The 142,060-nt window shown below is 42.8% G+C and overlaps 8 protein-coding genes across 16 annotated transcripts in view; all 8 read left to right on the top strand.

The window, feature by feature from the left end:
• The first annotated feature begins 18,799 nt into the window (after positions 1 to 18,799).
• LOC140690614 (putative N-acetylated-alpha-linked acidic dipeptidase) lies at positions 18,800 to 73,520 on the top strand. Its single transcript, XM_072952486.1, has 18 exons — positions 18,800 to 18,816; positions 19,098 to 19,217; positions 19,323 to 19,404; positions 20,060 to 20,098; positions 20,699 to 20,764; positions 21,561 to 21,624; positions 22,974 to 23,041; positions 24,988 to 25,192; positions 26,478 to 26,585; positions 28,438 to 28,548; positions 28,928 to 28,990; positions 31,215 to 31,299; positions 42,204 to 42,329; positions 49,838 to 49,990; positions 50,748 to 50,855; positions 71,838 to 71,910; positions 72,966 to 73,078; positions 73,287 to 73,520. Exons 4-8 carry the CDS (start codon positions 20,090 to 20,092, stop codon positions 25,033 to 25,035), a joined length of 255 nt encoding a protein of 84 aa, XP_072808587.1. The 5' UTR covers positions 18,800 to 18,816; positions 19,098 to 19,217; positions 19,323 to 19,404; positions 20,060 to 20,089; the 3' UTR covers positions 25,036 to 25,192; positions 26,478 to 26,585; positions 28,438 to 28,548; positions 28,928 to 28,990; positions 31,215 to 31,299; positions 42,204 to 42,329; positions 49,838 to 49,990; positions 50,748 to 50,855; positions 71,838 to 71,910; positions 72,966 to 73,078; positions 73,287 to 73,520.
• Positions 73,521 to 78,638: 5,118 nt separating this feature from the next.
• Positions 78,639 to 84,250, top strand: LOC140690608 (uncharacterized). 5 transcript variants are annotated; one of them, XM_072952478.1, is made up of 4 exons: positions 78,639 to 79,235; positions 82,203 to 82,353; positions 82,444 to 82,516; positions 83,893 to 84,250. In XM_072952478.1, the coding sequence occupies exons 1-4, from the start codon at positions 78,909 to 78,911 to the stop codon at positions 84,149 to 84,151; spliced, it is 810 nt and encodes a 269-aa protein (XP_072808579.1). In that variant the 5' UTR covers positions 78,639 to 78,908; the 3' UTR covers positions 84,152 to 84,250. The 5 variants fall into 5 exon arrangements, 1 of the variants encoding a protein (XP_072808579.1); XR_012065899.1 differs by lacking the exon at positions 82,203 to 82,353 and adding an exon at positions 83,614 to 83,684 and having other exon boundaries at positions 78,990 to 79,235; positions 83,893 to 84,116; XR_012065900.1 differs by lacking the exon at positions 82,203 to 82,353 and having other exon boundaries at positions 78,990 to 79,235; positions 83,893 to 84,127.
• A 10,567-nt stretch (positions 84,251 to 94,817) lies between these two features.
• Positions 94,818 to 98,677, top strand: LOC140690605 (uncharacterized). Its single transcript, XM_072952473.1, has 4 exons — positions 94,818 to 95,144; positions 98,112 to 98,262; positions 98,353 to 98,425; positions 98,637 to 98,677. Exons 1-4 carry the CDS (start codon positions 94,818 to 94,820, stop codon positions 98,641 to 98,643), a joined length of 558 nt encoding a protein of 185 aa, XP_072808574.1. The 3' UTR covers positions 98,644 to 98,677.
• Positions 98,678 to 100,120: 1,443 nt separating this feature from the next.
• On the top strand, positions 100,121 to 104,138 carry LOC140690604 (uncharacterized). Its single transcript, XM_072952472.1, has 4 exons — positions 100,121 to 100,447; positions 103,415 to 103,565; positions 103,656 to 103,728; positions 103,940 to 104,138. The coding sequence occupies exons 1-4, from the start codon at positions 100,121 to 100,123 to the stop codon at positions 103,944 to 103,946; spliced, it is 558 nt and encodes a 185-aa protein (XP_072808573.1). The 3' UTR covers positions 103,947 to 104,138.
• A 1,285-nt stretch (positions 104,139 to 105,423) lies between these two features.
• Positions 105,424 to 110,945, top strand: LOC140690607 (uncharacterized). 2 transcript variants are annotated; one of them, XM_072952476.1, is made up of 4 exons: positions 105,424 to 105,750; positions 108,718 to 108,868; positions 108,959 to 109,031; positions 110,408 to 110,945. In XM_072952476.1, the coding sequence occupies exons 1-4, from the start codon at positions 105,424 to 105,426 to the stop codon at positions 110,664 to 110,666; spliced, it is 810 nt and encodes a 269-aa protein (XP_072808577.1). In that variant the 3' UTR covers positions 110,667 to 110,945. The 2 variants fall into 2 exon arrangements, with proteins under 2 accessions (XP_072808577.1, XP_072808578.1); XM_072952477.1 differs by lacking the exon at positions 110,408 to 110,945 and adding an exon at positions 109,243 to 109,283.
• A 15,690-nt stretch (positions 110,946 to 126,635) lies between these two features.
• LOC140690603 (uncharacterized) lies at positions 126,636 to 130,675 on the top strand. The gene is made up of 4 exons (XM_072952471.1): positions 126,636 to 126,962; positions 129,930 to 130,080; positions 130,171 to 130,243; positions 130,455 to 130,675. Exons 1-4 carry the CDS (start codon positions 126,636 to 126,638, stop codon positions 130,459 to 130,461), a joined length of 558 nt encoding a protein of 185 aa, XP_072808572.1. The 3' UTR covers positions 130,462 to 130,675.
• A 1,263-nt stretch (positions 130,676 to 131,938) lies between these two features.
• On the top strand, positions 131,939 to 137,139 carry LOC140690609 (uncharacterized). 2 transcript variants are annotated; one of them, XM_072952480.1, is made up of 5 exons: positions 131,939 to 132,265; positions 135,232 to 135,382; positions 135,473 to 135,545; positions 136,601 to 136,713; positions 136,922 to 137,139. In XM_072952480.1, the coding sequence occupies exons 1-4, from the start codon at positions 131,939 to 131,941 to the stop codon at positions 136,647 to 136,649; spliced, it is 600 nt and encodes a 199-aa protein (XP_072808581.1). In that variant the 3' UTR covers positions 136,650 to 136,713; positions 136,922 to 137,139. The 2 variants fall into 2 exon arrangements, with proteins under 2 accessions (XP_072808581.1, XP_072808582.1); XM_072952481.1 differs by lacking the exons at positions 136,601 to 136,713; positions 136,922 to 137,139 and adding an exon at positions 135,757 to 135,988.
• Positions 137,140 to 137,240: 101 nt separating this feature from the next.
• LOC140690606 (uncharacterized) overlaps positions 137,241 to 142,060 on the top strand; it is a 5,361-nt gene continuing 541 nt past the window's right edge. The window contains exons 1-4 of one of the 3 annotated variants that reach the window (XM_072952475.1): positions 137,241 to 137,567; positions 140,534 to 140,684; positions 140,775 to 140,847; positions 141,059 to 141,257. In XM_072952475.1, coding sequence (XP_072808576.1) covers positions 137,241 to 137,567; positions 140,534 to 140,684; positions 140,775 to 140,847; positions 141,059 to 141,065 — 558 coding nt within the window. In that variant the 3' untranslated portion in view covers positions 141,066 to 141,257. Of the gene's footprint in view, positions 137,568 to 140,533; positions 140,685 to 140,774; positions 140,848 to 141,058; positions 141,258 to 141,944; positions 142,016 to 142,060 lie in introns of those variants that run through there. The other 2 variants (XM_072952474.1, XR_012065897.1) reach the window with 2 other exon arrangements.

Consider the following 142,060-nt stretch of genomic DNA (forward strand, 5'->3'; position numbering starts at 1 on the left):
TCTTGTTCATTTCCCCCCATGAATATCCCCAATTTTTAGCACAGTAAGCAAAATTTCCTTGGGTGACTAGTTCTTAGAAATTGGAAAATGCATTTGCTCAGGCAATAAGCACTTTACTATATCAACATATTTCTGCCATGCTTATAAAGTCATTAAGCTTGCACCTTTGGGAAGATTTTAATTAATTACAAAATATCAATTAATCGATGGAGTAAAATGAGCAAAGGTAACATGGAACAGATTTAGCAATATACAAAACAGTTGGATATCTTCAGTCTATGCTTGATAGAAAGTTCTAATTTCCCTATCTTGAGAACAAAGGACACTGGACTTAGACATCTGTTTCCAATTTTGCTGTTAAGGAGATTTGGGCCCAGGAAGGTCACTTAACTGATGGACATCTCTTTTCTCATAAATGAAAGGACAGGACCAGAGTATGTAATTTCTAAAATTCTTTTCAACTCTAATATTTTATTTTTTTGTCAAAATCTATCAGCCTCAGTGATACATGTTGTCAAAGACTAGAGATATAGAGAATGATGTTGATGATAATGATGATTTTGATAATGTTTAATATTATTGAGTGCTATATGCCTGCATTTGATTCCCTAATTGTTCTAATAGTGGAATATTACTGCCTTCCATTTTATTAGTGAGAAAATTGAGGAACAGACAATTTAACAGATAATATACCCAATATCATAAAGCCCTATGCCAAAGTCAAATATTTCAAATATTAAGCTTTATGGAAAAATTATTATCAGTGTTCATTAGTATCCTTTCTGTGCACAAGCAAGACTATATTATTTATTCACTTGAAGATAATTGAGGTCATGTAATTAGCTTTGTCCAATGGCCATGAGTCAAATTTACATGTATAAGTTTTGGCACAAAGCATGGAAAAACCAGCAATGGCTCTGCAGGTGCCTCTTTTTCTGAGATGCCCATGAGGAGGCAGTAAGCTCCATATGATGTTGCTTCAAGATGGTGGTACTTTCCTTGTTCTGAATCACTGAGTTGCTGGTTGTGGAACAGTTCCTCTCGCTTCTTATCTGGATACAGACTTTGCTAGAGTAAATTCTAAATCTTTGTTGTTTAATCCACTGAAATTTGGAGATATATATATGTGTGTGTGTATATACACACACACACACATACACACACACACACACACACATATGAGGATATCTAGCCTATATACAAAATCAGGACATTTTTATCCTCAATGAAAGTTAAGAGCATGAAGCTTTGAAAGTTTTCCATGTTATCAATTATACCAGTATTTTCTGATATAACCAGCCACCTGGCAGTTAGCATTGGGTAACATGAAAACATTCTTAAGCATGAATTATTCTCTCCTGCTAGATTATCTCCTTTTTTCTCACTTCTTTCTCTCTTGAAACCTCTTATTCTTGCTCCCAAATTCTTTTTGAGTAAATACATACCCTAACAAATCCTCTTTTTTTTTTGGAAATATTTTTTTCTTTCAAGATTGAGAAATAGTAAGAAATATTTGATTTTCAATACTGACACTTAATAACAGTGTGATCTCATCAAAGTTATGTCTCAGTCATATTCAATCTGAAAATGAAAACAAATATGAGTATTATGTAAAAAAGGGTTAGATATGTGATAGCACTTCCCCAAATTGTGTGTATTGCTGGGGTCATAAATTTCTAAAAGGGAGAATTGGAGGATCAGAGAAAAGACAATATCCAACCCTTTGAAATAAAGCAGTTTGGGCTGCCCAAGTGGGTCTGCAAAGGTGGAAAAGATTATGGAAAGCTGCTGTCTCCAATTATCTGTTGGGTCTCAGAGGCTCTTGGTCAGCAAGATTTTCATTTGGGAAGATGATGTGGGTGTGGAGCGAAAGACAGCAAGAACTAGCTAGAATCCACATATATCTGTTTGTTTGTTACTCGTTCCTCTAAAATAACAGATTTCAGATGAGCTGCTTTATTTTCCCCTTCCAAACTTTGTAAAAAGAATTTCTTATTTGGGCCAGTTAACAAAGTATCATACAGGATAGGGGATTCTTGTAAACTATTCTAGCTTAGCCAAGATGACAGTGCAAAAAACTGCTGCAAGTCAATTAATTTTCCTATACTTTAATTTCTTTATTTCTAAAATGTTTGATTTTGTTTCAGCAACTCAGTGTCATAGTTGTTGGAATTACATGTGACTATACACTGAAAATTAGGATAGTGATAAAAATTATTGTTGTTTCCAAAGTAATTGTGACAACATATTTTAAAACGATTTGCCTAAACACATCAATCTGTGAAAATAAATATTTAATACATTTTAAAAATAGAAGCCTCTTGAAACAGTGTGGGCTTAACTTGTCTTGTGTATATCTGCTTGTTCTATAGTCTATGATTGTAGATTTCAAATTTTTACACTGCAGGACACAAAATTTACATAAAAAATTTAATAATCATTTGTTAACTAAATCCTTACTTGTAACTTCTAAGATAATATATTAATAATTTAATGTTCATGACACATACAGACAAAGAGGTGGATAGTTTACAAATTCTATTACATGGAATTCTGAAGTTCATGTACTACCAAGAAAAATATAAATATAGATTTGAATCTTATGTAACTGCTGCTCTGATAAAATTATTTGGAAAAAAATTCAGTGCTTTGAATTTTAAATAGTTATTATTTTTAATAGTTATTTACTTCAATTTTAGCTAGTGAACAGTGGAAACCAGCACACATTTAAGCCAGTAATTTCTACTTCTAGCCAGAAACACATAGGAACTGTGTATAAATAAATGCAAATGCCATTAATATATAGATTTTTAAAGTTCTACAATATTTTTCTTGGAAATGAAGAGAAATTTCAAAATTATCTTTCTTAATCCTATCATTTGATAGATAAAATAGAAAATTACCCACATAAAGTAAGAAAAATTATTTAGATCATAAATAAACTTTTTGTATAATTTACTGAACTTTTCATGTGCCTGTTTTATTTTATTATTGTTTTTTGTAATACAACTAACTACTTACACCAACCACTGTGGTATATATTTTACCAATTGTGCACATATTTCTATGATTCATTCATACAAATGTTGATTATGGTGTGTTCCAAATTCACTTGGGTTTGCAAACCTTATCATAACTAAGACAACTGAGGAATTAGAAATTCATTTTAAACAAAAATCAAAGGAGACTTTCCAAGAGACTATCCCAATCAAACCTATGGCCCTATTGCAGAAAACAGATTTTAAACAAATCTGGGCTAGGCCTTGTTATGTACACGGTATATAGACCGAGGTTCAAACCACAGTGCCTGATGTTGGGAGTATGTGGTCTTATTAAGATAGTGAAAGACATGTAGTCAGTAGTTACAGAGCAGTGCAAGTGTTTGACAATGACTGTTTCATAGGAGAGGCAGTGAAGAATTCAGTTCTGTGTTTTCATCAGAGACATAGAGTTCAAAACAATGACTTTGGTCCTAAACTTAGGAGATTTTATACTACAATAAATAGTAGTAAGGAGGGCGTGTGGATATATTGTGTTGTGCATGTGGGGGCACACACACACATGCCTGTTGTGGGCAAAGATAACGTATTATTTGCAGGGTTAGCTCATCTAGCCGATACTAAAAAAAAAAAGGGGGGGACATAGATCCCAAGTGACTTTGTCATTTTTACTACTAATAATTATAAAGAAAAACACTGGCAAAATAAGTAAAAAGTACAGAATTTTTCTAGATTTTTATTATTTTTATTTTCTTTTTTTAACATTTTTTATTGATTTATAATCATTTTACAATGTTGTGTCAAATTCCAGTGTTCAGCACAATTTTTCAGTCAAAAATGGACATATGCGCACTCATTGTCACATTTTTTCCTCTGTGAGTTATCATAACATTTTGTGTATATTTCCATGTGCTATAGAGTGTAATCTTGTTTATCTATTCTACAATTTTAAAATCCCAGTCTACCCTTCCCACCCTCCACCCCCCTGGTAACCACAAGTCTGTATTCTCTGTCTGTGAGTCTACTTCTGTCCTGTTTGGTGCAGCCACTATGGAAAACAGTGTGGAGATTCCTCAAAAGACTAGGAATACACTTACCATATGACCCAGGAATCCCACTTCTGGGCTTGTATCCAGAAGGAAATCTACTTCAGGATGACATCTGCACCCCAATGTTCATAGCAGCACTATTTACAAAAGCCAAAACATGGAAACAGCCTAAATGTCCATCAACAGGTGACTGGATAAAGAAGATATGGTATATTTATACAATGGAATTCTATATCAGCCATAAAAACTGACAACATAATGCCATTTGCAGCAACATGGATGCTCCTGGAGAATGTCATTCTTAGTGAAGTAAGCCAGAAAGAGAAAGAAAAATACCATATGAGATCACTCATACGTGGAATCTAAATCACAAAAACAAAAACAAACAAACAAAAACAAAGAATTTTTCTAGTTTTTAAATTCAAAGTCTGTTTATCCTTTCAAGCAACTGTTATACTTACTGAAGGGGAATAACAGTTCCTGCCTTTTACAGTGAAGGAATAAAGAGTATTCATGATGTTACTTTTCATTAAAATATGAAATTATCCATCCTAAGGTCCTAGAAAATGAGTTATTTTACCCTGATCAAAAATGTTTCTCTGGGCATTGACTCATATGGGGTAATTTAATGGAATTTCACATTCTGTAATCGAGACTATATGTTCATCTAATGATGCCAAGCATATTTTAAAAACCCCTCAATGCTGAAGTTTCAGTCTCCTGCCATGATTGTTCATATCTCTCAGTTGATTAGTGAATCTAAATGACAATGCAAATCAAAGTGAATTTTCATATTGTGTTTACACCATTAGTGAAAATCTAATTAAATATCTAATAATTAATGCAACTCCTTCCAGGAGAGTTAATACATCAGAGAATGTCAATGGGGAATATCCAGTGGGAATATTACCTTCATTGTTGTGTTTCATATTGTGAACTGAGTGAATTATACTGTATATTATATTTTATATGCATATTTTTTAAAAACTGCATGGGCAAGACAATCCAGTTCTTGGTACAATAATGTAACTTTCTTTTAGTTGGACATTATTATATTGATAACATGTCTATGTGTCTGACACCATGTCATCCAGCCAGCTAGCCAGTAAACATTTAGAGAGTGCCTAATACATGACCACCACTGTCTTAAATGTCAGTGATATAGAAAGCGTTAATATAGAGTCCTTTTTCTAAAAAAGATCTTTTTTAAAATTACTAACCATTACAAATAAGCTTCTAATTTTCAGTGGGGAACTTTTGAGTGGAGGTCAGAGAAGGTTATGGTGCATATTAGAATATCCTTTGCCATTATATTTCCACATGAGGAGTATTTATCTTCTCCTACTTTTGGGCTTGAAATTGTAACCTGCTTTAGCCCTTAGGCTATCAGCAGATATGATGTGATGCAAGCCAAGTCTTGAAATGTGCCTATGCACTGGGCTTTCTCTCTTGTACTCTACCTCTACCATGAAGACATGCTGAGTAGGCTGATTGGTTTCAAACAAATCAAAGGCACTTAAGATTAGACCTGAACTGAACCCATGTCCTAGAATTAAACAAAAGCGAGGGCATCAGAGGTCTCAGCAGAGCTGGCCCAGTGGGTCAGCAGTTTGAGTTAGAACCCCAGCTGAACAATTAGTCAGTGCATAAGAATATTTATCTTTATCAGCCTCTAAGTTATGGGATGTTTTGTTGCAGACCCATAGCTGACAGACACAAATGAATCTGTGTTTTACAGTGATTGCAATATCAGATATGTTTTTCTTTTTAGATCTTGTATTCAAAAATATTTACAGGAGTATAAATATGTGTTCCCTGTTTTAAGGAAACAGAGGCTTCATCATTATTTAACTATAATTTAAGAACCAAGCAACAAAGGCAGAAACAGTGAAAACATCAATGGTATAAATGTAATAATATGAATGATTATATTCTACCAAATGTATCCATGACAATTTCTTAAGTGATCATCAAAGTATAGGCAAATTATTCTCCTCAGAAGGCCCTGTAAGCTCCCTGTGTAGTTAACCAGTTTACATAAACATGGAAGACAGTGATGGAGTTGCTTCTTGATTTAAAAAAAGTTGTGTCAGTGTGTTTAGGTAATTTTTTAGAGTTGTGTTTGTGTTTCATCTGAGTTGGCTCAAAAAATGACAAATAGGCAATGTAAATATAAAAATTCAAGGCCACTAAGAGAAAGAAATATATGCTAGACTTAAAACCATTAATATGTAACTGTTAACTCCTTAAAATAAAGCACACTCTTATTTTATATTATACACCTCTAGTCCTTAGAGCTATGTCTTTCATGATTTTGGTATATCACGTATGAGCAATAAATAGTATTACGTGATTAAAACAATGATTACACATAAATATATTACTAATGAAAATTTAAATGTTTAGGGACCTTTGTATTGTTAGTCCTTGTATAATGTACTAAATTTACTAAAACAACCTTTTCATGTACATATGTACATTAATAATAGAAAGTCATTTGGCATAAATTAACTGTGTATTTTCAGTGATTATGGTCACACCTCAAATCTCTGGAAGTAATTATTTGGTACACTTTGACATGGACCCCTTTAAAATTAGATTAAATTATTAGTAACTATAATATCTCTGACAAGAGTATGCTCCTTCCAGCATATTATATATAAATATAAAATTAAAAGAAGGATGTACCCTCCTGTGAGAAAAGCAAATGTAAATATCCAGTTATGTGGATTAGGTGAAGCAAGGACCTAGCGCTCACTTTACATAGTTTTATAGTGGGCGTTTTTTCACCATGACTCTTTCATCACAGGTTGACTAAATGTTACTTGTTCATAACTCACAATTTAAATAGTTTGAGCTCATGTACCCCTTATGAAAAAAGTGAGATTCAGCATTGCATATTTAATTCTTAAAGCGTAAACTGTCTCATATTTACTATCACACAAAATAACAGAACAAAAATAAGTAAATACAGTAGAAAAATATGAATCTGTAGGCAAAATTGACCTGTAAAAGTAAATGGGATTATTCCAACAATGCAAATTAGTTTGCCTGTATACAATAAATTAATGTAGTATGGCACATTAATAGATTACAAAACTACAAGGGGAAAAGCAATTGATCATTTCAGAAGATGCAGAGAAATTACGTGATTAAAGTCCAATACTATTCCTGATAAAAAGCTCTTAGAAAACAAGAACTGAAAGAACTTCTTTATTCTGACATAGAATATCTGGGAAAAAAAACACCCAAAGTAAACTATTGTGATTAATACAAAAAAGGTAAAAACATTAACTTCAAAATTAGAAACAAGGTAACAATATCCTCTATGACCTCTTCCATTCATCATTGTAAGGGAGGTACTTAAGAACTTAGTAAGAAACAGAATCAAATGTATTATTTACTAGAATCTGAAAGAAATAATCTAAACTGTTTATGTTAAAAAAATAGATATAAAAGAGTAGTTTTCAGGGACTAAATATCAGGTGTATTTCTATGCCTAGAAACAAAATGTTAGAAATGCAATAAACAGATACAATTTTAACCACAGAAAATATGAAGAAAAGAAATTCACCAAATAAAAGTCTTGTGAGCCATCAGAAAAAAAAATATGACTGTGTGGAAATGCATTAAAGATACAAAAGTAAATGGAGAAATATAGCTTCTTCATGAATATGGAAAGCCTATATTTTAACCATATAAAATCTTACCAAAGTGATTCACAGATTTAATCTCTATGATTAAATGCTGGCAGAGGTTTGAATGGTACTCAACAAACTTACTCTAAAATTTATATGGAAAAAGACACAGCCAATGATTGTCAAATTATTCTTGAAGAAGTTTAGGTGAGTGTAAATTCCAGCCATAAATATTAGACAGTAACATTTAGCAGAAAAGTTAGAAAAACACTTACCCAAACGTGAAACTTTAAGTTTAAACTTTAAACTTTAAGTACAAGAGATGTGGTGTTGGGGCAAGGAATAGCGACTTTATTTGGAAAGTTGGCAGACCTAGAGGATGGCTGAATAATGTCTTGGAGAAACATCCAGGTCCAGTCACAATACAGGCTTCTTTTATACAAAACAAAAACAAAAACAAATAACAACAACAAACAAGCAAAAAACAAGGGAGGGTGTATGGTTGGTTGTTGCAAACATTTTGCTGTAGAAATTCTTTGTTCTTACAGCTGTCCATGTGGGTCAGTTCTTGGTGTCCCTGTAAACCTCCAACAAACAAATGTTATTCTCTATTCTACAGCTTGTTTTCTTTATGTGAGTGCAAAGCTAGCAAGACCAAGCCTAGGAAACAGGGCACAGTGGTCAAAGCTAAAGGAACAGATCTAATATAGAGTCAGATTTGTTCTCCTCTATTACATTAACTTCAGAAAATTATAATATCCTTATAAATTAAAGGTTTCAACACACGAACTCTAGCAATTACTTTCCTAAGTTACCTTCAACCTTCTGCCTGTGTTCAGTGCGCACCAAGATAAATATACAAGTATGTTTATAACATCATTGCTTATAGTAATCAAACATTGTAAATAACTCAAATATCCACTTTTTGGAAAATGGATTAATGGAGTAATTTTTAAGTTGCATTCTAAAAATTTCAGTTTTATAAAAATTAATAATTCTAAATATAAAAATTGCAGTAAAGAGAATGTTTCAGGGGAAATTGAACAACAATATAACATTTAATAAATATAAATGGCAACTTAAACTAAATGATATCATTTTATTGATATATAAGTGTGTTCAAGAAATTATAAAGAAAAGCAGGAGAATGCATTTTAAAATCTCAGGATACTCCGTAGTGAAGAAAGAGAGGTAAATAGGATAAAAATAAAAGCACATTAAGGGCTTTAATAATAAAGTACATGTTTTAGTTAATTTCAAAAAGAAGGTTCATAAATTTCAGTTAGCCAGACAATTAGCCATTTTTGTTGTTTAAATTTTATCTTACTTATTTTTATGAAAATAGTACAACTTTAGCATTATGAAATTTGTGGACACTTCCTTTCTGACTTACTATATAGTTATTTTTTGTCATTTTTATATGTACATTTAAAAATATATATTCTGTGAGGTGTACAAATTGTTAGACAAAGGTTGGAAACTCTATAAGAAAATCCTCCCTGTTCTTTTTTGTCTAATTAATCTAGAAATCTTCAAGGGATTAGTTGGTTTTTATTATTGTAAATCTTCTCACTTTAATTTTGAGTTTCTCAATATCCAGACATTCTTTTTTTATCAGTCTACCCTATATCTACATATGTGAGAGGACCAAGACCCTGATGCAACAATCATTCTTCCCAGAGTAAGCCCATGTCCTGGGATCTATAGGACCCAGCAGCATATATAAATATATACTTATCTACACTGGCACATTATAATCACTCATAATTACCTTTGGACTCACTCTTGGTGTTGAATACTCTATGTGTCTGGACAAGTGTACAATGGTATTTATCCACTGTTATAGTACCACACATAATAGTTCCACTGCCTGAAAAATCCTCTATGCTTTACCTAATCAATCTTCCCTTTGTCATAACACTTGGCAACTTTTCATCTTTTTATTCTCTCCATAGTATTGTTTTTTCCAGAATATCATGAGGTTGGAATCATATAATACATAGACTTTGTAGATTGGCTTCTTTCACTTATCATTATACATTTAAGGATCTATATTATCTTTTTATGGCGTAATAGCTCATTTATTTTCAGCACTGAATAATAATCCATTGTCTGATTGTGCTATGGTTTATCCATTCTCCTACTGAAGTATATTTTTGTTGCTTCCATGTTTTGATAATTACAAAACAAATCTGATATAAATATCCTTGTGTAGGTTCTCATGTGGACATAGTTTTCAGCTCCTTTAGGTAAACTGTAAGGAGTAGACTTGAAGGATTTTATGGTAAGAGCACATTTAGTTTTGTAAGAAACTGCCAAACTACCTTCCAAACTGTTTTAATCATTTTGTATTTCCATCAGCAATAAGTAAGAGTTCCTGTTGCTCTACATCTTGGCAGGATATTTGGTGTTGTCAGTGTTCTACATTTGGTTAGTCTAATATGTAGTAGTATCTTCTTGTTTTAATTTGTAGTTTCCTAATGGCATATAATGCTGAACATATTTTCGTATGTTTGCTATGTGTCATCATCTTTGGTGAGGTATCTGCTCAGGTAATTTGCTCATTTTTTAAATCAGGTTGTATAATGTTCTATTGTTGAGCTTTTTAGAATTCTTTGTATATTTTGGCTAATAGCCTTTTATCAGGTATATCTTTTGAATATGCATCCTCCCAATCTGTGGCGTCTTATCATTCTTTTGACAATGTCTTTTGCAAAGAAAACAAATTGTAATTTTTTTTAAAGTTCAGCTTAGAAATTATTCCATTCGTTGATCATGCCTTTGGTGCTATATCAAAAAGTAAAGTGAACAAAGTCAAAATATGGAATAGATAATCCTTTAAATAGCAGAAACTAATTTCCAAAGATGGAGCAAAATACCATAATGAACTTATAATATAAAAAACAGTTAACATGACTATTTTCTTGATATAAAGTAGAAAATGTATATAAAAATATATAATTAGAAAAAATTTAACTATCCTTGTGTAGGATAGAATAATAACTATCAGAAAATAACAATAAACAGGTTGTTTATATAATATTGGCAAAACTGGATTAGAAGACAGCTTCTTGAAATGTATGTTTTGTAGAAAAGTCATCCTGAATTTTAAAATCTAGAAAAGGCCAAAATATTATACAAGTATGAAATAAATGAAATTATCTTCAGTGGTATAACGAATGAGGTGTTTAATGCCTGAAAAACACATCTGAAGGAAAAACAAAAGAAAGTCACTCAAAAAAAAGAAAATTAATGAACGAAGTTATATGTGGAAAACAAAATAAAGTCATAAATAAATTAGTCAATAATACATATGGATAAGCCTAAATTGAGTCAATTTTCCTATTAAAAGACATTAAAATGCATAAATTCTCAGATATTTGGGGGGAATCTCTAGGATATTTGCAAGAGGAACACTTAAACATGCTGCAAAAGTTATTGAAAATAAAAATATAGAAAAAGAAACACCAGAAAGAAATACCTATTACTATAAAATGTAGTTATATCAGTTTTAGTTTTAAGCAACATAAATGAGCAAGGATAAATATATTGGAAATGTTGTGTTTTATTTCTCAGTTTGGGTGGTAGAGTAATGGATAAATATTTTATAATCATAACCTGTATGTATCAAATGTTTCATAATTTAGAAATGCAAATAAAAAATATAATCAAATCTTACTGTAATGTAACAAATAAAGAATTAAACATTCTTTTTTGTATGTAATTCCTGGGTATTATGTGTGTGTATATTATATATATGTATATTTTTGTCCTAGAATCAAATTATGCACACAATTTTCCTTTATGAACATTAGACATTCTATATTGAGAATCCCTGATGGTTTTCAAAGACTGTAAATATAATTATTAATAACAAAGTAACTTTTTATTTGTGAAAACCATAAGAAATATAATTACTCAGCTTTACTGATGTTGTTACATTGTTTTTAATGCTTCACACTGTCATTTTTCTATTAAAATAACCATTCTAGTATCTCTTTATACATTTGAAATGATTTTAACTTTGTAATTAAATTCTTAAAAATCTTTAGTGTATAATATAGATTATGAAATATAGAAACAGAAAAAATATTACTCACAAGCCCATAATTAACTAAATTTAATCTTTGATATAGAGACTTCCAGAATGGTATCATTAAAAATATACTCATTATTTTAATTATAAATTTTGCACAGAAATTTTAAAATGTTTTACATATCCAAGAAGTCATTAACTCTGTTTTCCTTTTCTTCTTTTTCCCCACTACTTATACCTGATAGGGATCAGTCTTGAAGGGATCATCAAGAGGACATGACTACTGGAATGTGTTTCGGTTGCATTCTCTGCAGAAGCCCCACCAAGTACTCAGCCTTGTGATAGTAATGTGCTTGTTGCCGAGACCATCGGACAGTATTTTAAGGCTTCTATATAAACTTTTAAGATTCTGGTGGAGTTGCAGGGAGACTCTTGTGACTGCTCAAGACAAGTCTCATAAGTAAGTTATTTTGCTGATAAAACCTGCTGCCCACTAAGCTGCAGGGCTCTGCTTCTTTCTATGGTCTCCTTCCCCTCTGTGTTGGACCAGTTCATGGATCATCAAGCAGACTGGGCTGAAGTACATCCTCCAGAAATTCTCTCTGTGAAGATGTGTGGGTGTAAATTTTTTTTCATCCTTTTTATTTCTAGAAGTATATTTGGTTATTACTCTCACAACTGCTAATTTGTCCAGATGCATAGTTTTAAGCTTAGAGTGATTTATCTTCCTTTCATCATGCTGAAAATGTCTCTCCTTACACAGATTAATTATCATGGTGGCCCAGTTTTTTTTATTTCAATTTGAAATTATGTAGGCAGAGGTATCTTTTCACCAATTGTTACATCAATGTTTTGAACTATTTTAATATACATGCTGTTTACTAAAATAAAATTGTATAACTTGAGAGTTGTGGATTAAGTTTTATTTGGGGCAAAATGAGGACTATAATCTAGGAGACAGCACCTCAGATGGCTCTGAGGACCTTTTCTGAAGAGGCAGGGGGAAATTCAATATTATATATGTAATTTTAGTGAAGGGGAGTATATGCAATCAAACACACATTGAGTTCTTTTGCCAGTTATGGGGAGCAGACGTCACCATTAATGAATTTAGTGCTCTTCTAGATATAAGGAGATGCAAGAATTGGGGCTTATAAAATCTTCTCCTGAAAACATCTATCTGAAGCTCTATTTTGTCAGTTTTCCCACAGCACAAAGTACCCCATTCCTGATCTCCACTGTGAAATTTCAGGGAGTGTTGGAGGTCAGCGTCTACAGTGGCTTGTGATTGGTTATAGTACGAAGCAGAGGTAGATGGCAAATGTTACAAACGATTATTCCCCTTAACATTTTTATTTGAATCATTTTTTGCTTACTTTTTTCTACATTATAATTTTATATTTTACTGAAAATATAAAGACTTATGATTGATAAAAATTCACTGTTAAATCTTTTATTTGTAAATATTAGAAAAGAAAGTTATTTTTGCTATCTCAACTTTTTTATAATTTTCTTTTAATTGTATCTGTGTTATTAACCATATAATAATCAATAATGCAAATTGATATAAAGTAACATGCACTTACAAAATCAAACAAGTTAGACGGAAGTATCATTTTAAGAATTATTTTTATTTATTGGCATTTATTTTGAAATATTTTCAAAATAGACGTGATCCTTATTTTGTCTACCTGTTGATTCAATACCCTTAAACAGCATTTATATAATCATATCTTACTTCTTAAATTTTAAAAAAGTATCCTTTTCTTAGTATTTATTATTATTTTTTAGGATAAATATATAGTTACCATTCCTTCTGATTCTTTGAATGTCTTGGTATTACTTTGGCTTAACTACAAACATAACAACATTAGTGGTAACACAATTATAGAATTATAATATTTTTTCTCAAAGCTTTATAGCTATTTCCATAATATTTTGTGGCTAGTCAGTCTTTAATAGAAGAAGACAAGGCTATTCTTTGTTTTCTCTATAGAAGTAATTTTGTTTATTTTTTTTCTGGTCCACTTTTAAGTTTAACATTTTGGAATAGATATAGATATATATGTATTTTGCATTATAATTAAGCTTTAAACATGGTATATTCTTTTACTTATCTTGATATGCCTATTTCCCTGCCCTGGGAACAAATCTGGGTATCCAACAGTTTGGCACATTTTCTTGGTTGTTCTCTGATTGCTTAGAGTCAGGTCATACCCATGCTTTAGCTACTGCACTGGATGACTGAATTTCTAATGCTATTTCCGTCTTTTGAGCTGCAGTTTCATTAAATTTATGTATTATTTATTGTAGAAGCAAATAAAAGTTTATATTTGTAGGTAAATGGCATAAGTTTTAGTGGAATGTGGAGGTCATAATACAAATGTTTAGTTGATATAGATCTTTACTCTAAATAATGATGAAATTTTTTGATGTTAAGTTGCCTTCCTGATTTCCTTCCCTCTTCTTTTCTTTCTTTTTGATTGGTATTTTTGGCTCTAAAATTTATTTTTTTGGCAAAATCTTATATGAATTGATACAGAGATGAAGGATACACACACACACACACGCATAAATGTCTATATAAACTCTGCTAAATAAATAATCATAAAATCTCTGTTTCTCCAATCAATTCAAAATATTTTAAGAACGCTGCTTTCATTGAATTAAACTTAATTCTTCTCACTTATTTATTAAGCAGCATTCCTTTGTCATGCGGTGAGTATAGCCTTGTTCTTCCTATAAGTAATTGTGTTTTATAAATTTGTAAGCAACCAGAGTGATTTCAGAATTTGTTAAAGATTTACAAAAAATTGACATGATCTTAACCACATTCTGCTATTGCCAATATGCCCTTTAGAGTGATGATTTTACTAAAAGCATTGTCTAACTCCTTCACATTCCTACAATAATGGCCTTATTATTATACTACAAAAGATGACATCTTCCAATAAAAATGTCTAACTCTATAACAATATTCCATGAATTCACTTATTACACAATATTAACAAACTACTTAAAGAATGAATCAAAACCATATAAGATATTATTTCTCATGTATTGGAAAAAATAATATGATGAAGTAAATTAAATCTAATAGTGTTAAAATATTCAAAGCCTTTCTAATGATAAAAACTTTAAATATAAAATATTCTACTTCAAAAATGCTTTCAGAGATGTTATAAATGGTGAGAGGATTACATATCATATATAGTTTTCTGTTTATGAATTTGATTACAGCAATGGAACAGTGTAATATTAAATTTAAAAAAATGCATATCAATTGAAGATATAAATTAACCTCAAATTTGGGTTGTAAATAATTTTATATTTAGCTTTCAGTTTTCTTTATGTGTTTTTATATACTTTCAGGAAAATAATTATCATATACAAATATACAGATCTGAGTCTTTATCTAATATGTCTTAATCTCAAGAGATCTAAAACCCCTCCATTTTCTTCTTTCCTTCCTTCCTTCTTTCCTTTCTTGGTATAAAAGTTAATTGTTGGCAATATTTTATCAGAACTTATATTGTGAATGAAGGATGAAAGATATATACATATACACACACACACACACATATAGTGATGAGCCAACTTGGAATAAATATTTCCATATTTCTATGAAAAATTATGAATGAATTTAACTATAGTATGTAATTCCTTAACATTTTTCATAATATAAATTATATGTACTTACAACTTTATATTGTGAACTTAATTGTTTAATATCTACCTTAATGCATGGAATAGTTTTTATGTTATTATAAAGTATACTTTAATAAGTGTGATAAAGGAGCATTACATGGTGTTAAGGAATTATGTTAATGTAATGGGCTTTATGAATTCACAAATTAGCTGAGCACTGAGAGTGATTGGAATTAGATAGGCAAATCCCTTGAGGGGAGTAGGGGATTGATGTGTAAACGATTATTTCTAAGAGTGAGTATAGCATGCCTATGCCCCTGTAGCATGAGGGAACATAGTTAAGTACCAGGATTGTAAGAAGTCTATCTATGGTAATGATCCTGAATGTGAACAAGGAATGATTTGAGGCTACTAACAAGGCTAAAGCCAAATATGTAACAGTCAGCATATTATAGCAGGCTGTCCGGCCAGCCGGCCCTCCGCCCGCGCCGCGGGGTGAGCAAGCGCCCCGCGGGGGTCTCGGGCTCCCAGCCCACTGCCCGGCCTCCCTGCCACATGCTATGCGTCATCCGGGGATGCCCCTCACCGAGAGAGACCCTCAATCACAAGTCACCCGCCCTCCCCACTCTCCTCGCCCTGCCTTGCAACAGCTCCCCCGAACCGCCCTCCCGATCTCCGTGCAGTAACCCCCGCCCCTCGCTGGGAAGAACGCAGTGACTCCAAGAGCCGTGGCGGCTCTTTGAGCCCAAGGGGCGAGCGAGGCAGCCATTGGCGGAAGCCGCTGCCTCCGGCTGTCAATCCCGTGGCCCGGCCCCGCCCCACCGGCGGAGCGTGGCAGGACGCAGGGCCGCGGGGACTGTCGGGACGGCTCCAAGATGGCCGCGCGCTTGGGGTCCGCACCGGCTGGCGGCCCCAAGCTCCGTTCACTGCCACCGCTGCTGACCGGAGACGCTGGTCGGGCCGGCGACTCCGGGGGCTGTACACGCAGGGCGGGAGGCCGCCATGGCGACCCTGGAAAACGTGGCGAAAGCCTTCGAGTCCCACAAGTCTTTCCAGCAGTCGCTGCCGAGGCCTCAGCCCCCTCAGCCGGCACCGCAGCCGCCGCCGCATCGCCCCCCTTAGCCGGAACAGCCGCCTCAGACGGTACCGCCGCCGCTGATGCCTCAGCCCCGTCAGCCCCCTCACCCGGCACCGCAGCCGCCGCCGCATCAGACCCTTCAGCCGGTACCGCCACCGATGCCGCCCCAGCCCCCTCAGCTGGCACCGCAGCCTCAACCGTCACCGCCGCCCGCCCAGCCCCCTCAGCCGGCACTGGAGCCGCCGCCGCTTCAGCCCCTTCGGCCGGTACCGCCGCCGATACCGCCTCAGCCCCTTCAGCCGGCACCGCAGCCGCCGCCGCTTCAGCTCCTTCGGCCGGTACCGCCGCCGATGCCGCCTCAGTCGGAACAGCCGCCTCAGCCGGTACCGCAGCCGCCGCCGCCTCGGCCCCCTCAGCCGGCACCACCGCTGCCTCAGCCCCCTCAGCCGGTACCGCCACTGCTGCCGCCTCGGCCCCCTCAGCCGGAACAGCCGCCTCAGCCCCTTCAGCCGGCACCGCAGCCTCTACCGCCACCGCCACCCGCCCAGCCCCCTCAGCCGGCACTGGAGCCGCCGCCGCTTCAGCCCCTTCAGCCGGAACCGCAGCCGCCGCCTCAGCCCCGTCAGCCGGTACCGCAGCCGCCGCCGCTTCAGCCCCCTCAGCCGGCACCGCAGCCGCCGCCGCCTCGGCCCCCTCAGCCGGCACCTCAGCAGCCGCCGCCTCAGCCCCTTCAGCCGGTACCGCCACCTCAACCGCCACCGCCGCCCGCCCAGCTGTGGGTCAGGAGCCGCTGCACAGACGGTGAGTCCCTGCAGGCCCCTCCCCAACCCTGCACGGGTCTCCGTCCCTCCCTCGGCCTCCCACGAAGGCCCCGATGCTGTCCGGGCCCCACGCCTCTTCTTTCCTGGCTGCGAAACTCGGGAAGGAACGGGGCTGTGTTGTGATCCGAGGCCGCGCGTCCCGTTCGGCTTCCTCTGGGCCACTCCCCACCCCTCTCCTCGTCCGGGCCAGGTGTAACGTTTTGTCTTCCCTTTTCAACTGACGGCTTAAAACAGTGTTTCAGATAACTGTCAAAACACTGTGCATGCAAAATACTAGGTCAACTTAAGGGAAGGAGTAGGAGAGAAGGGGGAAAGGAATGAAGTTCACCGGTCACTTCTGTGGGGGTGGGTTAAGTGGTCACAGTGGTGAACGCGTAACTGCTACATGGCCCCGTGCGCTTACCACCATAGTCTTTACTGTTACTAACCCCGAACAGCCCTGGTGTTAAGGAGGCATGACCACAGAACATGTGCTCTTTGAGCTTAATTTTACACAAACAGTAAGTTTTCCACGGAATCAAGACAGGCAGTAAACGCCAGCTGCAGAGGACAGCTTGTGCAGGGCTGGGAAACAGCACGGCATGATCAGAACTTTAGTTTGACTGGCTTGAAATGTAGAGGGAAAGGGAAACTTCACACTGATGAATCAGAGAGGAGATAGCTGTTTTTTATTAAACTAAAATGGTTGAATGAGCCTTGTTGGTTAATGATTTGCCTTAGCAATGTGAATTTGGATTCTGCAAGTATTTTATAAGTTATGTAAGAAGCTTGTTTTAAAATTTCAGAACTCTTAAGGTATTAGAAGTTGTTTTATTTTATAAGAATTTTTTAAAACGTGTTTATTTAACTCAATTAGAACAGAGTTCCTTTAACATAGGAGACTTTATTATCTCATGTATTAATACCCTCTAGAGGTACACAATGAAAAATGTGATTTATAAACAGATACATACAGACACAAGGAAAACAGAGCATGTAGCTTCAGTAACAGTTTAAGAGAAAAGTCAGAAACAGAAATTTTCCCTGGTCAAACTATCAAAAAAAGCACCTGGGGCTTATATCCCTTAATTGATTTGAGCTCTAAATGGACAAATACACATTTTTTTAAAAAAAATTGCTAAGAACAAGATTGTTTTTCACGTTGAGTAATAACTTTGAAGTTTAAATAAATACCAACAATGGAGCTATGAGGGAGGAAAAATATAAAATACTGTTTTTTTTTTTATTTCACCGTAAGGTGCATTCTTAAATACATAGGAGAGAACTGTCATGATCTGTGCAACTCGCTTGCAAATAGTTCAACAGTATTAACAATGATTGAGTTTAGGTGGTGGGCATATGGGAATTTATCATCCTATTAAACAGTTTTCTGTATTCTGAGACTTATAATAAAACATTGGAAGGAACCTGTTAGACATAATGCTCTATGTAAAGTAATTTGTTCCCTTTGTGAAATTCTAGGAAGGTTAAAATGCATGTTCATAACATCAAGAAAATCACAAGCATTTACGATGTAATCAGAACTACCTGAGGATCTGTGAAACTTGGTGAGTTGGTGAATTTTTTAAAATGTCTTAAAACATTTTGTTTTTACAAAGATTACAGGAGTAAGAGAAGATAAATCTTAATCAACTCTTAATATTTTTTTCCTGGTTGAGGTGATATAATTAAATGTGGGGAAAAAAAGGTAAATTCTAAAAGGAGACACTACCTTGATGGTTTTCTATGGAGGAAACTCAAGCGGGAGGAAGTTTAATTTAAAAACATAAATTACTGCTCTTTATAATACATTCTAAGTTGTCATTCTTTTGAATGCCTTCCTTTCCAGACAGATGTGTTATTCTGGGAGATCATCAGGACTTCTGGGTATTTGGAGGTATTGACCTAACGAGTGGAACTGCTGATTTATAAGAAGTTGTCCAGAATTTTGGAAAACTGATTAGTAGAGGTAAATAATGTTTCCTTGAAAAGTGATGACAGAAAGTGACTTCAGTGAATTTTCCTTAGTTTTTAGGCAGGTGTACCTAACCATGTATGTTAACAATGATTACAGGCTGGAGACCGAGAAGAACTGCCATTTTTGCCAGCTGGGATGCAGAAAAATTTGGACTTCTGGGTTTCACAAATGGACTGAGGTAACTAAGACAGTAAACGTATCTTATTGGTCAACATGTATTTCAGGGTAATCACAGATGTGTTCCATTACCTGATACTGTTTTAATTTGGATAAAAACAAGAAAATTTAAGAAATAGAGTTTGGTTTTGCTTTTACATCAGTTTGGCAAAACAGAACAACCTCTTAATTACTAAGCACAAACCAATTTTTTCATTAATTTTAAAATATTTTAGTTTCTATTTATATTTGTTTTGTGATAAGTAAGTAAAATCTGTAAGCTCAGAAAATAGTCAAACCTAGGAAGCTGCTTCTGACAAGTGAATTAGCTTATTGAAAATCTGATTTAGATCCTTGGCATTAATTTTCAATTTTTTACAGTTTCCTTGGATTTCTTCTATCCAGGAAAACAACATGCTCTTTTAAGATGACTATACTCTGATTATAGTCTCTCCTTTATGGATTCCACACTAAATTGTAACCATAGGTATATTTTACCATTTACAAAAGTGCCTGGTTGGGAAGTATAGTACAATGATTTTGTAAATTGAATTACTCTAAAATTTCAAGGATTTATTTTTAATTCAATTATGATTAATTTTCATTTGTCACTGGCTCTTAATGCTTTATTTTAAAGTGACTCTCATAGACCCCCTTCTCTCATCTTCTTCCCTTAGGCTCTCTGTCCAGTAACTCTAAGTTCTTACATGTTCAAGGTAGGCTTGTGTATTTTTTTAAAGGCAGGTGCACCAAAAAGCACTTTCCTGTGACTATCCTCTGATTTGTTCATCATTTATGAGTTCAAATTTTATAGAATTGATTTAAAGAATGTCATATCTTTCTTATTATTGTGTCTGGTTTTTAAAATGCTTTCCTTCTGACTCATTTCTGCATACTTTAAAATAATAATATGAATCAAATAAGTATGGGAATAAAATCACAGTTACTTGTATCACATTTGATTCCATTTATATGGCAAAGTCTTATTATTATGTTGGTGTTATGAACATGCATTTCATAATACACTTATTTAGATGAATCAGATCTTATTCATTAAGGTCATCTACTTTTAGAAATGTGTAATTTCTTGTGAATACATGTATATAGAAATACATGTGTCTTTCTATAATTTAAGCAGCTTAAAATACAGATAAAATAAATCCAAGATACAAGATAATATGCCTTGCATTAATTTAAATTCATGTGAGTTAAAAGACAATTTGAATATTGTTTCCCATTTTCTACTATCTTGATCATATTCAGCAGCACATTTACCTTTACATATAGTTAAGGAATCTTTTTTATTTCTACTGTAGCTCTGTCATAATGGAAACTCTGCAGCAGAATCAGCTGTCATCTATCCCATGTGGCCAAGTGCAGAGGTGAGAATTCTCATTTGTGGGATGACCACTCACAGCTTTAAATGTTTTTACTGTAACTGCTTTTATAAGGTAGCAAGCTAGAGAGAGAGAGAGAAACAGAGAGAAGAAAAGAGTTCTCTCTGCATATTCCCATGTGTGTGATGGCATTAGTCTTCTTCTGCTGTATTTTTCTAGAATGTGTGTGCGTGTGTGCATGTATGTGTGAGAAATGTCTTGTCTTTGTCCTAATAGCCACTCTTCTCTCCCTCTAGTTTTTTCTCTATCCTCCCCTCCTATATTTTTCTTTTTCATCAATATCTTCTCTTTCAAAAAATTCTTGATAAATCTAATTTCCAACTTCCTCACTTTTAATATGGTAAAGTTACTTGGATCCCCAACATCAAGTGATCTCATACTTTAATGTCTGTAAGGATTGCCAGGGACACCTTTTAAAAATACAGATTTCCAGGCCTTACTTTGAGCAGTCCTCTTCCAGTAGATCCAGGGTGACGCTGAGCATCTCGAGCCTTCCCCCTTCATATTATGGTGCAGGGGATCAGGGGCAGTTTTCCTCTGGGTCTCCCTGCTGCTGCTATGAACAGTGGCTACAGCATCACTAATATTTTTCTTTCTTGTTTTAATTGCATTAATATTATCAACCAGTTAATAGTATTTTCTTAAAATTATGGTCAAAAGCATAGGTGTTTGATTTATAATGGCACCTGCAAACCACTCTTTTACTGAATTAATTTGTTTTGCTTGTATTTCCACAATTGTAAACACTGTGAGTTAAGTGACTGCTTTGCTTCAACTACAGGAGAATGTGAAAACACTCCAGGAGAGAGAGGTTGCATATATCAATGCAGACTCATACACAGAAGGTAAATTTTATTTCAGATTGTCATTAAATAGTATACCAGTATTTAAGTCTATCAACTCCAACTCATTAACTAGGATTATCCTCTTTCTATGAGATGCCTCAATAATACCTCCATTTCTCCATTTTACCCTAGAGAACATTATTATGATTCAAATGAATCAATATGATTCATAACTAAGCTATTGATCCTAAGTTCTTTAGTATATTTACCATTTGCCTATCTTGGATTACTACTTAAAACTTTAGTACTTTTGACATTCTTCCTGTGGAGCTATTTTTAAAAGTTGGGCTAAAATATTTCATACAGAAATCGTTCCTGTATGTATTGGAACAACTCTGAAATAAGCACCCACTACAGACTTCCTTTTGACCCTGACATGTGGCATGTGCATCTGTAGGCTTTCATCATATTATGGTTATTTCTAGGTAAGTGTCAGAGGACACATGTTAGTTACTGACATGCTCTAGCCTAAAGTCTTGATATTGAATTGAATGAATGAATAAAAACATGAACATTATCGCCTTACCACTTCCTTTGCCAAAGACCCCTAGGTACTGCTGCCATAATGAGCAATGACCCTTACTGTTACTGCAGGAGCTGCAGCCTTAGCAGCAGAGTCTGCCTCTGCAGTCTCCTATCCTGAGTGTGTGCTGCAGCCTCTCTGGCTCCTGAAGAGTTATTTCCACCTTGTGTTTTAGTTTTAGCCAGACTGTCTGCCTGTCTGTCTATTTATCTCCCTACCTATCTGTCTATTCTAAAATTTTATTTATTTCTTTTTACTGAAGTACATTTGATTTGTAATATTAGTTTCAGGTGTACAGCAAAGTTACTCAGTTGTATACATATACATATACATATACATATACATATACATATACATAGTTTTTAGATTCTTTTCCATTATAGGTTATTATAAGATACTGAATATAATTCCCTGTGCTATACAGTAGGTCCTTGTTGGTTATCTGTTTCATATATAATAGTGTATATCTGTTAACCCTGAACTCCTAACATATCTCTTCCCTTCCCCCTTTCCCCTTGGGTAACCATAGTTTCTTTTCTATATCATGAGTCTATTTCTGGTTTGTAAATAAGTTCATTTGTATCTTTTTTTGTTTGTTTACATTCCACATATAAGTGATAGAATTTGATATTTGCCTTTCTCTGTCTGACATACTTCACTGAATATGATAATCTGTAGGGTCCACCCTATTTTTAATTCTCCAGGAATGATGCCTTCAATTTGAAATCTGTTATATATTGTTTATAATTAGAAAATAAAGTTAGAATTAAATACAGGTTTGTAGTCCATTTGGAGGTATTAAAATTCTTTCTTATTTATTTTGCAGGCAATTATACTCTCAGAGTTGACTGTACACCCCTTCTTTTCCAGTTGGTATATAAACTGACAAAAGAGGTATGTAAATAGATCTGTCTTAATGATTTCTGATGAGTAGATAAATCAATAACTTTTGTTTTCTAAATTACTAATATTTAAACTGGTGACAGACAGCTGATTTGTATAAACAAGAAATCAGAACGAGCTTTAATACACTACTTATGTGACATAACTGTGAGAACAGTAGTGCTAGTCTCTGTTCTAATAATAGTTCCTAATAATTGTATACATTTGTTAAAATGTGCAGGGTCTATTGTTTCATGGGGCAGAGTCTCTTTGATATAACAGAAAGAATACTGAGCTGGGTTGGGGAAGCCTTGGCTGTGAAGATTGCCTTGGCTATTCATTCATTCATTCAGGAAGTATTTATTGTGTGGTTACTATGTATCAGGTCCTATGAAAGGAACTCTAGCAGCAACAGTGATAAAAGGACAAGGCTACTGAATCCAAATACTTTGTAATCTAGAGAGGCCACAGACCTATAAATGAGGACTCATACTTCACTTGAATATTGGATACTATATACAGTGGAGGACAGTGGCAGAAGAGAGAAGTTAAAATCCTGGGGTAGCTGGTGAGTTTGGAAAGCATTAGAAGGTGTTTAGAGAAGGATTAGTTGTTAAGATGTAAAATGGAAGGATGTGAAAGTGGGGAGAATGTTTCTCCTCGGAGGACACAGGACCTAATAAAGATGTGGATGTGTGAAAGAACATTTCCTGACCTCTGGGTAATGCAACATAACCTCAATGTAAGGTGTTGGTGAAAAAGCTGGTATGAAACGGGGCCTGACACATAGGCCTAAATGTTCATAAATCTGGTGATGGTGAAATTAAAGAATCTTTAACAAGGTTGTACATTATCATTTTTATTCATTAGAAAAATTACTCTGTATCAGTGCAATGAATACGTTAAACTGTAGTAAGTCTAAAAGCAAAATGGAAATAATTCCACATACTTATTTAGCACACAGGAATTTATAAATACTAGTTATTGATGTAGAAAGTACTCTGAAAATGCTACTGCACTCTGAATCTCTAAAAATTATGTGATCTACTCATTGAGTATATGTGTGCTTCATTTAAATAACCCCCATTATAGAATTTAACTGTAGAAATGTTTCTTTCAAGTAGGTATCACTTAGATGACAGTGGGAAGTAGATGTCACATCTCTGTGGTCCTGTTTCCAAATCGCCCTTCATCTTGCCCTGTCCTTTTCACTGTTAGTGTCTTTAACATCTCATCCTCCCAAGTGAGCATCCTCCCATGCCCATCACAACTCCCACCATACTGGGAAGCTTAGGTCCTTGATCCTTTTATTGAAATGTCCCATAAAAACATCTAAAAGCACGCTGAAAAGACAGCCCTTGTTGGGGAATCCTTCTCAGGAGATACATTTACTCTCTGTCCTACAGAGGAGGCTCCTGCCTTTATAGGAGCTGTAGTAAGAATTTTAGGGCCAAGAAGGAGAAGCTTAGGTCTATCCCCTTTGTACATTTATTTAATAAGTATTAAATGTGTAAGTGGTTACCATAGTGACAGGATAAATCAAACATAGTTTCTGCTATTAGTGTGTTACCTGTGTAGCCAGGAGAGACTATGATCAAGAATTTTCAAATCCAAGACAGAGATTAAAATCACCAAAGCGAATACAGATAAAAGTGTGGGAAGCAAAAAATAAGTATCTTAGTTTATTATTTTACATGTTGGAATTAAACAGCCTGCTTAATGGGAAATTGCAAATTTTTTTCCCATTTTAAAGCCTCTTTTATGTTAATTTGAATTTAATTTTCATGCCACTTAAGATACAATATATTTGTTTTTCAGAGTTTTTGTTTTAGATAGATTTTAACAGTTTAACTGGGAAATTAAAATGTATATTTAGAAGTTACATTATCAGGATGAACTAATTAATTGTCCAGAAGAGAAGAGTGAGATTTTATAATCTTGTTTGATTTGATTGTCAGTGGAAGAATCAGACATCATTCATCTGGAGAAATGCTATTGGTTGCTGAGGGCTCAATCCCGAACTGGATGATTTGATTTAGAGACATTTGGCCCATTGGCTTCACCACCAATTCGTCCATCTCTGAGTGAAGGTGGGAATCCTTCTATTTTCTACAAATGTTCTTTGCTAAACACGTGAGCCTTGTTCCACCTTTGGAGCCTTGTGTAATTCGGTTTACCTTTCTGCACTTGAATATTCTCATATATAAAATCAGTTTGACCAAGACAATCATTATGAAAGTGTGCTCCAGTGCGGTGACTCAGCATCTGGTGCAGGGTCAGGGTGGTGGACACTGAATAGGAAAAGCTCTAGCTTCCACACATGACCCCACCTCTTCCTCAGCTGAGGAGTGTCTATTGTATTTCTTTTATATAGAAAAAGGTTCCACTGCTGTATCCTTCCCCCACCCTTAAAAAATTAAGAAACCACTAGACCATCTCTAAGGTCCCCACTTAGCTCTAAACTTTTCACTACTATATATATATTTATTTATTTATTTTAAATGAGGTTTACAAGGAGCAGTTGTGGGTGATAATCACAAAAACTGTATTTGAAATCTGAAAGCTTGGGTTTTTCTTCTGATTCAGACCTTTTTAAAAAAATTTCTTATTTTTAGCAAGTCACTTAACTACTTCTTAGCTTCAGTTTTCTGCTCTTTGAGGGCACAGAATTAGATTCTTGAAATAGTCTGTATTCTTCAGGTTTCTAGTGTGTTTTAGAAATATTTATTTGTTAGGGGAGCTAGAACAGACAGGGTTTCCACTTCAGCAGTGCAGTTATGTTTTTACCTTTTTATAATTAGAGATTGAGAAATCATTTCATTTGAAAATAAAATGATTCCATTTATTTTTTATGAAAAGTTTAAAAACCACAGGATTAGATTATAAATTGCCCTTTATTTCTGAAATTTAATATATTTAGTTATACAGATTAAGTGGTACAATGAAGACTGCAGTACAGAATTTCTGTCTCTTATAATATAGTGTGTTAGTTTTCTTTGCTTCATGAAGGAGCTGTATGAAGCTCATTAATAACAACACAGTATATCTTTGATAGAGTTCAACTTTTCTTCTTCCTTTTTCCTTTTTCTTCTTAGTCTTTCCAAATTAGGATAATTGTGGTCTCTGACTTTTTTCCAGTTAAATTTTTAAAATACATTTTTATTTTTTACATTCTACAATCACTTTTGACTTTTGGAATTAATATAAGTTAAAGATAGGTATGCAGACAAAACCAAACACTAAATGATAGTATTTTCTTCTAGGAGGTTAAATTTTGGTTATAATTATGCCAGGGGGAAAAAATAAACTTCCTAAGACAGTGGAAAATACTGATAACTTTTAAAAACTAAATCAGTTTATGCGAGTCATGCCTCCTTTCATAATCATGTCATTATTAACAGGAAGTTTGTTGGCTGTGATTTATTCTGTCTGTCTTCCTATTTTACAGGTTTATTTAATGCTTTTGGTGAAAATCATGACAGCCACATAGATTTTAAGGAGATATCCTGTGGGCTAACAGCTTGTTGCAGAGGACCTCTGGCTGAAAGACAGAAATGTAAGTGTGTTAAACATCACAAAATTTAGAAGCTATACAGAGAAAAAAAATAGCATCCATTCATGTAAAAAATCATCTGATTAAGGCTTGAATTTTCATCCCTTTTGCAAATAGCAATCTCTTGCTGAGGTTTTACTGAGGTCAGTGTAAATGTTCAGTCATCTATTCTTTTTTACTGTAGAGTAATTTAAGATCTTTGTTATTAATAATGGTTGATTTTCCAGATAAATGTACAGTTCATGATAAATGAACTACATCAATCATGATGTGTTTGAAAATGTTAAGCATATAGAAAATATTTTCTGGTAGTCTATATAGAAAATTTGTCTTGCTTAACTTGAATTCCAACTTATTTTCTATCACTGTGTATATTGATATTTTATTAGCAAAATTAAATTTATGATAAAAAAATTTTATTAATTACTAAATTTATCTTTTATACCTAGCTAAAATATTATGGCATAATTTATAAGCATATTACATTCCTAAATCTTAACCATATTTGTTTAGGAAAATGCAGCAGTTTACATTTAATTGGAACCTAATTCTTACATATTCACTAGGGTAATTATCTCTGCATCTTTCTAAAATACAGCTTCACAAATACTGCATATTTTGGGTATGATACTTAATAGTTCAATATTCTTTAGTAATGTTGTACTGTGATGCACTTAGTTAATTTAATAGCATAAATATTACATGGGTGTGTGAAGTAGATAATTATTTAATCTTAAAAATTTAGATTTCTTTTATCTTCCCTGATAGTATACCATTACTCTAACCTGGCTTTGTGATAGATTATTTGTTCACATTAAAGTTCTGGTATTAAAGAGGCTGAAGTCTTTGTTTCTCAATTGAGGTTAATTGTTGTCTTAAATTTTTTTTTAATTTATTTTTTTGCCAGTGGACTAGTGGAAGTTAACCAACTAGACTAACTAGCAATTTTGCTGATATTGATGTTAATTAGCAAAGTGCTGATATTTTGGATTTTTAGCTTGTTGTATATAAACTTCATTGAAGATCTGAAATTGTTCTTAGGCAAAAATATTGGGTGCACATTAATTACATTGGAGAGGCAAAATCTTTATACAGTCATCTCTCATTATCTGCTGAGGATTGGTTCTGAGACCCCCTCAGATACCAAATCCATGGATGCTCATGTCCTTATGTAAAATGGCATAGTATTTGCATATAATCTATGCACATCCTCTTGTATACTTTAAATCATCTCTAGGTTACTTGTAATACCTAATACAATGTAATTATTTGTAAGTACAATGTAAATGATATGTGAATAGTTGTCAGTGCATAGCAAATTCAAGTTTTGCTTTTGAGAACTTTCTGGGAAAATTTATATATATATATTTTTTGATCTATTGTTTATACCTGTGAATGCAGAACCAATGGATACGGGGAGCTGACTGTAGCAGCTTTTTGTTGATTCTTAATGTAGATGGAATATTTTCAGCATTGTAAGAATCAACTCTGAAGTGATCAGTTATAAATATTAGAAATTAATTTAAAAGCTTGAATTACCTTCTCAAAATCTGTGAGATATTCTATAGTAACTTGGCCCTTCTTTTTCAGTTTGCAAGAAATTTAACTTTAGATTTAGGTGAAGGATAGAGTTCTCACAGCTGGCTAATGATATAAGGAGAGAGACTTGTGAAGTGTACAGGAATTCCTACAAGTTCAAAGGACTTTAATGACACAATCTCCTCCAAATAAGAACTTAATACAGAATGTAGTTGTTTGAGGAACTAAGTAATTTCACTAGGGCAGCTTGTAATAAAATGTATTATACTTCAGAATATAAAAGTAATTTTCCTCCATAAGAGTTTCTTTTCTTTAGTTTGCTTCAAGGTATTTGATGTTGACGGTGATGGAGTTCTTTCTAGGGTTGAACTGAGAGACACGTGGTTGCACAGAGGTCTGGAAGGACAACTGCACCGATGATACCCTGGTAAAGTCTGATTGTATACATCTTCTTGCATGTAAACTTCCAACAGGAACATAGAGTGAAGAATTTTTTAAAAGAGGTTAAGAAAAAGATTTCTTACTACTTCTAGGTTCTATATTATGCTACTCAAAATATTCATAGCCAAAGATGCAAAATTGGGAAGAGAATTTGCCTTAGAAAATTTAATAAACTGAATGTATTATGTAAAAAAAAAAAGAAACTACTGGAAAATTGTCATAAATTTTTAAGGCAAACAAGCAATCTATTTCTGGAATTAAAAAAATAAAACTTGACCGAAAAAATATTTTATACTTCAGCTACTGGCTAATAAAAATGATACCTTCTCTTTCCTAACTACTGATTTGGGTTTCTGGTTTTAAAGGAATTACTTGTGGATCTATCCAACATTGTAGAAGACACATAGAATGCACATGACACCACAAAGGTGAGTCTAGCAGAGACTAATTTATTCTTTTCTAAAAATACATTATATTCTGAATTGGTATACATACCTTACATATACATACTTGAATCTCTTCTACATCATCCCTGCTAAATGCTTATTTGGACCTGTGGTTACAATAACTCCAAGTTGTCCCTAAGGAAAGCCCATTCGACCTTTAAACAACTCCATTAAGTGTTATTTACATAAAAACATTATATTTTATAAGCTAGGCATTTTGTAAAAATTAAGTAGAGACAGCCCTTGCCATCTGTAGTTTATAATCTTTACTTCTCCCAGTTTAATACATTATGGTAAGACAAAACTTATATTGAGCAAAAGAAGCCACAGAATAAAAGAACACATTGTACAATTTAATTTATATGAAGTTCTAGAACAGAGACAGAACTAATGTTAATAAGTGTTACAATAGTGATTTTGGAGATGGGTGATTTAACTGAGAAGGACCATAGAATATCTGGGATGATGGAAATTATTTTTTATCTCAATCTGGGTGGTGTATATAGTTTTTAAAATTTTTTTTTCAATAATATTGGTGAGGGTCTGTCCTAAGTTCTTTAATAGCAGCCAGAATAAGTGTATAATAGCAGAAACAAGCATGTACTTTACAAAGAATAAAGCCTTGAATTTTTTTAGTTTCACAACATTTATTAAAGATATTATAATAGGTTTGCCTTAATGTCTATGTATCCCTATGAAACTGAAGATAATCCATATATGTGAGACATATGAGTTAATTTGACCCTTTCTATTCAAATGTTGACATGTACCAAGTTGTAGATGGTAGGACGTAGACCATAGTGGCCTTACGCAGGCTTAGAAAAATAAGTAACTTTTTTTCAATCACAAATCAAGAAGAAATCATCATAGTCTTATTAACTGACACTCAATAGAAATAAATAATAGAAATGAATTTTTCAGGGCTTGATCTTTGTTTGGCAATTCAGATAACCGTCTTCATTTACTTTTCTGCCCAAAACTAAGGTAGCCATTTCTATTTGGTATATATGAAAACAGAAACACAGGAAAGTTTCTACTAGGAAATACCTTATGTAGAGATACAATTTCCATCGCCTTTCTTCTGGGTGTTTGATAAGTATGGAGGTTATCATTGCTGTCTATTTTTATATAAGACCGAGTTTCTTCTTATGGCTGTACTTTTGAACATTAAAAAAAAAGATCATTTAGCTACTCCATCTCCGTGTAACCATAAAAATGAAATGGTAAACATTTAGAATAGAATTTGGACCTTTCAACCAAACCTATTACCCATATTCACTGGTGACTAGACGGTGACAATATTACCCATTATTTTGTACCATTACATTGGTGTTAATATACTTCAATGGAAGTTGCATCATGAAAGCCAATAATTACCATCACAGTGCTTTAAAATCTTTCCTTATAATAAATGGTAATATATATTGAATGAATACATGAATATCATTAATAATAAATATTATTATATATCATTAAATAATAAATCATTAGATAATAAAAATATAATTAAGTAATAAAAGCTAAGAACATTATTATTCATCTAGGATTGTTAAGGTGATTGTTCAAAACATGAAGTAAGAAGCATTTGGTTATATTTTTGCCTGCCAAGGAATATTGTCTGCTGTATATAAATGTAATTTTTGGTACACTTTGACACCAAAAAAAAAAAAATACTGCTTTACTCAACTTGTGAAAGTAATGTTAAATTTTATTTTGAGGAAATCTTAATATAGATACTCATTTATTATTTATATTTAGTTTTTTTAAATCTCTTAAGAAGTCTAATAATATTGCCAGATGTTTTAAAGATCTTAGAAAATTGTTAGGGTCAAAGGGCATAATCCAAAGAGTTTGGAAAATGCTTTCAAAGTTAGTAAATAGTCCTTTTTCTCTACCCAGAACCTTTTGTGGGTTCTGTTAGTAAACTTCACCTTGAGCCAGAAGATACTGTGAGTTATTTCCCAGGTCTTACTGGAGGAAGATTTTTGGTGATAAATTGCCCACATTATGACTGACTACTTCAGAGTTTGGTTACTTTTGAACTTACTCTTGCTGGCCTACTTTCAGATGAATACATAGCATCTACATTAAATCATTAGTTTTCTTTCAGACAAATGACCATTGCAAGTTTAATAAAACAAATTTAATTCAAATAATGTAAGAAAATGAAGATTTAAGATATTCTTAAATATTGTTTCTCTTTCAGAATGGCCATCTTAACTCTAGAAGAATATCAGATCTGGAGTGTGAAAAATGTTCTTGCCAATGAGTTTTTGAATCTACTTTTCCAGGTATGTTTAAGGTAAATGACAGAGACCGAGGGCACTGGTACCAGTAGTTCTACATCTTTTCCATTATGTAGTAGTTAGACAACTAGGCTACAAAACCATATATTGTCAAAAGAACTGCATTAACCTGTACACCACCTGCAGATGGTAAGTTAGAGCGTGCCTGCTTCTCAGAGTCACAATGTGCATGATAGGAAAGTAGAGTATAGCTGATAATGTTTATCTTAATAACTCATGATAGAGCAGATTTTAGACACGTAGAAAAGAATTTAAAATGAAAAAGCCATTATAATTTGCTATTTTTCTTTACTTTTTTTTTAAGACCCTCCCTAACAAGTAAGGCAGTGTGGACAGAGACATAGATCATAAGTTGGCAGCTGTAAATTTTTCACAAAGTATACCATCTTTCCAGTTAGGAGGTTATTTTAGATGCAGAGCTGTTTCTTAATTTTCTTTCTTTCTTTCTTTTTTTCTTTTTTGTAATTTAATTCTTTAGAAGGTCCAATAAAGATTGAAGGAGAAAGGAGGAAAGAAAAGCTGTCAGGGGTGAACATGAAATCATAAAACTTGCCAGATTTTAACTATTTTCCCAGTTAAAGTAGTTCTCTTTGCTCCAATTTAAAGAAACAACTTATAGTTTCCCATTTTTCATAGTTCTTCAAAAATATATGTTGATTTAATAGTATTTTACAGGGGGGAGGGGTGTGAGTAGGGACAGACTGGAAGTTCAAGATTTGTAAATACTGACAGGTATATATACAGTAGATAAACAAGCTTATACTGTATAGCACAGGGAAATATATTCAAGAATTTGTAGTAGCTCATGGTGAAAAAATATGAAAACAAATATACGTATATTCATAAAGGACTGAAAAATTGTGCTGTACACCAGAAATTGACACAACATTGTAAATGGACTATAACTCAGTTAAAAAATAAAAGATAAAACTGTTAGAACACTATAAAAAAAGTAGTATTTTACATTTTCCTTATTTTATTCTCCTTTTCTTATGAAAGCACCCCTATGAAGATCAATAAGGCTTGATATCTTCATATCTATCATGATCCTCCATTGTGAATACAGAGTAACCTGCCTGTGGCACAGCTATGTTAGAATAAATGAAAATTGAACTCTTCCTGACAACTAATAACTAATGTATATTTAAAGCATATGAAATCTGATAAGCCTGTGATGCCCACTTAAATCAATCAGTTGCTCCACTGTCAGTTATCTGCCAGGATCTAAGTTGATGTCTTTATAAAATATAAATACATATAAAAATAATATAAACCTACTATAAACAGAAATGACTTGCTTAATTATATGAAAATTGAGCAGCTATTTTTATCTCATTTAAAATGATGCCCTCAATTACTTTGTTATCATTAATTACATAGATATTTTGACCACTTAAGTTTGTGTCTGAGTCATCTGGCAGCTCTTACATAGCAAAGCATTTTGAACTTTTATATCGCCTTTCCTATTTTCTCATGCTTATCAGGGACTTGCATAGGCACTATTTTTTCTATGACTCTATAAACAGATGTATGCCTGAAATTTTCTTTTGTGTCTCAGGGTTTCTAGCATTATATTACTGACAGATTTCTTGTTGGTTACCAATCTAATTTTTTTCTTGGTATGTATAGTCCTTTCAGTCCTTTCAAATATATATATATGTAGTCAGTTTACAATGTTGTGTCAATTTCTGGTGTGCAGCACAATGCTTCAGTCATACATGAACATACATATATTCATTTTCATACTCTTTTTCACCATAAGTTACTACAAAACAGCATTGGATATAGTTCCCTGTGCTATACAGTATGAACTTGTTTATAAATTGGGAGTTTGAGATTTGCAGGTACTAAATATTAACATTACATTTTATGATGCTCACTTTATCCCATATTCAGACATGCTTTTAAAACTTTATGTTCACTTAATATATAAGTAAGCAGACTTAATCTAAATTGTTTTATTTTCTGTCTGTTTCTAAAATAGAATTAGCTAATAAATTCAGTGATAAAAGCTTGAATTATACTTTTATTTTATTTGCCAAGATCCCACTCCTGGCTGACCATTTTGGGTATTTAAGTATAAAGTAAGTAAATGTCAGTAGAATTAGGAAACCATTCCTGTGGTAGTATTATTTTCAGTCCTTTCAAATAAACTCAGTTCCCAATATTTTGCAGAGGAAGCATTCTAAACATGATCAGGATCTTCTATCTTATAAGTTTGTCAGAAAGCATCAAATGTTAAACAGTTTGATAAACAGAAAAGTGCACCACACTGACCCCTACCTATATCCATGTTCTAATCCTGAAATCTGTGAATATGTTATTTTACATGGCAAAGGGTATTTTGCAGATGTATCAGGTTAAGGACTCTGAGACAGGGAGATTAGCCTGGATTATCTACATGGGCCTAGTCTAACAACAGGAGTCCTTAAAAATTGAAAATCTTTCCCAGATGTGGTCAGAAAGATATGACTTTGGAAGAAGGATTAGAAAGCTGTAAAGCTGTTAGCTTTGAAGATAGAGGAAGGGCCATGGGTAAAGAAATGTGGGTGAACACTAGAAGCCGGAAAAGACAAGGATATATATTCTTCCTTTGACTTACAGAAGGGCATACAGCCCTGCTGACATCTTGATTTTTAGCCAAGTGATACCTGTTCCTGACTTGACCTACAGAACCATAAAATAATAAGTTTGTGTTGCTTTAAGCTGCAAAATTTGTGATAATTTGTTACAGCAGTGATAAAAATAAGTATAGGGGAGGTAATCCAAATTTATGGATTGGAGGGCTCAACATTTTAAAGATGTCAGTTCCCCTTCAACTGATTCAAAGATTTATATGTGCACATCAAAATCCCCAAAACTTAATTGTTGTTACTGTTTTTTTTGTAGAACTTGACAAGCTGATTCTAAATACATAGAGAAGCTTGAAGAGCCAACAATAGCCACGATGATATTAAAGAACAATGTTAAAGAACTTATTATAAAACAATATTAAGTCTATGTGATAACTACCTAAAGTTAGACATATAGACCAATGGAACAGTATTGAATTAAACCCTGTACCATACATGAACAGTAATTTTAGATAGATTATAAATCTAATAAATTTGAAACAAAAAGCAAAGCATCTGGGGGAGGGTAAAGCTCAGGTGGAATGTGTGCTTAGCATGCATAAGGTCTTGGGTTCAACTCCCAGTACCTCCATTAAAATAAATAACCTAATCCCCCACCAAAATAAAGCATCTAGAAAATAGTGTAGGAGATATTTTAATGACTTTGAAGTGGCAAAGAGTTCTTAAACAGGACACAGCACTAAACATAAAAGAAGAGTTTTAAGTTAGACTTCAGTAAAATTAAGAATTATTTTTATCAAGAGATACCATTAAGAAAGTGAAAAGCCACACGGTGGGAAAATATATTTGCTATAACTATATCCAACAAAAGACTTGTATCTAGGGCATATAGAGAACAAAAACCAGTGGAGAAAAAGGCAAAACCTCAATATTAAAATGTGCAAAAAAATTGAACAGTTGCTTCACACACAAAAAGAAAAATCCAAATAAGCTCTGAAAAGTGGCTGACCTCTTTAGTAATAATAAAAATATGTACTAAAACCACACTTGGAACACCATTAGACATCCACTAGAATAGTTAGTTGTTAAGTGATATGAAGCATTGGTGAGGGTAACATGCAATGGGGACTCTTACACATGGCCAGTGGGAATATAAATTCTTACAAATACTTTGAAAGTAGGCTTTTTGAATGAAAGTTATATTTGTATATGTGTGTGTGTATATATGTACACACACACACATATACATACATACACACACACACACACTCCCTGTGTACCCTTCAGAAGCTTCTACATCTGAGCTCAAAAGGACATCCAGAAAATTCTCATAATCACTATTTGTTATAGCCCCAAATAGAAAATGACCCAAACACCTGTCAACAATAAATACATAACCATAAGTGGTGGCACATGCATACAAGTTGTATACTTTAAAGCAATAAAAATAAATATACTAGTTTAAAGAAAACTCTAGTGGATGAATCTTACGTAATGTTGAGTGGAATGTAAGGGACTAAAAATTTCAAAAGCCAAAAAAACCAATCCATGGTGGCTGAATTTAGGATGGTGAATCCATCAAAGAGATGCCATAGTATCTGGGAAGAAACCCAAAGTGGAACAGCAATGTTCTGTTTCTTGACTGGATGAAGGTTACATAGATGTGTTTACTTTGTGAAAAATCACTGAGCTGTATACTTAAGATATGTTCACGTTTAAGCATGTATATTATATTTGCATTTTTTTAAAAAATGTTTGCTTGCAAAAAAAGATATCCAAAGCCTAAGTATTTATCAGTAGGAGAATGGATAAAACAAATGATAGTATATTCAAACAATGGAATAAATTCAACAATAAAAAAGAATCAACAACTGATGCAAAGATGAACCTCAAAAGCCTAATTTATACATTTCATTGTCAGGTAAATTTTAGCTCAGAAGGTAAACAAAACTATAAACAGGCATGTGCCCTGGGGGGAGGGGTGCTGAAGCCTTTGTCTCCTCAGACCTGTGCCATTACTGGCACATCTCGCAAGAAGAGAGGCAGGGCTCAGCCACAGCTACCATCTCCTCCTGTGCATAGTGCCTGGGCGGGGGCAGGGCTGAGACCTGAATCTGCACGTGGGGGCTCCACAACCTTTTAGGCAGGACTGAGACTTGTTTATAGCCTGAGGCAGAGAGGATTTTTCTACCCTGACACCTCAGAGAACTTGTGCTGCCAAGGGAAACAAGGAGCTCAGATTTGGCACAGAGCGTAAGTGGGGCTGTTCCGTGGTCTTCCCTGAGCCCACCTACAGACTGTCTACCCGAGGCAGAGCAGGCTGCTGCACAGAGCAGCAGAGCGACCAGCACCAGGAGAGGGCAGGTGGGCAGCCACCCACCTTCCTGGCAGGAACACAGCACCTGACCATGGTGCTGGGACGGGGTGTGATCTGCCCACCTGCTTCCCCCCAAGCACAGCATCTGACTGGCATCAGGAGGGGGAGTGACCTGCCCACCCACTGGATAAGAGCTCAGTTCCTGACCTAGTGTTAGGAGGGGGCACAATCTGCTGGCCAACAGCCACTGAGAGCAGCACAGATGAGGGTGCCAACAGAAGGACTATGAAACAGCAAGCTGAGTTCGTGAAGCAGGGCAAAGACACAAAGACCTCTCGATAAAATCGTTAAGGGCACACCATCTCCAGGATAAGTAGGTAACTGCTACTCCTTAAGCCATGGTGCCAGAGAGATATGAGCAATGTGAAGAAGCAGAGAAACCACTCCCAATGAAAAGATCAAGAGAAATCCCCTGAAAGCATGATCAAGGAAATAGAAATTGATGGTCTATTAGATCAAGATTTCAAAAAAGAGTGATCAAAGTACTGAAGGAACTAAAAGAAATAGTGTTTAGGTATATAAAATGTATCAAAAATGAAATAGAAACTATAAAGAAGAACTAGGTAGAATTAGTAAACTCATTGGCTGAGATGAGAGCTGACCTAAAGGCTGTGCAAAGCAGACAAGAAAATACAGAAGAATAAATAAGTGACCTAGAAGACAGGACAACAGAAAGCATCCAATCAGAACAGCTGAGAGAAAAACAAATGAAAATCAAAACAATATACGGGACCTATGGGGTAATATAAACTGTGCCAATGTATGCATAATAGGAGTTCCAGAAGGGGAAAAAGAACAAAGCGGGTTGAAAAGGTATGGGAAGGACTCATGACTGAAAACTTCCCAAACCTAAAGAAGGAATCATATCCAAGCACAGGAGGCTCAGAGGGTCCCAAGCAGGAAAAACCGAAACAGACCCACACCAAGGCATATCCTAATCAAGATAGCCAGATTCAAGGATAAAGAAATGATCCTAAAGGTAGCAAGAGAAAAACAAAGAGTGAGTTACAAGGGAACCCCCATAAGGTTTTCAGCTGATTTTTCTACACTATTTACAACAGCTAAGACATGGAAACAGCCTAAAATGTCCATCAACAGATGACTGGATAAAGATGTGGGATATTTATATGATGGGATACTATTCAGCCACAAAAACTGACTACATAACGCCATTTGCAGAGATATGGATGCTCCTGAAGAATGTTATTCTAGGTGGAGCAGAACAGAAAGAGAAAGAGGAATACCATGTGAGATCACTCATGTGTGGAATCTTAAATATATGCAAGATCTTGTGGTAACTCAAAGCAAAAAAAAAAGTGACAATGAATATATGTAAGTTCATGTATAACTGAAAAATTGTGCTCTACACTGGAATTTGTCATAACATTGTAAAATGACTATTACTCAATAAAAAATGTTTAAAAATAAGTAAAATAAAATATAACCTTTAAAATACTGTATAATGAGAGGTGTGATGTTCTAGTATCTGTTCTAAGAAGTACGTTAGACACACATAAGAATAACCAATGGTCAGAAAGATCACATGTTATCAGCTACCACCCCATGCAAATTAATGGCATTTAGCAGATATTCATATATGTGTGTAAATATATAAAATAGGTATTAGTCTATATGTAAATCAAATCAAATATTATATTATAATCTAACGTAAAATCATATCAGCAAAAGCACTTTGCTGACATAAGTGTCTTGGTGTAAACAGATTACAATTTTTTATTGAGTTGTCATAATGGGATAATATTGTGAACCAAGTGGAAATTGTAAAAAAAAAGTTATCCAAAAAAAAAACATCCTGACTACATGATAAGATGCACAGTTACCATAAGGCCTCTCCCATTATTTACTATCAGTGTCAGAAAGTCTTGGAATAAGTTAGGAGAATTAAAAACTCTAACAAGACACAAGAATGCACTCTCTGTTAAAGAAAATAAACCAAAAGAAAAAAACAAATGAATAGACAATTAAGGTCCTACAGATAAAAATACCAATTTTTATGGGAAATAGCCTTAAAATAAAAAATAAGGAGATTATATTCTAATTTCAACTTTTGAATAAAGATATACAAAATTTAGCTGAATACCTTCGTATTTTGCACTTATGAAGAAAAAAATGTATTTGCAATGAAAAAACAGCCATTACCCTGCCTTTTGAGTATTCTAAAGTTTTAGGTTTGAATATATTTCATCTTAAATGATCTTAAGCACTATGCAGTGGTTGGTGTTTTAAAAATACCACTGTGTGTGGAACTTCTAAAAGTGCTTCAAAAAATTTATATTTTTGTAATAATTTAGTAATGGCCTGGATATTATTTTTAGCAAAACAACTCATCATGGAATACTGCAAGATTTTTTCAATAAGTTTATATTCACAAATGTTTAAGATTGTCACTGTATTATGAGAAAATGTCAACCGTGGCAGTATTTTGACTTGAAAATGAGATAAGCTGAGAAGCATATTTTAAGTATAAACTAAATGATCGCACTCCTTTAAAGACAAGAAAGTAAAAGCATAATAAACTCTGACTTTGACACACTTAAAATATAAAAATTAACATAATGTAATTTTACACACTTCTCTTTAACTCTCAGTACTTTCTCAGCCCCTTTCCCATTACACCCGCGTCCCCGCTCCTGACCCTTGGTGTACACACCTCCGATCACACGGGGGAAGGGGGGACCCGGGCGGTGAGGACCAGGGGCGCGGACACCCCAGCGGCCCCGATGGACACGGACACTCACCCGCTCCCGGCGGGCGAGGAGAATAGTCGAAGAGGGCCCGCCAGCGCACCCGTCCCCTCCTGCCCTGCCGGCCGGGGCCCCAGCTCGGTCAGGTCCACACACACCCCGGCAGGAAGCGGGCTCAGGCCGTGGGAAACCGGCGTAACTTCAGACAGAGAGCGGGGAGCATCCTCCCGCAGACACGCAGGCAGCCTTGTCCCGGAGCCTTCTTGGCGCCGCCCGCTCAGTCCTGAGGAAAACAAGCTCTGCCCCCAAGGAAGACGCTGGCTACTGATGCGGACTGCGCATGCGCACCGCTACCTAAGACACGCTGGCTTCGTGCACCCCCTGCAGGTCCTCGAGGGCGGTGCAGGATACTCGGAACTCACTGTAGAACACAAGACCCCTCCTAGCCATGATGCTAAATCACTGGAAATCTCAATGCCCTGGCCTCTTTTTTAATGGCACTGGTGATGCTCTCATCCAGCCATGCCTGCTCTCTTGCCTGGCACATGCCTCAGTCCTTGGAATCCCGCCTGAATCAGATTCTGTTCTGGAGGAAGGACAGGTGCAGAAGAATCTCAAAATTCCAGACTTAGAAGATGACCAGGAACCCAAACTCAACTCTGTCAACTCCCTGGGGTCCCCTGAGGAGTGTGGTTTTCTCAGAACCATCTGCCCTGTGTCAGGAGCAGACCAAGCCTCAGGTAGCTTAGAGAGGCTATCATGCAGCACATGCTTTGGATGGTTCTCAGTTCTGACCTGCATGATCTTGAGACCCTTTTGTAACTCCTAACACTCTGTTTTCTCATACCTATAGTGATGGTTATTGATGACTGAGTTAATCCTCTTACAATGCTGAGGTGGTATTGTTCCTTGGATAACAGAATATTTTGAAGGGATCAACAGTTTATCACTTCCCCTTAATGAAGTATGTTTTTAAAACTAGAAATGTTTCAGGGGGCACTCAGGTCCTCCTTTTGCACCAGTTCCTGAGGTGTTGGCAGTTTCTGCTCTGAGCTCCAGATCCTGATCCTGCCGGTGGTCTATGGTGATGCCAGTGTGTACATGCTCTTCCTTTTGCACCGGTGTGGAAAGGAGACAGCCCTTCCCCTAAATGAGGCTGCAACATGCTGACACTCAAAGCAGGCCCAATGAAGAACCAGCTAGAATCCCCGGTACCAGCTGTCCCAGGTAGAAACGTCACCTTCACCACAGTGTTCCTGTGCTCCTATCAGGCCTTCACTACTCCCAGCAGGCCATGCATGAGCAGTGTGACAGTGTGACACCTGCACAGCATGGTGGTGATGATCCCACCTTATCTGTTTGTTTTTGGAATGTCCCCACACCTCTCTGAGCTTCACTTTGCTCTTCTCACAGGCAGAGTTGTACAGGCATGAACCTCACAGGGTTATGATAGGTAGTCACGGTAGCTGCTCACCCAGTGGCACTCTCTGCCGAGAGGGCTGCTGGGAGTGCTGTGTGTCTTCACACTTGTCCTTCACTCTCCCCAATGAAAACACTCTTGGCCTTATCCTTCCCTGGCCCGCGGCCTTTCTGTGCTTGCAAAAGAACATGGAAACAATCTGCAAAGAAGTTTTGAGGTTCTGTCCATCTGGTCCAGGAAATGCTGACTCTGCTAGATATGCTGTTGGGTGGGCTCTCATGGGAGGGTTTTGGGCAGGACTTCCCTTTGCAATAAGCTGCCCCACCCAGGCCTTTCCATGATCCAGACTCCTGGGACCAGGGTGCAAATCCCCAGCTCCCCACTTGTCAACCATGTGACCTGGGCAACTTTCTCAAACCCAAGCTTTGTCCACCCAAGGTCAGCAGAGATGGGGGATAACAGGATGTCCCGCATAGAGTGTCTGTGCAGATTAAGTGAGGTAGAACAGACAGAACAGTGGTGGGGCCTGGCCCATTGGTTGGCAGAAGGGAGCTCACCATGTGCAGCAAGTTCCGCGGGTCACCCAGCAATCTGCCCAGAGGCTTAACCGCTCCATCGCTATCATGCATCTGAAGTCCACTTAACCACATGGGAGAGAAACAAACACATATTCTGAGTGTAGCTGCCACAGGGAAAATTGCATCTTAGCGGGGAGTAATACCAGAGGGTGATCAGGATGGCGGAAGATGCCCCCTGGGTTTGAGCAGACTGGAGCTGCCCTCCAGAGCCTGGGGTTAGTGAGGATGGTCTTGTAGAAATGCCCCTCTCCTTTTCCCATCAATGCTGGGTCCTGCGGGTACTGAGTCCCACAATCGGTGTGCTGCTAGTGCCCTCAGCACAGAGAAAAACCCAGGGGTTCCCATAAGGCTTCGGCCACATCCTCTGCTTCCTGAACTCCCACTCTGGTGACCCCACCTGGGATGCAGAGATGAGGTGAGGCAGGGACCTGTCCTGTCAACATCACTGCTCTACCCTGGGAATCTGGCACACAGTAGGTGCTTGGTAAGTCATTGTTGAATGAACAGCAATACTGGGCCAAGTTTCTGTGGGTGTCTGTGCCCCCAGATCAGGGACCCCTCAGGGCCCACCTCACAAGTGACATGAAAATAATGATCCCACCAGGAGCAATAACAGTTCCTCAGAATAAATGGGCTTTTCCAAGCACTCTCCACCTGTTGCAAAGGTCTCCCAGCAGGGAAGTGGGCTGTCAGGGGCAGCACTGCACTCTCCACTGTAACAAGGAGAAAGCCAAGGGCCACAGAGAGGAATGCCTTTCCAGTGTCACTGCTCACTTTCCCACCTTTTGGGAGACCAGGAGGCTTTTCTACTACATTCTGGCTCTGAAGCCCCAATACTGTGTGGACATGCCTCCCTCCCTGGAGCAAGGAAACACTAAGTGACCTGTCACTTGTCACCAAGCAGACAGGCTCATTCCAGCTCATTGTGCCACCAGCAGGTTGTGCTAGAAGCAGGATCCTCTGGGAGACATCACACTCTCCCAAGCTGGAAACAGGTGAACAGCTCACAGGTTTCCTGGAGAGGATGGTCACATGGCCTTGATCTGGCCGATCAGCATTTTCCATCCTCCCTGGCCACTGTGATTGGCTCAGGGCTGGGCACCAGCCCAATCAGGCTCCACGGAGGTCAGGCCTAGTTGCTGGAATCCTGGGAGCAGAGAAGTTCTATTTCAGTTGGGAGTTGAGGGGTGGTGATGTCAGCTTGTGGCAGTTGGTGACTATCTTGCTTTCATAAAGGCAGAGCCATGTGAAGATGACACCAGTGGCAGAGCCCAGAGGTGGGGAAGGATGACTTCTGTTGATGTCACTGAGCACCAGGTACAGACATGCCTGAAGCTATCTCCCTGTGGACGTCTCAGTTAGGTAAGTCATTCTCTCCTGCCCTGTTTGCTTCTTTAAGCCACTTTGGTTTTCTGTCACTGGTTTTAAGAAAAAGTTTGACTATTCCTTCAAGCTGGCTAAATGGAGACCCTGGAACTGCAACAGTGAAGTGATAGGCAACAATGTGGCTAATAGACTCCAGAGGCCTCTGTTCAAACAGGGGATTGTAAGTGACAAGGGAGAGTACACATGGCCTCAGTGAACAGATTTGCTACTGGTAGCTCCCAGTTCCTGGATATTAGAGTGCATGCACTCAGCCAAGTCTCAGCTCTGCTGTCACACCTGCTAACCCACACCTCTCCTCTCCCACCTGCCGGGCCTAGGGGGGCTGGACACCCCCGGGCACCTGAAGCAGCCCAGGGCTTTGTGTTGTAATTTACACAGGCTGCCCCCAGTTCTGAGGGTGAGGGTGACTGGGTTCCAGTTTACAGAGAAAACAGACTAGACGGTCTCACTGGTGAGATGTGGGGGTGGGACCCCAATCTACCATCTGACCTATGACTTCAGAGTGGACAGCCTCCCCACCCTCAGCCAGGATGCTTGCTAAGCCTAGGGGCTCAGGAGTCCTGCTCCCTCCAGCACCCCTCCTGGAGGTGAGAGTGGGGGGCTCTTCTCTATACAACATTCACCCCTGCAGGGGCACACATGTGACCTCACAGTCTGTCATCCCTTCCTTATGACCTGGACCTCCTTGATGTGTGAGCACTGCAGATCATGGGTGCACACGTGGGCAGGTGCACCATGACTAGAGGACAGCACTCCAATTTAAGCCCCCTACATGCTCAGATGATTACATCCTGGAATTGAGGGGTTCCCAGGGGTCAGGTGGCCAATTCTGGCCTTAGGGGCAAATTCTTATCACCCAGGGGGCTGATTTTTAAATTAAATTACACATTTACAATTCAATAGTCAAGCCCCTTTCTAGGCAGCCTTGTAGCCTCTCAGCTTTTACCCCTCGCTGTGACCATGTTCTTAGCTTCAAATTGAGTGTCATTATGGACATGAACATGTCCCTGTCATGTGTCACCTTCACAGTAAGCGGCCACCCCAAACTCCCCTCCCTTCCCCTTGTCGATATCTCCACACAGGGAGTAGGGCCCTTTTGATGCAGTTGTGCAAATGTGTGAGCTAAGGGTTTAGAATGTCCAGGCTAGGAGGGGTTTGCCCCACATGGCAGGGCAGGTGGGCTGGCAGGGGGTGATGGTTCACTTGCAAAACCTCAGCTGGTTTCAGGCAGTGACAACAGACTGGCAGCCAAGGGCTCAGCTGGTGCAGAGTAAGCGGATTAACTGTGTTCACCCAGACGCCTTGGGGGTGGCAGCCCTGGAGTACGACTACAAGTGAGGAAGGTGGAGGGTCCCCAGTGCCTGGACCTCCACCTTCTAAAAATCAGGACTGAGATGTGGCTTTGAAATCAGAACACTGGAGTTCAAAGCTTCCCCCACCACTTTGTCAATAATTCAAAGCAAATGAGCCTCAGTTTTCTCATGTGTAAAATGAGAACTTTGAAGCCTCTCCCTCTGAGGGTGTGGAGGGAAGTAAATGCGGTGACAGCAGAGCACAGGAGCTGTCTGGGCTGAGCCTGCACACAGGCAGGCCGTTGTTGCTGCCATGACCACTGTCTTCCAGGGCAGGGTCTGCACTCTCTCCCTGTGAAGGTCCAGACAGTAAACATTCTAGGCTTTGAGGGACCTACAGTCCCTGTCACAACTACCACCCTCTGCTGTTGGAGGGCAAAGACAGCTCCTGCAGTAGGTAGTCCAGGCTCGCACCCCCGCTTCCTGACATAAGTATTCCTGAGATACAATTTTCACATAACTTTGTTGGCTTTAGGTGTGCAGCATAATGACTTGTTACATGTGCATATTGTGAAATGATCAGTGCATTAAGTTTACTTGACGTCTGTCATCACCCATAGTCACACACTATTTTCCTTGTGATGAGAAATTTTAAGAGGTACTCTCTTAACAACTATCAAATGCACAGCGCAGTGTTGTTAACTACAGTCACCCTGCAGTATGTTATGACCTCAGGACTTGTTTGTCTTATAACCGGAAGTTTGTACCTTTTGATTATCTTCACCAATTTCAACCACCCTCTCCCTCACCTCTGGCAATCACCAACCTGATCTCTGTTTCTATGGGTTTTGGTTTATTTTGAAGGTTCCACATATAAATGAGATCATGGGTATTAGTCTTTCTCTGTCTTATTTATTTCACTTAGCATAACACCCTGAAGTTCCATCCAAGTTGAACCAAATGGCAGGATTTCATTTTTTTAATGTCTGAATAAGATTCCATTATATATATATATACACACACATATACATATACATATGTATGTGATGCATATATATATGATGCATATATATGATGCATATATACATATATATACATATATAAGCATATATACATATACATATGTATATACACACACACACACATCACATTTTCTGTATCCATTCACTTGTTGATGGACACTTAGGTTGTTTACATATCTTGGTTATTGTAAATAATGATGCAGTGAACATGAGGACACTGTTGTCTCTTTAAATAGTGATTACATTTCCTTTGGATATATTCCCAGGAGTGGACTTGCTGGATCATATGAGAGTTCTAATTTTAAATTTTGGGGGGGACTCCTTACTCTTTTCCAGAGTGACATCACCAGTTTACATTCCCACCAAAGTTGCACAAGTTTCCCTTTTCTCCACACCCCCGCCAGCACTTGTTATCTCTTGTATTTTGATGACAGCCATCCTGAAAGGTGGGAGGGAATATCTCACTGTGGTTTTGATTTGCATTTCTTTGATGATGAGTGATGTTGAGCGCCTTTTCATGTACCTGTTGGCCATCTGTGTGCCTTCTTTGGAAAAATGTCTATTCAGTTCCTCTGCCCACTTTTTAAATCAGATTGCTTTTTTTTTGCTGTTGAATTGTAAGAGTTCTTTATATGTTTTGAGTGTGAACCCCTTATCAGATATATAGTCTGAAAGTACTTTCTCCCCTTCTGTCTGTTACCCTACCCTCTGCTTTCTGGATGACAGGGGTCCAGGCACTTGGGAATCTCTGCTTCTCTCGTGTTTCCAATGGTGGGTTGGTGAGGGCTGTGTTCTGATAAAAGTGTGCACAACCGTGGGTCACTACCCCTTATTTTAGAAGGTGGGCTCTGAAGAGTGCAGTGTGGGCAGGGATGTTTCCCTGAAGTCATCATTTGGATGGTCATGTGCTCTGGAACTCACATCAACTAGCCCAGATGTGATGGGGCAACTTGCAAAGGGAGGACCTTGCAGCTAAGACACAGACCAGGTGCTCTTGTGTCTTGTTGGAAGGACCTGGAAACAAAGTTCTGTGGAACAGGGACTCCTCCAGGTCACAAGGCTCAGTTCAGACTTCTGGGATGCAGAGACCTGCTCTGAGCCACTGTCACTGAGGAGCGAAGGGCCTCAGGCAGGAGGGAGGAGTTGCTGGATTTCACTTGCCCTGTTTGTCAAGTTTCAGCTCTGGTGATGTGTGGAACATGGGCTTAGCTTTGGGAATGTAAGAGGAGACGTTCCTGGGGAAGGGCTGGCTTTTTCCTTTGATTGAGGTCCTACTGTGTGCCAATCACAGCAGTCCTCTGTGTCAGGGCTGGAAAGCCAGGCACAGAGAGGTCAGGGAGTTTCCAGGTCACACAACATTAGGTGCATCATTAGGGTCTGATGCAGACCTGACGCCCAGCCCACATTCTCTCTCCTTTCCCAGGACCATCATGATCCCACATGTCAGAATCACCCAGAGAGGCCCAGGTATGGGCACTGGGACATTTCCTGCCTAACATGCAAGGAGCCTTAAGAGGGGCGACAAGGCACTTCCTGAGTCCATGATGCCCAGAGGCTGCTCTTAGCAAGAGGCTCAGCATACACTCTTGGATGAATCCTAGCTCTGTCCTGAGTCACTCTGTCCTCCCTGCCTCAGTTCTTCTGCCCACATGGGGCTGGAAACAGCAGCCACTTCACAAGGGTCTAAGGAACCTCCAGGATCCTGGAAGCAGCACCCTCACACAGGGAGCACGGTCTCCTTAACTTTTCCTCACCTCTTTGCTGGATGAGGAGTCCCAGCGGGGCCCTGGCTTGTCCCAATTCTCACCCCAGATCAGGGTCCAGCAGGGGGTGGTGTCCAGGCTGGACTCTGTCCTCTGCCCCTTTTGGGGACCCTCATTCATCGCACCTTGGCTGCCTAGACACTGTCTTCCAGGGGCCACTCTGTGCCTCCCACACCTACCTAGCATCCACCCACCCTGGGTTACTCCAGCGCCCTCTGGCCCTTGGCCACACACCTACTCCGTGTTGAGTGGAAATGAGGTGACCGACATGCTGGGCCTCCTGGACAGTCTGGAGGAGCCCGATATCCCCAACCTGCCCACCACCCCAAGAGCCCAAGATGGGGAGAGGGTGTGCCTCCATTCATACTCTGATTTGCTCAGATTCTCAGCACCTACTTTTCTGGGTGGATATGGGGGCAGAGGTATGATGTAAAAGCAGGAGACCTGGACAGCAGACCATGAGAAGGGGGCTAGCCCAGGCTGGTCTCATAACCCCCTTAACTTTGGCTTTATCATCTTTAAAGTGGGACAGACTCTTGTGAGGTGAGCAGGATCCTGACCCATAGCCAGACACTGTCCTACACGCCTTAGAGAAGCTCACTGACTCCTCACGAAAATCTGTGGGGCAGGGACAGGCATTATCACCCATTTCTGCAGAAGTAACTGAGGCACAGAGAGAACAGGTGAGGTGACCACCCCAGATTACAGAGCCCAGGTCATCTGGTTCCAGTGTCCAGGCTCATGGTCAGTGCCCATTCTGGGTTTTCCTCCTCCCTTCATCCTCCACTGGGACCCATGGAAGCAGCCTCATCTCAGTGTGATTGTTCATGGGGAGCAGGATGGGTGCACTGAGGGCCGGTTTCTCTGAGGACTGCTTTCCCAGAAGGCTCAAGAGGTTGACTGTATTCACTACTGGACACCCAGGCCTGGGCCCAGGCCAGCCACACTGCAAAGCCTGAATCAATGATTGTTGAGTGAATACCTGAACCTCTGCATGTACCTGCATGTTGCCCCCACTTCCTCATCTCCACAGCTGGCTACCCGGCCAAAACCCCGTGTAATCAGGCCTGGGCCAGGGACAGTCAAGGGGACCAGAGCTGCTCAGCTGGGGACAGGAAGCCTCAGGGGCCCTGTGGCTGTCCCAAGCATCTCCTGGGGCAATTCTCAGGGAAGCCCAGCCAGCTTCCAGAACAGCAATCAGGTCCCAATCCCAGGAGTATATGGAAGGTCTTGAGGGGTGTTTCCTGAGACTGACTTTGTGTATGAAGGGGGCTTGGGGGTCAGGCAGCTTTCAACATCCATTCCAGGCCCACACCCCTGCTGGCAGCATGGAGCTAATCATAAAGGACACAGGCCGTGGGGCCAAGGCTATAGCAGGGCTCTGCTCCCTCTCTGTGGCTCAGTGTCCTCATCTGTAACAGAGAACTAGTAACAGGGCTATGGGAGGGCTCACTGAGACCCTCCTCTGTGGCTTTGGTTGGACACTGCCCTCCCTCTGCTCAGTGCCCTTCTCTGTAATAGAGAACTAGTAACATTTTTCTTAGCCCCTTTTGGCCCCATTTTTCTGAGTCTCTTTCTACATTGGGCCCAGGGCTTTCACGGAGATCACAGACTTGGGATGTAATCAGAGTGTGGTCACAGCCCTAGTGGTCCCAATTGAGGCCAGAGGAGCTTCAGGGAGGGTGGGAATCCAGAATTGCTTCATGGAGGAGGTGAGATCTGAGCTGTGTCCCCAAGGATGAGCTGTCATCTAGCTGAGGCCTGGCACTGAGCAGGACCCATGTACATGGTTAATGAGGGTGTGAATGAATGAATGGGCACCCCTCTAACAGAGAGTGAGGGGGGGAGTCCCCTAGGCCAAAACAGGAAACACAGGGCACCATGGGGGAGCAGAGGGCGTGGCTGCAGTGTGATGCCTGCCTCACACTTTATGGGTATCTTGCCACCACTTTAGCGTGTGTTCTGGTGGATTGGGAGCCCTTTCCTCTCCTCTGCTTCAGTATCCTGCTCTTCATTCCCAGCAACACCCACCTGTGTCACCTCAGTGTCCCCAAGTGGACCTGGACCTGTCTTGTGGGAGATTTTGAAGAGGGATTTGATGTGCAGCCCAAGACTGAAGTGGAAGGGAGAGGATAATAGGGACCTCCAGAGGGGATCATGGGCTGGGAGTCATCAGAGGGGTGGGGAAGGCAGAGCCTCAGACCTGTAGGATCCTGCTAGTGGTGGCTCCTTCACGAGGGGCTTCACAGGGTGAAGCAATCATGGGGAAAAGGCAGAGCTCAGTTTGGGGCTTGCTGACATGGAACAGCTCATCACAGAGACGTCCAGAGGAGCTGGATGTAGGGAACGAACATGCCACTGATGTCAGGGTCAAAGCCTGAGACCCAGATGAGGTGGGGCGATGGTGCAGGGGAAGGGGCTTGAGGATATCAAGATGTTCATTCATTGGGGTCCTCAGGGTGGGGACCTTCATGTTCATTTCACAGCCACCTGGTGCCTGACAGAGTTAGGCTTAGGGAGGTCACTGAGTAGACACGTGCCGATAACCTAGATTCTCCTCTTTCCACATAAAGTCCCTGGTGTGAAGCCAGCAGGCACTCTTCAGAGTCATACACCCTCACCCCTGGGCTCTCTGTGTGCCTAGAACCCAGTGGCCCCTTACCTCCCACTCCCCACTGCAGGACCCTTTGCACACCTGCATTTCCACAAGCTATAAAACATCTTCTCTTGCTGTGTGTTTACCCTATGAAACCTCATTGCCCCAGGAAGAGAGACCTCACATCCTTCCCTTATTAAAGTGGTAAAGCCTTTTGTTCAGAGAAGCCCCTGACAGATCTCACAACCAACCAGGTACCTGTGCGTGAATTGATCATGCAGCCCCCTCCTCCTTGTGTGCACAGCACCCCCCCAATAACAGACCCCACACACTCAACCTTGGCGCTCGTGTAGGCACCTCTTGCCTGTGTGGCCTGATGTTGTCTATAGCAGTGTCCCTATTGAACTTTCCTAAACCCTTCTCTGACGCTGGTATTTCTTTACCAACCCAAGTAATTAGCCTGCCATTGTGCCCACAACACCTGAAACAGAGTTGGCTAAATTATGCAGATTGATGATGCAGGTTAATTTGCTATAAAGGTGAAATCAAGGTTTAAAAATGAAAGCAACATACATACTCAAGGCAGGACTAAGAACTCACACGGATAACTAAGACCCTCCACATACATCCCACTTTGCCCTTAGGGCCTTTGGGATGGCTGCTTTTCCAGCCAGGATCTCTCTCCGCCTGCTTCTTAAACACCTCCAGGAATCTGCTCAAATGTCCTCCCTGACCTTATTTTTCTCCATGGAACATATCACCTCTGGACATTATGTATATTTTACTTAATTTTCTCTGTGTCCCCCACCAGGCTGTCTGCTGCATGAGGATGGAGACCTGACTGCTTCACTACCTGCTGTGCCCGGTATCTGGAACCCACCCAACACACAGTAGGACCTCAGAGATTGTGTGACGGGTGTGTGATCACTGTAGGCCACAGACAAAAGTCTTCCCAGCAGTCATGGTAAGAGTCATTCATTCTCTACTTACTGAGCCCTACTGTGTGCTGGATACTGACCTGGGTGGGAGGCATGCAGTGGATTAGACACAGTGAGCACACACAGCATGTTAGGAGGGACATGTGCTCTGGAGAGCACACAGGGCTGGGGAAAGTCAGGAGTACAGGAGTGGAGGAGAAGAGGGCCAGGTGGAGGCAGTGGTGCCAGAGGAGACAGAGAGGTGGGGCCCAGGTCGTGCAGGGCTTTATGGCTCCTGTGAGGGCTTTTCCTCAGGGCAGCGGAACCATGGCTGGGTACGGAGCAGGGGCCCGCGTTCTGAGTGCTATGCAGGAAATGGAGCAGGTGTCTGCTGGGGAGATGTGCGTGGAGGAGGCTGTCCCTGTAGACTGTGCAGGCAGAGAAGGCTCCTCTGAGGAGGTGACATCTGAGCTGAGCCCTTGTATGGACCGTGTTTCCACCTTCTGTAGACTGGATGCTTTCATCTGCCCTGCAGCCCTATGCAGGACACACCCTGTTCTCAGTCACCTGGACTTGGCCTCCTGCCTCCCTTGTGGGGCCTCCCACCCCAGAAGGAGTCCTTCTAGATCTAACTCACTACCTCCTCCACTGGACTTGGACTCACACTGAGCCACTGTCCACCTGCCCAACTCACCCAGAGTCAAGTCCAGACACTTGGGGGAGCCCCTCCACTCCAGAGCCCATGAACTTACTCAAATGGCCAGTCCTCAGCCTGCTCACATGCCTCACACTCCCCTCCTGCAGAAACCCTGTGACAGATCATGTCCACAGCACCCTGCTCCTCCGATCCTGACCCCAGGCTTTCCCATGGGGTGTGACCCCGCATAGGTTGCAGTCCCCTCCTCCAGTCTGGTGAGTAGAAACTACCTTTTCTTTTTTCTTTTGTTAAAATATTTATTTTTTAATTTTTATTTTATTGAGTTATAGTCAGTTTGCATTGTTGTGTCAATTTCCAGCATAGAACATAATTTTGTCAATTGTGTTTACTCTTTCAAGAAACCATTTCTTGGCTTGATTTTTTCAAATGTTTCTTATATCTCTATTTTATTTATTTCCTCCCTGATCTTTATTATTTCCTTCTTTCTGCTTACTTTTGTTATTTTTGCCCTTCTTTTTCTAATTCTTTTAGGTGGTAAGTTTGATTGTTTATTGCAGTTGTTCCTCGTTTTTGAGGTAGACCTGATTCTCTCGCTATAAACTTCCCTCTAAGCACTGCCTTTTCTGGATCCCATAGGTTCTGTGTGGTTGTGTTTTCATCATCATTTGTCTCAACGTATTTTTTATTTCTTCTTTGATTTCACCATCCACCCATTTTTTTTAAAAGTAGTATGTTGTTTAACCTCCATACTGTCATTTATTTCTCCTTTATTTTTCTGTAGTTAATTTCTAGTTTCATGGTATTGTGGTCAGAAAAAGTTGCTTCAAATATTTTCTATCTTCTTCAAATTGTTAATGCTTCTTTTGTGCCAAAGTATATGATCTATCCTAGAAAATGTGGTATGTGCACTTGAGAAGAATGTATGTTCTATTTTAGGGAAATATAATGTTCTGAAAATATTACCCAATAGAAATTGTTCTATTGTATCATTTAATTTCTATGTTGTCTTATTAATTTTATGTATGGAAGAGCTGTCCAGTGATGTTAATGGATTGTTAAAGTCTTCTACCGTGATTGTATTCCGATCAAATTTTCCCTTTTTATCTGTTAGTATTTTCTTTTTATCTGTTATATATTTAGGTGCTCCTATGTTGTGTTCATATATGTTAATGAGTGTAATATCTTCATCTATGACTCCTTTAATCATTATAAAATGTCCTTCTTAATCTTTCTTAATAATCTTTGTTTTAAAGTCTATTTTATTTGAAATCACTGTTGATATTACTGCTTTCTTGTGATTTCCATTTGTGTGGAATATCTTTTTCAATCCTCTCACTTTCAATCTATGTGTGTCCTTCTCCCTAACGTGGGTCACTTGTATACAGCGTATTGTAGATACATGCTTTATTATCCACTATGCACTCTATGTCCTTTGATTAAAGCATTTAGTCCATTGACATTTATAGTAATTATTAATAGAAATGTGTTTATCACAATTTGAACTTTGTTTTGCAGTTCATTTTGTATTTCCTCTTTGTTCCTTACTTTTTCTTTCTGTGGTTTGATAATTTTCATTTTTATTATCTTGGTGTCTTTTTAGTTTTGTGACTCTATTGTAACTTTTTGGCTTGTGGTTACCCTACTTTGTACATATATTAACCCATTACTATATCTGTTTGTTTTAAACAGATAATAATATAAGCTCAAACCCATCCTACCAAGAACAAAAAAGAGAGAGAGACAGAGAGAAAGAGAGAGAGAGAGAAACCTGCATATTTTCTTGCTCGCCTCTCCCACCCTTAATGATTTAGATGCCCTCTTTTATGATTTCATGTTTATTCTGTTGTAATTCATTGTAGCAATCACCTTTCCAATTATGGTTTTCTCCTTTCTGTAGCATCCTGCTTCTTTTCAATTTAGAGTAGGTCTTTCAATATTTCCTTTAGCATAGGTTTAGTGTTGCTAACTTCTTTTAGTTTTTGCTTCTCTGTGAAGTTCTTTATCTCTCCTTGTATTCTAAAGGATACCCTTGCTGGATAAAGTATCCTAGGCTGCATCATTTTTTCATTCAGGACTTTGAATATACCTTGCTTCTCCCTTCTGGCCTGTACTGTTTTTGTAGAGAAATCAGCTGAAAATCTTATGGGGGTTCCCTTGTATCTCATTCTTTGTTTTTCTCTTGCTGCCTTTAGAATCATTTCCCATTCTCAACCCTGGTCATCCTGATTGTAATATGTCTTGGTGTGAGTCTGTTTGGGTCCTCCTTGTTTGGGACGCTCTGTGTTTCCTGTACATGGATATCTGATTCCTTCTTTAGGTTTGGGAAGTTTTCAGTCATGATTTCTTCAAATATCTCTTCAATCTCCTTTGTTCTTTCTTCTCCTTCTGGGACCCCCATTATGAGTAGGTTGGCATGCTTTATGTTATTCCATAGGTCTCTTATATTGCTTTCATTGGTTTTTATTTGTTGTCTCTCAGCTGTTTTGTTGTCCTGTCTTCTAAGTCACATATTCATTCCTCTCAATTATCCAGCCTACATTTTACAGCCTTTACCTCAACTCTCCTCTCAGCAAATGAGTTTTCCAATTTTCTCTGGCTCTTCTTTAGAGTTTCAATTTCGTTATTTGACATATTCTGTGTCTCTATACACAATCTCTTTTAGTTTCTTCAGTACTTTGATCACTCCTTTTTTGAAATCATCTAGTAGACTATCAATGTCTATTTCATTGATTGTTCTTTCAGGGGGTTTATCTTGTTCTTTTAATTGAGACAGGTTGCTCTGCTTTTTTACCTTGCTTATATCTCTCTGGCACTATGACTTATGGAGTATCAATTGTCTACTGTGGTCTTTTAAGAGTTTATTTATTTATATAAAGTGGATGCAGAAATAAAACTAAGCACAAAGAAATTAGTTTTAAAAGCAGTATAATCAATAACAGAAGAACATATTGAAACAAGATAACAATTGAGTTGGGATGAATTTTTAAAATATTAAAGGAAGAAAAAATATTTGAGAACAGAGTATAATCACAACAGAAGAACAAAACAAGGATAAAAATGAAATTTGACAAATTGAAAGATAATAATAAAATTATTTTAAAAGAAAATTTTAAAAGGGATTAAAAATAGAAATATAAAAATTATTTAAGAAGTAACATTTAAAAAGTAAAAGAAAATGGAACAGAAAAGGAAAAGAGTATGTTCCCATGGAGATTGTGTGCCCTTAGTAATTTTATCAAGAAGTTCTTCTTAAATATGTGTGGTTACCAAGTCTTACTTCTGTGCCTTTTGTCTGTTATCCCTTTGGTTAATGATGTGGCCATTAACCTGTTAACCAGAGCCTACCCTGGCTATTGAATGAGGACTCCTCTTTGTTTTGTGGTTGTCAAAGCTCCTGCCCTTGCCTTGCTTCATGAACTCAGCTTGTTGTTTCCAGAGACCCTCTGGTCACACCCTTGGTCTATGCTGCTCCCAGTGCCTGTAGGTAGACATGTCACTTCTCCTCCCAGTGCTGCATCTTGGTGCTGCACTCCTGCATGGTAGGTGGGCAGGTTGTGCCCCTTCCCAATGCCATGTCCAGGTGCAGCAGTCCTCCACAGTAGTTGGGTTGTTTGCTCCCCTATTCAGTGCTAATCCCCACACTACATCTGTTCCACACTCTGTGGGTGGGCTTGAGGCAAATGGCCACACCAGCCCTAGTCCCTGCTCTTTGCTAGAACTTTGCTCCTTGTTCATTTGTCTTAGAGGTGTGAGTTCGTAGAGGCACCAGGACAGAAACTTCCTATATGTCTGGGGATGTAAACAAGTCTCAGTCCCACCTATGAGGTTGCAGAACTGCCAGGTACATATTCAGGTTTCAACCCCATGTCTGCCTGGGTGGGTATGATGGCTGTGGCTGAGCCTCATCTCTCTTATTCTGAGAAATCACCAGTTATGTTGCCATGAGTCAGCAGAAACAAAGGACGAAACACCCCTTCCCCCAGGCAAGCCAGCAATATTGCTTTGCTTTATTTTTTTTCTTATTTTATGGGAGGCCCAGGCTGTTCTGACCTGTATACAATCCAAGCAGATGTCCACAGCACACTGCAGTCCCCCAGGGTTACCTATGTACAGTCATCCAGAGTCTGCCTGGATCCAGCAGCCTGTCCCTTCCCATCCCTGATTCACTTCTAGGTTTGGGGGTTGTTGTCACACTTTGTGCCCATTTAACTTAATTCTGTCAGTCAAGGGTGGTTCTGTACACATCTGGGCCTCAGAGGTTCCCTGTCCATCCTGCTGACCTCTCCGTTGGAAAGAGGGAGACCCAGTCAACCAGCACTATCCCTCCTTTGCTGCTCCCACTTCAAAGGACCAACCCCAAGCCATTTTGCATTTTCTTCCTTCTTTTTTCCTTTTCTCCTACCAGATTGGTGGCACATTTTGTCTTTTGAAGATGGCAATGTTTTATCAAAGATCAGCAGATGTCCTGAGTGGATGGGTGTGTCTGTGAATGTCAGTCTTGGTGAATTTATTGGAGAGGATAAGATACAAACATCCTTCTACTCCACTATCTTGGCCTTTCTGCAAGAATATACACTCTTAATAATTTTGTCATAAGGTTATTTTTAACTATGGGTGGTTGCCAAGTCTTCCTTCCACGCCTTTTGCCTGTTATCCCCTTTGTTGGTGGTGTGGCTGGTGTTCTGGTGGCCTGAATCTGCCCTGGCTATTGAGCAGGAGCTCCTTTTTTTCCTGTGGTTGTCACACTCCTGCCCATATCCTGCTGTGAAAACTCCACTTGCTGGTTCCAGAGGCCGTCTAGTCGTGTCCCTGGTCTGTGTCCCAGCATCAGTAAATGGGTGGTCTGCACCCCCCACCAGATGCCTGGTCCCAGGACCACACTTGTGCAAGGTAGTTGGCAGGTAGCTCCCCTGCCGCATTAGGTCCATGCTTTGTAGGTGGACTCAGAGGAAACAGCTGCACTAGCCCTCACCCCTTCTCTGTTCCAGAACACTGCTTCTTGTGCATTTGTCTTAGAAGAGCCAACTCAGAGAGGCATCGGTGTGTAATGGTCCCTTCTTCTTGGGACTGTAAACAAATCTCATTCCCACCTATGAGGTTGTGGAGCCCCTAGGTAGGGATTTGGGTTTTGACCCCTCCTCTACCTGGGAACCATGCACCAGAAAATATAGTGGCTATGGCTGAGCCTTGACTCTCTTCTCCCAAGAAGTCTCCAATAATGGCACTGTGGGTCTGCGGACACAAAGGCTATGGCTCCCCTTCCCCCCAGGGCACACCAGCAGTGTTTTCTGCCTTTTTTTTTTATTTTATGGGGGACCCAGGCTGTTCTGTATACTCTCCCAGCCATGGCACACAGAACATTGCAGTCCCCCAAGGTTTCCTCTGTAGAGTCAGCCCGAGTCCTCTGCTCAACTCAGGCAGCCTGTCCCATCCCACACCTGCTGGTTCGCGTCTAGGGCTGGGGATCGTTGGGACCCTTTGTGCCCCATTAACTTAGTTCTGTCAGTCAAAGTCTATTCTATACAGATCTGAGCCTCTGAGGTTCCATCTCCATCCTGCTGAACTGGCCATTGGAGTTGGAGAGACCCAGTGTATTAATGCTATTCCTCTTTTGCAGCTCCCTCCCCATTGGAATGGTCCAGAACTATTTTCCTTTTTCTTCTTTTCTCCTGTTCTCCCACCAGATTTGTGGAAAATTTTATCTTTTGAAGAAGCCAATATTCTGTCAAAGTTCAGCAGGTGTTCTGGGTGGTGGGTGTGTCTGTTGATGTCACTCTTGGTGAATTTGTGGGAGAGGGTGAGCTCTGAGCATCTTTTTTACTCCACCATCTTTCCTCCTCCTTCACTCTTTTTCTTTTGATTGGAACATTTAGTCCAGTGACATTTATAGTAGCTATTTTATAGATGTGGGTTTATTGCCATTTTGAAATTTGTTTTCCAGTTGATTTTGGTAATTATTTGTTTCTTTCTTTTAATTATTTTTATTTTTGTGGTTTGATAAATTCCTTTTCTATTAGCTTGGTTTCTTTTTTGGTTTTATGACTCTATTATATACTTCTGATTTGTGGTTATCTTGTCATTCAAGTATGGTAACCCCTTACTTCATCTGTTTGGTTTTAGTTGATAGTCATGTGGGCTCAAGTGCATCCTAAAAAGAAAGAAGACAAAGAGAAAAAAGAAAAAAAAAGAGAAAAAATATATATTCTCTTGCTCTCCTCTTCCACCTTTCATGATTTTGCTATTCTCTCTTTCTTGTTTGCCTTCTTGTTTTCTTTATTGACTTACTGACTTATTTATATCCTCATGTTTTCCCTTGCAACTCACTGTATTTATCGCATTTCCAATTATGGTTTCTTAATTTCTATAGCTTCCTATTTATTTTTTATTTAGATTAGAACTTTCAAATTGTTTTTTAGCATAGATTTAGTACTACTGAATTCTTTTAGTTTTTGCTTGTCTGTGAAAATCTTTCTCTCTTTCTGTTCTAAAGGGTAGTCTTTCTATATAGAATATCCTAGTTTGCAGCCTTTTTCTTATTCAGGACTTTGAATACATCTTGCCACTCCCTTCTGGCCAGAAGATTTTAGGTAGTGAAATCTGCTGAATGCTTATGGGACTCCCTTGTAACAAACACTTTGTTTTTCTCTCACTGCCTTTAGAATATTTTATTTTACTTTAACCATTTTAACTATAATATGTCTTGGTGTAGGTCTGTTTGGTTTCTCCTTGTTTGGGACTCTGTGTGCCTCCTGTACTTGGATAATTCTTTCCTTCTTAAGGTTTGGAAAGTTTTCAGTCATGATTTCTTTAACTAACTTTTCAATCCCCCTTTCTCTTTCTTCTCCTTCTGGGACTCACCATTATGCATAGGCTGGCACACTTTATATTATCTTGCTTTAATTGGTTTTTATTGACTTTTCTGTCTGCTGTTCTTTTTGGGTTATTTCTTTTATCTTGTCTCCTAAGCCATTTATTCATTCCTCTGCATTATCTAGTCTTCTTTTGATTGCCTGTAGTTGAATTTTCTATTTTTAACTAACTCTTCTTTGTAGTTTAAATATTCTTTTTAAAGTTTTCTGTCTCTATTGATAGTCTCTTTTATTTCTTTCAGTGAGTTGATCATTTCCTTTTTGAAGTCTAGTAGACTATCAAAGTCTATTTTTACTGATTGTTCTTTCAGAGGATTTCTCTTGTTCCTTTAATTAAAAGTGGTTCCTCGGCTTCTTTATTTTACTTATATTTCTCTGGCTCTATGTATTTCTTTTAGACCCGTTTCTGAGCTGTGATATGTAGTAGGCAGGGTTGGAGCAATTCAGTTGTGAAGAAGAATAGGCAGAAGATGTTCACTGGGGAGTTCTCTCTGTGGTGTTGCCTGTCACTTGTTATGCAGACTTACAAAGTACTATTTGTTGATGTTGGCTTTATCCCTGCCTTAGCTATGGGAATGTCAGCCACCTACTCTGGTGCCCCTCAGGTTCTGAGCCCCAGGAAACATCAGTGCAGATCCAGCAGTGTCAGTCCCTTGGACCTGCCTTAGCAAGTGTGCAGTCACACACATGAATTTGTGGTCCACTACAGGTTCAGCTCAAACCCTAATCCCGCACCCACATATGGAACCATACACCACCCTGTTGTAAATACCCTCACTGGCCACCCTTCTTGAGTCAGAACTCCACTCACTGCCTGTAAGTCTCAGAGGTGTGGATCCACAAAGTGACCAGATACAGCAAATCCACCCTCTCTGCCTGGGGCTGTAAACAAATCTCATTCCTGCCTGTGAAGTTGCAATGGCACAGGGTATGGAGTCAACATTCAGCTCTGCCTTTGTGCAGCAGTGTTGGCTATCACCAAGCCCCATTTCTCTTCTCATGAGAACACACCAACAATGGAGCCAAGTGGAGAAAGTGACTTTGGCACAGCTGTGTTTCATTCCTCCCCCATTATACCAACATTGGTGCTTTTTTATGAGAGTTTCAGTCTGTTCTGTTCCACACACACACACACAGCCAGAGCTCACACTGCCCTCTAGTTTCCTGAGGCTGCCTCTCTGCAGTGTGACCCAGCCCTCTGCCTGGGCTCTTCACTGACTCCAGTAGCCAGTTCTGGCTCATCCCTGCTAGCTCATGTCTAGGGCTGGTCATCACAGGGACCCTCTGTGTCAGTTTTCCCCAGTTCTGCCTGCCATGCAGTTGCCACTGTCTCCTCCAAACCTTGGAAGCTCTGCTTCTTTCCTAGCTGATCTCCCAGCTAGAGAGGTTGTGTCCCAGTGTGAGTGTGCCTTTCTTCCTATGCTACTCTTTCCCTGCAGGATCAGTTCTGCACTGAATTTTTCTTTTCTCTTTTTATTCCTTACCATATTTTGTGAGAATCTTCCTGTATTTCAAAATAAGAGACACTCTACCAGAGTTCAGGAGGTTTCTGTGCAATTCAATGTTTTTGTAGATGTAATTCTTTGCGTATTTGTGGGAGAGGTCAAGCTGTGAGTCTGTCTACTCTGCCATTTTGGCTCCTTCAAATTTTAAAATAGGGCTAGGTCTTTCTTAATTACTCTTAACAAGCTGTTGTAGTTTTCAGCGTACATGTCTTGTAATTTTTCCTTGCCTCTATTGGATGCTGATTCAGAACATACACAACCTTCTGGAGAAACCTGTCCCACCCTGCCATTTACTGCCAAATAGCTGGCCTGTGTCTGAGTCACCAAAAGGTTTTGTTCTTTATCTGATTCTTAATTCTTTAGAATTTATCATTTTACTCTCATAAATGCTGATTGTACTTGTAACAAATATTTTAAAATAAAAATAATAAACTTTATTCTATAGATGAAATATGAATGAATTTCAAGTGACATATGCTTTTAATACCTTAGAATTAGTAAAGCAATATAGATACATTATAAACGCTTGAAATGTTGCCTAAAGGAAAAGTGCAGAGATTTGCAAATCCCACTCCCAGAAGTGACCGTCATTAATGGTTTGGTGAACATCTCTCAGTCTCTATCTCTCTCATTCTCTCTGCCTCTGTCTCTCACACACCACAAGATTCATTTACATCTATGATGATTTGACACATATGTGGTCATAGAGATGGCATCTTGGATGTAGATGATGGATTAACAGGCATCCAAACTGAGGGCTTCCTTGACATCAGGTAAAGACCTAGCACTCATTTTTCCAGCTGCACAACAATCATTCCTCCATCTGAACCAGAACTGATGAATCCCACCCCCTCTCCATGAACATTAGTGTTGCTTCCATTTCCCTAGTAGTTTAAACAGGACTGTGATGAATATCCTTGAAAAGAAATCTTTGAAAAATTGTGCAAGAATTTTAGTATGATCAATGGTAAGCATTAGCACTGCTCGAAAAGTGGTGCACTTGTGGAACTGTGATGCATCCTGCATACTGTTCTCCCAGAGAGGAGAGTCTGCTCACTCTTCCCTCCAGGGGATCTACTGTGGCCTCTGCCTCCTCATGTTGTCACTAGAGCTGGTTGTCACCAGGCTAAAGGCCTGCCAGTGTGATGTTGACCAATGCTGTCTCCGAAGTGTGAACATCTTCTTGCATTCTCACTTGAGAGGTCGAGCATCTCTAATATACACTGGCCACCTGCATTGCCTCTTGTTGGAATTGCATGTGTTTGTTCTGTTTCTGTTTAGAACACAGTGTTTCAAGATATTTTTGGACCACAGGGATGTGAAACCTTTCTCTGACTTTAGGTTATGAAAAATGATATTTCCATGTTGTGGTTTGTCTTTCATGGATTTTGATTATTATTATTTTTTTATTTTGTTAGGTTATGTTTTGCCACAGGAAGAGCTAAGCATCTCCCTCCTGGCTCTGGTTTCACACATAGAATAGCAGGCCTATCTCGAGATTATGCACATAGTTACTAAAAATATTCATTTTGTATATCTCATATTTAATCCACCTGGATTTCCCTTTGAAATAACCAAAATGCTACTTCAAGTAAAAAAAAAACACCAATCCCTTGTTAAAATATGAGAGCAGACACAAACAGCCACCTTTTATATGATTTCATTGATAGGGAACATCCAGTGTAGGGAAAGACACACCGAGAGAAAGAGGATTAGGGCTTGTCAGGGGTTGGGGGAGGGAGAAAAGAGAATGTGTGCTTTGGATACGGGTTTTTATTTTGAGGAAAGAAACAGTCTGAAACTAGACAGTGATGATGGTTACACAGCATTGTGAATGCACTTAATGCTCCTGAATTGCACAATTTAAAATGGAAAAACATCTAAATTTTATTATGGTAAACTTAAAACATAAAAATAGATGGTACTCTAAATGACATGAAAGAAAACAAGGAAATGACAGAAAAAAGAAACAAAAATGATGCCAGGAGAAGGGAAGTAAATTTCGGGTCTGAGAGTGGGTTGATTCTTAGAATTAGATGACAGTGTTGGTGGTTGCAGAGACATCTCAGCCCGTAGGGGTGGTGATGCCTGAATTGGCTCTGGGTCTCATAGAAGTATGTGTGTAGGTGCAGGGGGAGCTACAAAATCAGGCTCAGGGTCTCCCTGCAGGACTGGTAATGTAACCTGGTTCTAGGTCTCCTGTAGGGCTAGTCTTACAGTCTGCAAAGCTGGTGGGATGTGACACGGTCCTGTGTGTTTTGCAGGTGCAGGCTCGGGTTCCCCAGCAGGGTTGTTAGAATGGGACCCAGTCCTGGGTCTCCTGCAGGAGCCAGCTCAGGATCTCATGCAAGACCAGGCTCAGGGTATCCTTGTAAGGCTTGTGGAATGAGACCCCATCATTTTTCTCCTGCAGCAGCAGATTCAGGGTGTCCCTGCAAGGTTTTGCAATTTCACCCTGCTCTATAACTCCTGCAGGAGCAGGCTTGGACTGTCCCTGCTGGGTTGTTGGAATATGACCCATCTCTGATTCTCTTTCAGAAGCAGGCTCAGGGTCCCCCTACAGGGCTAGTCGATTTTGTTCCAGTCTTAGGTCCTTTGCAGGTACAGGACTGGGGTCTCCCTTCAGGGCTGGTGAAATGTGACTCAGCTGTTGGTCTCTTGCAGAAACAGGCAGAATTTCTCCCTGCAAGCCTTGTGGAATGAGACCCAGTGCTGGGTCTCCTACAGGAGCATGCTCGGGGTCTACATGCAGGGCTAGTGGAATTGGACCTGGCTAATGGTGTCCCTGCAGTGCTGCTGGAATTGTTCCAATTCTTGGGTGTCTTGAAGGTGTAGGCTCTAAGTCTCCCTGCATTGCTAGTGAAATGTGACCCAGTTGTGGTTCTCCTGAAGGGACAGTCTCAGGGTTTCCCTGCAGGGCTGGTGGATGGGACATAGTCCTGGGTCTCCTGGAGGAGCAGGCTCATGTTGCAACATGACCAATCTCAGGTTCTCCTGCAGGAGTAGGCTTGGGGCCTTCCTGAAGGGCTAGTGGAATTGGACATGGCTCATGGTCTCCCTGCAGTGCCATTGGAATTGGTCCAATTCTTGGGTCTTTTGAAGGTGTAGGTTGCAGGCTGATAAATTACCTGTAGGGCTGGTGGAATGTGACATGGCTCTTAGTCTAATGCTAGAGCTGATTCAGGGTCTTTCCACAGGGTTGGTAGAATTGGTCCCAGGCCTGGGTCTCCTGCATGTGCAGGCTTTGGTATCCCTGTAGGGCTTGTGGAATGTGACTGGGTTTCTGTTTCCTGCAGGGGCAGGCTCAGAATCTCCTTGCAGTGTTGCTGGAATGGCACATGGTTCTGAGTTTCCTGCAACAGCAGGCTTATGTCCTTCCTGCATGGCTAGTTGAATATGACTCAGACCTTGGTCACTTGCAGGAGCAGGCTAGTTTTCTCACTGCTGGGATGGTGGAATCAGACCCTGTCCTGAGTCTTCTGCAGAAGCAGCTCCAGGTCTTTCTGCAGGGCTGTTGGAACATGACCCATCACTGGTTCTGCTTCAGGAGTAGGCACAGAGTCTCCTTGCAAGGATAGTGTAATTGGACCCAGCTCAGGGGTCACTACAGGGCTGATGAAATGTGTCCTGGCTCTGTGGTTCCTGCAAGTGTAGATTCTGTGTCTCCCTTCAGGGTTGGTTTAGTGGGACCCATTCCTGGGTCTCCTGTAGTAGTAGGCTCAGAGTCTCCCTGCAGGGCTGGTGGAATGGGCCCCTTCTCTAGGTCACCTGCCAGAACAGATTTGGACTCTGCCTTCAGGCTGGTGGAATTGGGCCTGTTCTTGCATCTCCTGCAGGAGCAGGCCTTGGTTCTTCCTGGAAGAATACTGTAATATGACCCATCTCTGGTTCTCTTGCAGGAGAAGCTCATGGTCTCCCTAGAAGGTTAGCATAATTTGTCCCATTCCTTGGTCCAAGGCTCAGGGTATCCCTGCAAGGTTGGTGACATGGGACCTAGTCCTGTGTCTCCTGCAGTAGCAGGTTCTGTTCTGTTTGCAGGGCTGGTGGAATGTGACTCCACCCTGTGGTTCTTTTGCAGATGCAGGCTCAGGGACCCCACCAGAACTGATGGCTCTTAGTCTCCTATGGGAGCAGGTGAGGGATTCCCTGGAGAGCTGTTGGAATTGGTCCCAGTCCTGGGTCTCTTACAGTTGCAGGCTCAGTGTCTCCCTGGAGGGTTTGTGGAATATGACTTGGCTGTGGGTATGCTGCAGGAGCAAGCTCAGTGTTTCCATGCAGGGTTGGTGGAATGGGATCTAGTTCTGGCTCTCCTGCAGGAGGAGGCTGGGGTTCTCCCTGGAGAGGCTTATGGAATTGGACTGGGATGTCTGTCTCCTGCAGGAGCAAGCCTATGGATTACCTGCAGAGCTGGTAGAATGTCACACAACTCTTGTTCTTCTGCAGGAGCTGGCTCATATTCTCTGTGAATGGCTTGGTCTCCCCCAGGAGCAGGTTTGTAGTCTCACTACAGGGCTGGTGTTATGTGACCCGCACTGTGTTTTCTGCAGATGCAGTCTTAGTGTTTGACTACAGGTTTGGTGGAATGGGACGAAGTTCTGGGTTTCCTGGAGTAGCAGGCTCATGGTCTCCCTTCTGGGGTATTGGAATGTGACCCAGTCATGTGTTTCCTGCCGAAGTGGCCTCAGGATATCCCTGCAGGGCTGTTGGAATTGTACCTCACTGTGTATCACCTGCAGGATCAGGTTTGTGCTCTCCCAGCAAGGCTGGCGTATTTGGACCTATTCCTGGGTCTCCTGCAGAAGCAGGATTTCAGTCTTCCTGCAGGGCTTCTGGAATATGACATATCTCTAATTTTCCTGCAGGATCAGGCTTGTGGGTCACCCAGCAAGGCTAGTGGAATTGGACCCACTTCAAGGTCTTAGTGCATGATTGATGGAATGGGACCCAGTCCTGGGTCTCCTGCAGGAATTGGCTCAGAGTCTTCCTGCAGGACTGGTGAAATTGGACCAATTCCTGAGTCTCCTGCAGGAGGAGGCCCTGCATCTTCCTGGAGGGATGGTGGAATATGACAGAGATCTGTTTCTCCTGCAGGAACAGGCTCAAGGTCTCCCTACAAGGCTAGTGTAATTGGACACATTCCTGGATCCATTGCAAGTGAAGGCATGATGGTCTTCCTACACAGCTGGTGGAATGTGATTCGGCTCTGAGTCTCCTGCAGGAGTAGGCTTAGGGTCTCCTTGAAAGATTGGTGAAATGGGACACAGTGCTGTCTCTCCTGCAGTAGCAGGCTCAGGTTCTCCCTACAGTATTGGTAAAATTGGACCTGGCTCTAATTCTCCTGCAGTAGCAGACTGAGGTTATACCTGCATGGCTGGTTGAGTGTGAAGGAACAGCAAGTCTTAATACATTGGCCCACTCCTGGGAAAAGGATAAACAGGGCTTGGTGCATGGTCTCTTGTATTGTCTGAAAAAGCCCCTTGAGATGTGTTGATTCTGATGACCTCTTCCAAGAACTTGAACACTTTTAGAATCTCTGCCCATTCATCTTATTTAGACTGAAGGAATCTGCCTTTCATCAGTTCTTGGAATAGAGATCAACACAAAAGGAAAGAGGGAAGAAAAAATTACCAATCTATCTGTTGCAAAATCAGCTGAAGACATTAAAAAGTTCTCTTGCAATGCACTTGTTTCTATTTTGGTGCAATTAGAATCATTTCCTTATTATCAATTTTGGCCATTTAAATTAGAATACATATTGTTCTAGGCCTACTGGGGTTCATTATGCTTGGACGCTCTGTGCTTGCTGTGTTGAGATAGCCGGTTCTATCTTTGGTTTAAGAAAATTTCAGTCTGATTTCTTCAAATACCTTTTCAAACCATTTGTCTTTATTCTTTTCCATGTGGGATCCCTATGAGTCATACACTGGTATGTTTTCTCTTATCCCAGGTTTCAGTTGCATTGCTTGCATTGGTTTTCACTAGCTTTTCTATGTCGTGTTCTGACTGAGTGATTGCGATTATCCTGTTTTCTAAGTCATTTATTTGTTCCTGTGCATTATCTAGTCTGATTTGGACTGTCTTTAGCTTAGCTATTCTCACCATTGAGTTTTCTGATTATATTTGGCTCATCTAAAGTGTTTCTCTTTCCATTTATACTAGCCTGCATTTGTATTCATAGACTCAAGATTTCCTTCAGTGTTTTTATGTCCTCCCTTTTCAAGTCATGTTCTAGTAAATTTTGGGGGTCTAATACATTGGATGTTCTTTCAGGAGACTCCTGTCTTTTGAAAATTTGGAATAGTTCTTTTAACTTTATTATATCTCTCTATCGCTATGGGTTAAGGATTATCAGTTATCTATTATAGACTTGAACGGCTTTTGTAAGTGAAATCATTTCTGTGCACATTTAGTTTTAATGCTGTGAGGATTGTTTTTGGTATGTAATGATGCCATGCATTCCTTCTGTGTCTGTTGCCTGTTATATCTATGATTGCTACTGCGGTTTTTGTTGTGGTGAATATAACCTATTCTAGTAAAGTTAGCAGAGTGTCATTTTGGTTAAATGTTTATCATAGCTCTGACAGTGCTGGGACTACTAATTTTTGCTGGAATAGAGGTTTCCAAATGGTTTCTGGGCTGCAGGCTGGATATGTGGAGAGGGAATTGTTCCAATACACACTCATGAAAGTGCATTCGTCCTTACTTTTGCCACGGAAAAGTCAAAATTTTATAACGGGTTCCCTCAGGTTCTCTGCAAACAAAAACAAAAGTGGAAACAAATCTAATGATGTCACGCACTAGAACCTGCTGAAACAATCCTGCAGTGCCACAATTGGGTCCTTAGTGTAGTACTGGGTCAGCACCACAACTATAGTTGCATTAGCATGTGGTAGGCAAGGTTGATGGAAAGGCTTCAAATTCTCCTATTTTTCAGCAGATCTCTGCTCCAAGAACTTTTGTCAATAAGGCATGGGAACTCAAAGGCAAGCATGTAGCATTTCAAAAACCTCTGCTTTGGACAATAAGAAATTTCAATCCTGCCTATGAAAGTTGCAGATCTTTTGGCTATAGAATCTTATTTCAACACTAAATTGCCCTGGATTCTAGAAACCAGATAAAGATGGCTCTGATTGAGACCATTTCTCCTTTATGGAGAAAATGAGCAATTATACTGTGGATGTGAAAAGGCTGTGACTAAGGCCCTGAGTTACTAAGCTAATCCACAACACATATGCCAGCAGATTTAATATTAAGAGAGGACCCAGGCAGATCTGTTCTCTAGATAGTACCAACCACAGCCCAAAACAATCTCCAAACCCCTGGGAATAAATTTGTGACATCAGCCACACCCCTAACACACAGATTCCACAGGCACTCCTAGCTCAAAATTGGCAGATGGAGTCTTGGTCTGGGAATCAATTGCAGAGAAATTTTGTGATTATTGCTTTCAGTTATGTCAATCAAACGTCCACTATGCACTCTTTTAACCCTCAGCACATCGTCTTCCATCTTAAATGACCTGTCAACTTTAGAGTGTGCATCCAAGTAAAACACAGTTTCCCCTTTACTGCTCCTTCACCAAAGGTCAGGTCCTGCACTGATTTCCATTCTCTACTTTGCCTTCTACTCTTTCCAGGTTATGTGAGAATTCTTTCTGACTTTTGAAGTAAGAGATGTTTGGCCATTATTCAGCAGGGATCCTGAGCCAAGGGCCGGGAGAGTGGATGTTTCTCTTGCTGTATATATGGGAGAGAGTGAGCGAAGTTTGCACTGGTACTCTGCCAGTTTGGCATGGATAAATTAACACAGTTTAGACATAACTCACAGACACTTGATCCTTGTTTAGCTATTTTTCTCTATATCAATGATGGAAGGATGTGTTCGAAGATTCCAAGTCTGACAATGTGTACTTTCCTCCATTGCAGACTTTCAAATAGTTAGCAGAATTGAATTACATATTATGGGAAGTGTATCAAAATAAAGATATTTTAGAAATATATTAAATCTAACTACAAGACACAGTTGCCATATTTAGGTATTAGCTTGAAATACCCAAATAAGAAAAATACACAGAAAATATAAATTAGCAGCCAAAAGTCATGAAGGAGGCAGGTCAACACTTTTCTCTTGGTGCTTCCAACACTAAGAAAAACAATGAAATAATTCTTAGAATCATTAACAACCACAACCATGGGTTTCCATTGTTCATGTGGTGCCCTTTCCTAATAATGGCACATACTGGTCAATGTTGGCGATTCAAGGGGCAACATTACTATTTAGGAAAGCACAAAGAAACCCAAACAATGAATTTTTATATAGGCTTGGTTTCAATAGCACTTAGAGACATTATAGATATGAGAACACTGCAACAGTTTTGCTAGGCTATTGAGAATCATGTGCTCTTCTATGAAAGATGAGAATGTTTAATCATCCAATTATGTTGAGAAACACAATTAAACCTGACAAATATGGCAACCACATATTTGCACCCGGTACTTGACTGAAGGGAAAAGATGGTCCACAAAAAATGTGTCACTACATATCTATGCCAACAATTACACTTCATTTCAATAACAGAATTATAATAGTTACAAATACTGTTTTGAAAAACTGAGGATAAATAAATATTCAAATTCAGGCAAAGAATCCACTCACTTACAAAACACCCTTCACACCAAAGTAGATATAACCCCAGCATGATCTGAATCTGGGGGAAGGTCATCATTTCACAGTGTGAGCTAAGAATTCAAACCAACCTATTTTGGTCGAGAGTAGTTGACCATGGAGGAGTTCACTGTTGTACAAAGAAAGTGAAGGTGGAGGAACTCTGAATATAGGAGGGTCTTCCTGTGCTCCTACTGGCTTCAATGCAGTTCAAGGGCTGATTCTCTGAAATGTATAACTGAGTGAAGGGGAGGGAAAAGCAAGTGCTTGAGAGCAAGGCACAACCCTGGGAAAAGGCTTAGCAGGGCTTGGTGCTTGGTCGTCTGAGTGGTTTGTAAATGCCCCGTGGAACGTTTGGAATTACAAGACATCTTCGAAGAACATGACAGCTTCTATCATTTCTACCATCTCTTATGATTTGGATGGAAGAAATCTTGGACCCGTAATTGGAGCAGAGAATTAAGTACCTTCCTCAAGTGTACATTCACATTCAACATGTTACTGACAGTATCAACGAGGCTCAATATGTCCATGAATGTCTTCCAAGCTTGGTATTCTCTACAGCTGTTTCCATGCCAGTATTATTCATGGTAGCACAACAAATCTCATCAATGAGATCGCATCTATCCTCAATCCGTGCAGCCAGATTTTCGGCCAGATTCACTTCGTGTCTCGTATAAAGTCAAATTCAAAAGGATTGGGCAAATCTGAAAGTACCTCGGAGAATCACCAGTGAGGTGATGACAGGCATTTCTTCCACTGTCTGCTCTGAAAGGTTCTGGAAACTGATCCGTGACACAGGCCATTGGGCAGCAGCAGTATCTCGAACTTACACAGCTTCCCGGAACAAACACCTAAGCCAAGCTCCACTGAGGGAGGCAGCTCCTCCATCACACTGATCCACCCACAGAACTCTGCCCGGTTACCTAGGATCCACCAGCCACAACAAGCCTCGCAGTACACACCAACATTCCACCTGGAATCCAACAGGTAGCTGCCATCCCCAAAGGCTGCTGCATCTTGTCAGTGTTGGGGGAGGGGCTGCATCCGACGAGAGGTTCCTAAGGTAAATGTGATTCTACCCACTAGCGTCCCATGGGCCTTTCTTCTTCCCTCTTTACTTTGGTTCAGATCTGTATGCACAGTACCAACGGAGGGAAGTGTGTCCATTTTCAGTTGATGGTTTCACACGTCTTTAAACTTTCTAACAGTTCACAGCACACAGAGACCCAATAAAGGAAACGTATGTTCCTGTAATATCCGTACATCCGGAATACATATGCGTCGCCTGAATTCTGCTGAAACACCCGCACTCTCAGGACATGGATCCATTTGTTTCATGGGGGCTGAAATTCCAAGAAATGAAACCAACCCCAATGTGCACTTTACTGTCTGTCTCTTTTGCTCTTAGTACACTTTGGTAGATCTACGTGCCTTTGTTAAAGGCTTCTTACATTTCTTCTCTACGTAGCGTAGAATATGGCATTCCTTCATTCTGTTGGAAGACATACAAGTCTACATCACGGACTAGGAATCCATTTGATTCCAAATCGGCATTTGGGTTAGGTCACGATATGCTCTTATGAATCAATATTTACGAATATGAATGCATGCCTCTGATTTCCGAAGACAAGTGTGCTGAGTACATGCAAGCCGCAACACTGGGTCGATGAGTGCTGAATGATCCTTGATATCACCTTGAGTATTTACTTTTGAATAATCATGGTTCCCTTGGTAAATGTCAGCCAACCGTACCCTTTTGGTGCTTGTTTGTTGGTTTGATTCTTTGTTGGTCTACATCCCGTTAGTTTTGCAAACACATCAGGCCATGAATTTCTCCGTTCGCTTCAAACAGAGAGTCCAATAAGCTGATTCACTTAAGAGAGTGCTTCCAATCACCTATGATTTCCTGCTTCCCTCTCCCATCTTTAGCGTTTTGATGTCCTCCTTGCCTTCTTCTTGTTTCTTCTTTGCCACTCATGCTCTTCTTGCATTTCCAATAATGGTTTTCTTCTTTCCATTTCATCTTGCTGCTTTTCTATTCAGGGGAGTATTCTCAACCTTCTTTTTAGAAGAAGTATTGAACTGCTAAATTCTTTTAAGATTTGCCGGTCTGTGGAATTCTCTAGTTCTGCCGATATTAGAAATGGTGGTCATGTGGCATAGGCTACCCTTGATGGCAACATTTTCCCATTCAGGATGTGATCTATGTCCTGGCACTCCTCCCTGTCCTGCAATATTGCTGCCGAGATATCAGCTGAAACCCCTCTGGAGGTTCTCTTGTGACCATGTTGTTTCCTCCAGGTGCATTTTAAAGCACTGGGACGCTCATGAACATTGTTGATTTGAATCATACAGCTGCTGGTAGGTCTATTGGGATTCCACCTCCATTGGACACTGTGTACTTCCTGAATACGAATAGATGATTCTTTCTTGGCTTTCAGCAGGTTTCGGTCTGATTTTCCTACAGATAACTTTTTAGACATTTTTTGTTTCTTTATCTCTTGCTTTTCCATCTGGGACACTTATGAATCATAGTTTTTCATGCCTTGTCTTACCCCACGATTCAACAGCAATGTTTTCATTGGTTTGCACTTGCTTTTCTATGTCTGCTTCTGACCGAGGGATTTCTGTTCCCCTGTATTCACAGCTATTCACGCTTCCCTCTGCATTATCTAGTCTGCTTAGGACTGAATTTTAGCCCTGATATTATCTCATCCATTGAGTTTTCTGAAGTTATTTGGCTTGTCTTTAGACTGTCCCATCCCCTTTTCTGCTACACTGACTTTTGTGATTCTGAGACAATGTTGTTCTTCTGGGCCTTCAATATCTTTGGAACTAAAAATGGACCTTCATGTTTCTTATACTGTACTTCTTCATCTCTACTGTTCAGATAAAATCAGGAATCTAATGTAGACTTCTAGGGCTTTGTAAAGGGAAAATTTTAGACCCTCGTCTCTACACAATTCCATGGGATTCCTGTGATGACAGTTTCTCCTAGACGTTGATGCCATGTCATGTTCCTGTGTGTGTTGTCTGGTATATCTCCAATTGCTGGTGTTGCATTTGTTGTGATGAACATCCCATACTATTACGATTAGCATAACTTCATTTCGATTACGCATATCTCACAATTCTGAAAGTGCGCAGGACACTTCCTCTTGTGGAAATGAGGCTTCTAAAGGTTCTCAGCTCTACATTCTGCTCTATGTCATTTTGGAGTGTTTAAAAAAAAGCAAACTGAGAGTGCGCTTGTGCTTTGTAGTGCCACGGGAATGTCCCAATGAAAGCAGTTCTTCCCAGAGCTTCTCTGTCTACTGAAACACCAGTGGAAGCTCATCCATGGATGTCACACATCAGGGCCTGCTGGAATGATCCCGCAGACCTACCTTGGTGTCCTCGGTGCCGTACCGTGCCGGTGCCATCCAAAATGTAGCATCCGCTTTTGGGAGATAGTGCTGAAGGAAATGCTTCCTCTTCTCACGCTGTGGACTTGGACCACTCTTCCTTGTCCTCTCATCCTTGTGGCACGGGCGCACGAAGGCAACCACAGAGCTGTTGCGCATCCTGTGCCTCAAGCCAAACCATAATCCCAGCCCAGGTTATGAATGTAGCAGATCCTAAGGCTTTTCATTCTGATTTCAAACCCAAGGCCCCCTGGATCCCTCAGACCAGATGCACGATAGCTCTGATTCAGCCCCACACGTGCTCTATTGGCAAGATGCCCAATTGGTCCCTGGTCCTGCAGATGCACTGGGTGTGGCCATGGGACATATCGGTAATCTCAACCGCGCGACCAGTGTGGTTGCTTTATCATTGGTACACAGTTCGGTTTGCTCTCTTGATTCGACCCACCACATCCCACAACGCACTCCAGATCCCTGAGACTCAGCGTGTGCCATCATCCGTAGCCCTATCCCTCACTGACCGTTGCCTCTGCTACCTCAAATTTGGAAGCTCGGATCTTGGTCTCAGAGTCAACTGTGGGGATATTTTTCGCTGGATTCTTTGAGTTCTGACAGCCAAGCATCTGCTGTGCACTCTTGTAAATCTCAGCACATCACCTTCAATCCCATGTCTCCTGTCCGCTTGAGAGTGTGCGTCCAAGGTAAACAGAGTTTCACCCTTGTTGCTCCATCACCAGGGGTCAGACCCTGCACTGGTTTCCATTCCCTGCTTTGCCTTCTCCTGCTTCCAGGTGTCCTGAGGCCTCATCCTGTCTTTGGAAGTAACAGGCCTCTCTTCGGCAAGTGTCCTGTGCCAAGGGCTGGGTGAGTGGATGTTTCCATTGCTCTGTACCTGGGAGCGAGTGAGTGCAGGTTGCACTTCTTCTCTGCCAACTGGGCATCGATGAATCAACACTATCCAGATACATTTCACAGAAATGTGATATTTGCTTAGCTCTTTGTTTCTATACAGCCTTGGTGGGAGGGATTGTCCGAAGACACCTGTTTTGACAGTGTGTTGATATCTCATTTGCAGTCTTTAAGAAGTTTAACAGAATTCATTTACATGTTTTGGGAGTATACGAAAATCAAGTTATTTTTTGAAACACACTGTATCGACCTAGAAGCCAGACTTGTCAATTTTGGTAACATTTTGTCAGCTCTACGGAAAACCTAGACAGAAAGAATGCAAACTTCCAGTCCAAACTGTTAAAGGGGTCATGTCAGCTCTTTACGGTTGAAGCCTCCGAAACCAACAGGAACCATGAAATAACTATTGGAAACATGAAATAACCCCCAACCTTGGATACACTTGTGCATGTGGTGCCCTTTACTCCCAGTGACACCTACTGGCCAATGTTGGCATTTCAAGGGGTAACATCCCTCTCTAGGAAAATACAAGAGGAAACAAACCAAATATATACATTTAGGTTTGAATCCAAAAGCACCTAGAGGCATTATAGCTAGGACAACCCTGCTGCAGTTATGCTAGTCTATTGAGAACCAGGTGTTCTTCTATCAGTGATGAGAACGATTCATCATCCGATCATGTTGGGTAAAGCCATTTAACGCAACCAAGTCTGCACCCCCATGATATAGTGCCCCCGGGGGCTTGACTCAATTGAAAGACGATCCACAGAAGCTGTGTCTTTAATGTCACTGGCGACTTTGACAGTACAGTTCACTTTCTGACATGTACTATTTACCTATACTGTCTTGAAAAACTGAGGCCTAATACAGATTCAAGTTCAGTCAAAGATTCCCCTGACTTACCACACTCCCTTCACCCCAGGGAAGACATAAACACAACATTGGCTGAATCTAGCGGAAGGCCATCGTTTCTAGGTGTGAGCTAAGTATTCAATTCCTATCGATTTCAGCCGAGACTATTTGACCTTGAAGGAGTTCACTGTTGTTCACAGAGTGTGAAGCTGGAGGAAGTCTGATTCTAGGAGGGGCTTGCTCTTCTCGTAATGGCTTCATTGCAGCTCAGGTACTGATCCTTCAAAATGGATGCCTGAGTGGAGGGGAGGGAAGGGCAAGTGCTTGCTAGCTAGGCCCAAACCTGGGAAAAGGCTTACCTGGGCTTGGTGAATTCTGGTCTGAATGGCTTGGGAATGCCCCTTGGGACGTGTGGATTCTCACGACCTCTTCCAAGAACAGGAGCGTTTTGATCATCTCTGCCATCTCTTCTCTTGCAGATGTCAGGGACCTTGGACCCGTTCTTGGAGAAGAGAATTGAGGAACTTCCTCAAGTCCACGTTGGCACTCCGTATGTTTCTGCCAGTATCAGCGAGGATCAATAGGTCTCATGAATGTCTTTTGAGCCTGGTATCCTCTACAGCTGTCTCCACGCCAGTATTCTCCATTGTAGCAGAACATCTCTCATCCATGTGTTCGCATCTCTCCTCAATCCGTGCAGCCAGCTTTTCGCCCAGCTTCTCTTCGTGTCTCCCCTAAAGTCGACTTCACCAGGACTGGGCAAGTCTGAAAGTACCTCGGAGCCTCACCAGTAAGCTGATGACAGGCAGATCTTCCACTGTCTGCTCTGAAAGGTTCTGGAAACTGACCTGTGAACTCAGGTCTTTGGGCAGCAGCAGTATCTCGAACTTACACAGCTTCCCGGACCAAACACCTAAGCCAAGCTCCACAGAGGGCGGCAGCCCCTCCATCACACTGATCCACCCACAGAACTCTGCCCGGTTACCTAGGATCCAACAGCCACAACAAGCCTCGCGGTACACACCAACATTCCACCTGGAATCCAACCGGTACCTGCCATCCCCAATGGCTGCTGCATCTTGTCAGTGTTGGGGGAGGGGCTGCATCCGACGAGAGGTGCCTAAGGTAAATGTGATTCTACCCACTAGCGTCCCATGGGCCTTTCTTCTTCCCTCTTTCCTTTTGCTCAGATCTGTATGCACAGTACCAATGGAGGGAAGTGGGTCCCTTTTTAGTTGATGGTTTCACACGTCTTTAAACTTTCTAACAGTTCACAGTACACAGAGACCCTCTAAAGGAGACTTATGTTCCTATGATATCCGTACACCCGGAATACATATGCGTCGCCTGATTTCTGCTGAAACACCCGCACTCTCAGGACATGGATCCATTTGTTTCATGGGGGCTGAAATTCCAAGAAATGAAACCAACCCCAATGTGCACTTTACTGTCTGTCTCTTTTGCTCTTAGTACACTTTGGCAGATCTACGTGCCTTTGTTATAGGCTTCTTACATTTCTTCTCTACGTAGCGTAGAATATGGCATTCCTTCATCCTGTCGGAAGACATACAAGTCTACATCACGGACTAGGAATCCATTTGATTCCAAATCGGCATTTGGGTTAGGTCACGATATGCTCTTATGAATCAATATTTACGAATATGAATGCACGCCTCTGATTTCCGAAGACAAGTGTGCTGAGTACATGCAAGCCACGATACTGGGTCGATGCGTGCTGAATGATCCTTGACATCACCTTGAGTATTTTCTTTTGAATAATCATGATTCCCTTGGTAGATGTCAGCCAACCGTACCCTTTTGGTGCTTGTTTGTTGGTTTGATTCTTTGTTGGTCTGCTTCTTGCTTGTTTTTCAAACACGTCAGGCCATGCAGCTCTCCTTTCGCTTCAAACAGAGAGTCCAATAAGCTGATTCACTTAAGAGAGTGCTTCCAATCACCTATGATTTCCTGCTTCCCTCTCCCATCTTTAGGGTTTTGATGTCCTCCTTGCCTTCTTCTTGTTTCTTCTTTGCCACTCATGCTCTTCTTGCATTTCCAATAATGGTTTTCTTCTTTCCATTTCATCTTGCTGCTTTTCTATTCAGGGGAGTATTCTCAACCTTCCTTTTAGAAGAAGTTTTGAACTGCTGAATTCTTTTAAGATTTGCCGGTCTGTGGAATTCTCTAGCTCTGCCGTTATTAGAAATGGTGGTCATGGGGCATAGGCTACCCTAGGTGGCAGCATTTGGCCATTCAGGATATGGTCTGTGTCCTGGCACTCCTCCCTGTCCTGCAATATTGCTGCCGAGATATCAGCTGAAACCCCTCTGGAGGTTCCCTTGTGACTATGTTGTTTCCTCCAGGTGCATTTTAAATCACTGGGATATTCGTGAACTTTGTTGATTTGAATCATACAGCTGCTGGTAGGTCTATTGGGATTCCACCTCCTTTGGATGCTGTGTCATCCCTGAATTCGCATAGATGATTCTTTCTTGGCTTTCAGCACGTTTCAGTCTGATTTTTCTACAGATACATTTTCAGACAGTTTTTGTTTCTTTATCTCTTGCTTTTCCATCTGGGACTCTTATGAACTCTAGTCTTTCATGCCCTGTCTTAACCCAGGATTCAACAGCAATGTTTCATTGGTTTGCACTTGCTTTCCTATGTCTGCTTCTGACCGAGGGATTTCTGTTCCCCTGTCTTCACAGTCATTCACGCGTCCCTCTGCATTATCTAGTCTGCTAAGGGCTGAATTTTGGCCCTGATATGATCAAATCCATTGAGTTTTCTGATATTTTTTGGCTCGTCTTTAGACTTTCTCTTCCCCTTTTCTGATATTCTGCCTTTTGTGATTCTGAGACAATGTTGTTCTTCAGGGTTTTCCAGACCTCCAATTTCAACACTTGGTCTGGATAGCATTTTGCAGTCTAGTTGTTTGAAAGCTTATCTTCTGGGCCTTCAATATCTTTGGAACTGAAAATGGTACTTCCTGTTTCTTTTACTGTACTTCTTCATCTCTACTGGTCAGGTAATATCAGGTATCTAATGTAGACTTCTAGGGCTTTGTTAAGTGAAAATTTTAGACTCTTGTCTCTACGCAATTCCATGGGATTTCTGTGAGGACAACTTCTCCTAGACATTGATGCCATATTCTGTTCCTGTGTGTGTTGTCTGGTATATCTCCAATTGCTGGTGTTGCATTTGTTGTGATGAACATCCCATACTATTTCGATTAGCATAACTTCATTTCGGTTACGCATATCTCACAATTCTGAAAGTGCGCAGGACACTTCCTCTTGTGGAAATGAGGCTTCTAAAGGTTCTCAGCTCTGCATTCTGCTCTATGTCATTTTGGAGTGTTTAAAAAAAAGCAAACTGAGAGTGCGCTTGTGCTTTGTAGTGCCACGGGAATGTCCCAATGAAAGCAGTTCTTCCCAGAGCTTCTCTGTCTACTGAAACACCAGTGGAAGCTCATCCATGGATGTCACACATCAGGGCCTGCTGGAATGATCCCGCAGACCTACCTTGGTGTCCTCGGTGCCGTACCGTGCCGGTGCCATCCAAAATGTAGCATCCGCTTTTGGGAGATAGTGCTGAAGGAAATGCTTCCTCTTCTCACGCTGTGGACTTGGACCACTCTTCCTTGTCCTCTCATCCTTGTGGCACGGGTGCACGAAGGCAACCACAGAGCTGTTGCGCATCCTGTGCCTCAAACCAAACCATAATCCCAGCCCAGGTTATGAATGTAGCAGATCCTAAGGCTTTTCATTCTGATTTCAAACCCAAGGCCCCCTGGATCCCTCAGACCAGATGCACGATAGCTCTGATTCAGCCCCACACGTGCTCTATTGGCAAGATGCCCAATTGGTCCCTGGTCCTGCAGATGCACTGGGTGTGGCCATGGGACATATCGGTAATCTCAACCGCGCGACCAGTGTGGTTGCTTTATCATTGGTACACAGTTCGGTTTGCTCTCTTGATTCGACCCACCACATCCCACAACGCACTCCAGATCCCTGAGACTCAGCGTGTGCCATCATCCGTAGCCCTATCCCTCACTGACCGTTGCCTCTGCTACCTCAAATTTGGCAGCTCGGATCTTGGTCTCAGAATCAACTGTGGGGATATTTTGCGCTGGATTCTTTGAGTTCTGTCAGCCAAGCATCTGCTGTGCACTCTTGTAAATCTCAGCACATCACCTTCAATCCCATGTCTCCTGTCCGCTTGAGAGTGTGCGTCCAAGGTAAACAGAGTTTCACCCTTGTTGCTCCATCACCAGGGGTCAGACCCTGCACTGGTTTCCATTCCCTGCTTTGCCTTCTCCTGCTTCCAGGTGTCCTGAGGCCTCATCCTGTCTTTGGAAGTAACAGGCCTCTCTTCGGCAAGTGTCCTGTGCCAAGGGCTGGGTGAGTGGATGTTTCCATTGCTCTGTACCTGGGAGCGAGTGAGTGCAGGTTGCACTTCTTCTCTGCCAACTGGGCATCGATGAATCAACACTATCCAGATACATTTCACAGAAATGTGATATTTGCTTAGCTCTTTGTTTCTATACAGCCTTGGTGGGAGGGATTGTCCGAAGACACCTGTTTTGACAGTGTGTTGATATCTCATTTGCAGTCTTTAAGAAGTTTAACAGAATTCATTTACATGTTTTGGGAGTATACGAAAATGAAGTTATTTTTTGAAACACACTGTATCGACCTAGAAGCCAGACTTGTCAATTTTGGTAACATTTTGTCAGCTCTACGGAAAACCTAGACAGAAAGAATGCAAACTTCCAGTCCAAACTGTTAAAGGGGTCATGTCAGCTCTTTACGGTTGAAGCCTCCGAAACCAACAGGAACCATGAAATAACTATTGGAAACATGAAATAACCCCCAACCTTGGATACACTTGTGCATGTGGTGCCCTTTACTCCCAGTGACACCTACTGGCCAATGTTGGCATTTCAAGGGGTAACATCCCTCTCTAGGAAAATACAAGAGGAAACAAACCAAATATATACATTTAGGTTTGAATCCAAAAGCACCTAGAGGCATTATAGCTAGGACAACCCTGCTGCAGTTATGCTAGTCTATTGAGAACCAGGTGTTCTTCTATCAGTGATGAGAACGATTCATCATCCGATCATGTTGGGTAAAGCCATTTAACGCAACCAAGTCTGCACCCCCATGATATAGTGCCCCCGGGGGCTTGACTCAATTGAAAGACGATCCACAGAAGCTGTGTCTTTAATGTCACTGGCGACTTTGACAGTACAGTTCACTTTCTGACATGTACTATTTACCTATACTGTCTTGAAAAACTGAGGCCTAATACAGATTCAAGTTCAGTCAAAGATTCCCCTGACTTACCACACTCCCTTCACCCCAGGGAAGACATAAACACAACATTTGCTGAATCTAGCGGAAGGCCATCGTTTCTAGGTGTGAGCTAAGTATTCAATTCCTATCGATTTCAGCCGAGACTATTTGACCTTGAAGGATTTCACTGTTGTTCACAGAGTGTGAAGCTGGAGGAAGTCTGATTCTAGGAGGGGCTTGCTCTTCTCTTAATGGCTTCATTGCAGCTCAGGTACTGATCCTTCAAAATGGATGCCTGAGTGGAGGGGAGGGAAGGGCAAGTGCTTGCTAGCTAGGCCCAAACCTGGGAAAAGGCTTACCTGGGCTTGGTGAATTCTGGTCTGAATGGCTTGGGAATGCCCCTTGGGACGTGTGGATTCTCACGACCTCTTCCAAGAACAGGAGCGTTTTGATCATCTCTGCCATCTCTTCTCTTGCAGATGTCAGGGACCTTGGACCCGTTCTTGGACAAGAGAATTGAGGAACTTCCTCAAGTCCACGTTGGCACTCCGTATGTTTCTGCCAGTATCAGCGAGGATCAATAGGTCTCATGAATGTCTTTTGAGCCTGGTATCCTCTACAGCTGTCTCCACGCCAGTATTCTCCATTGTAGCAGAACATCTCTCATCCATGTGTTCGCATCTCTCCTCAATCCGTGCAGCCAGCTTTTCGCCCAGCTTCTCTTCGTGTCTCCCCTAAAGTCGACTTCACCAGGACTGGGCAAGTCTGAAAGTACCTCGGAGCCTCACCAGTAAGCTGATGACAGGCAGATCTTCCACTGTCTGCTCTGAAAGGTTCTGGAAACTGACCTGTGAACTCAGGTCTTTGGGCAGCAGCAGTATCTCAAACTTACACAGCTTCCCGGACCAAACACCTAAGCCAAGCTCCACAGAGGGCGGCAGCCCCTCCATCACACTGATCCACCCACAGAACTCTGCCCGGTTACCTAGGATCCAACAGCCACAACAAGCCTCGCGGTACACACCAACATTCCACCTGGAATCCAACCGGTACCTGCCATCCCCAATGGCTGCTGCATCTTGTCAGTGTTGGGGGAGGGGCTGCATCCGACGAGAGGTGCCTAAGGTAAATGTGATTCTACCCACTAGCGTCCCATGGGCCTTTCTTCTTCCCTCTTTCCTTTTGCTCAGATCTGTATGCACAGTACCAATGGAGGGAATTGGGTCCCTTTTTAGTTGATGGTTTCACACGTCTTTAAACTTTCTAACAGTTCACAGTACACAGAGACCCTCTAAAGGAGACTTATGTTCCTATGATATCCGTACACCCGGAATACATATGCGTCGCCTGATTTCTGCTGAAACACCCGCACTCTCAGGACATGGATCCATTTGTTTCATGGGGGCTGAAATTCCAAGAAATGAAACCAACCCCAATGTGCACTTTACTGTCTGTCTCTTTTGCTCTTAGTACACTTTGGCAGATCTACGTGCCTTTGTTATAGGCTTCTTACATTTCTTCTCTACGTAGCGTAGAATATGGCATTCCTTCATCCTGTCGGAAGACATACAAGTCTACATCACGGACTAGGAATCCATTTGATTCCAAATCAGCATTTGGGTTAGGTCACGATATGCTCTTATGAATCAATATTTACGAATATGAATGCACGCCTCTGATTTCCGAAGACAAGTGTGCTGAGTACATGCAAGCCACGATACTGGGTCGATGCGTGCTGAATGATCCTTGACATCACCTTGAGTATTTTCTTTTGAATAATCATGATTCCCTTGGTAGATGTCAGCCAACCGTACCCTTTTGGTGCTTGTTTGTTGGTTTGATTCTTTGTTGGTCTGCTTCTTGCTTGTTTTGCAAACACGTCAGGCCATGCAGCTCTCCTTTCGCTTCAAACAGAGAGTCCAATAAGCTGATTCACTTAAGAGAGTGCTTCCAATCACCTATGATTTCCTGCTTCCCTCTCCCATCTTTAGGGTTTTGATGTCCTCCTTGCCTTCTTCTTGTTTCTTCTTTGCCACTCATGCTCTTCTTGCATTTCCAATAATGGTTTTCTTCTTTCCATTTCATCTTGCTGCTTTTCTATTCAGGGGAGTATTCTCAACCTTCCTTTTAGAAGAAGTTTTGAACTGCTGAATTCTTTTAAGATTTGCCGGTCTGTGGAATTCTCTAGCTCTGCCGTTATTAGAAATGGTGGACATGGGGCATAGGCTACCCTAGGTGGCAGCATTTGGCCATTCAGGATATGGTCTGTGTCCTGGCACTCCTCCCTGTCCTGCAATATTGCTGCCGAGATATCAGCTGAAACCCCTCTGGAGGTTCCCTTGTGACTATGTTGTTTCCTCCAGGTGCATTTTAAATCACTGGGATATTCGTGAACTTTGTTGATTTGAATCATACAGCTGCTGGTAGGTCTATTGGGATTCCACCTCCTTTGGATGCTGTGTCATCCCTGAATTCGCATAGATGATTCTTTCTTGGCTTTCAGCACGTTTCAGTCTGATTTTTCTACAGATACATTTTCAGACAGTTTTTGTTTCTTTATCTCTTGCTTTTCCATCTGGGACTCTTATGAACTCTAGTCTTTCATGCCCTGTCTTAACCCAGGATTCAACAGCAATGTTTCATTGGTTTGCACTTGCTTTCCTATGTCTGCTTCTGACCGAGGGATTTCTGTTCCCCTGTCTTCACAGTCATTCACGCGTCCCTCTGCATTATCTAGTCTGCTAAGGGCTGAATTTTGGCCCTGATATGATCACATCCATTGAGTTTTCTGATATTTTTTGGCTCGTCTTTAGACTTTCTCTTCCCCTTTTCTGATATTCTGCCTTTTGTGATTCTGAGACAATGTTGTTCTTCAGGGTTTTCCAGACCTCCAATTTCAACACTTGGTCTGGATAGCATTTTGCAGTCTAGTTGTTTGAAAGCTTATCTTCTGGGCCTTCAATATCTTTGGAACTGAAAATGGTACTTCCTGTTTCTTTTACTGTACTTCTTCATCTCTACTGGTCAGGTAATATCAGGTATCTAATGTAGACTTCTAGGGCTTTGTTAAGTGAAAATTTTAGACTCTTGTCTCTACGCAATTCCATGGGATTTCTGTGAGGACAACTTCTCCTAGACATTGATGCCATATTCTGTTCCTGTGTGTGTTGTCTGGTATATCTCCAATTGCTGGTGTTGCATTTGTTGTGATGAACATCCCATACTATTTCGATTAGCATAACTTCATTTCGGTTACGCATATCTCACAATTCTGAAAGTGCGCAGGACACTTCCTCTTGTGGAAATGAGGCTTCTAAAGGTTCTCAGCTCTGCATTCTGCTCTATGTCATTTTGGAGTGTTTAAAAAAAAGCAAACTGAGAGTGCGCTTGTGCTTTGTAGTGCCACGGGAATGTCCCAATGAAAGCAGTTCTTCCCAGAGCTTCTCTGTCTACTGAAACACCAGTGGAAGCTCATCCATGGATGTCACACATCAGGGCCTGCTGGAATGATCCCGCAGACCTACCTTGGTGTCCTCGGTGCCGTACCGTGCCGGTGCCATCCAAAATGTAGCATCCGCTTTTGGGAGATAGTGCTGAAGGAAATGCTTCCTCTTCTCACGCTGTGGACTTGGACCACTCTTCCTTGTCCTCTCATCCTTGTGGCACGGGTGCACGAAGGCAACCACAGAGCTGTTGCGCATCCTGTGCCTCAAACCAAACCATAATCCCAGCCCAGGTTATGAATGTAGCAGATCCTAAGGCTTTTCATTCTGATTTCAAACCCAAGGCCCCCTGGATCCCTCAGACCAGATGCACGATAGCTCTGATTCAGCCCCACACGTGCTCTATTGGCAAGATGCCCAATTGGTCCCTGGTCCTGCAGATGCACTGGGTGTGGCCATGGGACATATCGGTAATCTCAACCGCGCGACCAGTGTGGTTGCTTTATCATTGGTACACAGTTCGGTTTGCTCTCTTGATTCGACCCACCACATCCCACAACGCACTCCAGATCCCTGAGACTCAGCGTGTGCCATCATCCGTAGCCCTATCCCTCACTGACCGTTGCCTCTGCTACCTCAAATTTGGCAGCTCGGATCTTGGTCTCAGAATCAACTGTGGGGATATTTTGCGCTGGATTCTTTGAGTTCTGTCAGCCAAGCATCTGCTGTGCACTCTTGTAAATCTCAGCACATCACCTTCAATCCCATGTCTCCTGTCCGCTTGAGAGTGTGCGTCCAAGGTAAACAGAGTTTCACCCTTGTTGCTCCATCACCAGGGGTCAGACCCTGCACTGGTTTCCATTCCCTGCTTTGCCTTCTCCTGCTTCCAGGTGTCCTGAGGCCTCATCCTGTCTTTGGAAGTAACAGGCCTCTCTTCGGCAAGTGTCCTGTGCCAAGGGCTGGGTGAGTGGATGTTTCCATTGCTCTGTACCTGGGAGCGAGTGAGTGCAGGTTGCACTTCTTCTCTGCCAACTGGGCATCGATGAATCAACACTATCCAGATACATTTCACAGAAATGTGATATTTGCTTAGCTCTTTGTTTCTATACAGCCTTGGTGGGAGGGATTGTCCGAAGACACCTGTTTTGACAGTGTGTTGATATCTCATTTGCAGTCTTTAAGAAGTTTAACAGAATTCATTTACATGTTTTGGGAGTATACGAAAATGAAGTTATTTTTTGAAACACACTGTATCGACCTAGAAGCCAGACTTGTCAATTTTGGTAACATTTTGTCAGCTCTACGGAAAACCTAGACAGAAAGAATGCAAACTTCCAGTCCAAACTGTTAAAGGGGTCATGTCAGCTCTTTACGGTTGAAGCCTCCGAAACCAACAGGAACCATGAAATAACTATTGGAAACATGAAATAACCCCCAACCTTGGATACACTTGTGCATGTGGTGCCCTTTACTCCCAGTGACACCTACTGGCCAATGTTGGCATTTCAAGGGGTAACATCCCTCTCTAGGAAAATACAAGAGGAAACAAACCAAATATATACATTTAGGTTTGAATCCAAAAGCACCTAGAGGCATTATAGCTAGGACAACCCTGCTGCAGTTATGCTAGTCTATTGAGAACCAGGTGTTCTTCTATCAGTGATGAGAACGATTAATCATCCGATCATGTTGGGTAAAGCCATTTAACGCAACCAAGTCTGCACCCCCATGATATAGTGCCCCCGGGGGCTTGACTCAATTGAAAGACGATCCACAGAAGCTGTGTCTTTAATGTCACTGGCGACTTTGACAGTACAGTTCACTTTCTGACATGTACTATTTACCTATACTGTCTTGAAAAACTGAGGCCTAATACAGATTCAAGTTCAGTCAAAGATTCCCCTGACTTACCACACTCCCTTCACCCCAGGGAAGACATAAACACAACATTTGCTGAATCTAGCGGCAGGCCATCGTTTCTAGGTGTGAGCTAAGTATTCAATTCCTATCGATTTCAGCCGAGACTATTTGACCTTGAAGGAGTTCACTGTTGTTCACAGAGTGTGAAGCTGGAGGAAGTCTGATTCTAGGAGGGGCTTGCTCTTCTCGTAATGGCTTCATTGCAGCTCAGGTACTGATCCTTCAAAATGGATGCCTGAGTGGAGGGGAGGGAAGGGCAAGTGCTTGCTAGCTAGGCCCAAACCTGGGAAAAGGCTTACCTGGGCTTGGTGAATTCTGGTCTGAATGGCTTGGGAATGCCCCTTGGGACGTGTGGATTCTCACGACCTCTTCCAAGAACAGGAGCGTTTTGATCATCTCTGCCATCTCTTCTCTTGCAGATGTCAGGGACCTTGGACCCGTTCTTGGAGAAGAGAATTGAGGAACTTCCTCAAGTCCACGTTGGCACTCCGTATGTTTCTGCCAGTATCAGCGAGGATCAATAGGTCTCATGAATGTCTTTTGAGCCTGGTATCCTCTACAGCTGTCTCCACGCCAGTATTCTCCATTGTAGCAGAACATCTCTCATCCATGTGTTCGCATCTCTCCTCAATCCGTGCAGCCAGCTTTTCGCCCAGCTTCTCTTCGTGTCTCCCCTAAAGTCGACTTCAGCAGGACTGGGCAAGTCTGAAAGTACCTCGGAGCCTCACCAGTAAGCTGATGACAGGCAGATCTTCCACTGTCTGCTCTGAAAGGTTCTGGAAACTGACCTGTGAACTCAGGTCTTTGGGCAGCAGCAGTATCTCGAACTTACACAGCTTCCCGGACCAAACACCTAAGCCAAGCTCCACAGAGGGCGGCAGCCCCTCCATCACACTGATCCACCCACAGAACTCTGCCCGGTTACCTAGGATCCAACAGCCACAACAAGCCTCGCGGTACACACCAACATTCCACCTGGAATCCAACCGGTAACTGCCATCCCCAATGGCTGCTGCATCTTGTCAGTGTTGGGGGAGGGGCTGCATCCGACGAGAGGTGCCTAAGGTAAATGTGATTCTACCCACTAGCGTCCCATGGGCCTTTCTTCTTCCCTCTTACCTTTTGCTCAGATCTGTATGCACAGTACCAGTGGAGGGAAGTGGGTCCCTTTTTAGTTGATGGTTTCACACGTCTTTAAACTTTCTAACAGTTCACAGTACACAGAGACCCTCTAAAGGAGACTTATGTTCCTATGATATCCGTACACCCGGAATACATATGCGTCGCCTGATTTCTGCTGAAACACCCGCACTCTCAGGACATGGATCCATTTGTTTCATGGGGGCTGAAATTCCAAGAAATGAAACCAACCCCAATGTGCACTTTACTGTCTGTCTCTTTTGCTCTTAGTACACTTTGGCAGATCTACGTGCCTTTGTTATAGGCTTCTTACATTTCTTCTCTACGTAGCGTAGAATATGGCATTCCTTCATCCTGTCGGAAGACATACAAGTCTACATCACGGACTAGGAATCCATTTGATTCCAAATCGGCATTTGGGTTAGGTCACGATATGCTCTTATGAATCAATATTTACGAATATGAATGCACGCCTCTGATTTGCGAAGACAAGTGTGCTGAGTACATGCAAGCCGCGATACTGGGTCGATGCGTGCTGAATGATCCTTGACATCACCTTGAGTATTTTCTTTTGAATAATCATGATTCCCTTGGTAGATGTCAGCCAACCGTACCCTTTTGGTGCTTGTTTGTTGGTTTGATTCTTTGTTGGTCTGCTTCTTGCTTGTTTTGCAAACACGTCAGGCCATGCAGCTCTCCTTTCGCTTCAAACAGAGAGTCCAATAAGCTGATTCACTTAAGAGAGTGCTTCCAATCACCTATGATTTCCTGCTTCCCTCTCCCATCTTTAGGGTTTTGATGTCCTCCTTGCCTTCTTCTTGTTTCTTCTTTGCCACTCATGCTCTTCTTGCATTTCCAATAATGGTTTTCTTCTTTCCATTTCATCTTGCTGCTTTTCTATTCAGGGGAGTATTCTCAACCTTCCTTTTAGAAGAAGTTTTGAACTGCTGAATTCTTTTAAGATTTGCCGGTCTGTGGAATTCTCTAGCTCTGCCGTTATTAGAAATGGTGGTCATGGGGCATAGGCTACCCTAGGTGGCAGCATTTGGCCATTCAGGATATGGTCTGTGTCCTGGCACTCCTCCCTGTCCTGCAATATTGCTGCCGAGATATCAGCTGAAACCCCTCTGGAGGTTCCCTTGTGACTATGTTGTTTCCTCCAGGTGCATTTTAAATCACTGGGATATTCGTGAACTTTGTTGATTTGAATCATACAGCTGCTGGTAGGTCTATTGGGATTCCACCTCCTTTGGATGCTGTGTAATCCCTGAATTCGCATAGATGATTCTTTCTTGGCTTTCAGCACGTTTCAGTCTGATTTTTCTACAGATACATTTTCAGACAGTTTTTGTTTCTTTATCTCTTGCTTTTCCATCTGGGACTCTTATGAACTCTAGTCTTTCATGCCCTGTCTTAACCCAGGATTCAACAGCAATGTTTCATTGGTTTGCACTTGCTTTCCTATGTCTGCTTCTGACCGAGGGATTTCTGTTCCCCTGTCTTCACAGTCATTCACGCGTCCCTCTGCATTATCTAGTCTGCTAAGGGCTGAATTTTGGCCCTGATATGATCACATCCATTGAGTTTTCTGATATTTTTTGGCTCGTCTTTAGACTTTCTCTTCCCCTTTTCTGATATTCTGCCTTTTGTGATTCTGAGACAATGTTGTTCTTCAGGGTTTTCCAGACCTCCAATTTCAACACTTGGTCTGGATAGCGTTTTGCAGTCTAGTTGTTGGAAAGCTTATCTTCTGGGCCTTCAATATCTTTGGAACTGAAAATGGTACTTCCTGTTTCTTTTACTGTACTTCTTCATCTCTACTGGTCAGGTAATATCAGGTATCTAATGTAGACTTCTAGGGCTTTGTTAAGTGAAAATTTTAGACTCTTGTCTCTACGCAATTCCATGGGATTTCTGTGAGGACAACTTCTCCTAGACATTGATGCCATATTCTGTTCCTGTGTGTGTTGTCTGGTATATCTCCAATTGCTGGTGTTGCATTTGTTGTGATGAACATCCCATACTATTTCGATTAGCATAACTTCATTTCGGTTACGCATATCTCACAATTCTGAAAGTGCGCAGGACACTTCCTCTTGTGGAAATGAGGCTTCTAAAGGTTCTCAGCTCTGCATTCTGCTCTATGTCATTTTGGAGTGTTTAAAAAAAAGCAAACTGAGAGTGCGCTTGTGCTTTGTAGTGCCACGGGAATGTCCCAATGAAAGCAGTTCTTCCCAGAGCTTCTCTGTCTACTGAAACACCAGTGGAAGCTCATCCATGGATGTCACACATCAGGGCCTGCTGGAATGATCCCGCAGACCTACCTTGGTGTCCTCGGTGCCGTACCGTGCCGGTGCCATCCAAAATGTAGCATCCGCTTTTGGGAGATAGTGCTGAAGGAAATGCTTCCTCTTCTCACGCTGTGGACTTGGACCACTCTTCCTTGTCCTCTCATCCTTGTGGCACGGGTGCACGAAGGCAACCACAGAGCTGTTGCGCATCCTGTGCCTCAAACCAAACCATAATCCCAGCCCAGGTTATGAATGTAGCAGATCCTAAGGCTTTTCATTCTGATTTCAAACCCAAGGCCCCCTGGATCCCTCAGACCAGATGCACGATAGCTCTGATTCAGCCCCACACGTGCTCTATTGGCAAGATGCCCAATTGGTCCCTGGTCCTGCAGATGCACTGGGTGTGGCCATGGGACATATCGGTAATCTCAACCGCGCGACCAGTGTGGTTGCTTTATCATTGGTACACAGTTCGGTTTGCTCTCTTGATTCGACCCACCACATCCCACAACGCACTCCAGATCCCTGAGACTCAGCGTGTGCCATCATCCGTAGCCCTATCCCTCACTGACCGTTGCCTCTGCTACCTCAAATTTGGCAGCTCGGATCTTGGTCTCAGAATCAACTGTGGGGATATTTTGCGCTGGATTCTTTGAGTTCTGTCAGCCAAGCATCTGCTGTGCACTCTTGTAAATCTCAGCACATCACCTTCAATCCCATGTCTCCTGTCCGCTTGAGAGTGTGCGTCCAAGGTAAACAGAGTTTCACCCTTGTTGCTCCATCACCAGGGGTCAGACCCTGCACTGGTTTCCATTCCCTGCTTTGCCTTCTCCTGCTTCCAGGTGTCCTGAGGCCTCATCCTGTCTTTGGAAGTAACAGGCCTCTCTTCGGCAAGTGTCCTGTGCCAAGGGCTGGGTGAGTGGATGTTTCCATTGCTCTGTACCTGGGAGCGAGTGAGTGCAGGTTGCACTTCTTCTCTGCCAACTGGGCATCGATGAATCAACACTATCCAGATACATTTCACAGAAATGTGATATTTGCTTAGCTCTTTGTTTCTATACAGCCTTGGTGGGAGGGATTGTCCGAAGACACCTGTTTTGACAGTGTGTTGATATCTCATTTGCAGTCTTTAAGAAGTTTAACAGAATTCATTTACATGTTTTGGGAGTATACGAAAATGAAGTTATTTTTTGAAACACACTGTATCGACCTAGAAGCCAGACTTGTCAATTTTGGTAACATTTTGTCAGCTCTACGGAAAACCTAGACAGAAAGAATGCAAACTTCCAGTCCAAACTGTTAAAGGGGTCATGTCAGCTCTTTACGGTTGAAGCCTCCGAAACCAACAGGAACCATGAAATAACTATTGGAAACATGAAATAACCCCCAACCTTGGATACACTTGTGCATGTGGTGCCCTTTACTCCCAGTGACACCTACTGGCCAATGTTGGCATTTCAAGGGGTAACATCCCTCTCTAGGAAAATACAAGAGGAAACAAACCAAATATATACATTTAGGTTTGAATCCAAAAGCACCTAGAGGCATTATAGCTAGGACAACCCTGCTGCAGTTATGCTAGTCTATTGAGAACCAGGTGTTCTTCTATCAGTGATGAGAACGATTAATCATCCGATCATGTTGGGTAAAGCCATTTAACGCAACCAAGTCTGCACCCCCATGATATAGTGCCCCCGGGGGCTTGACTCAATTGAAAGACGATCCACAGAAGCTGTGTCTTTAATGTCACTGGCGACTTTGACAGTACAGTTCACTTTCTGACATGTACTATTTACCTATACTGTCTTGAAAAACTGAGGCCTAATACAGATTCAAGTTCAGTCAAAGATTCCCCTGACTTACCACACTCCCTTCACCCCAGGGAAGACATAAACACAACATTGGCTGAATCTAGCGGAAGGCCATCGTTTCTAGGTGTGAGCTAAGTATTCAATTCCTATCGATTTCAGCCGAGACTATTTGACCTTGAAGGAGTTCACTGTTGTTCACAGAGTGTGAAGCTGGAGGAAGTCTGATTGTAGGAGGGGCTTGCTCTTCTCGTAATGGCTTCATTGCAGCTCAGGTACTGATCCTTCAAAATGGATGCCTGAGTGGAGGGGAGGGAAGGGCAAGTGCTTGCTAGCTAGGCCCAAACCTGGGAAAAGGCTTACCTGGGCTTGGTGAATTCTGGTCTGAATGGCTTGGGAATGCCCCTTGGGACGTGTGGATTCTCACGACCTCTTCCAAGAACAGGAGCGTTTTGATCATCTCTGCCATCTCTTCTCTTGCAGATGTCAGGGACCTTGGACCCGTTCTTGGAGAAGAGAATTGAGGAACTTCCTCAAGTCCACGTTGGCACTCCGTATGTTTCTGCCAGTATCAGCGAGGATCAATAGGTCTCATGAATGTCTTTTGAGCCTGGTATCCTCTACAGCTGTCTCCACGCCAGTATTCTCCATTGTAGCAGAACATCTCTCATCCATGTGTTCGCATCTCTCCTCAATCCGTGCAGCCAGCTTTTCGCCCAGCTTCTCTTCGTGTCTCCCCTAAAGTCGACTTCAGCAGGACTGGGCAAGTCTGAAAGTACCTCGGAGCCTCACCAGTAAGCTGATGACAGGCAGATCTTCCACTGTCTGCTCTGAAAGATTCTGGAAACTGACCTGTGAACTCAGGTCTTTGGGCAGCAGCAGTATCTCGAACTTACACAGCTTCCCGGACCAAACACCTAAGCCAAGCTCCACAGAGGGCGGCAGCCCCTCCATCACACTGATCCACCCACAGAACTCTGCCCGGTTACCTAGGATCCAACAGCCACAACAAGCCTCGCGGTACACACCAACATTCCACCTGGAATCCAACCGGTACCTGCCATCCCCAATGGCTGCTGCATCTTGTCAGTGTTGGGGGAGGGGCTGCATCCGACGAGAGGTGCCTAAGGTAAATGTGATTCTACCCACTAGCGTCCCATGGGCCTTTCTTCTTCCCTCTTTCCTTTTGCTCAGATCTGTATGCACAGTACCAATGGAGGGAAGTGGGTCCCTTTTTAGTTGATGGTTTCACACGTCTTTAAACTTTCTAACAGTTCACAGTACACAGAGACCCTCTAAAGGAGACTTATGTTCCTATGATATCCGTACACCCGGAATACATATGCGTCGCCTGATTTCTGCTGAAACACCCGCACTCTCAGGACATGGATCCATTTGTTTCATGGGGGCTGAAATTCCAAGAAATGAAACCAACCCCAATGTGCACTTTACTGTCTGTCTCTTTTGCTCTTAGTACACTTTGGCAGATCTACGTGCCTTTGTTATAGGCTTCTTACATTTCTTCTCTACGTAGCGTAGAATATGGCATTCCTTCATCCTGTCGGAAGACATACAAGTCTACATCACGGACTAGGAATCCATTTGATTCCAAATCGGCATTTGGGTTAGGTCACGATATGCTCTTATGAATCAATATTTACGAATATGAATGCACGCCTCTGATTTGCGAAGACAAGTGTGCTGAGTACATGCAAGCCGCGATACTGGGTCGATGCGTGCTGAATGATCCTTGACATCACCTTGAGTATTTTCTTTTGAATAATCATGATTCCCTTGGTAGATGTCAGCCAACCGTACCCTTTTGGTGCTTGTTTGTTGGTTTGATTCTTTGTTGGTCTGCTTCTTGCTTGTTTTGCAAACACGTCAGGCCATGCAGCTCTCCTTTCGCTTCAAACAGAGAGTCCAATAAGCTGATTCACTTAAGAGAGTGCTTCCAATCACCTATGATTTCCTGCTTCCCTCTCCCATCTTTAGGGTTTTGATGTCCTCCTTGCCTTCTTCTTGTTTCTTCTTTGCCACTCATGCTCTTCTTGCATTTCCAATAATGGTTTTCTTCTTTCCATTTCATCTTGCTGCTTTTCTATTCAGGGGAGTATTCTCAACCTTCCTTTTAGAAGAAGTTTTGAACTGCTGAATTCTTTTAAGATTTGCCGGTCTGTGGAATTCTCTAGCTCTGCCGTTATTAGAAACGGTGGTCATGGGGCATAGGCTACCGTAGGTGGCAGCATTTGGCCATTCAGGATATGGTCTGTGTCCTGGCACTCCTCCCTGTCCTGCAATATTGCTGCCGAGATATCAGCTGAAACCCCTCTGGAGGTTCCCTTGTGACTATGTTGTTTCCTCCAGGTGCATTTTAAATCACTGGGATATTCGTGAACTTTGTTGATTTGAATCATACAGCTGCTGGTAGGTCTATTTGGATTCCACCTCCTTTGAATGCTGTGTAATCCCTGAATTCACATAGATGATTCTTTCTTGGCTTTCAGCACGTTTCAGTCTGATTTTTCTACAGATACATTTTCAGACAGTTTTTGTTTCTTTATCTCTTGCTTTTCCATCTGGGACTCTTATGAACTCTAGTCTTTCATGCCCTGTCTTAACCCAGGATTCAACAGCAATGTTTCATTGGTTTGCACTTGCTTTCCTATGTCTGCTTCTGACCGAGGGATTTCTGTTCCCCTGTCTTCACAGTCATTCACGCGTCCCTCTGCATTATCTAGTCTGCTAAGGGCTGAATTTTGGCCCTGATATGATCAAATCCATTGAGTTTTCTGATATTTTTTGGCTCGTCTTTAGACTTTCTCTTCCCCTTTTCTGATATTCTGCCTTTTGTGATTCTGAGACAATGTTGTTCTTCAGGGTTTTCCAGACCTCCAATTTCAACACTTGGTCTGGATAGCGTTTTGCAGTCTAGTTGTTTGAAAGCTTATCTTCTGGGCCTTCAATATCTTTGGAACTGAAAATGGTACTTCCTGTTTCTTTTACTGTACTTCTTCATCTCTACTGGTCAGGTAATATCAGGTATCTAATGTAGACTTCTAGGGCTTTGTTAAGTGAAAATTTTAGACTCTTGTCTCTACGCAATTCCATGGGATTTCTGTGAGGACAACTTCTCCTAAACATTGATGCCATATTCTGTTCCTGTGTGTGTTGTCTGGTATATCTCCAATTGCTGGTGTTGCATTTGTTGTGATGAACATCCCATACTATTTCGATTAGCATAACTTCATTTCGATTACGCATATCTCACAATTCTGAAAGTGCGCAGGACACTTCCTCTTGTGGAAATGAGGCTTCTAAAGGTTCTCAGCTCTGCATTCTGCTCTATGTCATTTTGGAGTGTTTAAAAAAAAGCAAACTGAGAGTGCGCTTGTGCTTTGTAGTGCCACGGGAATGTCCCAATGAAAGCAGTTCTTCCCAGAGCTTCTCTGTCTACTGAAACACCAGTGGAAGCTCATCCATGGATGTCACACATCAGGGCCTGCTGGAATGATCCCGCAGACCTACCTTGGTGTCCTCGGTGCCGTACCGTGCCGGTGCCATCCAAAATGTAGCATCCGCTTTTGGGAGATAGTGCTGAAGGAAATGCTTCCTCTTCTCACGCTGTGGACTTGGACCACTCTTCCTTGTCCTCTCATCCTTGTGGCACGGGTGCACGAAGGCAACCACAGAGCTGTTGCGCATCCTGTGCCTCAAACCAAACCATAATCCCAGCCCAGGTTATGAATGTAGCAGATCCTAAGGCTTTTCATTCTGATTTCAAACCCAAGGCCCCCTGGATCCCTCAGACCAGATGCACGATAGCTCTGATTCAGCCCCACACGTGCTCTATTGGCAAGATGCCCAATTGGTCCCTGGTCCTGCAGATGCACTGGGTGTGGCCATGGGACATATCGGTAATCTCAACCGCGCGACCAGTGTGGTTGCTTTATCATTGGTACACAGTTCGGTTTGCTCTCTTGATTCGACCCACCACATCCCACAACGCACTCCAGATCCCTGAGACTCAGCGTGTGCCATCATCCGTAGCCCTATCCCTCACTGACCGTTGCCTCTGCTACCTCAAATTTGGCAGCTCGGATCTTGGTCTCAGAATCAACTGTGGGGATATTTTGCGCTGGATTCTTTGAGTTCTGTCAGCCAAGCATCTGCTGTGCACTCTTGTAAATCTCAGCACATCACCTTCAATCCCATGTCTCCTGTCCGCTTGAGAGTGTGCGTCCAAGGTAAACAGAGTTTCACCCTTGTTGCTCCATCACCAGGGGTCAGACCCTGCACTGGTTTCCATTCCCTGCTTTGCCTTCTCCTGCTTCCAGGTGTCCTGAGGCCTCATCCTGTCTTTGGAAGTAACAGGCCTCTCTTCGGCAAGTGTCCTGTGCCAAGGGCTGGGTGAGTGGATGTTTCCATTGCTCTGTACCTGGGAGCGAGTGAGTGCAGGTTGCACTTCTTCTCTGCCAACTGGGCATCGATGAATCAACACTATCCAGATACATTTCACAGAAATGTGATATTTGCTTAGCTCTTTGTTTCTATACAGCCTTGGTGGGAGGGATTGTCCGAAGACACCTGTTTTGACAGTGTGTTGATATCTCATTTGCAGTCTTTAAGAAGTTTAACAGAATTCATTTACATGTTTTGGGAGTATACGAAAATCAAGTTATTTTTTGAAACACACTGTATCGACCTAGAAGCCAGACTTGTCAATTTTGGTAACATTTTGTCAGCTCTACGGAAAACCTAGACAGAAAGAATGCAAACTTCCAGTCCAAACTGTTAAAGGGGTCATGTCAGCTCTTTACGGTTGAAGCCTCCGAAACCAACAGGAACCATGAAATAACTATTGGAAACATGAAATAACCCCCAACCTTGGATACACTTGTGCATGTGGTGCCCTTTACTCCCAGTGACACCTACTGGCCAATGTTGGCATTTCAAGGGGTAACATCCCTCTCTAGGAAAATACAAGAGGAAACAAACCAAATATATACATTTAGGTTTGAATCCAAAAGCACCTAGAGGCATTATAGCTAGGACAACCCTGCTGCAGTTATGCTAGTCTATTGAGAACCAGGTGTTCTTCTATCAGTGATGAGAACGATTAATCATCCGATCATGTTGGGTAAAGCCATTTAACGCAACCAAGTCTGCACCCCCATGATATAGTGCCCCCGGGGGCTTGACTCAATTGAAAGACGATCCACAGAAGCTGTGTCTTTAATGTCACTGGCGACTTTGACAGTACAGTTCACTTTCTGACATGTACTATTTACCTATACTGTCTTGAAAAACTGAGGCCTAATACAGATTCAAGTTCAGTCAAAGATTCCCCTGACTTACCACACTCCCTTCACCCCAGGGAAGACATAAACACAACATTGGCTGAATCTAGCGGAAGGCCATCGTTTCTAGGTGTGAGCTAAGTATTCAATTCCTATCGATTTCAGCCGAGACTATTTGACCTTGAAGGAGTTCACTGTTGTTCACAGAGTGTGAAGCTGGAGGAAGTCTGATTGTAGGAGGGGCTTGCTCTTCTCGTAATGGCTTCATTGCAGCTCAGGTACTGATCCTTCAAAATGGATGCCTGAGTGGAGGGGAGGGAAGGGCAAGTGCTTGCTAGCTAGGCCCAAACCTGGGAAAAGGCTTACCTGGGCTTGGTGAATTCTGGTCTGAATGGCTTGGGAATGCCCCTTGGGACGTGTGGATTCTCACGACCTCTTCCAAGAACAGGAGCGTTTTGATCATCTCTGCCATCTCTTCTCTTGCAGATGTCAGGGACCTTGGACCCGTTCTTGGAGAAGAGAATTGAGGAACTTCCTCAAGTCCACGTTGGCACTCCGTATGTTTCTGCCAGTATCAGCGAGGATCAATAGGTCTCATGAATGTCTTTTGAGCCTGGTATCCTCTACAGCTGTCTCCACGCCAGTATTCTCCATTGTAGCAGAACATCTCTCATCCATGTGTTCGCATCTCTCCTCAATCCGTGCAGCCAGCTTTTCGCCCAGCTTCTCTTCGTGTCTCCCCTAAAGTCGACTTCAGCAGGACTGGGCAAGTCTGAAAGTACCTCGGAGCCTCACCAGTAAGCTGATGACAGGCAGATCTTCCACTGTCTGCTCTGAAAGGTTCTGGAAACTGACCTGTGAACTCAGGTCTTTGGGCAGCAGCAGTATCTCGAACTTACACAGCTTCCCGGACCAAACACCTAAGCCAAGCTCCACAGAGGGCGGCAGCCCCTCCATCACACTGATCCACCCACAGAACTCTGCCCGGTTACCTAGGATCCAACAGCCACAACAAGCCTCGCGGTACACACCAACATTCCACCTGGAATCCAACCGGTACCTGCCATCCCCAATGGCTGCTGCATCTTGTCAGTGTTGGGGGAGGGGCTGCATCCGACGAGAGGTGCCTAAGGTAAATGTGATTCTACCCACTAGCGTCCCATGGGCCTTTCTTCTTCCCTCTTTCCTTTTGCTCAGATCTGTATGCACAGTACCAATGGAGGGAAGTGGGTCCCTTTTTAGTTGATGGTTTCACACGTCTTTAAACTTTCTAACAGTTCACAGTACACAGAGACCCTCTAAAGGAGACTTATGTTCCTATGATATCCGTACACCCGGAATACATATGCGTCGCCTGATTTCTGCTGAAACACCCGCACTCTCAGGACATGGATCCATTTGTTTCATGGGGGCTGAAATTCCAAGAAATGAAACCAACCCCAATGTGCACTTTACTGTCTGTCTCTTTTGCTCTTAGTACACTTTGGCAGATCTACGTGCCTTTGTTATAGGCTTCTTACATTTCTTCTCTACGTAGCGTAGAATATGGCATTCCTTCATCCTGTCGGAAGACATACAAGTCTACATCACGGACTAGGAATCCATTTGATTCCAAATCGGCATTTGGGTTAGGTCACGATATGCTCTTATGAATCAATATTTACGAATATGAATGCACGCCTCTGATTTGCGAAGACAAGTGTGCTGAGTACATGCAAGCCGCGATACTGGGTCGATGCGTGCTGAATGATCCTTGACATCACCTTGAGTATTTTCTTTTGAATAATCATGATTCCCTTGGTAGATGTCAGCCAACCGTACCCTTTTGGTGCTTGTTTGTTGGTTTGATTCTTTGTTGGTCTGCTTCTTGCTTGTTTTGCAAACACGTCAGGCCATGCAGCTCTCCTTTCGCTTCAAACAGAGAGTCCAATAAGCTGATTCACTTAAGAGAGTGCTTCCAATCACCTATGATTTCCTGCTTCCCTCTCCCATCTTTAGGGTTTTGATGTCCTCCTTGCCTTCTTCTTGTTTCTTCTTTGCCACTCATGCTCTTCTTGCATTTCCAATAATGGTTTTCTTCCTTCCATTTCATCTTGCTGCTTTTCTATTCAGGGGAGTATTCTCAACCTTCCTTTTAGAAGAAGTTTTGAACTGCTGAATTCTTTTAAGATTTGCCGGTCTGTGGAATTCTCTAGCTCTGCCGTTATTAGAAACGGTGGTCATGGGGCATAGGCTACCGTAGTTGGCAGCATTTGGCCATTCAGGATATGGTCTGTGTCCTGGCACTCCTCCCTGTCCTGCAATATTGCTGCCGAGATATCAGCTGAAACCCCTCTGGAGGTTCCCTTGTGACTATGTTGTTTCCTCCAGGTGCATTTTAAATCACTGGGATATTCGTGAACTTTGTTGATTTGAATCATACAGCTGCTGGTAGGTCTATTGGGATTCCACCTCCTTTGGATGCTGTGTAATCCCTGAATTCACATAGATGATTCTTTCTTGGCTTTCAGCACGTTTCAGTCTGATTTTTCTACAGATACATTTTCAGACAGTTTTTGTTTCTTTATCTCTTGCTTTTCCATCTGGGACTCTTATGAACTCTAGTCTTTCATGCCCTGTCTTAACCCAGGATTCAACAGCAATGTTTCATTGGTTTGCACTTGCTTTCCTATGTCTGCTTCTGACCGAGGGATTTCTGTTCCCCTGTCTTCACAGTCATTCACGCGTCCCTCTGCATTATCTAGTCTGCTAAGGGCTGAATTTTGGCCCTGATATGATCACATCCATTGAGTTTTCTGATATTTTTTGGCTCGTCTTTAGACTTTCTCTTCCCCTTTTCTGATATTCTGCCTTTTGTGATTCTGAGACAATGTTGTTCTTCAGGGTTTTCCAGACCTCCAATTTCAACACTTGGTCTGGATAGCGTTTTGCAGTCTAGTTGTTTGAAAGCTTATCTTCTGGGCCTTCAATATCTTTGGAACTGAAAATGGTACTTCCTGTTTCTTTTACTGTACTTCTTCATCTCTACTGGTCAGGTAATATCAGGTATCTAATGTAGACTTCTAGGGCTTTGTTAAGTGAAAATTTTAGACTCTTGTCTCTACGCAATTCCATGGGATTTCTGTGAGGACAACTTCTCCTAGACATTGATGCCATATTCTGTTCCTGTGTGTGTTGTCTGGTATATCTCCAATTGCTGGTGTTGCATTTGTTGTGATGAACATCCCATACTATTTCGATTAGCATAACTTCATTTCGATTACGCATATCTCACAATTCTGAAAGTGCGCAGGACACTTCCTCTTGTGGAAATGAGGCTTCTAAAGGTTCTCAGCTCTGCATTCTGCTCTATGTCATTTTGGAGTGTTTAAAAAAAAGCAAACTGAGAGTGCGCTTGTGCTTTGTAGTGCCACGGGAATGTCCCAATGAAAGCAGTTCTTCCCAGAGCTTCTCTGTCTACTGAAACACCAGTGGAAGCTCATCCATGGATGTCACACATCAGGGCCTGCTGGAATGATCCCGCAGACCTACCTTGGTGTCCTCGGTGCCGTACCATGCCGGTGCCATCCAAAATGTAGCATCCGCTTTTGGGAGATAGTGCTGAAGGAAATGCTTCCTCTTCTCACGCTGTGGACTTGGACCACTCTTCCTTGTCCTCTCATCCTTGTGGCACGGGTGCACGAAGGCAACCACAGAGCTGTTGCGCATCCTGTGCCTCAAACCAAACCATAATCCCAGCCCAGGTTATGAATGTAGCAGATCCTAAGGCTTTTCATTCTGATTTCAAACCCAAGGCCCCCTGGATCCCTCAGACCAGATGCACGATAGCTCTGATTCAGCCCCACACGTGCTCTATTGGCAAGATGCCCAATTTGTCCCTGGTCCTGCAGATGCACTGGGTGTGGCCATGGGACATATCGGTAATCTCAACCGCGCGACCAGTGTGGTTGCTTTATCATTGGTACACAGTTCGGTTTGCTCTCTTGATTCGACCCACCACATCCCACAACGCACTCCAGATCCCTGAGACTCAGCGTGTGCCATCATCCGTAGCCCTATCCCTCACTGACCGTTGCCTCTGCTACCTCAAATTTGGCAGCTCGGATCTTGGTCTCAGAATCAACTGTGGGGATATTTTGCGCTGGATTCTTTGAGTTCTGTCAGCCAAGCATCTGCTGTGCACTCTTGTAAATCTCAGCACATCACCTTCAATCCCATGTCTCCTGTCCGCTTGAGAGTGTGCGTCCAAGGTAAACAGAGTTTCACCCTTGTTGCTCCATCACCAGGGGTCAGACCCTGCACTGGTTTCCATTCCCTGCTTTGCCTTCTCCTGCTTCCAGGTGTCCTGAGGCCTCATCCTGTCTTTGGAAGTAACAGGCCTCTCTTCGGCAAGTGTCCTGTGCCAAGGGCTGGGTGAGTGGATGTTTCCATTGCTCTGTACCTGGGAGCGAGTGAGTGCAGGTTGCACTTCTTCTCTGCCAACTGGGCATCGATGAATCAACACTATCCAGATACATTTCACAGAAATGTGATATTTGCTTAGCTCTTTGTTTCTATACAGCCTTGGTGGGAGGGATTGTCCGAAGACACCTGTTTTGACAGTGTGTTGATATCTCATTTGCAGTCTTTAAGAAGTTTAACAGAATTCATTTACATGTTTTGGGAGTATACGAAAATCAAGTTATTTTTTGAAACACACTGTATCGACCTAGAAGCCAGACTTGTCAATTTTGGTAACATTTTGTCAGCTCTACGGAAAACCTAGACAGAAAGAATGCAAACTTCCAGTCCAAACTGTTAAAGGGGTCATGTCAGCTCTTTACGGTTGAAGCCTCCGAAACCAACAGGAACCATGAAATAACTATTGGAAACATGAAATAACCCCCAACCTTGGATACACTTGTGCATGTGGTGCCCTTTACTCCCAGTGACACCTACTGGCCAATGTTGGCATTTCAAGGGGTAACATCCCTCTCTAGGAAAATACAAGAGGAAACAAACCAAATATATACATTTAGGTTTGAATCCAAAAGCACCTAGAGGCATTATAGCTAGGACAACCCTGCTGCAGTTATGCTAGTCTATTGAGAACCAGGTGTTCTTCTATCAGTGATGAGAACGATTAATCATCCGATCATGTTGGGTAAAGCCATTTAACGCAACCAAGTCTGCACCCCCATGATATAGTGCCCCCGGGGGCTTGACTCAATTGAAAGACGATCCACAGAAGCTGTGTCTTTAATGTCACTGGCGACTTTGACAGTACAGTTCACTTTCTGACATGTACTATTTACCTATACTGTCTTGAAAAACTGAGGCCTAATACAGATTCAAGTTCAGTCAAAGATTCCCCTGACTTACCACACTCCCTTCACCCCAGGGAAGACATAAACACAACATTGGCTGAATCTAGCGGCAGGCCATCGTTTCTAGGTGTGAGCTAAGTATTCAATTCCTATCGATTTCAGCCGAGACTATTTGACCTTGAAGGAGTTCACTGTTGTTCACAGAGTGTGAAGCTGGAGGAAGTCTGATTCTAGGAGGGGCTTGCTCTTCTCATAATGGCTTCATTGCAGCTCAGGTACTGATCCTTCAAAATGGATGCCTGAGTGGAGGGGAGGGAAGGGCAAGTGCTTGCTAGCTAGGCCCAAACCTGGGAAAAGGCTTACCTGGGCTTGGTGAATTCTGGTCTGAATGGCTTGGGAATGCCCCTTGGGACGTGTGGATTCTCACGACCTCTTCCAAGAACAGGAGCGTTTTGATCATCTCTGCCATCTCTTCTCTTGCAGATGTCAGGGACCTTGGACCCGTTCTTGGAGAAGAGAATTGAGGAACTTCCTCAAGTCCACGTTGGCACTCCGTATGTTTCTGCCAGTATCAGCGAGGATCAATAGGTCTCATGAATGTCTTTTGAGCCTGGTATCCTCTACAGCTGTCTCCACGCCAGTATTCTCCATTGTAGCAGAACATCTCTCATCCATGTGTTCGCATCTCTCCTCAATCCGTGCAGCCAGCTTTTCGCCCAGCTTCTCTTCGTGTCTCCCCTAAAGTCGACTTCAGCAGGACTGGGCAAGTCTGAAAGTACCTCGGAGCCTCACCAGTAAGCTGATGACAGGCAGATCTTCCACTGTCTGCTCTGAAAGGTTCTGGAAACTGACCTGTGAACTCAGGTCTTTGGGCAGCAGCAGTATCTCGAACTTACACAGCTTCCCGGACCAAACACCTAAGCCAAGCTCCACAGAGGGCGGCAGCCCCTCCATCACACTGATCCACCCACAGAACTCTGCCCGGTTACCTAGGATCCAACAGCCACAACAAGCCTCGCGGTACACACCAACATTCCACCTGGAATCCAACCGGTACCTGCCATCCCCAATGGCTGCTGCATCTTGTCAGTGTTGGGGGAGGGGCTGCATCCGACGAGAGGTGCCTAAGGTAAATGTGATTCTACCCACTAGCGTCCCATGGGCCTTTCTTCTTCCCTCTTTCCTTTTGCTCAGATCTGTATGCACAGTACCAATGGAGGGAAGTGGGTCCCTTTTTAGTTGATGGTTTCACACGTCTTTAAACTTTCTAACAGTTCACAGTACACAGAGACCCTCTAAAGGAGACTTATGTTCCTATGATATCCGTACACCCGGAATACATATGCGTCGCCTGATTTCTGCTGAAACACCCGCACTCTCAGGACATGGATCCATTTGTTTCATGGGGGCTGAAATTCCAAGAAATGAAACCAACCCCAATGTGCACTTTACTGTCTGTCTCTTTTGCTCTTAGTACACTTTGGCAGATCTACGTGCCTTTGTTATAGGCTTCTTACATTTCTTCTCTACGTAGCGTAGAATATGGCATTCCTTCATCCTGTCGGAAGACATACAAGTCTACATCAAGGACTAGGAATCCATTTGATTCCAAATCGGCATTTGGGTTAGGTCACGATATGCTCTTATGAATCAATATTTACGAATATGAATGCACGCCTCTGATTTCCGAAGACAAGTGTGCTGAGTACATGCAAGCCGCGATACTGGGTCGATGCGTGCTGAATGATCCTTGACATCACCTTGAGTATTTTCTTTTGAATAATCATGATTCCCTTGGTAGATGTCAGCCAACCGTACCCTTTTGGTGCTTGTTTGTTGGTTTGATTCTTTGTTGGTCTGCTTCTTGCTTGTTTTGCAAACACGTCAGGCCATGCAGCTCTCCTTTCGCTTCAAACAGAGAGTCCAATAAGCTGATTCACTTAAGAGAGTGCTTCCAATCACCTATGATTTCCTGCTTCCCTCTCCCATCTTTAGGGTTTTGATGTCCTCCTGGCCTTCTTCTTGTTTCTTCTTTGCCACTCATGCTCTTCTTGCATTTCCAATAATGGTTTTCTTCTTTCCATTTCATCTTGCTGCTTTTCTATTCAGGGGAGTATTCTCAACCTTCCTTTTAGAAGAAGTTTTGAACTGCTGAATTCTTTTAAGATTTGCCGGTCTGTGGAATTCTCTAGCTCTGCCGTTATTAGAAATGGTGGTCATGGGGCATAGGCTACCCTAGGTGGCAGCATTTGGCCATTCAGGATATGGTCTGTGTCCTGGCACTCCTCCCTGTCCTGCAATATTGCTGCCGAGATATCAGCTGAAACCCCTCTGGAGGTTCCCTTGTGACTATGTTGTTTCCTCCAGGTGCATTTTAAATCACTGGGATATTCGTGAACTTTGTTGATTTGAATCATACAGCTGCTGGTAGGTCTATTGGGATTCCACCTCCTTTGGATGCTGTGTAATCCCTGAATTCGCATAGATGATTCTTTCTTGGCTTTCAGCACGTTTCAGTCTGATTTTTCTACAGATACATTTTCAGACAGTTTTTGTTTCTTTATCTCTTGCTTTTCCATCTGGGACTCTTATGAACTCTAGTCTTTCATGCCCTGTCTTAACCCAGGATTCAACAGCAATGTTTCATTGGTTTGCACTTGCTTTCCTATGTCTGCTTCTGACCGAGGGATTTCTGTTCCCCTGTCTTCACAGTCATTCACGCGTCCCTCTGCATTATCTAGTCTGCTAAGGGCTGAATTTTGGCCCTGATATGATCACATCCATTGAGTTTTCTGATATTTTTTGGCTCGTCTTTAGACTTTCTCTTCCCCTTTTCTGATATTCTGCCTTTTGTGATTCTGAGACAATGTTGTTCTTCAGGGTTTTCCAGACCTCCAATTTCAACACTTGGTCTGGATAGCGTTTTGCAGTCTAGTTGTTTGAAAGCTTATCTTCTGGGCCTTCAATATCTTTGGAACTGAAAATGGTACTTCCTGTTTCTTTTACTGTACTTCTTCATCTCTACTGGTCAGGTAATATCAGGTATCTAATGTAGACTTCTAGGGCTTTGTTAAGTGAAAATTTTAGACTCTTGTCTCTACGCAATTCCATGGGATTTCTGTGAGGACAACTTCTCCTAGACATTGATGCCATATTCTGTTCCTGTGTGTGTTGTCTGGTATATCTCCAATTGCTGGTGTTGCATTTGTTGTGATGAACATCCCATACTATTTCGATTAGCATAACTTCATTTCGGTTACGCATATCTCACAATTCTGAAAGTGCGCAGGACACTTCCTCTTGTGGAAATGAGGCTTCTAAAGGTTCTCAGCTCTGCATTCTGCTCTATGTCATTTTGGAGTGTTTAAAAATAAGCAAACTGAGAGTGCGCTTGTGCTTTGTAGTGCCACGGGAATGTCCCAATGAAAGCAGTTCTTCCCAGAGCTTCTCTGTCTACTGAAACACCAGTGGAAGCTCATCCATGGATGTCACACATCAGGGCCTGCTGGAATGATCCCGCAGACCTACCTTGGTGTCCTCGGTGCCGTACCGTGCCGGTGCCATCCAAAATGTAGCATCCGCTTTTGGGAGATAGTGCTGAAGGAAATGCTTCCTCTTCTCACGCTGTGGACTTGGACCACTCTTCCTTGTCCTCTCATCCTTGTGGCACGGGTGCACGAAGGCAACCACAGAGCTGTTGCGCATCCTGTGCCTCAAACCAAACCATAATCCCAGCCCAGGTTATGAATGTAGCAGATCCTAAGGCTTTTCATTCTGATTTCAAACCCAAGGCCCCCTGGATCCCTCAGACCAGATGCACGATAGCTCTGATTCAGCCCCACACGTGCTCTATTGGCAAGATGCCCAATTGGTCCCTGGTCCTGCAGATGCACTGGGTGTGGCCATGGGACATATCGGTAATCTCAACCGCGCGACCAGTGTGGTTGCTTTATCATTGGTACACAGTTCGGTTTGCTCTCTTGATTCGACCCACCACATCCCACAACGCACTCCAGATCCCTGAGACTCAGCGTGTGCCATCATCCGTAGCCCTATCCCTCACTGACCGTTGCCTCTGCTACCTCAAATTTGGCAGCTCGGATCTTGGTCTCAGAATCAACTGTGGGGATATTTTGCGCTGGATTCTTTGAGTTCTGTCAGCCAAGCATCTGCTGTGCACTCTTGTAAATCTCAGCACATCACCTTCAATCCCATGTCTCCTGTCCGCTTGAGAGTGTGCGTCCAAGGTAAACAGAGTTTCACCCTTGTTGCTCCATCACCAGGGGTCAGACCCTGCACTGGTTTCCATTCCCTGCTTTGCCTTCTCCTGCTTCCAGGTGTCCTGAGGCCTCATCCTGTCTTTGGAAGTAACAGGCCTCTCTTCGGCAAGTGTCCTGTGCCAAGGGCTGGGTGAGTGGATGTTTCCATTGCTCTGTACCTGGGAGCGAGTGAGTGCAGGTTGCACTTCTTCTCTGCCAACTGGGCATCGATGAATCAACACTATCCAGATACATTTCACAGAAATGTGATATTTGCTTAGCTCTTTGTTTCTATACAGCCTTGGTGGGAGGGATTGTCCGAAGACACCTGTTTTGACAGTGTGTTGATATCTCATTTGCAGTCTTTAAGAAGTTTAACAGAATTCATTTACATGTTTTGGGAGTATACGAAAATGAAGTTATTTTTTGAAACACACTGTATCGACCTAGAAGCCAGACTTGTCAATTTTGGTAACATTTTGTCAGCTCTACGGAAAACCTAGACAGAAAGAATGCAAACTTCCAGTCCAAACTGTTAAAGGGGTCATGTCAGCTCTTTACGGTTGAAGCCTCCGAAACCAACAGGAACCATGAAATAACTATTGGAAACATGAAATAACCCCCAACCTTGGATACACTTGTGCATGTGGTGCCCTTTACTCCCAGTGACACCCACTGGCCAATGTTGGCATTTCAAGGGGTAACATCCCTCTCTAGGAAAATACAAGAGGAAACAAACCAAATATATACATTTAGGTTTGAATCCAAAAGCACCTAGAGGCATTATAGCTAGGAGAACCATGCTGCAGTTATGCTAGTCTATTGAGAACCAGGTGTTCTTCTATCAGTGATGAGAACGATTAATCATCCGATCATGTTGGGTAAAGCCATTTAACGCAACCAAGTCTGCACCCCCATGATATAGTGCCCCCGGGGGCTTGACTCAATTGAAAGACGATCCACAGAAGCTGTTTCTTTAATGTCATTGGCGACTTTGACAGTACAGTTCACTTTCTGACATGTACTATTTACCTATACTGTCTTGAAAAACTGAGGCCTAATACAGATTCAAGTTCAGTCAAAGATTCCCCTGACTTACCACACTCCCTTCACCCCAGGGAAGACATAAACACAACATTGGCTGAATCTAGCGGAAGGCCATCGTTTCTAGGTGTGAGCTAAGTATTCAATTCCTATCGATTTCAGCCGAGACTATTTGACCTTGAAGGAGTTCACTGTTGTTCACAGAGTGTGAAGCTGGAGGAAGTCTGATTCTAGGAGGGGCTTGCTCTTCTCGTAATGGCTTCATTGCAGCTCAGGTACTGATCCTTCAAAATGGATGCCTGAGTGGAGGGGAGGGAAGGTCAAGTGCTTGCTAGCTAGGCCCAAACCTGGGAAAAGGCTTACCTGGGCTTGGTGAATTCTGGTCTGAATGGCTTGGGAATGCCCCTTGGGACGTGTGGATTCTCACGACCTCTTCCAAGAACAGGAGCGTTTTGATCATCTCTGCCATCTCTTCTCTTGCAGATGTCAGGGACCTTGGACCCGTTCTTGGAGAAGAGAATTGAGGAACTTCCTCAAGTCCACGTTGGCACTCCGTATGTTTCTGCCAGTATCAGCGAGGATCAATAGGTCTCATGAATGTCTTTTGAGCCTGGTATCCTCTACAGCTGTCTCCACGCCAGTATTCTCCATTGTAGCAGAACATCTCTCATCCATGTGTTCGCATCTCTCCTCAATCCGTGCAGCCAGCTTTTCGCCCAGCTTCTCTTCGTGTCTCCCCTAAAGTCGACTTCAGCAGGACTGGGCAAGTCTGAAAGTACCTCGGAGCCTCACCAGTAAGCTGATGACAGGCAGATCTTCCACTGTCTGCTCTGAAAGGTTCTGGAAACTGACCTGTGAACTCAGGTCTTTGGGCAGCAGCAGTATCTCGAACTTACACAGCTTCCCGGACCAAACACCTAAGCCAAGCTCCACAGAGGGCGGCAGCCCCTCCATCACACTGATCCACCCACAGAACTCTGCCCGGTTACCTAGGATCCAACAGCCACAACAAGCCTCGCGGTACACACCAACATTCCACCTGGAATCCAACCGGTACCTGCCATCCCCAATGGCTGCTGCATCTTGTCAGTGTTGGGGGAGGGGCTGCATCCGACGAGAGGTGCCTAAGGTAAATGTGATTCTACCCACTAGCGTCCCATGGGCCTTTCTTCTTCCCTCTTTCCTTTTGCTCAGATCTGTATGCACAGTACCAATGGAGGGAAGTGGGTCCCTTTTTAGTTGATGGTTTCACACGTCTTTAAACTTTCTAACAGTTCACAGTACACAGAGACCCTCTAAAGGAGACTTATGTTCCTATGATATCCGTACACCCGGAATACATATGCGTCGCCTGATTTCTGCTGAAACACCCGCACTCTCAGGACATGGATCCATTTGTTTCATGGGGGCTGAAATTCCAAGAAATGAAACCAACCCCAATGTGCACTTTACTGTCTGTCTCTTTTGCTCTTAGTACACTTTGGCAGATCTACGTGCCTTTGTTATAGGCTTCTTACATTTCTTCTCTACGTAGCGTAGAATATGGCATTCCTTCATCCTGTCGGAAGACATACAAGTCTACATCACGGACTAGGAATCCATTTGATTCCAAATCGGCATTTGGGTTAGGTCACGATATGCTCTTATGAATCAATATTTACGAATATGAATGCACGCCTCTGATTTCCGAAGACAAGTGTGCTGAGTACATGCAAGCCGCGATACTGGGTCGATGCGTGCTGAATGATCCTTGACATCACCTTGAGTATTTTCTTTTGAATAATCATGATTCCCTTGGTAGATGTCAGCCAACCGTACCCTTTTGGTGCTTGTTTGTTGGTTTGATTCTTTGTTGGTCTGCTTCTTGCTTGTTTTGCAAACACGTCAGGCCATGCAGCTCTCCTTTTGCTTCAAACAGAGAGTCCAATAAGCTGATTCACTTAAGAGAGTGCTTCCAATCACCTATGATTTCCTGCTTCCCTCTCCCATCTTTAGGGTTTTGATGTCCTCCTTGCCTTCTTCTTGTTTCTTCTTTGCCACTCATGTTCTTCTTGCATTTCCAATAATGGTTTTCTTCTTTCCATTTCATCTTGCTGCTTTTCTATTCAGGGGAGTATTCTCAACCTTCCTTTTAGAAGAAGTTTTGAACTGCTGAATTCTTTTAAGATTTGCCGGTCTGTGGAATTCTCTAGCTCTGCCGTTATTAGAAACGGTGGTCATGGGGCATAGGCTACCCTAGGTGGCAGCATTTGGCCATTCAGGATATGGTCTGTGTCCTGGCACTCCTCCCTGTCCTGCAATATTGCTGCCGAGATATCAGCTGAAACCCCTCTGGAGGTTCCCTTGTGACTATGTTGTTTCCTCCAGGTGCATTTTAAATCACTGGGATATTCGTGAACTTTGTTGATTTGAATCATACAGCTGCTGGTAGGTCTATTGGGATTCCACCTCCTTTGGATGCTGTGTAATCCCTGAATTCGCATAGATGATTCTTTCTTGGCTTTCAGCACGTTTCAGTCTGATTTTTCTACAGATACATTTTCAGACAGTTTTTGTTTCTTTATCTCTTGCTTTTCCATCTGGGACTCTTATGAACTCTAGTCTTTCATGCCCTGTCTTAACCCAGGATTCAACAGCAATGTTTCATTGGTTTGCACTTGCTTTCCTATGTCTGCTTCTGACCGAGGGATTTCTGTTCCCCTGTCTTCACAGTCATTCACGCGTCCCTCTGCATTATCTAGTCTGTTAAGGGCTGAATTTTGGCCCTGATATGATCACATCCATTGAGTTTTCTGATATTTTTTGGCTCGTCTTTAGACTTTCTCTTCCCCTTTTCTGATATTCTGCCTTTTGTGATTCTGAGACAATGTTGTTCTTCAGGGTTTTCCAGACCTCCAATTTCAACACTTGGTCTGGATAGCATTTTGCAGTCTAGTTGTTTGAAAGCTTATCTTCTGGGCCTTCAATATCTTTGGAACTGAAAATGGTACTTCCTGTTTCTTTTACTGTACTTCTTCATCTCTACTGGTCAGGTAATATCAGGTATCTAATGTAGACTTCTAGGGCTTTGTTAAGTGAAAATTTTAGACTCTTGTCTCTACGCAATTCCATGGGATTTCTGTGAGGACAACTTCTCCTAGACATTGATGCCATATTCTGTTCCTGTGTGTGTTGTCTGGTATATCTCCAATTGCTGGTGTTGCATTTGTTGTGATGAACATCCCATACTATTTCGATTAGCATAACTTCATTTCGGTTACGCATATCTCACAATTCTGAAAGTGCGCAGGACACTTCCTCTTGTGGAAATGAGGCTTCTAAAGGTTCTCAGCTCTGCATTCTGCTCTATGTCATTTTGGAGTGTTTAAAAAAAAGCAAACTGAGAGTGCGCTTGTGCTTTGTAGTGCCACGGGAATGTCCCAATTAAAGCAGTTCTTCCCAGAGCTTCTCTGTCTACTGAAACACCAGTGGAAGCTCATCCATGGATGTCACACATCAGGGCCTGCTGGAATGATCCCGCAGACCTACCTTGGTATCCTCGGTGCCGTACCGTGCCGGTGCCATCCAAAATGTAGCATCCGCTTTTGGGAGATAGTGCTGAAGGAAATGCTTCCTCTTCTCACGCTGTGGACTTGGACCACTCTTCCTTGTCCTCTCATCCTTGTGGCACGGGTGCACGAAGGCAACCACAGAGCTGTTGCGCATCCTGTGCCTCAAACCAAACCATAATCCCAGCCCAGGTTATGAATGTAGCAGATCCTAAGGCTTTTCATTCTGATTTCAAACCCAAGGCCCCCTGGATCCCTCAGACCAGATGCACGATAGCTCTGATTCAGCCCCACACGTGCTCTATTGGCAAGATGCCCAATTGGTCCCTGGTCCTGCAGATGCACTGGGTGTGGCCATGGGACATATCGGTAATCTCAACCGCGCGACCAGTGTGGTTGCTTTATCATTGGTACACAGTTCGGTTTGCTCTCTTGATTCGACCCACCACATCCCACAACGCACTCCAGATCCCTGAGACTCAGCGTGTGCCATCATCCGTAGCCCTATCCCTCACTGACCGTTGCCTCTGCTACCTCAAATTTGGCAGCTCGGATCTTGGTCTCAGAATCAACTGTGGGGATATTTTGCGCTGGATTCTTTGAGTTCTGTCAGCCAAGCATCTGCTGTGCACTCTTGTAAATCTCAGCACATCACCTTCAATCCCATGTCTCCTGTCCGCTTGAGAGTGTGCGTCCAAGGTAAACAGAGTTTCACCCTTGTTGCTCCATCACCAGGGGTCAGACCCTGCACTGGTTTCCATTCCCTGCTTTGCCTTCTCCTGCTTCCAGGTGTCCTGAGGCCTCATCCTGTCTTTGGAAGTAACAGGCCTCTCTTCGGCAAGTGTCCTGTGCCAAGGGCTGGGTGAGTGGATGTTTCCATTGCTCTGTACCTGGGAGCGAGTGAGTGCAGGTTGCACTTCTTCTCTGCCAACTGGGCATCGATGAATCAACACTATCCAGATACATTTCACAGAAATGTGATATTTGCTTAGCTCTTTGTTTCTATACAGCCTTGGTGGGAGGGATTGTCCGAAGACACCTGTTTTGACAGTGTGTTGATATCTCATTTGCAGTCTTTAAGAAGTTTAACAGAATTCATTTACATGTTTTGGGAGTATACGAAAATGAAGTTATTTTTTGAAACACACTGTATCGACCTAGAAGCCAGACTTGTCAATTTTGGTAACATTTTGTCAGCTCTACGGAAAACCTAGACAGAAAGAATGCAAACTTCCAGTCCAAACTGTTAAAGGGGTCATGTCAGCTCTTTACGGTTGAAGCCTCCGAAACCAACAGGAACCATGAAATAACTATTGGAAACATGAAATAACCCCCAACCTTGGATACACTTGTGCATGTGGTGCCCTTTACTCCCAGTGACACCTACTGGCCAATGTTGGCATTTCAAGGGGTAACATCCCTCTCTAGGAAAATACAAGAGGAAACAAACCAAATATATACATTTAGGTTTGAATCCAAAAGCACCTAGAGGCATTATAGCTAGGACAACCCTGCTGCAGTTATGCTAGTCTATTGAGAACCAGGTGTTCTTCTATCAGTGATGAGAACGATTAATCATCCGATCATGTTGGGTAAAGCCATTTAACGCAACCAAGTCTGCACCCCCATGATATAGTGCCCCCGGGGGCTTGACTCAATTGAAAGACGATCCACAGAAGCTGTGTCTTTAATGTCACTGGCGACTTTGACAGTACAGTTCACTTTCTGACATGTACTATTTACCTACACTGTCTTGAAAAACTGAGGCCTAATACAGATTCAAGTTCAGTCAAAGATTCCCCTGACTTACCACACTCCCTTCACCCCAGGGAAGACATAAACACAACATTGGCTGAATCTAGCGGAAGGCCATCGTTTCTAGGTGTGAGCTAAGTATTCAATTCCTATCGATTTCAGCCGAGACTATTTGACCTTGAAGGAGTTCACTGTTGTTCACAGAGTGTGAAGCTGGAGGAAGTCTGATTCTAGGAGGGGCTTGCTCTTCTCGTAATGGCTTCATTGCAGCTCAGGTACTGATCCTTCAAAATGGATGCCTGAGTGGAGGGGAGGGAAGGGCAAGTGCTTGCTAGCTAGGCCCAAACCTGGGAAAAGGCTTACCTGGGCTTGGTGAATTCTGGTCTGAATGGCTTGGGAATGCCCCTTGGGACGTGTGGATTCTCACGACCTCTTCCAAGAACAGGAGCGTTTTGATCATCTCTGCCATCTCTTCTCTTGCAGATGTCAGGGACCTTGGACCCGTTCTTGGAGAAGAGAATTGAGGAACTTCCTCAAGTCCACGTTGGCACTCCGTATGTTTCTGCCAGTATCAGCGAGGATCAATAGGTCTCATGAATGTCTTTTGAGCCTGGTATCCTCTACAGCTGTCTCCACGCCAGTATTCTCCATTGTAGCAGAACATCTCTCATCCATGTGTTCGCATCTCTCCTCAATCCGTGCAGCCAGCTTTTCGCCCAGCTTCTCTTCGTGTCTCCCCTAAAGTCGACTTCAGCAGGACTGGGCAAGTCTGAAAGTACCTCGGAGCCTCACCAGTAAGCTGATGACAGGCAGATCTTCCACTGTCTGCTCTGAAAGGTTCTGGAAACTGACCTGTGAACTCAGGTCTTTGGGCAGCAGCAGTATCTCGAACTTACACAGCTTCCCGGACCAAACACCTAAGCCAAGCTCCACAGAGGGCGGCAGCCCCTCCATCACACTGATCCACCCACAGAACTCTGCCCGGTTACCTAGGATCCAACAGCCACAACAAGCCTCGCGGTACACACCAACATTCCACCTGGAATCCAACTGGTAACTGCCATCCCCAATGGCTGCTGCATCTTGTCAGTGTTGGGGGAGGGGCTGCATCCGACGAGAGGTGCCTAAGGTAAATGTGATTCTACCCACTAGCGTCCCATGGGCCTTTCTTCTTCCCTCTTTCCTTTTGCTCAGATCTGTATGCACAGTACCAATGGAGGGAAGTGGGTCCCTTTTTAGTTGATGGTTTCACACGTCTTTAAACTTTCTAACAGTTCACAGTACACAGAGACCCTCTAAAGGAGACTTATGTTCCTATGATATCCGTACACCCGGAATACATATGCGTCGCCTGATTTCTGCTGAAACACCCGCACTCTCAGGACATGGATCCATTTGTTTCATGGGGGCTGAAATTCCAAGAAATGAAACCAACCCCAATGTGCACTTTACTGTCTGTCTCTTTTGCTCTTAGTACACTTTGGCAGATCTACGTGCCTTTGTTATAGGCTTCTTACATTTCTTCTCTACGTAGCGTAGAATATGGCATTCCTTCATCCTGTCGGAAGACATACAAGTCTACATCAAGGACTAGGAATCCATTTGATTCCAAATCGGCATTTGGGTTAGGTCACGATATGCTCTTATGAATCAATATTTACGAATATGAATGCACGCCTCTGATTTCCGAAGACAAGTGTGCTGAGTACATGCAAGCCGCGATACTGGGTCGATGCGTGCTGAATGATCCTTGACATCACCTTGAGTATTTTCTTTTGAATAATCATGATTCCCTTGGTAGATGTCAGCCAACCGTACCCTTTTGGTGCTTGTTTGTTGGTTTGATTCTTTGTTGGTCTGCTTCTTGCTTGTTTTGCAAACACGTCAGGCCATGCAGCTCTCCTTTCGCTTCAAACAGAGAGTCCAATAAGCTGATTCACTTAAGAGAGTGCCTCCAATCACCTATGATTTCCTGCTTCCCTCTCCCATCTTTAGGGTTTTGATGTCCTCCTTGCCTTCTTCTTGTTTCTTCTTTGCCACTCATGCTCTTCTTGCATTTCCAAAAATGGTTTTCTTCTTTCCATTTCATCTTGCTGCTTTTCTATTCAGGGGAGTATTCTCAACCTTCCTTTTAGAAGAAGTTTTGAACTGCTGAATTCTTTTAAGATTTGCCGGTCTGTGGAATTCTCTAGCTCTGCCGTTATTAGAAATGGTGGTCATGGGGCATAGGCTACCCTAGGTGGCAGCATTTGGCCATTCAGGATATGGTCTGTGTCCTGGCACTCCTCCCTGTCCTGCAATATTGCTGCCGAGATATCAGCTGAAACCCCTCTGGAGGTTCCCTTGTGACTATGTTGTTTCCTCCAGGTGCATTTTAAATCACTGGGATATTCGTGAACTTTGTTGATTTGAATCATACAGCTGCTGGTAGGTCTATTGGGATTCCACCTCCTTTGGATGCTGTGTAATCCCTGAATTCGCATAGATGATTCTTTCTTGGCTTTCAGCACGTTTCAGTCTGATTTTTCTACAGATACATTTTCAGACAGTTTTTGTTTCTTTATCTCTTGCTTTTCCATCTGGGACTCTTATGAACTCTAGTCTTTCATGCCCTGTCTTAACCCAGGATTCAACAGCAATGTTTCATTGGTTTGCACTTGCTTTCCTATGTCTGCTTCTGACCGAGGGATTTCTGTTCCCCTGTCTTCACAGTCATTCACGCGTCCCTCTGCATTATCTAGTCTGCTAAGGGCTGAATTTTGGCCCTGATATGATCACATCCATTGAGTTTTCTGATATTTTTTGGCTCGTCTTTAGACTTTCTCTTCCCCTTTTCTGATATTCTGCCTTTTGTGATTCTGAGACAATGTTGTTCTTCAGGGTTTTCCAGACCTCCAATTTCAACACTTGGTCTGGATAGCGTTTTGCAGTCTAGTTGTTGGAAAGCTTATCTTCTGGGCCTTCAATATCTTTGGAACTGAAAATGGTACTTCCTGTTTCTTTTACTGTACTTCTTCATCTCTACTGGTCAGGTAATATCAGGTATCTAATGTAGGCTTCTAGGGCTTTGTTAAGTGAAAATTTTAGACTCTTGTCTCTACGCAATTCCATGGGATTTCTGTGAGGACAACTTCTCCTAGACACTGATGCCATATTCTGTTCCTGTGTGTGTTGTCTGGTATATCTCCAATTGCTGGTGTTGCATTTGTTGTGATGAACATCCCATACTATTTCGATTAGCATAACTTCATTTCGGTTACGCATATCTCACAATTCTGAAAGTGCGCAGGACACTTCCTCTTGTGGAAATGAGGCTTCTAAAGGTTCTCAGCTCTGCATTCTGCTCTATGTCATTTTGGAGTGTTTAAAAAAAAGCAAACTGAGAGTGCGCTTGTGCTTTGTAGTGCCACGGGAATGTCCCAATGAAAGCAGTTCTTCCCAGAGCTTCTCTGTCTACTGAAACACCAGTGGAAGCTCATCCATGGATGTCACACATCAGGGCCTGCTGGAATGATCCCGCAGACCTACCTTGGTGTCCTCGGTGCCGTACCGTGCCGGTGCCATCCAAAATGTAGCATCCGCTTTTGGGAGATAGTGCTGAAGGAAATGCTTCCTCTTCTCACGCTGTGGACTTGGACCACTCTTCCTTGTCCTCTCATCCTTGTGGCACGGGTGCACGAAGGCAACCACAGAGCTGTTGCGCATCCTGTGCCTCAAACCAAACCATAATCCCAGCCCAGGTTATGAATGTAGCAGATCCTAAGGCTTTTCATTCTGATTTCAAACCCAAGGCCCCCTGGATCCCTCAGACCAGATGCACGATAGCTCTGATTCAGCCCCACACGTGCTCTATTGGCAAGATGCCCAATTGGTCCCTGGTCCTGCAGATGCACTGGGTGTGGCCATGGGACATATCGGTAATCTCAACCGCGCGACCAGTGTGGTTGCTTTATCATTGGTACACAGTTCGGTTTGCTCTCTTGATTCGACCCACCACATCCCACAACGCACTCCAGATCCCTGAGACTCAGCGTGTGCCATCATCCGTAGCCCTATCCCTCACTGACCGTTGCCTCTGCTACCTCAAATTTGGCAGCTCGGATCTTGGTCTCAGAATCAACTGTGGGGATATTTTGCGCTGGATTCTTTGAGTTCTGTCAGCCAAGCATCTGCTGTGCACTCTTGTAAATCTCAGCACATCACCTTCAATCCCATGTCTCCTGTCCGCTTGAGAGTGTGCGTCCAAGGTAAACAGAGTTTCACCCTTGTTGCTCCATCACCAGGGGTCAGACCCTGCACTGGTTTCCATTCCCTGCTTTGCCTTCTCCTGCTTCCAGGTGTCCTGAGGCCTCATCCTGTCTTTGGAAGTAACAGGCCTCTCTTCGGCAAGTGTCCTGTGCCAAGGGCTGGGTGAGTGGATGTTTCCATTGCTCTGTACCTGGGAGCGAGTGAGTGCAGGTTGCACTTCTTCTCTGCCAACTGGGCATCGATGAATCAACACTATCCAGATACATTTCACAGAAATGTGATATTTGCTTAGCTCTTTGTTTCTATACAGCCTTGGTGGGAGGGATTGTCCGAAGACACCTGTTTTGACAGTGTGTTGATATCTCATTTGCAGTCTTTAAGAAGTTTAACAGAATTCATTTACATGTTTTGGGAGTATACGAAAATGAAGTTATTTTTTGAAACACACTGTATCGACCTAGAAGCCAGACTTGTCAATTTTGGTAACATTTTGTCAGCTCTACGGAAAACCTAGACAGAAAGAATGCAAACTTCCAGTCCAAACTGTTAAAGGGGTCATGTCAGCTCTTTACGGTTGAAGCCTCCGAAACCAACAGGAACCATGAAATAACTATTGGAAACATGAAATAACCCCCAACCTTGGATACACTTGTGCATGTGGTGCCCTTTACTCCCAGTGACACCTACTGGCCAATGTTGGCATTTCAAGGGGTAACATCCCTCTCTAGGAAAATACAAGAGGAAACAAACCAAATATATACATTTAGGTTTGAATCCAAAAGCACCTAGAGGCATTATAGCTAGGACAACCCTGCTGCAGTTATGCTAGTCTATTGAGAACCAGGTGTTCTTCTATCAGTGATGAGAACGATTCATCATCCGATCATGTTGGGTAAAGCCATTTAACGCAACCAAGTCTGCACCCCCATGATATAGTGCCCCCGGGGGCTTGACTCAATTGAAAGACGATCCACAGAAGCTGTGTCTTTAATGTCACTGGCGACTTTGACAGTACAGTTCACTTTCTGACATGTACTATTTACCTACACTGTCTTGAAAAACTGAGGCCTAATACAGATTCAAGTTCAGTCAAAGATTCCCCTGACTTACCACACTCCCTTCACCCCAGGGAAGACATAAACACAACATTGGCTGAATCTAGCGGAAGGCCATCGTTTCTAGGTGTGAGCTAAGTATTCAATTCCTATCGATTTCAGCCGAGACTATTTGACCTTGAAGGAGTTCACTGTTGTTCACAGAGTGTGAAGCTGGAGGAAGTCTGATTCTAGGAGGGGCTTGCTCTTCTCGTAATGGCTTCATTGCAGCTCAGGTACTGATCCTTCAAAATGGATGCCTGAGTGGAGGGGAGGGAAGGGCAAGTGCTTGCTAGCTAGGCCCAAACCTGGGAAAAGGCTTACCTGGGCTTGGTGAATTCTGGTCTGAATGGCTTGGGAATGCCCCTTGGGACGTGTGGATTCTCACGACCTCTTCCAAGAACAGGAGCGTTTTGATCATCTCTGCCATCTCTTCTCTTGCAGATGTCAGGGACCTTGGACCCGTTCTTGGAGAAGAGAATTGAGGAACTTCCTCAAGTCCACGTTGGCACTCCGTATGTTTCTGCCAGTATCAGCGAGGATCAATAGGTCTCATGAATGTCTTTTGAGCCTGGTATCCTCTACAGCTGTCTCCACGCCAGTATTCTCCATTGTAGCAGAACATCTCTCATCCATGTGTTCGCATCTCTCCTCAATCCGTGCAGCCAGCTTTTCGCCCAGCTTCTCTTCGTGTCTCCCCTAAAGTCGACTTCACCAGGACTGGGCAAGTCTGAAAGTACCTCGGAGCCTCACCAGTAAGCTGATGACAGGCAGATCTTCCACTGTCTGCTCTGAAAGGTTCTGGAAACTGACCTGTGAACTCAGGTCTTTGGGCAGCAGCAGTATCTCGAACTTACACAGCTTCCCGGACCAAACACCTAAGCCAAGCTCCACAGAGGGCGGCAGCCCCTCCATCACACTGATCCACCCACAGAACTCTGCCCGGTTACCTAGGATCCAACAGCCACAACAAGCCTCGCGGTACACACCAACATTCCACCTGGAATCCAACTGGTAACTGCCATCCCCAATGGCTGCTGCATCTTGTCAGTGTTGGGGGAGGGGCTGCATCCGACGAGAGGTGCCTAAGGTAAATGTGATTCTACCCACTAGCGTCCCATGGGCCTTTCTTCTTCCCTCTTTCCTTTTGCTCAGATCTGTATGCACAGTACCAATGGAGGGAAGTGGGTCCCTTTTTAGTTGATGGTTTCACACGTCTTTAAACTTTCTAACAGTTCACAGTACACAGAGACCCTCTAAAGGAGACTTATGTTCCTATGATATCCGTACACCCGGAATACATATGCGTCGCCTGATTTCTGCTGAAACACCCGCACTCTCAGGACATGGATCCATTTGTTTCATGGGGGCTGAAATTCCAAGAAATGAAACCAACCCCAATGTGCACTTTACTGTCTGTCTCTTTTGCTCTTAGTACACTTTGGCAGATCTACGTGCCTTTGTTATAGGCTTCTTACATTTCTTCTCTACGTAGCGTAGAATATGGCATTCCTTCATCCTGTCGGAAGACATACAAGTCTACATCACGGACTAGGAATCCATTTGATTCCAAATCGGCATTTGGGTTAGGTCACGATATGCTCTTATGAATCAATATTTACGAATATGAATGCAGGCCTCTGATTTCCGAAGACAAGTGTGCTGAGTACATGCAAGCCGCGATACTGGGTCGATGCGTGCTGAATGATCCTTGACATCACCTTGAGTATTTTCTTTTGAATAATCATGATTCCCTTGGTAGATGTCAGCCAACCGTACCCTTTTGGTGCTTGTTTGTTGGTTTGATTCTTTGTTGGTCTGCTTCTTGCTTGTTTTGCAAACACGTCAGGCCATGCAGCTCTCCTTTCGCTTCAAACAGAGAGTCCAATAAGCTGATTCACTTAAGAGAGTGCTTCCAATCACCTATGATTTCCTGCTTCCCTCTCCCATCTTTAGGGTTTTGATGTCCTCCTTGCCTTCTTCTTGTTTCTTCTTTGCCACTCATGCTCTTCTTGCATTTCCAATAATGGTTTTCTTCCTTCCATTTCATCTTGCTGCTTTTCTATTCAGGGGAGTATTCTCAACCTTCCTTTTAGAAGAAGTTTTGAACTGCTGAATTCTTTTAAGATTTGCCGGTCTGTGGAGTTCTCTAGCTCTGCCGTTATTAGAAATGGTGGTCATGGGGCATAGGCTACCCTAGGTGGCAGCATTTGGCCATTCAGGATATGGTCTGTGTCCTGGCACTCCTCCCTGTCCTGCAATATTGCTGCCGAGATATCAGCTGAAACCCCTCTGGAGGTTCCCTTGTGACTATGTTGTTTCCTCCAGGTGCATTTTAAATCACTGGGATATTCGTGAACTTTGTTGATTTGAATCATACAGCTGCTGGTAGGTCTATTGGGATTCCACCTCCTTTGGATGCTGTGTAATCCCTGAATTCGCATAGATGATTCTTTCTTGGCTTTCAGCACGTTTCAGTCTGATTTTTCTACAGATACATTTTCAGACAGTTTTTGTTTCTTTATCTCTTGCTTTTCCATCTGGGACTCTTATGAACTCTAGTCTTTCATGCCCTGTCTTAACCCAGGATTCAACAGCAATGTTTCATTGGTTTGCACTTGCTTTCCTATGTCTGCTTCTGACCGAGGGATTTCTGTTCCCCTGTCTTCACAGTCATTCACACGTCCCTCTGCATTATCTAGTCTGTTAAGGGCTGAATTTTGGCCCTGATATGATCACATCCATTGAGTTTTCTGATATTTTTTGGCTCGTCTTTAGACTTTCTCTTCCCCTTTTCTGATATTCTGCCTTTTGTGATTCTGAGACAATGTTGTTCTTCAGGGTTTTCCAGACCTCCAATTTCAACACTTGGTCTGGATAGCGTTTTGCAGTCTAGTTGTTGGAAAGCTTATCTTCTGGGCCTTCAATATCTTTGGAACTGAAAATGGTACTTCCTGTTTCTTTTACTGTACTTCTTCATCTCTACTGGTCAGGTAATATCAGGTATCTAATGTAGACTTCTAGGGCTTTGTTAAGTGAAAATTTTAGACTCTTGTCTCTACGCAATTCCATGGGATTTCTGTGAGGACAACTTCTCCTAGACATTGATGCCATATTCTGTTCCTGTGTGTGTTGTCTGGTATATCTCCAATTGCTGGTGTTGCATTTGTTGTGATGAACATCCCATACTATTTCGATTAGCATAACTTCATTTCGATTACGCATATCTCACAATTCTGAAAGTGCACAGGACACTTCCTCTTGTGGAAATGAGGCTTCTAAAGTTTCTCAGCTCTGCATTCTGCTCTTTGTCATTTTGGAGTGTTTAAAAAAAAGCAAACTGAGAGTGCGCTTGTGCTTTGTAGTGCCACGGGAATGTCCCAATGAAAGCAGTTCTTCCCAGAGCTTCTCTGTCTACTGAAACACCAGTGGAAGCTCATCCATGGATGTCACACATCAGGGCCTGCTGGAATGATCCCGCAGACCTACCTTGGTGTCCTCGGTGCCGTACCGTGCTGGTGCCATCCAAAATGTAGCATCCGCTTTTGGGAGATAGTGCTGAAGGAAATGCTTCCTCTTCTCACGCTGTGGACTTGGACCACTCTTCCTTGTCCTCTCATCCTTGTGGCACGGGTGCACGAAGGCAACCACAGAGCTGTTGCGCATCCTGTGCCTCAAACCAAACCATAATCCCAGCCCAGGTTATGAATGTAGCAGATCCTAAGGCTTTTCATTCTGATTTCAAACCCAAGGCCCCCTGGATCCCTCAGACCAGATGCACGATAGCTCTGATTCAGCCCCACACGTGCTCTATTGGCAAGATGCCCAATTGGTCCCTGGTCCTGCAGATGCACTGGGTGTGGCCATGGGACATATCGGTAATCTCAACCGCGCGACCAGTGTGGTTGCTTTATCATTGGTACACAGTTCGGTTTGCTCTCTTGATTCGACCCACCACATCCCACAACGCACTCCAGATCCCTGAGACTCAGCGTGTGCCATCATCCGTAGCCCTATCCCTCACTGACCATTGCCTCTGCTACCTCAAATTTGGCAGCTCGGATCTTGGTCTCAGAATCAACTGTGGGGATATTTTGCGCTGGATTCTTTGAGTTCTGTCAGCCAAGCATCTGCTGTGCACTCTTGTAAATCTCAGCACATCACCTTCAATCCCATGTCTCCTGTCCGCTTGAGAGTGTGCGTCCAAGGTAAACAGAGTTTCACCCTTGTTGCTCCATCACCAGGGGTCAGACCCTGCACTGGTTTCCATTCCCTGCTTTGCCTTCTCCTGCTTCCAGGTGTCCTGAGGCCCCATCCTGTCTTTGGAAGTAACAGGCCTCTCTTCGGCAAGTGTCCTGTGCCAAGGGCTGGGTGAGTGGATGTTTCCATTGCTCTGTACCTGGGAGCGAGTGAGTGCAGGTTGCACTTCTTCTCTGCCAACTGGGCATCGATGAATCAACACTATCCAGATACATTTCACAGAAATGTGATATTTGCTTAGCTCTTTGTTTCTATACAGCCTTGGTGGGAGGGATTGTCCGAAGACACCTGTTTTGACAGTGTGTTGATATCTCATTTGCAGTCTTTAAGAAGTTTAACAGAATTCATTTACATGTTTTGGGAGTATACGAAAATGAAGTTATTTTTTGAAACACACTGTATCGACCTAGAAGCCAGACTTGTCAATTTTGGTAACATTTTGTCAGCTCTACGGAAAACCTAGACAGAAAGAATGCAAACTTCCAGTCCAAACTGTTAAAGGGGTCATGTCAGCTCTTTACGGTTGAAGCCTCCGAAACCAACAGGAACCATGAAATAACTATTGGAAACATGAAATAACCCCCAACCTTGGATACACTTGTGCATGTGGTGCCCTTTACTCCCAGTGACACCTACTGGCCAATGTTGGCATTTCAAGGGGTAACATCCCTCTCTAGGAAAATACAAGAGGAAACAAACCAAATATATACATTTAGGTTTGAATCCAAAAGCACCTAGAGGCATTATAGCTAGGACAACCCTGCTGCAGTTATGCTAGTCTATTGAGAACCAGGTGTTCTTCTATCAGTGATGAGAACGATTCATCATCCGATCATGTTGGGTAAAGCCATTTAACGCAACCAAGTCTGCACCCCCATGATATAGTGCCCCCGGGGGCTTGACTCAATTGAAAGACGATCCACAGAAGCTGTGTCTTTAATGTCACTGGCGACTTTGACAGTACAGTTCACTTTCTGACATGTACTATTTACCAATTCTGTCTTGAAAAACTGAGGCCTAATACAGATTCAAGTTCAGTCAAAGATTCCCCTGACTTACCACACTCCCTTCACCCCAGGGAAGACATAAACACAACATTGGCTGAATCTAGCGGAAGGCCATCGTTTCTAGGTGTGAGCTAAGTATTCAATTCCTATCGATTTCAGCCGAGACTATTTGACCTTGAAGGAGTTCACTGTTGTTCACAGAGTGTGAAGCTGGAGGAAGTCTGATTCTAGGAGGGGCTTGCTCTTCTCGTAATGGCTTCATTGCAGCTCAGGTACTGATCCTTCAAAATGGATGCCTGAGTGGAGGGGAGGGAAGGGCAAGTGCTTGCTAGCTAGGCCCAAACCTGGGAAAAGGCTTACCTGGGCTTGGTGAATTCTGGTCTGAATGGCTTGGGAATGCCCCTTGGGACGTGTGGATTCTCACGACCTCTTCCAAGAACAGGAGCGTTTTGATCATCTCTGCCATCTCTTCTCTTGCAGATGTCAGGGACCTTGGACCCGTTCTTGGAGAAGAGAATTGAGGAACTTCCTCAAGTCCACGTTGGCACTCCGTATGTTTCTGCCAGTATCAGCGAGGATCAATAGGTCTCATGAATGTCTTTTGAGCCTGGTATCCTCTACAGCTGTCTCCACGCCAGTATTCTCCATTGTAGCAGAACATCTCTCATCCATGTGTTCGCATCTCTCCTCAATCCGTGCAGCCAGCTTTTCGCCCAGCTTCTCTTCGTGTCTCCCCTAAAGTCGACTTCACCAGGACTGGGCAAGTCTGAAAGTACCTCGGAGCCTCACCAGTAAGCTGATGACAGGCAGATCTTCCACTGTCTGCTCTGAAAGGTTCTGGAAACTGACCTGTGAACTCAGGTCTTTGGGCAGCAGCAGTATCTCGAACTTACACAGCTTCCCGGACCAAACACCTAAGCCAAGCTCCACAGAGGGCGGCAGCCCCTCCATCACACTGATCCACCCACAGAACTCTGCCCGGTTACCTAGGATCCAACAGCCACAACAAGCCTCGCGGTACACACCAACATTCCACCTGGAATCCAACTGGTAACTGCCATCCCCAATGGCTGCTGCATCTTGTCAGTGTTGGGGGAGGGGCTGCATCCGACGAGAGGTGCCTAAGGTAAATGTGATTCTACCCACTAGCGTCCCATGGGCCTTTCTTCTTCCCTCTTTCCTTTTGCTCAGATCTGTATGCACAGTACCAATGGAGGGAAGTGGGTCCCTTTTTAGTTGATGGTTTCACACGTCTTTAAACTTTCTAACAGTTCACAGTACACAGAGACCCTCTAAAGGAGACTTATGTTCCTATGATATCCGTACACCCGGAATACATATGCGTCGCCTGATTTCTGCTGAAACACCCGCACTCTCAGGACATGGATCCATTTGTTTCATGGGGGCTGAAATTCCAAGAAATGAAACCAACCCCAATGTGCACTTTACTGTCTGTCTCTTTTGCTCTTAGTACACTTTGGCAGATCTACGTGCCTTTGTTATAGGCTTCTTACATTTCTTCTCTACGTAGCGTAGAATATGGCATTCCTTCATCCTGTCGGAAGACATACAAGTCTACATCACGGACTAGGAATCCATTTGATTCCAAATCGGCATTTGGGTTAGGTCACGATATGCTCTTATGAATCAATATTTACGAATATGAATGCAGGCCTCTGATTTCCGAAGACAAGTGTGCTGAGTACATGCAAGCCGCGATACTGGGTCGATGCGTGCTGAATGATCCTTGACATCACCTTGAGTATTTTCTTTTGAATAATCATGATTCCCTTGGTAGATGTCAGCCAACCGTACCCTTTTGGTGCTTGTTTGTTGGTTTGATTCTTTGTTGGTCTGCTTCTTGCTTGTTTTGCAAACACGTCAGGCCATGCAGCTCTCCTTTCGCTTCAAACAGAGAGTCCAATAAGCTGATTCACTTAAGAGAGTGCTTCCAATCACCTATGATTTCCTGCTTCCCTCTCCCATCTTTAGGGTTTTGATGTCCTCCTTGCCTTCTTCTTGTTTCTTCTTTGCCACTCATGCTCTTCTTGCATTTCCAATAATGGTTTTCTTCCTTCCATTTCATCTTGCTGCTTTTCTATTCAGGGGAGTATTCTCAACCTTCCTTTTAGAAGAAGTTTTGAACTGCTGAATTCTTTTAAGATTTGCCGGTCTGTGGAATTCTCTAGCTCTGCCGTTATTAGAAACGGTGGTCATGGGGCATAGGCTACCCTAGGTGGCAGCATTTGGCCATTCAGGATATGGTCTGTGTCCTGGCACTCCTCCCTGTCCTGCAATATTGCTGCCGAGATATCAGCTGAAACCCCTCTGGAGGTTCCCTTGTGACTATGTTGTTTCCTCCAGGTGCATTTTAAATCACTGGGATATTCGTGAACTTTGTTGATTTGAATCATACAGCTGCTGGTAGGTCTATTGGGATTCCACCTCCTTTGGATGCTGTGTAATCCCTGAATTCGCATAGATGATTCTTTCTTGGCTTTCAGCACGTTTCAGTCTGATTTTTCTACAGATACATTTTCAGACAGTTTTTGTTTCTTTATCTCTTGCTTTTCCATCTGGGACTCTTATGAACTCTAGTCTTTCATGCCCTGTCTTAACCCAGGATTCAACAGCAATGTTTCATTGGTTTGCACTTGCTTTCCTATGTCTGCTTCTGACCGAGGGATTTCTGTTCCCCTGTCTTCACAGTCATTCACGCGTCCCTCTGCATTATCTAGTCTGCTAAGGGCTGAATTTTGGCCCTGATATGATCACATCCATTGAGTTTTCTGATATTTTTTGGCTCGTCTTTAGACTTTCTCTTCCCCTTTTCTGATATTCTGCCTTTTGTGATTCTGAGACAATGTTGTTCTTCAGGGTTTTCCAGACCTCCAATTTCAACACTTGGTCTGGATAGCGTTTTGCAGTCTAGTTGTTGGAAAGCTTATCTTCTGGGCCTTCAATATCTTTGGAACTGAAAATGGTACTTCCTGTTTCTTTTACTGTACTTCTTCATCTCTACTGGTCAGGTAATATCAGGTATCTAATGTAGACTTCTAGGGCTTTGTTAAGTGAAAATTTTAGACTCTTGTCTCTACGCAATTCCATGGGATTTCTGTGAGGACAACTTCTCCTAGACATTGATGCCATATTCTGTTCCTGTGTGTGTTGTCTGGTATATCTCCAATTGCTGGTGTTGCATTTGTTGTGATGAACATCCCATACTATTTCGATTAGCATAACTTCATTTCGGTTACGCATATCTCACAATTCTGAAAGTGCGCAGGACACTTCCTCTTGTGGAAATGAGGCTTCTAAAGGTTCTCAGCTCTGCATTCTGCTCTATGTCATTTTGGAGTGTTTAAAAAAAAGCAAACTGAGAGTGCGCTTGTGCTTTGTAGTGCCACGGGAATGTCCCAATGAAAGCAGTTCTTCCCAGAGCTTCTCTGTCTACTGAAACACCAGTGGAAGCTCATCCATGGATGTCACACATCAGGGCCTGCTGGAATGATCCCGCAGACCTACCTTGGTGTCCTCGGTGCCGTACCGTGCCGGTGCCATCCAAAATGTAGCATCCGCTTTTGGGAGATAGTGCTGAAGGAAATGCTTCCTCTTCTCACGCTGTGGACTTGGACCACTCTTCCTTGTCCTCTCATCCTTGTGGCACGGGTGCACGAAGGCAACCACAGAGCTGTTGCGCATCCTGTGCCTCAAACCAAACCATAATCCCAGCCCAGGTTATGAATGTAGCAGATCCTAAGGCTTTTCATTCTGATTTCAAACCCAAGGCCCCCTGGATCCCTCAGACCAGATGCACGATAGCTCTGATTCAGCCCCACACGTGCTCTATTGGCAAGATGCCCAATTGGTCCCTGGTCCTGCAGATGCACTGGGTGTGGCCATGGGACATATCGGTAATCTCAACCGCGCGACCAGTGTGGTTGCTTTATCATTGGTACACAGTTCGGTTTGCTCTCTTGATTCGACCCACCACATCCCACAACGCACTCCAGATCCCTGAGACTCAGCGTGTGCCATCATCCGTAGCCCTATCCCTCACTGACCGTTGCCTCTGCTACCTCAAATTTGGCAGCTCGGATCTTGGTCTCAGAATCAACTGTGGGGATATTTTGCGCTGGATTCTTTGAGTTCTGTCAGCCAAGCATCTGCTGTGCACTCTTGTAAATCTCAGCACATCACCTTCAATCCCATGTCTCCTGTCCGCTTGAGAGTGTGCGTCCAAGGTAAACAGAGTTTCACCCTTGTTGCTCCATCACCAGGGGTCAGACCCTGCACTGGTTTCCATTCCCTGCTTTGCCTTCTCCTGCTTCCAGGTGTCCTGAGGCCTCATCCTGTCTTTGGAAGTAACAGGCCTCTCTTCGGCAAGTGTCCTGTGCCAAGGGCTGGGTGAGTGGATGTTTCCATTGCTCTGTACCTGGGAGCGAGTGAGTGCAGGTTGCACTTCTTCTCTGCCAACTGGGCATCGATGAATCAACACTATCCAGATACATTTCACAGAAATGTGATATTTGCTTAGCTCTTTGTTTCTATACAGCCTTGGTGGGAGGGATTGTCCGAAGACACCTGTTTTGACAGTGTGTTGATATCTCATTTGCAGTCTTTAAGAAGTTTAACAGAATTCATTTACATGTTTTGGGAGTATACGAAAATGAAGTTATTTTTTGAAACACACTGTATCGACCTAGAAGCCAGACTTGTCAATTTTGGTAACATTTTGTCAGCTCTACGGAAAACCTAGACAGAAAGAATGCAAACTTCCAGTCCAAACTGTTAAAGGGGTCATGTCAGCTCTTTACGGTTGAAGCCTCCGAAACCAACAGGAACCATGAAATAACTATTGGAAACATGAAATAACCCCCAACCTTGGATACACTTGTGCATGTGGTGCCCTTTACTCCCAGTGACACCTACTGGCCAATGTTGGCATTTCAAGGGGTAACATCCCTCTCTAGGAAAATACAAGAGGAAACAAACCAAATATATACATTTAGGTTTGAATCCAAAAGCACCTAGAGGCATTATAGCTAGGACAACCCTGCTGCAGTTATGCTAGTCTATTGAGAACCAGGTGTTCTTCTATCAGTGATGAGAACGATTCATCATCCGATCATGTTGGGTAAAGCCATTTAACGCAACCAAGTCTGCACCCCCATGATATAGTGCCCCCGGGGGCTTGACTCAATTGAAAGACGATCCACAGAAGCTGTGTCTTTAATGTCACTGGCGACTTTGACAGTACAGTTCACTTTCTGACATGTACTATTTACCAATTCTGTCTTGAAAAACTGAGGCCTAATACAGATTCAAGTTCAGTCAAAGATTCCCCTGACTTACCACACTCCCTTCACCCCAGGGAAGACATAAACACAACATTGGCTGAATCTAGCGGAAGGCCATCGTTTCTAGGTGTGAGCTAAGTATTCAATTCCTATCGATTTCAGCCGAGACTATTTGACCTTGAAGGAGTTCACTGTTGTTCACAGAGTGTGAAGCTGGAGGAAGTCTGATTCTAGGAGGGGCTTGCTCTTCTCGTAATGGCTTCATTGCAGCTCAGGTACTGATCCTTCAAAATGGATGCCTGAGTGGAGGGGAGGGAAGGGCAAGTGCTTGCTAGCTAGGCCCAAACCTGGGAAAAGGCTTACCTGGGCTTGGTGAATTCTGGTCTGAATGGCTTGGGAATGCCCCTTGGGACGTGTGGATTCTCACGACCTCTTCCAAGAACAGGAGCGTTTTGATCATCTCTGCCATCTCTTCTCTTGCAGATGTCAGGGACCTTGGACCCGTTCTTGGAGAAGAGAATTGAGGAACTTCCTCAAGTCCACGTTGGCACTCCGTATGTTTCTGCCAGTATCAGCGAGGATCAATAGGTCTCATGAATGTCTTTTGAGCCTGGTATCCTCTACAGCTGTCTCCACGCCAGTATTCTCCATTGTAGCAGAACATCTCTCATCCATGTGTTCGCATCTCTCCTCAATCCGTGCAGCCAGCTTTTCGCCCAGCTTCTCTTCGTGTCTCCCCTAAAGTCGACTTCACCAGGACTGGGCAAGTCTGAAAGTACCTCGGAGCCTCACCAGTAAGCTGATGACAGGCAGATCTTCCACTGTCTGCTCTGAAAGGTTCTGGAAACTGACCTGTGAACTCAGGTCTTTGGGCAGCAGCAGTATCTCGAACTTACACAGCTTCCCGGACCAAACACCTAAGCCAAGCTCCACAGAGGGCGGCAGCCCCTCCATCACACTGATCCACCCACAGAACTCTGCCCGGTTACCTAGGATCCAACAGCCACAACAAGCCTCGCGGTACACACCAACATTCCACCTGGAATCCAACCGGTACCTGCCATCCCCAATGGCTGCTGCATCTTGTCAGTGTTGGGGGAGGGGCTGCATCCGACGAGAGGTGCCTAAGGTAAATGTGATTCTACCCACTAGCGTCCCATGGGCCTTTCTTCTTCCCTCTTTCCTTTTGCTCAGATCTGTATGCACAGTACCAATGGAGGGAAGTGGGTCCCTTTTTAGTTGATGGTTTCACACGTCTTTAAACTTTCTAACAGTTCACAGTACACAGAGACCCTCTAAAGGAGACTTATGTTCCTATGATATCCGTACACCCGGAATACATATGCGTCGCCTGATTTCTGCTGAAACACCCGCACTCTCAGGACATGGATCCATTTGTTTCATGGGGGCTGAAATTCCAAGAAATGAAACCAACCCCAATGTGCACTTTACTGTCTGTCTCTTTTGCTCTTAGTACACTTTGGCAGATCTACGTGCCTTTGTTATAGGCTTCTTACATTTCTTCTCTACGTAGCGTAGAATATGGCATTCCTTCATCCTGTCGGAAGACATACAAGTCTACATCACGGACTAGGAATCCATTTGATTCCAAATCGGCATTTGGGTTAGGTCACGATATGCTCTTATGAATCAATATTTACGAATATGAATGCAGGCCTCTGATTTCCGAAGACAAGTGTGCTGAGTACATGCAAGCCGCGATACTGGGTCGATGCGTGCTGAATGATCCTTGACATCACCTTGAGTATTTTCTTTTGAATAATCATGATTCCCTTGGTAGATGTCAGCCAACCGTACCCTTTTGGTGCTTGTTTGTTGGTTTGATTCTTTGTTGGTCTGCTTCTTGCTTGTTTGGCAAACACGTCAGGCCATGCAGCTCTCCTTTCGCTTCAAACAGAGAGTCCAATAAGCTGATTCACTTAAGAGAGTGCTTCCAATCACCTATGATTTCCTGCTTCCCTCTCCCATCTTTAGGGTTTTGATGTCCTCCTTGCCTTCTTCTTGTTTCTTCTTTGCCACTCATGCTCTTCTTGCATTTCCAATAATGGTTTTCTTCCTTCCATTTCATCTTGCTGCTTTTCTATTCAGGGGAGTATTCTCAACCTTCCTTTTAGAAGAAGTTTTGAACTGCTGAATTCTTTTAAGATTTGCCGGTCTGTGGAATTCTCTAGCTCTGCCGTTATTAGAAACGGTGGTCATGGGGCATAGGCTACCCTAGGTGGCAGCATTTGGCCATTCAGGATATGGTCTGTGTCCTGGCACTCCTCCCTGTCCTGCAATATTGCTGCCGAGATATCAGCTGAAACCCCTCTGGAGGTTCCCTTGTGACTATGTTGTTTCCTCCAGGTGCATTTTAAATCACTGGGATATTCGTGAACTTTGTTGATTTGAATCATACAGCTGCTGGTAGGTCTATTGGGATTCCACCTCCTTTGGATGCTGTGTAATCCCTGAATTCGCATAGATGATTCTTTCTTGGCTTTCAGCACGTTTCAGTCTGATTTTTCTACAGATACATTTTCAGACAGTTTTTGTTTCTTTATCTCTTGCTTTTCCATCTGGGACTCTTATGAACTCTAGTCTTTCATGCCCTGTCTTAACCCAGGATTCAACAGCAATGTTTCATTGGTTTGCACTTGCTTTCCTATGTCTGCTTCTGACCGAGGGATTTCTGTTCCCCTGTCTTCACAGTCATTCACGCGTCCCTCTGCATTATCTAGTCTGCTAAGGGCTGAATTTTGGCCCTGATATGATCACATCCATTGAGTTTTCTGATATTTTTTGGCTCGTCTTTAGACTTTCTCTTCCCCTTTTCTGATATTCTGCCTTTTGTGATTCTGAGACAATGTTGTTCTTCAGGGTTTTCCAGACCTCCAATTTCAACACTTGGTCTGGATAGCGTTTTGCAGTCTAGTTGTTGGAAAGCTTATCTTCTGGGCCTTCAATATCTTTGGAACTGAAAATGGTACTTCCTGTTTCTTTTACTGTACTTCTTCATCTCTACTGGTCAGGTAATATCAGGTATCTAATGTAGACTTCTAGGGCTTTGTTAAGTGAAAATTTTAGACTCTTTTCTCTACGCAATTCCATGGGATTTCTGTGAGGACAACTTCTCCTAGACATTGATGCCATATTCTGTTCCTGTGTGTGTTGTCTGGTATATCTCCAATTGCTGGTGTTGCATTTGTTGTGATGAACATCCCATACTATTTCGATTAGCATAACTTCATTTCGGTTACGCATATCTCACAATTCTGAAAGTGCGCAGGACACTTCCTCTTGTGGAAATGAGGCTTCTAAAGGTTCTCAGCTCTGCATTCTGCTCTATGTCATTTTGGAGTGTTTAAAAAAAAGCAAACTGAGAGTGCGCTTGTGCTTTGTAGTGCCACGGGAATGTCCCAATGAAAGCAGTTCTTCCCAGAGCTTCTCTGTCTACTGAAACACCAGTGGAAGCTCATCCATGGATGTCACACATCAGGGCCTGCTGGAATGATCCCGCAGACCTACCTTGGTGTCCTCGGTGCCGTACCGTGCCGGTGCCATCCAAAATGTAGCATCCGCTTTTGGGAGATAGTGCTGAAGGAAATGCTTCCTCTTCTCACGCTGTGGACTTGGACCACTCTTCCTTGTCCTCTCATCCTTGTGGCACGGGTGCACGAAGGCAACCACAGAGCTGTTGCGCATCCTGTGCCTCAAACCAAACCATAATCCCAGCCCAGGTTATGAATGTAGCAGATCCTAAGGCTTTTCATTCTGATTTCAAACCCAAGGCCCCCTGGATCCCTCAGACCAGATGCACGATAGCTCTGATTCAGCCCCACACGTGCTCTATTGGCAAGATGCCCAATTGGTCCCTGGTCCTGCAGATGCACTGGGTGTGGCCATGGGACATATCGGTAATCTCAACCGCGCGACCAGTGTGGTTGCTTTATCATTGGTACACAGTTCGGTTTGCTCTCTTGATTCGACCCACCACATCCCACAACGCACTCCAGATCCCTGAGACTCAGCGTGTGCCATCATCCGTAGCCCTATCCCTCACTGACCGTTGCCTCTGCTACCTCAAATTTGGCAGCTCGGATCTTGGTCTCAGAATCAACTGTGGGGATATTTTGCGCTGGATTCTTTGAGTTCTGTCAGCCAAGCATCTGCTGTGCACTCTTGTAAATCTCAGCACATCACCTTCAATCCCATGTCTCCTGTCCGCTTGAGAGTGTGCGTCCAAGGTAAACAGAGTTTCACCCTTGTTGCTCCATCACCAGGGGTCAGACCCTGCACTGGTTTCCATTCCCTGCTTTGCCTTCTCCTGCTTCCAGGTGTCCTGAGGCCTCATCCTGTCTTTGGAAGTAACAGGCCTCTCTTCGGCAAGTGTCCTGTGCCAAGGGCTGGGTGAGTGGATGTTTCCATTGCTCTGTACCTGGGAGCGAGTGAGTGCAGGTTGCACTTCTTCTCTGCCAACTGGGCATCGATGAATCAACACTATCCAGATACATTTCACAGAAATGTGATATTTGCTTAGCTCTTTGTTTCTATACAGCCTTGGTGGGAGGGATTGTCCGAAGACACCTGTTTTGACAGTGTGTTGATATCTCATTTGCAGTCTTTAAGAAGTTTAACAGAATTCATTTACATGTTTTGGGAGTATACGAAAATGAAGTTATTTTTTGAAACACACTGTATCGACCTAGAAGCCAGACTTGTCAATTTTGGTAACATTTTGTCAGCTCTACGGAAAACCTAGACAGAAAGAATGCAAACTTCCAGTCCAAACTGTTAAAGGGGTCATGTCAGCTCTTTACGGTTGAAGCCTCCGAAACCAACAGGAACCATGAAATAACTATTGGAAACATGAAATAACCCCCAACCTTGGATACACTTGTGCATGTGGTGCCCTTTACTCCCAGTGACACCTACTGGCCAATGTTGGCATTTCAAGGGGTAACATCCCTCTCTAGGAAAATACAAGAGGAAACAAACCAAATATATACATTTAGGTTTGAATCCAAAAGCACCTAGAGGCATTATAGCTAGGACAACCCTGCTGCAGTTATGCTAGTCTATTGAGAACCAGGTGTTCTTCTATCAGTGATGAGAACGATTCATCATCCGATCATGTTGGGTAAAGCCATTTAACGCAACCAAGTCTGCACCCCCATGATATAGTGCCCCCGGGGGCTTGACTCAATTGAAAGACGATCCACAGAAGCTGTGTCTTTAATGTCACTGGCGACTTTGACAGTACAGTTCACTTTCTGACATGTACTATTTACCAATTCTGTCTTGAAAAACTGAGGCCTAATACAGATTCAAGTTCAGTCAAAGATTCCCCTGACTTACCACACTCCCTTCACCCCAGGGAAGACATAAACACAACATTGGCTGAATCTAGCGGAAGGCCATCGTTTCTAGGTGTGAGCTAAGTATTCAATTCCTATCGATTTCAGCCGAGACTATTTGACCTTGAAGGAGTTCACTGTTGTTCACAGAGTGTGAAGCTGGAGGAAGTCTGATTCTAGGAGGGGCTTGCTCTTCTCGTAATGGCTTCATTGCAGCTCAGGTACTGATCCTTCAAAATGGATGCCTGAGTGGAGGGGAGGGAAGGGCAAGTGCTTGCTAGCTAGGCCCAAACCTGGGAAAAGGCTTACCTGGGCTTGGTGAATTCTGGTCTGAATGGCTTGGGAATGCCCCTTGGGACGTGTGGATTCTCACGACCTCTTCCAAGAACAGGAGCGTTTTGATCATCTCTGCCATCTCTTCTCTTGCAGATGTCAGGGACCTTGGACCCGTTCTTGGAGAAGAGAATTGAGGAACTTCCTCAAGTCCACGTTGGCACTCCGTATGTTTCTGCCAGTATCAGCGAGGATCAATAGGTCTCATGAATGTCTTTTGAGCCTGGTATCCTCTACAGCTGTCTCCACGCCAGTATTCTCCATTGTAGCAGAACATCTCTCATCCATGTGTTCGCATCTCTCCTCAATCCGTGCAGCCAGCTTTTCGCCCAGCTTCTCTTCGTGTCTCCCCTAAAGTCGACTTCACCAGGACTGGGCAAGTCTGAAAGGACCTCGGAGCCTCACCAGTAAGCTGATGACAGGCAGATCTTCCACTGTCTGCTCTGAAAGGTTCTGGAAACTGACCTGTGAACTCAGGTCTTTGGGCAGCAGCAGTATCTCGAACTTACACAGCTTCCCGGACCAAACACCTAAGCCAAGCTCCACAGAGGGCGGCAGCCCCTCCATCACACTGATCCACCCACAGAACTCTGCCCGGTTACCTAGGATCCAACAGCCACAACAAGCCTCGCGGTACACACCAACATTCCACCTGGAATCCAACCGGTACCTGCCATCCCCAATGGCTGCTGCATCTTGTCAGTGTTGGGGGAGGGGCTGCATCCGACGAGAGGTGCCTAAGGTAAATGTGATTCTACCCACTAGCGTCCCATGGGCCTTTCTTCTTCCCTCTTTCCTTTTGCTCAGATCTGTATGCACAGTACCAATGGAGGGAAGTGGGTCCCTTTTTAGTTGATGGTTTCACACGTCTTTAAACTTTCTAACAGTTCACAGTACACAGAGACCCTCTAAAGGAGACTTATGTTCCTATGATATCCGTACACCCGGAATACATATGCGTCGCCTGATTTCTGCTGAAACACCCGCACTCTCAGGACATGGATCCATTTGTTTCATGGGGGCTGAAATTCCAAGAAATGAAACCAACCCCAATGTGCACTTTACTGTCTGTCTCTTTTGCTCTTAGTACACTTTGGCAGATCTACGTGCCTTTGTTATAGGCTTCTTACATTTCTTCTCTACGTAGCGTAGAATATGGCATTCCTTCATCCTGTCGGAAGACATACAAGTCTACATCACGGACTAGGAATCCATTTGATTCCAAATCGGCATTTGGGTTAGGTCACGATATGCTCTTATGAATCAATATTTACGAATATGAATGCACGCCTCTGATTTCCGAAGACAAGTGTGCTGAGTACATGCAAGCCGCGATACTGGGTCGATGCGTGCTGAATGATCCTTGACATCACCTTGAGTATTTTCTTTTGAATAATCATGATTCCCTTGGTAGATGTCAGCCAACCGTACCCTTTTGGTGCTTGTTTGTTGGTTTGATTCTTTGTTGGTCTGCTTCTTGCTTGTTTTGCAAACACGTCAGGCCATGCAGCTCTCCTTTCGCTTCAAACAGAGAGTCCAATAAGCTGATTCACTTAAGAGAGTGCTTCCAATCACCTATGATTTCCTGCTTCCCTCTCCCATCTTTAGGGTTTTGATGTCCTCCTTGCCTTCTTCTTGTTTCTTCTTTGCCACTCATGCTCTTCTTGCATTTCCAAAAATGGTTTTCTTCTTTCCATTTCATCTTGCTGCTTTTCTATTCAGGGGAGTATTCTCAACCTTCCTTTTAGAAGAAGTTTTGAACTGCTGAATTCTTTTAAGATTTGCCGGTCTGTGGAATTCTCTAGCTCTGCCGTTATTAGAAATGGTGGTCATGGGGCATAGGCTACCCTAGGTGGCAGCATTTGGCCATTCAGGATATGGTCTGTGTCCTGGCACTCCTCCCTGTCCTGCAATATTGCTGCCGAGATATCAGCTGAAACCCCTCTGGAGGTTCCCTTGTGACTATGTTGTTTCCTCCAGGTGCATTTTAAATCACTGGGATATTCGTGAACTTTGTTGATTTGAATCATACAGCTGCTGGTAGGTCTATTGGGATTCCACCTCCTTTGGATGCTGTGTAATCCCTGAATTCGCATAGATGATTCTTTCTTGGCTTTCAGCACGTTTCAGTCTGATTTTTCTACAGATACATTTTCAGACAGTTTTTGTTTCTTTATCTCTTGCTTTTCCATCTGGGACTCTTATGAACTCTAGTCTTTCATGCCCTGTCTTAACCCAGGATTCAACAGCAATGTTTCATTGGTTTGCACTTGCTTTCCTATGTCTGCTTCTGACCGAGGGATTTCTGTTCCCCTGTCTTCACAGTCATTCACGCGTCCCTCTGCATTATCTAGTCTGCTAAGGGCTGAATTTTGGCCCTGATATGATCACATCCATTGAGTTTTCTGATATTTTTTGGCTCGTCTTTAGACTTTCTCTTCCCCTTTTCTGATATTCTGCCTTTTTGATTCTGAGACAATGTTGTTCTTCAGGGTTTTCCAGACCTCCAATTTCAACACTTGGTCTGGATAGCGTTTTGCAGTCTAGTTGTTGGAAAGCTTATCTTCTGGGCCTTCAATATCTTTGGAACTGAAAATGGTACTTCCTGTTTCTTTTACTGTACTTCTTCATCTCTACTGGTCAGGTAATATCAGGTATCTAATGTAGACTTCTAGGGCTTTGTTAAGTGAAAATTTTAGACTCTTGTCTCTACGCAATTCCATGGGATTTCTGTGAGGACAACTTCTCCTAGACACTGATGCCATATTCTGTTCCTGTGTGTGTTGTCTGGTATATCTCCAATTGCTGGTGTTGCATTTGTTGTGATGAACATCCCATACTATTTCGATTAGCATAACTTCATTTCGGTTACGCATATCTCACAATTCTGAAAGTGCGCAGGACACTTCCTCTTGTGGAAATGAGGCTTCTAAAGGTTCTCAGCTCTGCATTCTGCTCTATGTCATTTTGGAGTGTTTAAAAATAAGCAAACTGAGAGTGCGCTTGTGCTTTGTAGTGCCACGGGAATGTCCCAATGAAAGCAGTTCTTCCCAGAGCTTCTCTGTCTACTGAAACACCAGTGGAAGCTCATCCATGGATGTCACACATCAGGGCCTGCTGGAATGATCCCGCAGACCTACCTTGGTGTCCTCGGTGCCGTACCGTGCCGGTGCCATCCAAAATGTAGCATCCGCTTTTGGGAGATAGTGCTGAAGGAAATGCTTCCTCTTCTCACGCTGTGGACTTGGACCACTCTTCCTTGTCCTCTCATCCTTGTGGCACGGGTGCACGAAGGCAACCACAGAGCTGTTGCGCATCCTGTGCCTCAAACCAAACCATAATCCCAGCCCAGGTTATGAATGTAGCAGATCCTAAGGCTTTTCATTCTGATTTCAAACCCAAGGCCCCCTGGATCCCTCAGACCAGATGCATGATAGCTCTGATTCAGCCCCACACGTGCTCTATTGGCAAGATGCCCAATTGGTCCCTGGTCCTGCAGATGCACTGGGTGTGGCCATGGGACATATCGGTAATCTCAACCGCGCGACCAGTGTGGTTGCTTTATCATTGGTACACAGTTCGGTTTGCTCTCTTGATTCGACCCACCACATCCCACAACGCACTCCAGATCCCTGAGACTCAGCGTGTGCCATCATCCGTAGCCCTATCCCTCACTGACCGTTGCCTCTGCTACCTCAAATTTGGCAGCTCGGATCTTGGTCTCAGAATCAACTGTGGGGATATTTTGCGCTGGATTCTTTGAGTTCTGTCAGCCAAGCATCTGCTGTGCACTCTTGTAAATCTCAGCACATCACCTTCAATCCCATGTCTCCTGTCCGCTTGAGAGTGTGCGTCCAAGGTAAACAGAGTTTCACCCTTGTTGCTCCATCACCAGGGGTCAGACCCTGCACTGGTTTCCATTCCCTGCTTTGCCTTCTCCTGCTTCCAGGTGTCCTGAGGCCTCATCCTGTCTTTGGAAGTAACAGGCCTCTCTTCGGCAAGTGTCCTGTGCCAAGGGCTGGGTGAGTGGATGTTTCCATTGCTCTGTACCTGGGAGCGAGTGAGTGCAGGTTGCACTTCTTCTCTGCCAACTGGGCATCGATGAATCAACACTATCCAGATACATTTCACAGAAATGTGATATTTGCTTAGCTCTTTGTTTCTATACAGCCTTGGTGGGAGGGATTGTCCGAAGACACCTGTTTTGACAGTGTGTTGATATCTCATTTGCAGTCTTTAAGAAGTTTAACAGAATTCATTTACATGTTTTGGGAGTATACGAAAATGAAGTTATTTTTTGAAACACACTGTATCGACCTAGAAGCCAGACTTGTCAATTTTGGTAACATTTTGTCAGCTCTACGGAAAACCTAGACAGAAAGAATGCAAACTTCCAGTCCAAACTGTTAAAGGGGTCATGTCAGCTCTTTACGGTTGAAGCCTCCGAAACCAACAGGAACCATGAAATAACTATTGGAAACATGAAATAACCCCCAACCTTGGATACACTTGTGCATGTGGTGCCCTTTACTCCCAGTGACACCTACTGGCCAATGTTGGCATTTCAAGGGGTAACATCCCTCTCTAGGAAAATACAAGAGGAAACAAACCAAATATATACATTTAGGTTTGAATCCAAAAGCACCTAGAGGCATTATAGCTAGGACAACCCTGCTGCAGTTATGCTAGTCTATTGAGAACCAGGTGTTCTTCTATCAGTGATGAGAACGATTCATCATCCGATCATGTTGGGTAAAGCCATTTAACGCAACCAAGTCTGCACCCCCATGATATAGTGCCCCCGGGGGCTTGACTCAATTGAAAGACGATCCACAGAAGCTGTGTCTTTAATGTCACTGGCGACTTTGACAGTACAGTTCACTTTCTGACATGTACTATTTACCTATACTGTCTTGAAAAACTGAGGCCTAATACAGATTCAAGTTCAGTCAAAGATTCCCCTGACTTACCACACTCCCTTCACCCCAGGGAAGACATAAACACAACATTGGCTGAATCTAGCGGAAGGCCATCGTTTCTAGGTGTGAGCTAAGTATTCAATTCCTATCGATTTCAGCCGAGACTATTTGACCTTGAAGGAGTTCACTGTTGTTCACAGAGTGTGAAGCTGGAGGAAGTCTGATTCTAGGAGGGGCTTGCTCTTCTCGTAATGGCTTCATTGCAGCTCAGGTACTGATCCTTCAAAATGGATGCCTGAGTGGAGGGGAGGGAAGGGCAAGTGCTTGCTAGCTAGGCCCAAACCTGGGAAAAGGCTTACCTGGGCTTGGTGAATTCTGGTCTGAATGGCTTGGGAATGCCCCTTGGGACGTGTGGATTCTCACGACCTCTTCCAAGAACAGGAGCGTTTTGATCATCTCTGCCATCTCTTCTCTTGCAGATGTCAGGGACCTTGGACCCGTTCTTGGAGAAGAGAATTGAGGATCTTCCTCAAGTCCACGTTGGCACTCCGTATGTTTCTGCCAGTATCAGCGAGGATCAATAGGTCTCATGAATGTCTTTTGAGCCTGGTATCCTCTACAGCTGTCTCCACGCCAGTATTCTCCATTGTAGCAGAACATCTCTCATCCATGTGTTCGCATCTCTCCTCAATCCGTGCAGCCAGCTTTTCGCCCAGCTTCTCTTCGTGTCTCCCCTAAAGTCGACTTCACCAGGACTGGGCAAGTCTGAAAGGACCTCGGAGCCTCACCAGTAAGCTGATGACAGGCAGATCTTCCACTGTCTGCTCTGAAAGGTTCTGGAAACTGACCTGTGAACTCAGGTCTTTGGGCAGCAGCAGTATCTCGAACTTACACAGCTTCCCGGACCAAACACCTAAGCCAAGCTCCACAGAGGGCGGCAGCCCCTCCATCACACTGATCCACCCACAGAACTCTGCCCGGTTACCTAGGATCCAACAGCCACAACAAGCCTCGCGGTACACACCAACATTCCACCTGGAATCCAACCGGTACCTGCCATCCCCAATGGCTGCTGCATCTTGTCAGTGTTGGGGGAGGGGCTGCATCCGACGAGAGGTGCCTAAGGTAAATGTGATTCTACCCACTAGCGTCCCATGGGCCTTTCTTCTTCCCTCTTACCTTTTGCTCAGATCTGTATGCACAGTACCAATGGAGGGAAGTGGGTCCCTTTTTAGTTGATGGTTTCACACGTCTTTAAACTTTCTAACAGTTCACAGTACACAGAGACCCTCTAAAGGAGACTTATGTTCCTATGATATCCGTACACCCGGAATACATATGCGTCGCCTGATTTCTGCTGAAACACCCGCACTCTCAGGACATGGATCCATTTGTTTCATGGGGGCTGAAATTCCAAGAAATGAAACCAACCCCAATGTGCACTTTACTGTCTGTCTCTTTTGCTCTTAGTACACTTTGGCAGATCTACGTGCCTTTGTTATAGGCTTCTTACATTTCTTCTCTACGTAGCGTAGAATATGGCATTCCTTCATCCTGTCGGAAGACATACAAGTCTACATCACGGACTAGGAATCCATTTGATTCCAAATCGGCATTTGGGTTAGGTCACGATATGCTCTTATGAATCAATATATACGAATACGAATGCACGCCTCTGATTTGCGAAGACAAGTGTGCTGAGTACATGCAAGCCGCGATACTGGGTCGATGCGTGCTGAATGATCCTTGACATCACCTTGAGTATTTTCTTTTGAATAATCATGATTCCCTTGGTAGATGTCAGCCAACCGTACCGTTTTGGTGCTTGTTTGTTGGTTTGATTCTTTGTTGGTCTGCTTCTTGCTTGTTTGGCAAACACGTCAGGCCATGCAGCTCTCCTTTCGCTTCAAACAGAGAGTCCAATAAGCTGATTCACTTAAGAGAGTGCTTCCAATCACCTATGATTTCCTGCTTCCCTCTCCCATCTTTAGGGTTTTGATGTCCTCCTTGCCTTCTTCTTGTTTCTTCTTTGCCACTCATGCTCTTCTTGCATTTCCAATAATGGTTTTCTTCTTTCCATTTCATCTTGCTGCTTTTCTATTCAGGGGAGTATTCTCAACCTTCCTTTTAGAAGAAGTTTTGAACTGCTGAATTCTTTTAAGATTTGCCGGTCTGTGGAATTCTCTAGCTCTGCCGTTATTAGAAACGGTGGTCATGGGGCATAGGCTACCCTAGGTGGCAGCATTTGGCCATTCAGGATATGGTCTGTGTCCTGGCACTCCTCCCTGTCCTGCAATATTGCTGCCGAGATATCAGCTGAAACCCCTCTGGAGGTTCCCTTGTGACTATGTTGTTTCCTCCAGGTGCATTTTAAATCACTGGGATATTCGTGAACTTTGTTGATTTGAATCATACAGCTGCTGGTAGGTCTATTGGGATTCCACCTCCTTTGGATGCTGTGTAATCCCTGAATTCGCATAGATGATTCTTTCTTGGCTTTCAGCACGTTTCAGTCTGATTTTTCTACAGATACATTTTCAGACAGTTTTTGTTTCTTTATCTCTTGCTTTTCCATCTGGGACTCTTATGAACTCTAGTCTTTCATGCCCTGTCTTAACCTAGGATTCAACAGCAATGTTTCATTGGTTTGCACTTGCTTTCCTATGTCTGCTTCTGACCGAGGGATTTCTGTTCCCCTGTCTTCACAGTCATTCACGCGTCCCTCTGCATTATCTAGTCTGCTAAGGGCTGAATTTTGGCCCTGATATGATCACATCCATTGAGTTTTCTGATATTTTTTGGCTCGTCTTTAGACTTTCTCTTCCCCTTTTCTGATATTCTGCCTTTTGTGATTCTGAGACAATGTTGTTCTTCAGGGTTTTCCAGACCTCCAATTTCAACACTTGGTCTGGATAGCGTTTTGCAGTCTAGTTGTTGGAAAGCTTATCTTCTGGGCCTTCAATATCTTTGGAACTGAAAATGGTACTTCCTGTTTCTTTTACTGTACTTCTTCATCTCTACTGGTCAGGTAATATCAGGTATCTAATGTAGACTTCTAGGGCTTTGTTAAGTGAAAATTTTAGACTCCTGACTCTACGCAATTCCATGGGATTTCTGTGAGGACAATTTCTCCTAGACATTGATGCCATATTCTGTTCCTGTGTGTGTTGTCTGGTATATCTCCAATTGCTGGTGTTGCATTTGTTGTGATGAACATCCCATACTATTTCGATTAGCATAACTTCATTTCGATTACGCATATCTCACAATTCTGAAAGTGCGCAGGACACTTCCTCTTGTGGAAATGAGGCTTCTAAAGGTTCTCAGCTCTGCATTCTGCTCTATGTCATTTTGGAGTGTTTAAAAAAAGCAAACTGAGAGTGCGCTTGTGCTTTGTAGTGCCACGGGAATGTCCCAATGAAAGCAGTTCTTCCCAGAGCTTCTCTGTCTACTGAAACACCAGTGGAAGCTCATCCATGGATGTCACACATCAGGGCCTGCGGGAATGATCCCGCAGACCTACCTTGGTGTCCTCGGTGCCGTACCGTGCCGGTGCCATCCAAAATGTAGCATCCGCTTTTGGGAGATAGTGCTGAAGGAAATGCTTCCTCTTCTCACGCTGTGGACTTGGACCACTCTTCCTTGTCCTCTCATCCTTGTGGCACGGGTGCACGAAGGCAACCACAGAGCTGTTGCGCATCCTGTGCCTCAAACCAAACCATAATCCCAGCCCAGGTTATGAATGTAGCAGATCCTAAGGCTTTTCATTCTGATTTCAAACCCAAGGCCCCCTGGATCCCTCAGACCAGATGCACGATAGCTCTGATTCAGCCCCACACGTGCTCTATTGGCAAGATGCCCAATTGGTCCCTGGTCCTGCAGATGCACTGGGTGTGGCCATGGGACATATCGGTAATCTCAACCGCGCGACCAGTGTGGTTGCTTTATCATTGGTACACAGTTCGGTTTGCTCTCTTGATTCGACCCACCACATCCCACAACGCACTCCAGATCCCTGAGACTCAGCGTGTGCCATCATCCGTAGCCCTATCCCTCACTGACCGTTGCCTCTGCTACCTCAAATTTGGCAGCTCGGATCTTGGTCTCAGAATCAACTGTGGGGATATTTTGCGCTGGATTCTTTGAGTTCTGTCAGCCAAGCATCTGCTGTGCACTCTTGTAAATCTCAGCACATCACCTTCAATCCCATGTCTCCTGTCCGCTTGAGAGTGTGCGTCCAAGGTAAACAGAGTTTCACCCTTGTTGCTCCATCACCAGGGGTCAGACCCTGCACTGGTTTCCATTCCCTGCTTTGCCTTCTCCTGCTTCCAGGTGTCCTGAGGCCTCATCCTGTCTTTGGAAGTAACAGGCCTCTCTTCGGCAAGTGTCCTGTGCCAAGGGCTGGGTGAGTGGATGTTTCCATTGCTCTGTACCTGGGAGCGAGTGAGTGCAGGTTGCACTTCTTCTCTGCCAACTGGGCATCGATGAATCAACACTATCCAGATACATTTCACAGAAATGTGATATTTGCTTAGCTCTTTGTTTCTATACAGCCTTGGTGGGAGGGATTGTCCGAAGACACCTGTTTTGACAGTGTGTTGATATCTCATTGGCAGTCTTTAAGAAGTTTAACAGAATTCATTTACATGTTTTGGGAGTATACGAAAATGAAGTTATTTTTTGAAACACACTGTATCGACCTAGAAGCCAGACTTGTCAATTTTGGTAACATTTTGTCAGCTCTACGGAAAACCTAGACAGAAAGAATGCAAACTTCCAGTCCAAACTGTTAAAGGGGTCATGTCAGCTCTTTACGGTTGAAGCCTCCGAAACCAACAGGAACCATGAAATAACTATTGGAAACATGAAATAACCCCCAACCTTGGATACACTTGTGCATGTGGTGCCCTTTACTCCCAGTGACACCTACTGGCCAATGTTGGCATTTCAAGGGGTAACATCCCTCTCTAGGAAAATACAAGAGGAAACAAACCAAATATATACATTTAGGTTTGAATCCAAAAGCACCTAGAGGCATTATAGCTAGGACAACCCTGCTGCAGTTATGCTAGTCTATTGAGAACCAGGTGTTCTTCTATCAGTGATGAGAACGATTCATCATCCGATCATGTTGGGTAAAGCCATTTAACGCAACCAAGTCTGCACCCCCATGATATAGTGCCCCCGGGGGCTTGACTCAATTGAAAGACGATCCACAGAAGCTGTGTCTTTAATGTCACTGGCGACTTTGACAGTACAGTTCACTTTCTGACATGTACTATTTACCTATACTGTCTTGAAAAACTGAGGCCTAATACAGATTCAAGTTCAGTCAAAGATTCCCCTGACTTACCACACTCCCTTCACCCCAGGGAAGACATAAACACAACATTGGCTGAATCTAGCGGAAGGCCATCGTTTCTAGGTGTGAGCTAAGTATTCAATTCCTATCGATTTCAGCCGAGACTATTTGACCTTGAAGGAGTTCACTGTTGTTCACAGAGTGTGAAGCTGGAGGAAGTCTGATTCTAGGAGGGGCTTGCTCTTCTCGTAATGGCTTCATTGCAGCTCAGGTACTGATCCTTCAAAATGGATGCCTGAGTGGAGGGGAGGGAAGG

This window comes from Vicugna pacos, chromosome 31 (assembly GCF_048564905.1).
Source record: "Vicugna pacos chromosome 31, VicPac4, whole genome shotgun sequence".
NCBI classification, from domain to species: domain Eukaryota; kingdom Metazoa; phylum Chordata; class Mammalia; order Artiodactyla; family Camelidae; genus Vicugna; species Vicugna pacos.

Excerpts from the sequence above, each read along its gene's own strand:
- LOC140690614 (XM_072952486.1), top strand. Across the intron at positions 20,765-21,560 it reads CCATGTGGCCAAGTGCAGAG|GAGAATGTGAAAACACTCCA; the intron begins GTGAGAATTCTC and ends CTTCAACTACAG. Across the intron at positions 21,625-22,973 it reads TGCAGACTCATACACAGAAG|GCAATTATACTCTCAGAGTT; the intron begins GTAAATTTTATT and ends TTTATTTTGCAG.
- LOC140690608 (XM_072952478.1), top strand. The coding sequence starts at position 78,909 with ATGACAGGCAGATCTTCCACTGTCTGCTCTGAAAGGTTCTGGAAACTG. Across the intron at positions 79,236-82,202 it reads TCCGACGAGAGGTGCCTAAG|CTCGGATCTTGGTCTCAGAA; the intron begins GTAAATGTGATT and ends CAAATTTGGCAG. Across the intron at positions 82,517-83,892 it reads TGTCCTGTGCCAAGGGCTGG|ATGTCAGGGACCTTGGACCC; the intron begins GTGAGTGGATGT and ends CTTCTCTTGCAG.
- LOC140690605 (XM_072952473.1), top strand. The coding sequence starts at position 94,818 with ATGACAGGCAGATCTTCCACTGTCTGCTCTGAAAGGTTCTGGAAACTG. Across the intron at positions 95,145-98,111 it reads TCCGACGAGAGGTGCCTAAG|CTCGGATCTTGGTCTCAGAA; the intron begins GTAAATGTGATT and ends CAAATTTGGCAG. Across the intron at positions 98,263-98,352 it reads CTTGAGAGTGTGCGTCCAAG|GTGTCCTGAGGCCTCATCCT; the intron begins GTAAACAGAGTT and ends TCCTGCTTCCAG.
- LOC140690604 (XM_072952472.1), top strand. The coding sequence starts at position 100,121 with ATGACAGGCAGATCTTCCACTGTCTGCTCTGAAAGGTTCTGGAAACTG. Across the intron at positions 100,448-103,414 it reads TCCGACGAGAGGTGCCTAAG|CTCGGATCTTGGTCTCAGAA; the intron begins GTAAATGTGATT and ends CAAATTTGGCAG. Across the intron at positions 103,566-103,655 it reads CTTGAGAGTGTGCGTCCAAG|GTGTCCTGAGGCCTCATCCT; the intron begins GTAAACAGAGTT and ends TCCTGCTTCCAG.
- LOC140690607 (XM_072952476.1), top strand. The coding sequence starts at position 105,424 with ATGACAGGCAGATCTTCCACTGTCTGCTCTGAAAGGTTCTGGAAACTG. Across the intron at positions 105,751-108,717 it reads TCCGACGAGAGGTGCCTAAG|CTCGGATCTTGGTCTCAGAA; the intron begins GTAAATGTGATT and ends CAAATTTGGCAG. Across the intron at positions 109,032-110,407 it reads TGTCCTGTGCCAAGGGCTGG|ATGTCAGGGACCTTGGACCC; the intron begins GTGAGTGGATGT and ends CTTCTCTTGCAG.
- LOC140690603 (XM_072952471.1), top strand. The coding sequence starts at position 126,636 with ATGACAGGCAGATCTTCCACTGTCTGCTCTGAAAGGTTCTGGAAACTG. Across the intron at positions 126,963-129,929 it reads TCCGACGAGAGGTGCCTAAG|CTCGGATCTTGGTCTCAGAA; the intron begins GTAAATGTGATT and ends CAAATTTGGCAG. Across the intron at positions 130,081-130,170 it reads CTTGAGAGTGTGCGTCCAAG|GTGTCCTGAGGCCTCATCCT; the intron begins GTAAACAGAGTT and ends TCCTGCTTCCAG.
- LOC140690609 (XM_072952480.1), top strand. The coding sequence starts at position 131,939 with ATGACAGGCAGATCTTCCACTGTCTGCTCTGAAAGGTTCTGGAAACTG. Across the intron at positions 132,266-135,231 it reads TCCGACGAGAGGTGCCTAAG|CTCGGATCTTGGTCTCAGAA; the intron begins GTAAATGTGATT and ends CAAATTTGGCAG. Across the intron at positions 135,546-136,600 it reads TGTCCTGTGCCAAGGGCTGG|CCGAGACTATTTGACCTTGA; the intron begins GTGAGTGGATGT and ends TATCGATTTCAG.